Source organism: Magnolia sinica, chromosome 4 (assembly GCF_029962835.1).
Source record: "Magnolia sinica isolate HGM2019 chromosome 4, MsV1, whole genome shotgun sequence".
Classification (NCBI taxonomy): domain Eukaryota; kingdom Viridiplantae; phylum Streptophyta; class Magnoliopsida; order Magnoliales; family Magnoliaceae; genus Magnolia; species Magnolia sinica.
In genome coordinates this window covers 80,996,531-81,140,709 of record NC_080576.1, presented here as the reverse complement: position 1 = coordinate 81,140,709, position 144,179 = coordinate 80,996,531, and the positions used below count along the sequence as shown (strand labels likewise).

At 42.4% G+C, this 144,179-nt stretch overlaps 3 protein-coding genes and 1 long non-coding RNA gene across 4 annotated transcripts; 1 reads left to right on the top strand and 3 right to left on the bottom strand.

The window, feature by feature from the left end:
• Positions 1-22,706: 22,706 nt before the first annotated feature.
• Positions 22,707-38,820, bottom strand: LOC131243279 (probable CoA ligase CCL5). Its single transcript, XM_058242506.1, has 5 exons — positions 37,547-38,820; positions 33,799-33,944; positions 32,785-32,852; positions 32,114-32,216; positions 22,707-23,017 (listed from the first exon to the last, which is right to left on the bottom strand). The coding sequence occupies exons 1-5, from the start codon at positions 38,778-38,780 to the stop codon at positions 22,904-22,906; spliced, it is 1,665 nt and encodes a 554-aa protein (XP_058098489.1). The 5' UTR covers positions 38,781-38,820; the 3' UTR covers positions 22,707-22,903.
• A 1,342-nt stretch (positions 38,821-40,162) lies between these two features.
• On the bottom strand, positions 40,163-41,581 carry LOC131243280 (probable CoA ligase CCL5). The gene has a single exon (XM_058242507.1). It carries the CDS (start codon positions 41,450-41,452, stop codon positions 40,178-40,180), a length of 1,275 nt encoding a protein of 424 aa, XP_058098490.1. The 5' UTR covers positions 41,453-41,581; the 3' UTR covers positions 40,163-40,177.
• Positions 41,582-71,760: 30,179 nt separating this feature from the next.
• On the bottom strand, positions 71,761-96,411 carry LOC131243278 (probable CoA ligase CCL5; the record flags this gene model as incomplete). Its single annotated transcript, XM_058242505.1, has 4 exons — positions 71,761-72,014; positions 93,390-93,492; positions 94,019-94,086; positions 96,184-96,411. Coding segments are annotated over 4 exons (513 nt in total), but the record flags the coding sequence as incomplete, so codon positions are not given.
• A 21,665-nt stretch (positions 96,412-118,076) lies between these two features.
• LOC131244567 (uncharacterized) lies at positions 118,077-119,228 on the top strand. Its single transcript, XR_009170393.1, has 2 exons — positions 118,077-118,636; positions 118,783-119,228. It is a non-coding gene; the product is annotated as an uncharacterized LOC131244567 (long non-coding RNA).
• The last annotated feature ends 24,951 nt before the right edge of the window (positions 119,229-144,179 follow it).

Genomic DNA, 144,179 nt, shown 5'->3' with positions numbered 1-144,179 from the left:
TGCTATATGTACTTCACCAGCACCGTCCATCTGGACGGTACCGTTTAGAGACCACCATGATGTATGGCTTCATCTGGGCCGCCCATTGCTGGTGGGACCCATTTGGACATTGCCCGTTTTGAAATAATAATAATAATAACAATATTATATTATATGTGGTAGGCCCCACGTGGGACCCACCTGATATGGAAATAGATTAGCTGGTGTAACTCACACTAGCTATATAGCTGGTGTATGATGTCAGTAAATTCTGTGGGACCCACCTTATATGTATATGTAATGACGGTGCCCTGTACAACCCCACCATGATGTATTTATTTCATCCACACCGTCCAGAGTGTACTAGACGGTGCTGGACAATGTTTGGATAGTGCTGATTTACATAGACAATGTTTGGATGGTGCTGATTTACATGGGAAATGTTTGGACAGTGCTGATCATCATTAGTGGGCCATGTGCCCCAAGGAATGATAGTGTACAGTGATACACCTACAACTATTGAAATGATTTTTAGTGTGGTCCAAGCCTACTTGAGGCCCATTGGTGCGACCCATCCATGAGGCCCATCATGATATATATTTGAGACCCATGTGATAGGGCCCACCTGCCTTGTATTTGAGGCCCATGTGATAGGGCCCACCTGCCTTATATTTGAGGCCCATGTGATAGGGCCCACCTGCCTTATATTTAAGGCCCATATGATGGGGCCCACCTGCTTGAATCTGAGGCCCATGGGTAAGGCCCATTGTGATGTATTCTTGGCCTATGGCAAGGCCCATCATGATGTATTTTTGGCCGATGTGCGGGGCCCACTTGTTTGTATTTTTAGCCCATGTGATGAGGCCCACTTGTTTTGTATTTAAAGCCCATAGTGGTGTGTGTTAGGCCCATGTGTTCACTCCCCAAGTATAGGGTTGTGATGTAGTAATAAACTCGGTAAGACCGAGGTCGAATCCACAGGGACTGAAACTTGTACGTTTCCTGGAACTAGGTAGAAATAGAACTAGCCTAAGATGCAATCTAAATCAAATATAAATTGATGAATAATGGTGAGAGATTAATGTAAAACTTTAAGGAATTCTGAGGAAGGAAACTAGGGTTTCAGAGGATCCACTTGTAGAGATCAGGGAGATCTTATGCCTGCATCAAGGATTATGGAATTCAAACTGAACTTACTTGATCTGGTTTTCAAGAGATGAAAGGTATATGAATTAGAATGGATTCCATCATCTAACCATGCCCAGGAGACAAAGCAAACAATAGGATTAAACTAATTACCAACCAATCAATAATGTATGAAGATCAGGAAGGGTACTGTCATCCTACCATGCCCATGGAACAATGATGAACAACAGGGCTTCCTGACTTCATAAACATAAAAAAGGAAAAGAAATATTCAAAGCCATTGCAAACCCATTGTAATTTCAGTCACAACAGACCATTAAAGACTAAGAAAAATATTCCTTGAATAATCAACTAGAATCACATTTAGTTTATGAATTTGAAATTACAGAAACAAAATATAATCTCCCATCTCACTACAGGCTTCACCTCTTAGCCCCAGCTAAGAGGTTTAGCCACACATAAAGGGCTTGGACTCAAAACAAATATAAAGGAAAAGAAAACGAAAAAAAAAAAACTACTTAGTCTATTTCAGCCTCCATGTTCCAGCAGAAAAAACCACCTGCTGCTGCATGTTTTCAGATGCCTCCACGGCTGCTCATCTTCCAAAGATTAGATGATCCCCTTTCTCCCTCTTCATGTTCCCTTTTATAGACAAAAGAAAAACTAAGCCAGTGGGATGGAGTGCGTCCCCAGAGGTGTGAGTCGGTGGCCTCTTTTACGCAGAAGAGTCTGCATGCGAAAGGAAACCAACTCACTTGCGTTTGGCCCGATCTTGGGACGATGGAGCAGCTGAGTTTGAGATCTGAGCCGTTCAGACTCCTTGGTGATGGAAGGCGGCCCCATTGGAAGACTTTGAACGGTTCAGATCAACGAACCAACTATGATCTTGATCGTGGAATGGCCTGGAAGTCCTGGTTTTCCCGGACGCGGAAAACAGAGTCTGCGCAAGGATGGGGTCGCTGTTGAAGTCGGTGGGGCCCACTTCGATCTTGTTTTGAGAAATCCATTCCGTCCACCGGATTACTCTCGAAATTTTGGTCAGAAATGACTACTTTTGGATTGCTTTTAATGCGGTCCACTGAATTTTTCATTTTACCGTCCATCTTCCGTTCCACTGAGATCTTCACACAACTGCTTGCAAGGTGGCAAACGGACACCTATATGTTGGTCTTGGCCGTCCAAAGGATCGAATAGACGGTCCAGATCTACAGTTTGAACGATGTATGGGCCCCACTGCACGAAACCGGCGGACCTTGGTCGTCCGCTGTTCGTCCGTGTTGGAGAGGGAGAGCTCGGTCAGCGTCTTGCCATGCACGTCTTAGTGCAAAAAGTGTACTATGTACACTGTATGATGATTATGAGAAATCCACACCATCCATCTTGTTCCCCATTTCATTTGAGCCGTGGGGGCCGAAGTTAGAGAGTATCTGGACAGCGGGTGGGCCCCAAATCAGGGTTTTATGGACTGATCTGTTAGTTCAGCCACTTTCACGAGGATCCAATGGCTGAAATTTGACGTGTACGGTTAGTTTTTGGTCCTCGAGCCATGTATAAAGTTTCGAGCCAAACAGATGATGGAAACCCAGTGATCTTGCATTCTGGCTGACTGTCAAATCTGTCGATCTTGGTCTCCTAGGGTCCGTCGCTTACCTTAGTGACTTCAGACCGTTAAATCCATGCTTTTAGTACCCTTTCCCCGTCCAGGCTCTTGAATATGCCCTACATCAGAAACATGATTAAAATGAGCTATTAAACGGTACCATGTTCATAAATCTAGGCAACAACTGGGTCTGATATGCAATATTTGACCCTCAACACCATGTGATGTGGCCCATAGTGATGTGTGTTAGGCCCATGTGATGCGGCCCGTAGAGATGTGTATTGGGCCCATGTGAGCGGCCCATAGTGATGTGTATTGGGCCCATGTGAGCGGCCCATAGTGTTGTGTATTGGGTCCATGTGAACGGCCCATAGTGATGTGTACTGGGCCCATGTGATGTGGCCCATAGTGATGTATAGTAGGCCCACGTGAGTAGCCCATAGTGATGTGTATTAGGCCCATGTGAGCGACCCATAGTGTTGTGTATTGGGCTCATGTGGCCCCTGTGATGTTTTGGCCTTGATTGGCCATTATGTGTATTGGCCCATTGGGGGCCCATGTGGTGTATTGGCCCTGTGAGGCCCAAGCGATGTGATTGGGATGTGGGGCCCCATAATGTATTGGGTTATGTGATCCCTTTGGAGGAGTGGGTAGGGCCCAATGATGGATTGGGTAATGTCCCATGTGGGTTTTGGGCCCATTGTGAGGCCCATTTGTATGCTCTGGAGGCCCATCGATTAAGGCCCATCCTTAACCCACCTTAATTTTGGGCCCTTTTAAGGCCCATTTATGTATTTTAAATATTGGTCCAAATGAAATTGGCCCCTTCCCCCATTGGATTGTAAGACCGGTCAGCAGGATGTGATTAGGCCCATGCATCCCCATTGTTGTGATTAACCCGTTTGGGCCCTTTGGAATTTGGGCCCTTTATAACCCATTATATGTTTTGGCCCCATTGGCATCCATGGGGGTATTGTCCCTTGATCCCAACTAATTCAGTCCAGTAAGGTGTTTCATAAACATAGAATATTTTAGGGTCTTCGGGGCGTGTTGGTTAAAGTCCCTTAGGGCTGAGGAAAGTCCAATTGTGATTCCCGGGGCCCAGGAAGTTCGTTATGGGAGGCGCTCCCATTTATAGGGAAGTAAATCTCTTTAAACACTTGTTAGCCGATTGCCATCGTTTAATGTACTTAAAAGGGATTTGAAAGAACTGATTTGGGATTATATGGGATCCCATAATTCTCCACGGGGGGTAACCCAATTTGTGTGACCTGTATGATAGATTCCATTTGGAAGACCACCAACGTAACAAGGGTATCATCCAATTTATGTGGGGGATGGGACCCTCCACTGGGGTACTATAGATATCCCTGGGTGAAATTTTCTAAACCCTCTTGATTCCAGAGGTTGCTCTAATGTCTAGAACGAGTGGATGCATGAGCATATGAGGGCCGTATACCATTAGGTCACGTCTCTCACAGTGTCGTGGTCAGTTGGAAGGAGGTGCGGCCTTACCTGCTCTAGAGGAGGGGTCAAAGCTAGACTGAGTTTGACCAGCTCGAGGAATGGGTCCGTTATCGACAAGCCGGGCCCGATATTAGTAGGCGGATAGTGAGGTCTTTTTCACTCACCTTGTTACACGCGATGGGGCGACAATCTGGTTTGGAGTGTACTAAACCCCGGTGATTTTCTGGAGAGGAATCGTACTGGTATGTGGACTTATTGAGTAGGAGTTGCATACTCATTCATTCACTATCCACTCAGGCTGGCGGTACGTAACTAATTGTTGTGTACCTTCGTAATGACAATGATTTCAGTTGGGGTACGCGACTAACCTGAGATCAGGAGTTTACCACATTGAGTCTGACTATCCAAATTTAGGTATGAGACTTGGATAGAAGTCCCTTGTGGTAGACCCTGTAGCCCGCGATACTACATACTATCATCCCAACTTCACACTTCAGTTTAGTCATTTCATTTGCATTGCATATTGTATTGCATCCTCAGTACATAGCATTTGTTTTACTTTGCTTATGTATTGCATAACCTGATGAGGTTGACGGCGTTCGTGGACTTGTCAGGATTTGTATATTACATTGCTTCCTCGGTATATAATATTGGCTTATTGTGTTTTCGCATCGTACAGCCTGGATAAGGCTGATGGTACTTATGGACTTACCAGTGTATTTCCGCTTACTCTGATATCATATAATTTGTGATCTTGTCAATATTTTCGCTTACTATGATATCGTATGATTCATGATCTTGTCAGTATTTCCGCTTACTCTGATATCATATAATTCATGATCTTGTCAGTATTTCCGCTTACTCTGATATCGTATGATTCATGATCTTGTCGGTATTTTCGCTTATTCCGATATTGTATGATTTATGGCATTGTATTGCATACTTAGCACTTACTTTGTACACACACTTTTACCACCCTCTAAGCTTTCTATAAGCTTTTGTATGATAGATGTGTGCAGGTGGCGTTAGGTCACAATAGCATTGAACTTGGAGAGTGTAGCGGACTTTTGGAGCTTTGATTTTTGACATATTTATTTCCCTTTCAGCACTGTATTCCATATTTATATTAGTGGATATGTGATGATGATGTTGCTTTTGTGAATTGGGTAAACTTATGGTTATGCTTCTTACGAAATAAATGTACGTTGGAAAATCCTCCTTGTAGGATCCTAGGATCAGAATCTGGTGTACGCGTGTTGAGAGCCAAGAATGGGGTACTACGAAGGCTCTCGGCACCGGATTCGTGATCGAGAATTTTGTGAGGAGAGTAGCAATGGCTAACTCAACAAAAAGGGGAGTGGCAATGGCCAACTCAAATGGAAATTTTCCATCTACTCCGTTTTAGACAATAATCGATGGATGGTTTGGGTATAAACCATACATCATAGTGGGTCCCATCACTGATTATGACATAAATATAAAACACGTACATCATTGTGAGGCATCCCTCCAAGGGACAAAACATATACATTAGGGAGCCATCTGCATAATAGATTCTAGGCAAGGGCCTTAGTTGCGAATAAGGATGGGGTTAGGCACCCTTTTCCGATCGTGTAGAGCATGGTCTCTACTTTACTAGGTTATATGATTTTTTAAAAGGGGATTCAAGGAACTTCTAACAAACTAAAGAAATCAAAATATTATAGTAGCCTTTAAGCCCTATGTAAATAGAAAATTGAACTCAAGCAAAGTAATTGTATGAATTGATAAGAAAATACGATAAAAAGGGGGCGACACTAAACTTTCAATTATTCCTTTAAAAGATAGAAAGAGAAAGGATGCCTGTAGATGATCCTATGGAGTTTTATTTATCTGGATTTGGCTCTCTGATTTCTCCTTCCTATTCTCTCTTTGGCTCTTTATCTAAAAAATATATGGCTTCTCACCCCCTTTTTTCTTTCTAAGAGTGGAGATGCCTTTAAATAGGCAAAACAGAATGCTTTGGTGGTGACATGTAGTTTAGTTTGGTTTTGCTAAGCCTCTCAACGAGTGTTGTTGATTGGGCATGGAGTGAGGTTCGGAAAAATTGAACCAAAACTGTTAGTTGGCGAGGCTATGATTGGTCCAACATAGTGAAAGACCCATCTGGCCACATGGTGGCCGTCTTTAATCGAAACCGGCCAAGGGGTGGCTGGTTTTGACTAAAATCGACCACCTAGTGTCTGTGAGATCAAAACTGCTACCCAAGGGTAGCTTTTGAGCGATTTGATGTGTGGTCCAATCTAGCCCGTCAGTTGACTCCTTGACGTATTTTTACCTGTGTAGATTATTTGATCATGGCCATGTGAAGTCAGTAGCCAAATTTTAGCTGTTTTTCTGATTGTGGGGTGTCTACAATGGTAACTCCAGCTTGGCTTTGGAATAGAGAATGTAGGCAACGACACCTTAGGCAAAAAGATGCATCTCCCATGGAGAGGAGGAATGATTCGATAAGCCTGCAAGACTTTCTCCATTGTAGGTTTGAATGCTAACACCTGCAAGATTAGAAAAACAAAACTTAGAAATACCCTGAAACAAGGTTTTAGGGCATTTGTCTAGAGGCCCACCCTTTCCAATATCTAAAGCGATTCCCCACATCGGGTGAAAGGAAGGAGAGAAACAAAGGAGGCCAACTTTAGAATCAGATATATTCGTGCAAGCCAGTTTTCAACACCACTCAACCCTTCTCGGATCAGAGACATTATTAAGATGGGGATGCGAGATGGAATAAGAGATGGGAAGGTCCCAGTTTTCTGAAAGCATGCTTAGAGCCATAGAAGCCAAAGATGACCCAAAGAGGATTATGATCCTGGCTCTTAAATTAGAGACTATGTGATTAAAGATGTCTTCCTTAGAAATGTTTTTTTTTTCCATTGAAAATGTGGTTGTTTCTTTCCATCTCGACATTCTATGCAAAGCAGGAAAAGAGAGGCTACAAAGACAATTGGAGATAGGGTATGAAGAGAAATCAACAATATGGTTAACTGCCTACAAAATAGTTGGGTGAGAAGCAAAGGAATATAAAGCTTCTCTCAAATGCTACTAATGAAGTTACAAGAAAGGAATGAGTGATCAATGGATTTTGTTCTATTATTGTAAAAGACACATGTAATATCATTGATAATATTAAATTTATGCAACATATCTTTGGTTTTAAGGCACCTAAGGAATATCATCCAAGTAGTGATGGAATGTTTAAGAATAAACCCTTTAAACCAAATGAGAGGGATCCAATGAGGCTCAACTTTAACTTCTCTACAAGCTTTAATGGTAGAGGCAAAGGAATGAGTTCCCTTAGGACAAAGGGTCTAGAAAATTTCTTCATTAATAGGAATAATTTGGTACACCTTAACTTCTTAAAAATTTGTAACTAGGACATGAGATCTAGGGTAGGGGAATTGCCATTTAGTATCTTGGATAGTAGTGTTAACCTTAAAATTAGCATGCGATCAAAGATCCTGGATAGGTTGCATACCAAAGCGCTCAAAGAGGCTGGTATTCCCTCACCAAAGGTTATTCCAAAATTGGGTAGCATGACATTTCCCACGAGATATCTGATATGCCTTTTGGCAATATTACGGATACTAAGAATATTGAAATGATATTTTCCTTTCAATTTTGGGCCCATGAGGTCTTAGATGCGACTTTTTAGGGTAAGGTGTTGAGTTGGGCCCTACCCGTTGTTTTCGGCCCGCTTGCTATTTAGGTGGACGCACAATATTAGAGTTCAACAAACTATGGTGTAGAATCAATCTCACACTTCCAACCAAGATAGGTGGTCTCAACATGCCACGATTTGTCCTAAGTGATCCACAATCCACACAACTTCACATGGTTCAGAGGGTCCCAAAATACTCCATTTTTACATAGAGAGTTGTTCTATTACCACAATTTCCACAAGAGATGGGCCATAATAGTTATAACCCCAAATGGGAGGATACAAATGAAGGTGGGCACTTAACTACTGCTAACGAATTTGGTCGAGTTAAAGTTTATGTTTTCAATCCATCACACAGTTACAGGCCACATACATACAAAACACAAGGTATAGGGGGCTGACTGCACATTGCGCAATCACAAGATTTTGGGTCACACATATAACATAATTCTCAGGGCTTAGGAGTTTTCCACAAGCCATACTATCACAAGGTTACAGGCCACACATACCACACATTTTATAGAGGTTTAGTGGGGCCCCAGCTAAAACAAAATACACAAGGGTCCACTGTCCAAATGGACAATGCGGATTTCATCATAGTAGGCCTTAAAGATGGATCGCAAAAGGTTTTGGATCAATCTAATATCTATATACTCCCACAATCCAGATTTGTGTGACCTTATGAATAGGTTGAATGCCAAATAAACATCACTGTGGGGTCCATAAGGGGCCCACACCCTGGACAGTGGAGGGGAATAAATATCATAGCGGGTCCTAGAATGTTTTAATGGTGTATGTTCAATCACTATTGTTATTCGTAATGCAGTCCATTTGAGATTCGAATCTTCCTCATTTTTTGGGTAATACCAGAGGGTGGGTCCCACACTATAATGAGTTAGCAAAACAGATGGATGGTCTAGGTGAAATCCTTACACCGCGGTTTCAATAGTGGAATCATTGTCACCATTGTTTCCTTGGAGTCGGGGGTCCACTAGTTGGACCCCTAAGAAGCCACAAGGGTGGGTCCCATTGCTCCCAGCGGTGGGCCCACCAGGGTTTTCCATCAGCCCTGTTTTGGGCAACAATGGATGGACAGTTTGGGTATAACCCATACATCACAGTGGGTCCCACTTAGTGATTATAGCATAGATATAAAACACATACATCATTGCGAGGCGTCCCCCTAAGGGACAAAACATATACATCAAGGAGCCTTCTGCACAGTAGATTTTAGGCAAGGCCTTAGTTACGAATAAGGAAGGGGTAAGCACCCTCTGCACGGTCTCTACTTTACTGGGTTGTATGATTTTTTAAAAGGAGATTCAAGGAACTTCCAACAAACTAAAGAAATCAAAATATTATAGTAGCCTTTAAGGCCTATGTAAATAGAAAAATGAACTCAAGCAAAGTAAAAATATGAATGGACAAGAAAATTAGGTAAAAAGGTGGGTGACACTAAACTTTTAGTTTATGTAAATAGACCACTTTTTTTTTTTAAAAAAAATATATATATATATATTGTAGCCTTTAAACCACTTTTTTTAAAAAAAAAAAAATTACACACACACACACAGAGAAGATTCCCAAAATGAGTAACTATGGAGCATACTCAAAGTGGTATTAGGACATAGCCAACAAGTAATAGTGTTCGTAAATGAAAAATGGAAGTAATATAAGATGTTAGTGCGTGCCAACACTTTAGATTCATCGAGAGTATGCAGATGGGAATAGGAATTAGCCCTTAGTTAATTGTTAGCTATTGACTTCTTAGTTAATTGTTAGCTATTGACTTCTCTGTTAAACAAAGGGAAAAAGACAAAGAGTAGCTTAGAAAGGCTAAAAGATAGATAGAGAAAGGAAGACTGCAGACGATTATGCAGAGTTTTATTTATCTGGGTTTGGATCTCCAATTTCTCCTTCTTATTCTCTCCTTGGCTCTCTGTCTAAAAAATATATGGCTTCTCACTCCTTTTTTTTCTTCCTAAGTGTGGAGATGCTTTCAAATAGGAAAAACGGAGTGCTTTGGTGGTGACACGTAATTTAGTTTGGTTTTGTCAAGCCTCTCAATGAGTGTTGCTGATTGGGCATGGAATGAGGTTCAAAAAAATTGAATCAAAATTGTTAGGCGTCGAGGCTGTGATTGGTCCAACATAGTAAAAGACCACATCTAGCCACGTGGTGGCCAGCTTTGATCGAAACTGGCCAAGGGGTGGCTGGTTTTGACTAAAATTGACCACCCAGTGTCCATGAGATCAAAATTGCTACCTAAGTGTAGGTTTTGAGCGATCTGATATGTGTGGTACAATCTGGTCCATAAGTTGTCTCCCTGACGTAGTTTTACCTGTGTAGATGATTTGATCATGGCCATGTGAAGTCAGTAGCCGAATTTTAGCTGTTTTTCTGATTGTGGGGTGTCTACAATGGTAACTCTAGCTTGGCTTTTGGTATAGGCAATGTAGGCAAAGACACCTCAGGCAAAAAGCTACATCTCCCATGGAGAGGAATGATTCGATAAGGCTGCAAGACTTTCTCCATTATAGGCTTGAATGATAACACTTGCAAGATTAGAAAAAAAAAAACTTAAAAATACCATGAAACAAGGTTTGAAGGCATTTGTCTAGAGGCGCACCCTTTCTAATATCTAAAGCGATACCCCACATTGGGTGAAGGGAAGGGGAGAAACAAAGGAGGCCAACTTTAGAATCAGATATATTCGTGCAAGCCAGAATTTGAAACCACTCAACCCTTCTCGAATGAGAGACATGATTACGATGGGGATGTGAGATGGAATAAGAGGTGGGAAGGTCCCAGTTTGCTGAAAGCGTGCTTAGAGCCATAGAAACCAAAGATGGCCCAAAGTGGAATAAGATCCTGACTCTTAAATTAGAGATTATGTGATTAAAGATGTCTTCCTTAGGAATGTTTTTTTTTCATTGAAAATGTGGTTGTTTCTTTAGCTCCAGAAATTCTTTGCAAAGAAGGAAAAGAGACACTACTAAGACAATTGGAGATAGGTGAAAGTACCTTGGTTTGTCAATCTACGTGATAGTTGAGTTATAGAGTCAAATGAGCCCCACATTAAAGACTATATGGCTGAAATCTCAACAAGAAGGAAAATTTCAAGGTAGCTCCAAAGGTAAATTAATCCTGACAAAACACCTAGGTAAAAGAACCCCCTTATAATCTAAGTTTGCTTAAAATCAATTGAGAAAACTCCTTAGAAAAACTCAGAATGGGTTCCAGTTGTAAAGTTATATGAAAAGGAAAACGGGTTTTTTTTGCAATTGTCAATGACATCAAAAATGTGCCCCAAATATGTCCAGTAACAAAACTACATTTCTGGAGAAATTTTGGATGATATCGAATAAGTATCGATGACATCGAACTTACAAGTTCGATGACATCGAAAAATGGGCACCCAATTGCCCAGCAAGGTCAATAGGCAAATCTCTAAAAAGATGATGAATCGAATGATATTTGATGTCATCGAACTTCAAACTTCGAAGACATCGAACGACCATTCGATGACATCGAAAAAGGGACAAATCTGTCTAGAGAGTTTTCGAAGGAAATCATGAATTACTCGATGTCATCGAATCGCCTTCGATGTCATCGCAATTCATACATCAATGACATCGAAAGACCATTCAATGACATCGAAAAATAGACTAAAACTGTCCAGTAAGCTTCAAGAATTTTTAGTAAAAATCTCGATGACATCGAGCAGAACTGTCCAAGCACTTACAAGAATATTTCTGTGTAAGGGCTTAATACAATCGAAGTCAGTTCGAGTCATCGAAGGCAACTTCGATAACATTGAAGGACCTTCAATGACATCGAATCCTGACAGATTTCTGCCCGTTTTTTTACTGTTAGGACTTTATTGGCTATTTATTGAGGGTTGCTCCCTTGGTTCCTTAGTGACAAAAATAGTGAGATTTAAGAGAGTTATTGCTATAAGAATATTACCTATCATCTTAAATCCTTTTTCTCATAGGAGTTCATCCTTCAACCCTATCTTAAATGCAATCATTAAAGAATCAATAGATTAATTGAAGAATGAACTCCACCATTCAAGGATCTTTCAACAAGTCATTCATTGACAACTCATTGAGCTGGAAACCTGTGAATGCTTAATATTTGGGAATCTCATCCACACTTAAAGACCTACATTCAGCAGATAAGATTCACCAAAATATGTTGACCAAACATCGACAACTTGCATTAGAGCATATATAGTTGTTGAAAATCAAGGGAGCTGAAGATTGTTCACCACAAGGAAGATCATCATCATCATGTGCTAAAAACAGGGATCACTCACTTTTGAGTAAGTATCAAGAGTCCATTGAGTCTGAACTCCTTTCCTTGTGTAAGATTGGGTTTCAGAATTTGATTATACAAACTCGCTAAGACCTTTCGTAGGCCTCCAATGGGATAATACATAGGGTGTCCTTGTGCAGGAGCCATTGCCTTTTGTAGGCATAGGTTGCCTTGTGTAGGCTCCTAGTTGCGTCCTTATGTAGGACCTATTGCCTAGTGTAGGCACATAAGGTTGCCTTGTGAAGGCTCCTTAGTTTAATATTATATAGGTTATAAAGGTTCATGGTTAACCTGATTTAAAACTACTGGATAGTGAAATCCGGTACACTCGTGGGTTGAGTGCGTCCGCTGGGAGTGGAGTAGGCACGTAGCCGAACTACTATATATATTGCTGCATTTGTCATGATTTCTCTTGCTCATATGTATTGACTATTGGAATATTTACATGCACAAGACATGTTTGATATAATGCAGCACTTAGATTTCTCACTATCTTAGAATATGAATATTAATGACTTCTTAATAATCTTGCTCAACTTGTTTTAAATTGGTAGAATTTATAGTTTAGTAAGATTAAAGTTTTTAAAAGTCCTATTCACCCCCCCTCTATGACACTTGGTCATACATCTGTACTTTAATGGCAGTGGTCTTACCATAATTTCAATAGGGTCGGTAGAGAAATCAACAATATGGTTAATCGCCTACAAAATAGTTGGGTAAGAAGCAAAAGGAATATAAAGCTTTAAATGAAGCTTCTCTCAAATGCTACTAATCAAGTTATAAGAAAGGAATGAGTAAACAATGGATTTTATTCCATTGTCGCAAAAGGCACATGCAATATCATTGATAATATTAAATTTATGCAACATATCTTTGGTTTTAAGGCACCCAAGGAATATCATCTAAGCAGTGATAAAATGTTTAAGAATAAACCCTTTGAACCAAACAAGAAGGACCCAAGGAGGCTCAACTTTAACTTCTCTACAAGCTTTAATGGCCTAAGGAAAGGAATGAGTTCCCTTAGGACAAAGGGTCTAGAAAATTTCTTCATTAATAGGAATAATTTGGTTCACCTTAACTTCTTGAAAATTTGTAACTTGGACAGGAGATCTAGGGTATCGAAATTGCCATTTAGTATCTTGGATAAGAGTGTGAGGCCCGTATCCTAGTCTGTACCCTTTCGTAGGCTTTCGCGGTCCTCCCAATCGAATTTCGGCAACCCTTGACCTGTATCCGACGTTTGCACACGATTCTAAGCTGAGTCCTGCATACCGAAGTTGGCTCAATTTAAAACTTGTATCTTAGCGACCGCGCCATCACCACGGTTCCAATGCCACGACTTGCGCATTGATCCGATACCCGGGCTAGGAGATGTGGGCCCGCGTTCAATTCGAGGAAACGCTGCGCGTTTGCAATCTTAAGAGAATCTCTACAACATGTTCCATCAATCAATCCCATCAATCACCACATCATGTCAAGTACAACACCATCCCCAAAGTCAACTCTCTCTTACACACCCTTACATGTCAAGTACACATCACTCACTCCATCACCCATCACTCCATCACCCATCCCTCTCTCTCTCTTTACATCCCATCCTCTCTTTCTCTCTCTCTCTCTCTCTCTCTCTCTCTCTCTCTCTCTTTCTCTCTCTCATTTTCCCATTTTCAAGCAAGCAACCCCATGAGAGGAGCAAAAGTCCAAGCTCCATGAGAAAGCTAGGTGTGGCCCACCTTCCTACCATCCAATCCCACCATCTAAAACCAATCTCGACCGTTGAATCTCATCCATTGGAGCTCTAACATGTATTGGCCGAAGAAGGAAGAGGAGATCTAACGGTGGGTGTTCTATAGGTTTAGATTCCATGTTTTGATGATGGGCCAAGTGGAGCCTATCGATTGATGGTATGGATCTCACTTTAGACCCTAGATGTGGCCGATGGCCTACTGTGATTCTCATGATCATTCCATGATGGGGCCATTCTCCATGGACCCCATCATGATGTTTACTTTTCTAAGTTTAAAAGAGGTCATCTAGACCTTCCATTTTGGTGGAGAAGGAATCTCCACCGTTGATTTTTGATTTGATGGGCCCACATGTATTGGGACCCACTTGATGTATGATTGAATGCATGGAAGGGAGGGCCCATAGTTTCAGGGTCCCTCCATTGCATGTGTCCCTCTCTCTCTCTCTCTCTCTCTCTCTCTTTTTCAATTATTTTTTTGTGATGATGTGGCTGTGTGGCCCACCCGGATGGACCCCACCATGAAGCATGTATTTTACCCAAGCCATCTATAGGTGGGGCCCACCTTATATATGTGTTACCCAAACCATCCAGCGTCTAGGGACGCTGGACATGGCTACACAGTGAAGTGTGAACTGACAGTGTAGTGTACTGACGAGCAAACAAAAATAACAGTTTGATTTAAAACTTTGGGTGGACCGCTCGTGCAGGCCCCACCATGATGTATGAGTTTAATCCATGCCGTCCATCCTATTTCCTAACTCATTTTAGGTGTTGAGCCTAAAAATGAAGCCAATCCGATTTTCTAGCGGGCCATAGCATAGGAACCAGTGATTTCTACCGTTCAAATCTATTAGGGCCCACCTTGATGTTTCTACACGCCAAAACATGCCGAATATTGGGCTTGTTTAGTTCGTCTTGAGTCCTAGGATCCAATGGATAGAGCGGATTCTCCTGATGCAGGCCCCACCTAGGAAATACCTCAGGAAAATAAAAAAAAATAAGCACTAGGCGCTGTTGCTGTTGCTATTCAGAGGACGCTACACCGCTGGAGAGTCAGGGACCATGGGTCCCAGCCATAAGCCCCATTGTGGTGAGTGTGGAACATTAACACCATGCATTTGGTGGGCCCCTTTTAGGGCAGTGGGCCCCCCAAAGATTTACTGTACGTGGCGGAGCTCAGGTGGTCCACGTCATAGGAAACAGTGGTGGAATGAACGTCTACCCTTGAAACTTCTACGGTCCAGAAGTTTTGGATCGTTATGAAATTTGTTTCTCCTCTTTATTCAAGTCCCGTGACCTTATTAACAGATTGGATGGTAGATAAACATTATGGTGGGCCCCACGTGGGACCCACTGATGTATGTATTGTATTCCACACCTTCCATTAGTGTGGACCCCACCATGAGGTATGTGCTTTATCTATGTCGTCCACCCCTATAGGGCCTGCTGATGCATGTGTTGCATCCAAACCGTCCATCCTATCGGCAAGCTCGTCTTAGGCTTAAGACTAAAAATAAGATAGATCTAGGATCAGGTGGACCACATTATAGAAAACAGTGGGTTTGATCGTCCACTATTAAACCCTTGGGCTTAAAGTTTAAATCAATATGATATTTGTTTTTCCTCTAAATCCAGATATTTGTGACCTTATGAATAGGCTGGATGGGAAATAAACCCTATGGTGAGGCCCACCTTAAATATGGTATGGTCCGTTGATCTTTTGATAAGATTCATTTTTATATAATACTTTATATTAGTCTCAAAAAAATAGATGAGTTGGGTTCGGCCCATTTGATTCAGCCCATTAATTCGGCCCATTTGATTAGGCCCATTGTTGAGGCCCACCTTGATATATATGAGGCCCATTGATGCGGCCCACTTGATATATATGAGGCCCATGTGATATATTCAAGACCCATGGGCGAAGCCCAATGTGATGTATTCAAGGCCTATGGACAAGACCCATTGTAATGTATTCGACGAGGCCCATGGGCAAGGCCTGATGTGATGTGTTTGTGGCCCATTTGATAAGGCCCATTGTGATGTATTTGTGGCCCGTATGGCGAAGCCCGATGTGGTGTATATGTGGCCCTTGAGCGAGGCCCAATGCGATGAATGTGTGGACCTATATAACGTGTGATTTCACTATAATGTATGTAATGATGTTCATGTGGACCACTCCTTGGGAACAATGTTGGTTAAATGGTCATATTGATGGTTTAATGTCTACATTGTGACCTTCCCTTAAGCCTTGTTCGACTGATCATCGAGGCCGATTATTGAGGCCGATTTCGATTCCAATTGTTAAGGCTGATTCCGATTGTCGAGGCCGATTATCGAGGCTGATTGTTGAGGCCGATTCCGATTCTGATTGTAGAGGCCGATTCTGATTGTTGAGACCGATTCCGATTCTGATTGTCGAGGCCGATTCTGATTGTCGAGGCCGATCCCGATTCTAATTGTCGAGACCAATTGCTGAGGCCAATTCTGATTGTCAAGGCCAATCCCGATTTCGATTGTCGAAGCCGATTGTTGAGGCCGATCCCGATTCTGATTGTTGAGGCCGATTGTTGAGATCGATTCCGATTGTCGAGGCCAATTCTGATTGTCGAGGTCGATTGTTAAGACCGATTCCGATTGTCGAGGCCGATTATCAATGTCGATTCCGATTGTTGATAACGATTTCGATTGTCAAGGCTGATTCCGATTGTCGAGGCCTAATGTGATATATATGCGGCCCGTATTTGAGGTCCATTGTGATGTGCATTCGGCTCATGTTTGAGGCCTAATGTGATGTATATGCGGCCCATATTTGAGGCCCGTTGTGATGTATATTCAACCAGTGTTTGAGGCCCAATGTGATGTATATGAGGCCTATGTGATGAGGCCCATTGTGATGCATTTGAGGGCCAGGCGATAGAGCACATTGTGATGTATGTTAGGCCCATGTGAAAGGCCCATCGTGATGTATATTAAGTTATTGAGTGAGGCCATGGTGTTATATATTTGACCCTTATGTGAGGTCATGGGTCCACTATATGTTAGCTCTATGGGGTCATTCCTTGGGGGCAATTTTGGTTAAATGTCCACATTGTCGAGGTTGATTGTCGATGCTGGTTATTGATACCGATTATGAGTATGTGACAGCATAGCATCATGATACATGCCCATACGCATCATCTGCATGTTTGTTATGAGATATGATTGACCATTGCATATGCCATAGTGTCGGTTGTTATGAGACTCCCTGATAGGCGGAGGTTATCTCACATGAGAGCGCGATATGCATAGGATTGATCCATGACTGGATTGTATGACTCATGCTTCTTGCATTGTGTGTTATGATTACTGTACGCCCTAGCGACATCAGGGCCGTAGCCTCTACAGGCATATCGTGGATGGCCAAATGGGACACCGAAAATCTTTTCTAGCATCGGGCTGCCATAAATGGCCCTGGATGAAAATTCTTAAACTCTCTTGGTACCAGAGGACATCCCAACTTAGAGACCGAGTGGATACATGGGCGCCCGAGTGCCGAATACTAAGAGGCCACGTCTCTCACTGTGTCGGGGTCAGTTGGGAGGGGGTATGGCCTTATCCTCCCGAGTGAGGGGGTTATCAGCTATGCTGAGTTTGACCAGCTCCTAAATGGGTCCGCTATTGACGAGTTGGATAGGCATTGGTATACTGCTGGCAGGCGGGTAGTGAGGTCTTTTCCACTGCTGGGCTATGCGGCCTGTAGGGGCGGTAGCCAGTTTGGAGTGTACTAGACCCCGGTGATGATCCCAGAGATGTACAGTATTATTATGTTAGCTTATTGAGTAGGAGTTGTATATTCATTCATTCACTATCCACTCGGGCTAGTGGTCCGCAACTATTTGTTAACTATACTTTCGTAATGGACAGGATTTTGGTTGGGGCGTGCGACTAACCTGAGATCAGGAGTTTACCACATTGAGTTTGACTATCCAAATTTAAGTATGAAACTGGTTTGGATAGAAGTCCCATGTGGTGGACCCCATAGCCTGTGATATTACGTACTATCATCCCGACTTCACACTCCAGCATGGTCATTCCATTCATACCGTATATTACATTACATCCGCGGCATATGACATTTTGGATTATAGTATTTCTGCATTTATATGGTCTAGATACGACTGACGGTATTCGTGAACTCATTAAGAATTGTATAATACATTGCATCATCGGCATCTGATATTTGGCTCTTTATGACTCCTTATTTGCATAACTAATATGTATTGCATACTCTGATATTGTTTGACTCATGGACTTACCAGTATATTTCCGTTTACTCTGATATCGTATGATTCATGACCTTGTAAGTATTTCTGCTTATTTCGATATTGTATGATTTATGGCAATGTATTACATACTTGACACTTACCTTGTGCACACACTTATACTATCCTCTAAGCTTTCTATAAGCTTATGCATGATAGATGCGTGCAAGTGATGTTAGGTGCAACGGCGTGGAGCTTGGAGCATGTAGCTGACTTCTGGAGCTTTAATTTTGACATGTATTTTCCATTCAGCACTGTATTTAAAAGTTTATATTAGTGGATATGTGATGATGATGTTGCCTTTGTGATTTGGGTATATTTGTGGTTATGCTTCTTATGAGATAAATGTACATTGGAAAATCCTTCTTGTAGAATCCCAGGATCAGAACCCGATGTATGGGTGTTGGAAGCCGAGAATGGGGTACTACGGAGGCTATCGGCACTGGATTCGGCGATCGATATTCCTGTGAGTTCGATTTCTAAGTTTGGGGCGTGATAAAGAGTGTTAACCTTAAACTTAGCATGCAATTCAAGATCCTAGATAGGCTAAACACTAAAGCGCTCAAAGAGGCTGGTATTCCCTAACCAAAGGTTATTCCAAAATTGGATAGACATGCCATTTCCCACAAGATATCTAAAATGCCTTTAGACAATATTACGGTTACTAAGAATGCTTTTCCAAGCCCAAGATGCGCTGGTGGGAGGTGAATGTGCCGAATGGATTTTGATCCAATGCATTTCTGCTACACCCACTTAACCTAAAGATTATCTTCCTTAGAAATGATTTTCTACAATGGCTTGAGGAGGCAAGCTTTGACAAAGATTTCCCATAGAGTAATATCAAGACTTCCAGCATTCCTTGTTTTAGAAATATGATCCCAACTAATAGAGTGAACCTCAGAGAACCCCCATAAGAAGTTTTTAATATGTTTTTTAATGGCATTATAACAAGTTTTGGGCAAGAGGAAAGCATGGGATAATATATATATATATATATATATATATATATATATATATATATAGAGAGAGAGAGAGAGAGAGAGAGAGAGAGAGAGAGAGAGAGAGAGAGAGAGAGAGAGAGAGAGAGAGCCAATATAATAAATTTTATTAATTTCAGTCTACTAGCAAAGGAGGGGAGGGAGGCTTTCCACCCACTAAGCTTCTTAATGAGACTGTCCAACAAAGGCTGACAGTCTCTAATATGAGGTCTGATGGAGAAAAGGGAGACCTCTTGGTATTTGATAGGCAACTCGCTTTCTCTCATGCTAAGAATGCCTTTAATAATATCTTTGCATTGATAGGAATTTGAAATTAGTAAATCACTCTCATATACAGGTTTACCTGCAAACCCGAGTTAGAAGAAAATTTGTTGAAAAAAATTCCTGAGATTGTTGGTTGAAACCAGGTCGGCACTAGCAAAGATCATAAGATCATCCGCAAAAAGAAGATGGGAGACTGCCAAGGTGCCACTTTGAAAGGGGTTCCAATAATCCCATTAGAACAACATTTGTTAAGAATAGCAGAAAATATTTTCATAACAATGGCGAATAGGAGAGGAGATAGAGGTTCTCTTTGCCTGAGGCCCCTATTGTTGTTATTTTTTTTTTAAAAAAAAAACACCACACACCTCCCCATTAATATTAAGAAGGGGAGGAGATGTAGGCATGACTCCACAATTAAGGTGAATCCCCCTAATGAGGTCATGGCTGAGTAAGATATTATTTGTGATATTATGACCCAGGATGAAAGCAAATTGAGTGTGACTAATAATTAATGGCATGACTGCCTTTATCTGGTTAACCAAAATCTTAGAGATGATTTTATAAATTTTATTGGTTAGAGAGATCAGTCTCAAATTATTTGGGGACTCGCAAATTTCTGTTTTGGGGATCAAAGTGATGAGTGTGTTGTTGAGCTGCTTAGAATTTTGGATGATTGAAAAAAGCTCATCACAACAGCGCAAATGTCTTTCCCAACGATTGGCCAACAAATCTTATAAAAATGAGCATTAAAACCATCCAGGCCTGGGGCTTTATTTGGATGAGCCATTTTAATGGCATTTTCAATTTCAAGAATGGATATAAGCTTGATTAGCTCATCACTTTGGGATTGAGTAACTTTTGAAACATTATATATGAGCCCCAATCAACTTGAGAAGGATCTCGTTGATTCCCAATGAGGATGCTCTTGAAGCGGTTTACGATTATGCTTTTACTCTCCTCCTGATTTTTAGTGAGAGCACCATCCCTGTCCTTGATTTTCGATATTTTGGCCAAGGCTTGCTTTTGCTTAGTAGAGGCATAAAAAATTTTAAAATTAGTATCGTTGAGGTTCAACTTAATTTTCCTGACTGTTTGTCTCAGATAGAGAGCTCCATAGTTGCAGACCAAGGTTCAACTTAGTTTTCCTGACTTTTTGTCTCAGATAGAGAGCTCCATAGTTGCAGACTGTCCAACTCTTCTTTTGTGCCCCTCTCAGCTTCAATATTGGTGGGAGATGGATTGAATTAAATAGCTATCAAAATAGCCTCAGATCAGATTTGGCTCCAAGTAGTTAATCACTCAATTTCACATTGGTAGCAAGCCAATTTTTTAAAGCTAGCTTAAGCAACTTGAGCTTTGTAGCTACATCGAACCTAGGAGAACCATTGAAATGCGTTTCCCATGTTGTTGCTACCACATGATAAAACCCGTCTATCTTACACCAATGATGAGAATAGTAAAATTCTCATAAAATATCAATTGTGACAAAGAAGAGGTGCATTTTCTCGCAAAACGGATGTCAGCGACCACTGTAGTTGGTTGGTTGACCCTAGATGCATCACTGTGTAAAGATCGATAGGTCATGTGTTTCATGACAATTCCCTGATCAAAAGTTTAGGTTCTTTTATGGTCAAAACTTCGAACGGCAATTTCTCCATATCCGGAATGAATTTCTTTAAGATAAATATGCCTAGGACTCAGTTATATAAGATTAAGTCCAGTTCTAATGGAATACTTCTGCTTTTGTTCATGCTTCTTTTGGTCTAGTTGTGCTAAGAATGTATTTGCGGCCCACTTTACATCATCTCATTAAATGGTTTAGTTCATTTTAAAATATTATAAGTTTAAACATGATACTGGCTTTATTTAACCTAATTATTTATTTTCTTACTCTTAAGATGTAGTTAGTCTTTAATGAAAGTGGCCTCAGTCTGAATTTGTAGAATGATTAATGTAACAAATGAAATATACTAGTTTTGCATGTAGGCTGGTTTCAATGACCTCTCAAAAAGGGTTTCCTTAAATTTATTGCCTTTCATCGAAGGTACATGGAATATGCATTTTTAATCCACCCATGTTAATGGTGTAATGGTTACTTGTAATAATCTCATGTAAATATATTGTTGTCTTTTGTTTGTTTCAAAAGGAATTTCTAATAGTGATGATAATGATGATGGTAGTGCTCGCGGCGGCTGTAGTGATGACAATGATATGCACATGGGTTCTCTTCCTTTCTCCTTCATGAAAGGGGCTTTTGAAGCCAGTTCACCCAATGTGGACCCCTGAATGGAGATTTCAACATAAACTAGGTACCAGATTTTTGGCAATTGAATAACGGTTCTGTTGAAAATTTTGTTGAGTAACAGCGAAGGATGATGTTTCCATTGATGGGTTATAGTCATGGCCGACAATGAAAAGAAATGAATTCGAGATTGAAGTCGATATGCTGACAGGTTAGAGCCATAATTGTGGTCAGTGTCTTGATTCATGATAACAAATATTAATTCTATTGACATATCGATACAATCAAGCGCCTAGCAATTCCAAAAACTATGGATGGTGAAGGTATTGGAAGAACAACATCACTAATTTGAGCAAGGTCGTGGATGTAGAACAACGAGTAAATTGCTTGGTTAGATGCTAACTAGATGAGGATTTACAATTTCTTCTTAATTCAGAACTTTCTAGGGGAAGACCCTTGTAGCCTTATTGCTTTTAGGACCCCAATCGATCCATCCAATGGAATCCATTGTAGGATATTCTCTAGATAAAAGTGGGAACATGGTTCTTATGGCGGGTTTAACCCAAAAAAAAAAACTATTCGTACGTAGTTGTTTCTCAATCTCTCTTCATTGAAGAAAGACATAATAGCTGTAACTATGAATCCTTTTTCCTTGAATTGGCTGACTAATCTTCTCCCCTTAGGGTATAAGTCCTACAGAATTATGACAGCTATGATTTGAAACTTCCTTGCTTTCTTGGATGATCTTTGGTTTATAGGAATCATGAAATGGGTTTACATCTCAACTATAGCTTTTTTATTTGCCATATTTCAAATACTATCAAATGCATAATATTCTTACAAAGAAATAAAGCACTAAGTTGCTAAATCAGAAACAGTTTAAGCCTCTCTTATGCTAAATTTATATATTGTTGCAATTATTAAAATTACAAGGAGAACTGATTGTCAAGGAAAACTTATTGATTGTAATCAACTTGTTCATTATAGACAACTATTACAAGGAAGAAATGATAGTAAAACTTGAACTTATATAACTGCATAAAGATAAACACTACCATGCTAACAAAATTGTAAGATAAAGTCAATAATAATATTACAATCCATGTTCGCAAGAACAAGGAAACTAAAGGAACGTAACTTCAGAGCTTGGAGGTTGCCAACTTAATAAGATCCTTCCTGACTATTTTGCCAGATGGATTCTTTGGGATGGAAGACACAAATGCAACCCGCCGGATTCTCTTGTATGGGGCTACCTATTGAATAATAAATCAATACCAATGAGCAATAGAATAAGACAAAACAAAGAGCAATGAGTAAAGATTTGTGTTATACATGTCATTAACACCATCATTTATGATTAAATGGCAATAATGTGGGCCCACATATCATACCTAACAAAAAGAAAGGGGTAGGATTATTAATTAAACTACACACATGTTCACTGAAGACTATAGTATGCCAGTTTTGGGGTATATGAGTCTTCAAAAACAAATGCTACCTATTTTGGATGTCATAAAAGAGGAATGAGATAGAACGGATTGCTTGAGCTATAGAAACCATAAGTAAAAGTCCTGCAAACTCGTATTGATTCGACGAGTTGCGTCAAAGACTACACCGAATCTTTACTGGAATTAATGTGGTATTTAATAATTAAATTAAAAACATTTAAAGTTATAAAAATAATTAAAATGGTTATCTTTAAATAAAATATGAAAGAACTATGATCAAACAAGAGCACAAATCATGGTACACAAGTTGTAGATATTTGCATCCTCCTGAGCAGAAGCAGTGAATTGACCGAGTGACTGAGTTTGAGTCACCATTAGTCCCACCTAACGAACAAAATGGATCTCACATCTGCCACATGATGATGCATGTGCAGCACACGTGGCACATATACAGTAATCAGAACCATTGTTCCATATACATGGCCATAGCCCAAAGATCAAAGCAATAGGATAATTGTATCCACTCAATCAGTGTACCGCCTTAGATTGATGGCTTCCACAAAGGTGTTAAAAAAAAACAAAATAAAAATAAAAATAAACCTAAGGGTCCAAATTCAATTCAATATTCTAAGCTAGTGTCAATAAAAAAGGGTCCAAATTCAATTCAATATTCTAAGCTAGTGTCAATAAAAAAGGGTCCAAATTCAATTCAATATTCTATCATAGTGTGAATAAAAAAAGGGTCCAAATTCAATTCAATATTCTATCCTAGTGTGAACAAAAAAGGGGTCCAAATTCAATTCAATATTCTATTCAAGTGTGAATAAAAAAGAGGTCCAAGGTCTAACTAATCTTGGACCAAAATTTATGATCCACCCAATAAATAACTTCCAACTCATCATCTCTATGCAACATTCAACGCTTCCTATAGGTTTGCCAACTCATCATCTCTATGCAACATTCAACCCTTCCAGTAGGTTTGCCGCACCATAAGGATCACATTATGCAAAATCAGCCCTATCCACTCATCAGGTCTCCAAAGTCATAGAAAATAATGTCTAGCCACTGCTAAATAAAAATATACAAAGGTGGTCCACTCGATGAGTGGATGGCTGATTTTTGCACAAGATGATCCTCATCAACTCAATGAGGAGATGTTGCACACGCATGAAAGGGTGAAGTTATATTCTTGGTGGATGGTAATTTATGGTCCTATTAGTTGGAATTGAGACTTTCTCAATAATTTTAACAAAAAAAAGGGGTCCAAATCTAATAGGTAGAACTAGAAACAACTAAATACGGTAATTCAATCCTCACGAATTTTGAGGTATGGTCCACGAAGTCAATAGTTTCAATTGTTATGAGCGTTACCCAACACATACGGTGGCACCTTCACTCATGGGAACTTCCTCAAGAGTAATGGCACTTTTCCTGGCAATTTATAGCCAAAGGGTCTTGAACAAGTGAAAGTTTAGTGCCATTTCAAAAAGGTGAATCATCCTACTCGTGAGTTGCACTCATGTATGGCCATCCAAACAATTCAAATTGAGGGGAAAGATGGAGCATATTAAACCACAATAATCATGAAATCCTAACCATCCAATTGATAATTACCGAATGGTTGAAAGTAAAAAAGTGTGGGGTCAAATTCAATGGAAAAATCAGACAGTTTACAATCATATTTTCAATGGATTATTGTCCATCCACAAACTTTGATAGTCTGGATCGCCGTGCAGCTATGCCGGATGTATGGCTGAGTCAATAGCGTTTTTAAGGTGTTTTTGAAAATACCCACAGTAGCAATAGTGTATTTCCAAATATCGACTTAAGAAATTTCACTTAGCAAATAATTACGTTATAAATGTGTTTATTGCAAATGCCCATTTTCCGTTAGCTTTTTTGCGAACAGCTGCTAAATTTTTGGGTTTTTTATTTATTTAAAATGATGAAAATGTCCTTATCCTAAAACGTACCTTCCTCACCCCTACACACCCTCCACACACGCCAAAAAAAAAAAAAAAAGACACCCTTGTAGAGATGACTACCCACTAATGAAGGCTCTCCCTCTCTCCAGATGGCTCATAAATCCATTGCAAACGTGTAAGGATCATGCCCAAAAACATTAGGCTGGACAGGAGGATCCTTGGCGAGAAGGCCTCATCATCTCTTATGATCATGGATGCATCATCACCGCATGTACTCATATGTATGGAAAGCTTATATTAGTTTCTTCTTCTTTTTTCATTTCTTACTAAGAAAGGAAAATGAAGATGTAAAGGAGGTTTTGTTATGGGTAAAACTGGATTGGCTAAAGAGAAGAGGTCAGCTCGGATATTTCTACGAGACACGAGGTCGGCCAGCGTTGATCATGACTAATGAGCTCCTCAATGGTCAAGTAAGAGAGGTCGGTCACCTACTACATATGAAGGCAGGTCAGCAGATCAGCAGATCAGCAGGTCAACCATCTACCCAATGAGAAGGGGAGGCTCAAAGCTCATCCGAGTATCCAGGTCAGCCAAGACCATCTCGGACTCTTGAGGCAGGTCGGCAGGTCGGCCATCTACCTGGCGATAAGGGGATGCTCGAAGCTCATTCGAGTATCCAGGTTGGCCAAGACCACCTCGGACTCTTGAGGCAGGTCAGTCATCTACCCAACGATAAGGGGAGGCTCGAAGCTCATCCGAGTATCCAAGTCGGCCAAGACTACCTCGAACTCTTAAGTTCGACCCCCCCACAACACATGTCATCTGAATTCTACTAAGGAAATGAGCTTGGCCTCACTGTCCTAAACACGAAGTATAAGAGCAGGTCGGTAGGTCGTCAGGTCAACAATCTACACGGCACTGAGAGAAGGATCAGGGCTCGCCAGAGAATCCAGGTTGGAAAATTACCCTTAGGTCAAGTCGACATACTAACCCCAAGTAAGGTCGGCGAAGACCACCTCGGCCTCCTACTGCACATTTCTACTGATTCCGAGTAATCAGATCTTATCTAAGAGAGATCCGCCCGAGATATTCTCCAAAGATCTCGGAGGATATGAGGATATCCGTTACACGCTCGGGATCCCGAGATCTTCGCCACAAGGATCTCGGGAGATTCCCCCATGCGTTTGGGATCTGAATCCCTCTACAGTGCATCCCTACTAAATAGGGAGGTGTCCTCTACGTCATCGTCTCTCCTCAACTATAAGTACGAGCATCTCTAACGATGAAAGGAATGCAGAATCTCTCACCCAAAACCCCTCGATACTACCAGTCCCAGATTCCTAGCTGACTTTGACAACAAAGGATCCCCTGCTCTAGCTAGGTCTCCTTCGTCTTCTTCATGTGCAGGTACTCAAAGGTCTAAAAAGGGTGGACCAGATTTTTGCATCAACAAGTTTTAACAGGTAAATTTTTCTGTCCATCAAGATTTGGGGAAAATATTTGTGGGCCCATCCATGTGATCCACACCATCCATCTTTTGCGCCCTAGAGGAACGGTGAATGTAAAAAATCCAAATAACTCTTTTGGTGAAGTTTGATATTATTTTCAATTGCTCATACTGAGTGGGCATTTTCACCATTTTATAGACATTAGGTATTTTTTGCATTATCTAATTGGTGTTTATGAAAATTAAGAAAAACTAAAAGAATATGGGTAGCTATAGATGTGGATTGCCTGTGACCCCAACTGTAGGAAGCTCCTGTAGTTGGAAGTTAAGTAGGCCTGCCCTGATGTCTTGAAAAAACTACCCTGTCCGTCTGTTTTGCCAGCTCATGGTAGGACATGAGTCCAAAATTGAGGCATATCCAAAACTCAAGTGGGCCACATGATAGGAAAGGTGGTGAGAGAAAAACTTACTATTGAAAGCTACCTAAGATTCACCATGATGCGTATATCCCATCCAAACCGTTCATAAAGTCATTCCCACTAGGATGAACTAAAAGCACAAAAATACATCTGCAGGTACGTGGCATGCACGTTTAGGTCAGATGAGCGAGCATGGCATGAATATATTTTATGATCGTTGTTTAATTCCAAGTTTTAAAAGTTTTGATTTAAATATATGCAAGCATTGTATATATGGCAAATAATCTAAGTTATCTTTTAAATCTAGAAAACATGCATATAATAAGGGTGCGTTTGACTATGTGCATTCTGATGTATGGGGGTCATCACCCTATTCTGGTCTTATATTAGTTTCCATATCTTGGAATACAAAAAAAGAAGAGAGGGTAGGCTCATCACATTAAAAGATATGGGAATGCTCATAACATGAGTAACTAAGCGTGAGAGCCAAATGAATCGAAAGATTCATGTTTGGTTCGGGAAGAGATCATGGAAGTGAAGTTGTGAAATAAAGGGTCATCATGATTTGTCACATTCATTGACGATTATTTCCAGAAAGTTTGAATTTATTTTATAAAACATAAATTTGATGTTTTCACCAATTTCAAACAATGGAAGACCATAGTAGAAAAGCAATCAGGGCGGGAGTTAAAGATATTAAAGATAGATAATAGCGGTGAGTTTACTTCAGGTGAATTTAATTAATTTGGTAAGGACGAATGGATCATTAGACACAACACAGTATGCTACACACCCGAGCAAAACGGTCTGGTTGAGTGGATGAATCAGACTCTCTTGGAGAGAGCTCGATGCATGATTAGTAATGTTAGGTTGGGCAAGGACCTATGGACTAAGGCCATTAACACAGCCTGCTATTTAGTGAACCGGTCTCTTTCTACGGCTATTGAATGAAAATTCCAGATTAAGTATAGAATGGTCATAAAGTGGACTACTTAAATTTGCGTATATTTGGTTGTGAGGCTTACTCTCATATACCATCAGTTGAGAGAGATAAGATACACCAAAGAGCCAAAAAATACATCTTTAGTAGCTATGATGTTGGTGTGAAAGGTTACAGATTATATAACAAGGTCACATGTAAAATCATCACCAGCCGTGACATAAAATTCGACGAAGGATCCCTATTCCGCAAGAATTATCAAAAGGAGCAACACGAATTAGAAAGGTTAGTCGTGGACGTTAAGATTAACACAGGTGATACTCGGGTTAAGACAGATGTGCAAACAAAGGTATTAGAAAAGGTAGAGCAGCCACCTAGAAGAAATTCACCGCGAGATCGAAAGTTACCGGCAAGATACTGGGACGACTGTAATATCGCATATGCCCTCATTACAAATGAGGGGGACCCATCTACTATTCAGAAGGCTCCTAATGAGCCTGATGTAGAAAAGAGAAAGGCGACAATAGACGATGGGATGTGGTCTTTATACAAGAACAACACATGAGAGCTGGTGGAGCTTCCAGTGGGCCAAAAAGTGATCAGATGTAAGTGGATCTTCAAGAAGAAACAAGATAGATATAAAGTAAGGTTAGTAGCGAAGGGTTACGCTCAGAGAGAAGGCATCGACTTCACAGATATCTTCGCGGCAATTATAAAGTAAGTATTTGTCATATTCATATTAGCGTTGGTTGCCCAATACAATCTCGAGCTGGAATAGATGGACGTGAATACTGCATTCCTACACGGGGAATTGGAAGAACAGATCTTCATGAAGTAACCAGAGAGCTACGAAATACAAGGAGCAGAGAACAAGGTTTGCATGTTAATGAGGTGGTTGTACAACCTGAAATAGTCGCCTAGGCAGTGGTATAAAAAGTTTCATTTTTTCATGTTGAGTCGAAAATTTACTAGGAGTGAATACGATCACCGTGTCTATTACAAGACACTGAGTGATGACAAATTCATCATCCTAGTATTATATATTGATAACATGTTGATAGTCAGTCGTAACATGTCTGAATTGATGTACTGAAGACTCAGTTATCAGAGACATTCGAGATGAAAGATTCGGGGGCTGCAAAGAGGGTTCTAGGCATAGATATTCATCGATATAGAAAAAAGAGCATGCTTTGGTTATCTCAGGCAGAATACCTTGAGAAGGTGTTGATCAAGTATGAGATGGACAAGGCAAAGTTGGTCAGCGTTCTTCACACAACTCACTTTAAGTTTTCCTCAGAACAATGTCATAAATTAAATGAGAAAAAGTAGGTTATGTCTCATGTGCCTTATTCAAATACAGTGGGCAGTTTAATGTATGTCATAATTTGTACGAGACCGGATATTTCACAAGCAGTAGATGCTGTGAGCAGATATATGTCAAACCCCAACAAGCAACGTTGAGAAGCGGTGAAATAGCCACTTCGATACATTCGAGGTACAAAATATTACACCTTAACTTTTGAGAAGTCAGGGGTAAAGTTGGTAGGGCATGTGGATTCAAACTACGTAGGTGGTGTGGATTCTAGAAAGTCGATTTCAGGTTACTCGTTTATACTAGCGGGCAAAGCAATCAGTTGGATGTCGAAGCTTCAGTCCGTGGTTGCTCTTTCCACGACCAAAGCGGAGTATATGGCAGTGATGGGGGCATTTAAGGAAGGTGTTTGGTTGAGAGGCATGATCAATCAGTCGGGGCTTTAGTGGGACGCCGTGTCGGTTAATTGTGACAGCGAGGGCGTTATTAATTTAGCTAAAAACTTTATTTCTCACTCACGTACTAAACACATTGATGTTCATCACCATTTTATCCGAAAGGTCCTTGAGGAAGGAGACGTAACTCTGGAGAAGATTCATACCAGCGGGAATCCGACAGACATGCTCACCAAAGTGGTTCCTTCAAAGAAATTCAAATTCTATGCGACTTCTCTGAGCTCGGCGATGATATAAAAGCAACATGGAGTGAGCATGAGAAGCATTATTGGAACTATGATATAAGACAGAGATAAGAGAAGATGACAAGAAGCTACACATTTGAAGATTGAAGGCACGGTGGAGATTGTTATTTTGGATGTATTAAATTTATCTAAAAATTGGGTCTGTCGATGTCATCGGCAGACCATTTGATGCCATAAGGGTTGTTCAATGTCATCGAACAATCGCTCGAAGCCATCGAAAATTTCCAGATTTTCTCTGTTGGTTGCTGGACATATTGGTGTCATTTCCGATGACATTGAGGAGTGTTCGATAAAATCGAACTATAAATTCGATGATATCGAAGTATAAGCTTGATGCCATCTAGGTTGATGCAATCGAAGGAATCCGAAATTCCATGTGTTGTCTCTAGACTATTCTGGCATTATCGAAGGTTAAGTGTCGATGACATCGAAGGATGTTCGATGACATCGAACAGTTTCGCGCAAAATTACGTAGATCCGCCAGATTTGTGGAATTTGTTTTCGATTTCGTTTTGGATTCTTCCCAGGGTTAGGGAGAGATATACTAGGGTTTTTAATTCGTCCAAAGGGTTTTAAGGGTATAAGGGTTTGATTTGATGTTGTTTGAATCGGATAAGCTCTCGTCTCTTATAATTTCTATTTTCATAGTCATCATCTGTCACTTTGTGTTGTGATTTTTTTTCCCAAAGGTTTTTCCACGTTAAATCGCTATGTTATTTTCGTACTTGATTTGTGTGATTGCTCTACATCACTTGATTCACTTCTGTGTGCTTCCGCGTTCCCCAACACCCACATGTCAAATACATACGTACGAAGGAACTTGTCTGTGGCAGTGTTTTAAATATTGATGATATCAAACGATATATCCCACGATATATCTTATATCCCACCTATGCGATACAAAATGCACAAGTAGTGTGATATATTCCAATCTAGCGAGCATTTTCAATTTTCAATCATTTTTTTGTAAATCATATTAAATCAGTGTCAAACTGTTATAAATCCATGATTTTTTAAATATATATTTTGTATGAAAAATCATATATTCGGAGCTTTGATTTCGAGATTTGGAGGATATAGGCCAAATTGCAGAAAACTGGAAAAAAAATTCTCAATTTCTCAAAAATCAATTGCAATCTTTGTGTCCAAACATAAATTCAAACACGTATATAACATAATCCAGTGATTCTTCATTTTTGAATGTATTGCTTGTGTTTGCACACATTTTCTTACATTTATAAATTAAATGAATATAATTTGAATATACTTGCATCAATTTAGTTAGACAATGAATAGATTATGACTTCATATAATAATTAAAAAAAACCTATTGTGTGCACTTATTTTTTAAATATTTTGATTTGTGTTAATGCTTTTTTTAACAATTACTAAAGTTTCATTCAAAATTTTGACAAATTTTCCAATATTTCCAACAACATTGGTACATTACACAGTACAAATGATATATCCCTTGCAATAACCGATGCATATCTGTATGCCGAGAATGGAATATGTAGAATACTGGTGTTTGGCACACAAACAAACAGGGAAAGTTTTTTTTTTGGACGAGTTGTATGATACTCAGGCTGCGTATGATGTTGGATTTGCACGTACACCCGGATCCATAGCTCAACTGGTAGATTGAGTGGATATACCTCATTTCAACACCTAAATTGAGTGGATATACCTCGTTTCAACACCTAAGGTCTTGGTATCGATTCCTAGTGGGGGTGGCTAACAGTGCAGTGTGTACTAACAAAAAAAAAAAAAAAAAACTCAAATAAAATCTATTAAATTGTGCAACCGTCTGTTAACAATCCAAAATACCAAGATAATATGGGCTGAACAATCCTGGCCTCTGATTGTGGACACTTGTTCGTGGAAATACGATCATTGGATCTTTTCATTTTTAATCGTCCAACAAATGTCCACCAATCAGATAGTGACACAACTAAATAAGCTTTTAAAGTTACGATCCATCCACATTTCATATTATAACTCGGATAGTTTAGTTTTCTTGTTTATATGCCATTGTGTGCAATTTTTAAATAATTTCAAAGTGCCCAACGTATCATCCATAGCACTGCCAGAGTATCAAACTTTTTCCTCGTTTTGGACCTGAAAATTAACGGGAGCTAATTGGGACACGAGGCATCACCTGTTTTGCAATGTGTTCCATCACGGTGCTTTCGGACAAATTGCTCCCTGCTTTCCTAACCACATATGCCATTGGATATTGCCCAACCTCCTTGTCCGGATACCTGCATCCAAAATACTTCCACATTTAAATAATAAACCATCACTCGTGTGAATTGTAATACGTGTCTATTAGTGGTGGTGGGACGGGAATCGCATGCACATTTTAGATTCCGGTGCTACCAACATTTCCAATCGCATTGTGCCCATGATTCAGTAATCCAAACCGTTGTTCTGATGTGGGTCGATGGATAATGCCCAAAAATCTCTTAGATCTGAAGATCCTAGGCAGCCGATCTTGAATTTTGTTCGCACGCTAGAAATTGAACGATTGTGATGATTTTTTGGTCATGGTCCATTAGACCGGTTTGGATCATTAACCACAAGTATGCAAGCTGGCCCATTCCATTCGTCCAATGTTTCCTGGGGGGGTAGGTCATGCCCTAAAAAATCCCTCCCAAGAAGATCATAACCATCTAACTGATGGTCGGCAAAATGGACGGTTGATTAAAAGAAAGATGTCTACCGCATTGGATCCGATATTTTTGGATGGTCACATTTTTCTGGCCACAACGTGATCAATGAAAAGCATGCGTAGGATGTTTGTCCTCTACGAAACAGAGAAAGACTCACGGTATGACAGCAGCGTCAGCGATCTCCTGATGAGAAAGGAGCAAAGCCTCCAGTTCCGCCGGGGCAACCTATCAAAAAAAAAGCAATTAATCTACACCGTCCGAATTATCAAGAGTGGGTCCCACTTTTTATGGGTCATAGCCCTGAAAGATTTATTAGAAAATCCTAGTCTCTTATTGATGGCCATTTGTTTACACCGTTGAATATTAATCCACCAATGGGCCAATTAGGATCAACGGTCAAGCTTGATCTTTTGGGTTCCCTGAAATGATCACGTAAAACTTGGTACTTTGATTTTGGCTTCAAATATGACGTTTTTGTAATTTTTATGAGGAGGTGTCACTAATGGATATCATCTGAGTAGTGTAAAATATGGTCAGCATAATAAAGATAGTCTGGGCTGAAATTCAGAATGGTCCATTCATCAGGTGATCATCACAGTACGGGCTACCATTTCCACGGTTCAGATGTTCCACTGAAGAGGCACATTGTCTAAAAATAAAAACTTAGCTTGTAGAACACAGCATTGCGAACATTCTCATAAAGTAGCGAACTAGCAGACTATTAAATATTGAATTATTGATACTCTCCTTATAAACGAAATGGTGGTGGGAAAAACTGGAGAGGGTGGAGCCATCTATCCACAGAAAACATGGCAAGGTGATGCATCAATCAGGACCATCCATCTAATAGATCCCATTATAGATGGCCTACTTTTCACATCTTTCAGATTTTGGGCAATCCTAGCCATCATTTTCTTCTCCAACTACATAATTATCGTAAACCAACTTTATTTTCATGCGGACAACTAGTACCATCCAATTCACATGCATTTTTAACCATTTTTCATCCCTGGGAGGGGAAACCAGATGGATGTTCTAGATTAATGGATCACCATCCCACGTCTATAGCAGAGAAGGATGGCTCTAAAATATCAATCCTATTCTCACCTGGAACGAACCAGTAATGAGTACCATAATTCTTCTATTAAAAAAATTGGAGAAGGGAACCTACCTGATATCCTTTGTATTTGATGAGCTCTTTCAACCTGTCAACAACGAAGATATATCCATCTTCATCTATGTAGCAAAGATCCCCTGTTCTCAGCCATCCCTTGGAATCTAGAGTCGATGTAGTTGCTTCTGGGTTGCTAAAATATCCTGTAAATATCCAACCACACCAAACAATCACATATTTAGTTAATAGAGAGCTAAAGGACCCATATGGACATACTCCTCCAAGGGGGGTTTTCGCCCCTACTTTTAGGTCGACTGATAAAAATAAATCAGGTTTTTTATTACATGTTTTACTGGTTGCGAACTAGAATTTGGCTCAAAAGGCCATTTAGGCATAAAATGCCCTAATGCTGCGTCTATGATTGGACTCATTATCTGAAAACATATCCCACCCTTGTTAGGAAGATTGAAGCCCAAGTCCAGCCAATTAATTAGCATGCCTAAATATCAGGTCCAACCTGACCATTGGACCACAAAACCTAATAAGAAATTTAAAAATCATGATATATACGCAAATTATTCATAAAACGTTATTATCGTGATAATAACATCAATACTTTCACTTTCACCACTGTTTTGAATCTATTGTGATTTAATCGTGAAATTATTCCGATTTTGACATTCCTAAAAATTATTCAAGAGTTAAGGTAACTAATTGAGGTTCAAGTCTAGCCAGTCAGACTACAAGTTACATTCCACCCAACAGATAATTTCCAACCAATCATGTGCACCGGACATCAAAGCAATCCAATGGGCTAGCCCCATAATGAGGACCACCTTGTTAAAAAATCTATTATAAGGACTATTTCCGCTCATTGATTGGACCGTGCTTGTATTTTGTTATTTATGAATGGTTGCATCTTGTTTTAATGCTGTAGTTCACTTGATAAGTAGATAGAGATGATCCTCATGGTAGGGCCAACCAGTTGGAAGGGTTGGATCTCACATGCACTTAACAGGTTGGAAGGTATCTGTTAGGTGGACTGTATGTCATGGTTCAACCAGTTGGACTTGAGACTTTCTCTAATTTATTTATATTTAAATACATAAAAAAATAAAATTAAAAAGTTTATTAGCTTATCATAAATTATTTTAAATATTTAATTTCAATGAAATCTTCCTATATGTCCTGAAAGAAATGAAAATAAAAAATAAAAAAATTTGCCAATCTCCTGAGAAATTCCCATACAGAGAATGAGGTTGTCAGAATGCTACGGAAGAAATTAAGCTAGCTGATAGGCAACTATAAGGGATGCCCGATTGCTGGGTGACCCTGCCAGTCACCTACCTCGGTGGTGGCAGGACTTTGTGGGGCCTACTGTGATGTATACGGTTTATCCAGGTTGAGGTTGTTTATCCATTTTGCCAGATCATTTTAGGCCATTAGCCCTAAATTAACGCATAAATAAAGCTCAGGTTGACTACACGTGAAATATGAGAACAATGACATTCGTTGTTTAAATCTTTGTAAAGCCCACGTTGATGTTTGTATGTCATCTAATCTTTTCATAAGGTCACACATACATGCACGAAGGAAAAACAAAAATATAAACTTGATCCAAAATTTCCATGGCACTTACTAAGTTTTCAATGATAGGTTCTCAATCCCCACTGTGTCCTTTGGTATGGTCCATTTGTGTTTTAAATATGATTAAATTTTCTTAAGGCCTACCATGATGTTTATTTTCAATCGTACTCATAAGATCAGGTGGCCCTTAATAGGGAAAACACAAATACAAGGTTGATGCTACGTGGGCTCAGCATGATGTATGTATTTTATCCATGCATCATTTTAGGGCTTGATCCCAAAATCAGGCTGATCTAAATCTCAATTGGATCACATCAATGAAAAACGGTATGATTGAATCTACACCATTAAAAACCGGCTGTGGCTGCGTGTAATGTTTATTTGAAATCCATCTCGTTGAATGAAAAAAAAAAAACATATCATCTTGATCCAAAACTTTTGTATCCCTCAACAAGTTTTTAACAGTGGGCATTAAATACTGTGATGTAGTTCACTTTGAGATTTGGATCTACCTCAATATTCATAAAATAAATTAGTCTGGAAAAATGGGTGGATGGCGTGGACAGGACACACATCATGTTATGGCCCGTAGAGCACTGTGGGCAGCCACCTCGCTATCAGTAGGCAGAATCCGCGTCCACTGACATCAGCTCGAAATCGGATTGCAAACTGAGTACTCAGTACGCTGTTGGGCCCACTGTGAATCGTGCCTGTTTGGCCAGTGGTATTAAGTGGTATTAAGTTGTATTAAATGGAGATTGCATTGCTAATCCCACTTCGAAATTGAAAATGGCATGTTTGGAAGGAGTGTGAGATGGGATTAAAATTAACTTTATAGGCTTTGAAAAATGAGCCTTGTGTTGGAAACTGTGAGATGAGATTACAAATCCCATGGATGATGAATTTTTCCTTTATCCAAGTTCAATCTAAGTGTAATTTGAAAGTAAATCCCGGGATTTACTTTTTAATGCATGTGTTCCAAACATGGTATTAAAAAACATGGGAGACACCCAATCCAGAGACAATACCTTACACATGCATTTATCATTACTTTTACAATTCCATCCACCTTAATCCCGCCTAATGTAGTTGGCCTAATGGGCCCTAAATGTACGTGGTTTATCCACACTGTCCATCTGTTTTTCCAGCTCATTTTAAGCAGTTGAGCTCAAAATTGAAGTATATCCAAACCTCGAATGGACCCGCAAAAAACAGTGACACACCGATCCAAACATTCCTAGGGCCACGGTAATGTTTATTTGTCATCCAACCTGTTCATGAGGTCATAGACATAGATGGATGACGGGAAAACGCTGCTTGATCCAAAACCTTTGGGGCACCGTTAAGATTTGAATGGTATGTGTTCAATTCAGTCTCCTGCAGTGTGCTCCATTGAACTTTGGATATGCTTTGATTTGTGTATTGGATAACCCACTACACAATCCCATTTCGAATTCATCCATCGAAAGTGGGGCCCAACAAATCAATGACCCAGATAAGTGATCTAGAGGCCGCCCTAGTCGTATTTGCTCCCCAAAAACGGAAACGGATTGGCTACTCCCCCTGACACCAGCTCCGTGGCTGGTGGTCGATGCTCTGTAGGCCCCACCATGATGTATGTGTTCCATCCATTCCGTTCATCCATTTTTACAGATCATTTTATTGCTTCGTCCCAAAAAAGAGAGGGATATAAATCTCAGGTGGACCACACCACATGAAAACAATAGTGATTGGATATCAACCGTTAAATTCCTCCTAAGGTCCACTATACTTTTATTTGACATCCAATCTGTTGATTAGGTCATACAGGCCCAGATGAAGAGAAAAAACAAATATCGGCTTGATCCAAAACTTTTATGGCCCCAAAATGTTTTTAATGGTCAACCTCATTCAACACTGTTTCCTGTAATGTGTTCCACTTGAGATTTGGATATACCTCATTTTTTGACTCATACTGTAAAATGATCTGTAAAAACAGATGGATGGCATGGATGAAACACATACATCATGGTGGAGCCCACATAGCACCGACCACCAGCCATTGGCTGGTGTCAGGGGGAGTAGCCAATCCGTTTCCCCCAAAAACGTTCTATAGCACAAACTCAGGTGACGTGGCAGAATTCCAAAGCAAAACTTGAAAGCGGGTAATCCCATTTTGACTTTGCCTCGGGATTCTAAACCACGTCCGTGATCCGTGATGTTATCCTTTTTGCATTACCTTTCATGACGGTGGGCCCTCGCAGCCAAAGCTCGCCCGTCTGATTCACCCCTAACGCCTCGCCGCTCTCCGGATCCACGATCTTCGCCTCCATGTTCGGTGATAGCAACCCCGCCGTACCGTACCTCTTGCTCTCGTCCACCGAATCCGTCGACGCCCCGATCCCCGTCGTCTCTGTCAGTCCGTACCCCTGAAGAATCGCCACCGTCGGATACTTGGCCAGGAACCCATCCGTCACCTCCTTACTCAAGGGAGCCCCACCCGACACCACTGTCTTCAACGATCCTAGATCGTACCTGGCTCGTATCGCGTCGGCGTGGTTCGTCAGCACCACCAGTATCGGCGGCACGAGCGGCAGATACGTCACGTGATACCTATCGATCGCCGAAAGCATGTGATCCATCTCGAATCTCGAGAGCACCACGACTGTCGATCCGGTCGCCAGCAGCCCCGTCGCTAACATAACCAGGCCGTACACGTGGAACATAGGGACGGTACAGATGAACGTCTGCTCGCCTTCTTCCAACTGCAACCTCTCGATAAACGTCTGCACTGTTCCGATTAGGTTGCGATGGGATAACTCGACGCCCTTGCTCATGCCGGTCGTGCCGGACGAGTAGAGCAGAGTCGCCGTGTCATCTTGCCTGACTCGGTCCCTGTCTCGGCCCTGACTCGGCTCCTTCCGCATCATGTCCTCTATGGAAGAGATGACTCTAGCTTTCACACTCGAGTTGCCATCATTTCCTCGCTTGCTGTTTTCTTCCAGAAGCACGACTGGGAGGCCCGAGTCGTCGAGTTTCGAGACGAACGACGGAGTCGTGAAGGCGAGGATCGGTTTGGAATCGGCGATCTGCTTGCCGATTTCTTGCGGCGTGTTGAGGGGATTGGTGGCGGTGATGATGGCGCCGAGCGACATGACGGAGAGGCAGACGATGGGGAAATAGATGGAGTTGGGAGAGAGGAGAAGGATGACGTCGCCCTTGCGGATCCCGAGATCGGAGAGGCATGTCGCCACGGAATCGACTGCACGCCAGAGGTCGGGGAATGTGACGTGGCGGCCTGTGGAGGCATCGATGAAGGCGATCTTGCTAGACTGGGGCCGGGAGGATATGAAGGTGGTGATATCAAGGAATTCGTTAGGCGGGAGGGATAGTGGCTTGCGCTTGCTGTAGAATGTGGAGCTGGACTTGCAGAAGCCGCTTCTGGGGTCGATGGAGGTGCTATCGTGCGCCATGGGTGGATAGGTAGTAGACGCTACGCTCTCGGTGCTGAACTAGCACCAGCAGTATGGTCTTTACAAAGGAAACTGATGTTAAGAAAATTACGAAAACGTCCTCGGATTTTTGTGAAGTTGAGAGAACAGCCCGCACTGTTGCTCGAAAACCTTGCTCGAATTGGGCTAAACTAGACTCGACTCGAACTCGACTCGAAAACTCGGACTCGACTCGACTCGAGCTTGACTTTCTGCTCATACTTGGCTCGTACTCGGATGAGTAGAGCACGAGCATGGCATCCATACTCAATGCCCGAACAGGATCCGAGTACGAGTAGGACTCGGGCGTTAAGAGCCGAGCACGAGCTGGGCAATACTTGGCTCGGCTCGGCTCAACTCGTGTACACTCTCTATATGGCTGGCATGATGTATGTATTTTATCCATGCATCATTTTAGGGCTTGATCTCAAAAATGAGGCGGATCCAAATCTCAATTGGATCACATCACGGAAAACGTAATGATTGAATGTACACCATTAAAAACCTCATGGGGCTGGGTGATTGAATGTACACCATTAAAAACCTCATGGGGCTCCCTGTAATGTTCATTTGAAATCCAACTCCATTTTTTAAAAAAACAAAAACAAAAAAATAAAAAAATGCATTACATAATTGCAAAACTTGTGGCCCTCAGTAAGTTTTTAATGGTGCAAGTTCAATCTAAGTGTAATTTGAAAGTAAATCCCGGGATTTACTTTTTAATGCATGTGTTCCAAACATGGTATTAAAAAACATGGGAGACACCCAATCCAGAGACAATACCTTACACATGCATTTATCATTACTTTTACAATTCCATCCACCTTAATCCCGCCTAATGTAGTTGGCCTAATGGGCCCTAAATGTACGTGGTTTATCCACACTGTCCATCTGTTTTTCCAGCTCATTTTAAGCAGTTGAGCTCAAAATTGAAGTATATCCAAACCTCGAATGGACCCGCAAAAAACAGTGACACACCGATCCAAACATTCCTAGGGCCACGGTAATGTTTATTTGTCATCCAACCTGTTCATGAGGTCATAGACATAGATGGATGACGGGAAAACGCTGCTTGATCCAAAACCTTTGGGGCACCGTTAAGATTTGAATGGTAGGTGTTCAATTCAGTCTCCTGCAGTGTGCTCCATTGAACTTTGGATATGCTTTGATTTGTGTATTGGATAACCCACTACACAATCCCATTTCGAATTCATCCATCGAAAGTGGGGCCCAACAAATCAATGACCCAGATAAGTGATCTAGGAGTAGCCAATCCGTTTCCCCCAAAAACGTTCTATAGCACAAACTCAGGTGACGTGGCAGAATTCCAAAGCAAAACTTGAAAGCGGGTAATCCCATTTTGACTTTGCCTCGGGATTCTAAACCACGTCCGTGATCCGTGATGTTATCCTTTTTGCATTACCTTTCATGATGGTGGGACCCCGCAGCCAAAGCTCCCCCGTCCGATTCACCCCCAACACCTCTCCGCTCTCCGGATCGACGATCTTCGCCTCCATGTTAGCGGTTAGCAACCCCGCCGTACCGTACCTCTTGCTCTCGTCCACCGAATTCGTCGACGCCCCAATCCCCGTCGTCTCCGTCAGCCCATACCCCTGAAGAATCTTCACCGTCGGATACTTTGTCAGGAACCCATCCGTCACCTCCTTACTCAAGGGAGCCCCACCCGACAACACTGTCTTCAACGACCGGAGATCGTACTTGGATCGTATCGCATCGGCATGGTTCGTCAGCGCCACCAGTATCGGCGGCACGAGCGGCAGATACGTCACGTGATACCTGTCGATTGCCGAAAGCATGTCGTCCATCTCGAATTTCGAGAGCACCACGATCGTCGATCCGGCCGCCAGCAGGCCCGTTGCGAACGCCACCAGGCCGTACACGTGGAACATGGGGACGGTGCAGATGAACGACTGCTCCCCGTCTTCCAACCGAAATCTCCCGATAATTGTCTGCACTGTCCCGATTAGGTTTCTGTGAGACGACACGACGCCCTTGCTCATGCCGGTCGTGCCGGATGAGTAGAGCAGAGTCGCTGTATCGTCTTGCCTGACTCGGTCCCTGACTCGGCCCCGACTTGGCTCCTTCCGCATCATTTCCTCTATGGAAGAAACGATTATGGATTTCCGGCTCGAGTTGCCATCTTCTGCCTTGATGTTTTCTTCCAGAAGCACGATGGGGAGGCCCGAGTCGCCGAGTTTCGAGACGAGCGACCGAGTCGTGAAGGCGAGGATCGGTTTGGAATCGGCAATCTGCTTGCCGATTTCTTGCGGCGTGTTGAGGGGATTGGTGGTGGTGATGATGGCGCCGAGCGACATGACGGAGAGGCAGACGATGGGGAAGTAGATGGAGTTGGGGGAGAGGAGAAGGATGACATGGCCCTTGCGGATCCCGAGATCGGAGAGGCTTGTGGCCACGGAATCGACGGCCCGCCAGAGATCGGTAAAGGTGACGTGGCGGCCTGTGGAGGCATCGATAAGGGCGATCTTGCCGGAGTGAGGCCGGGAGGAGATGAAGGTGGTGAGGTCGAGGAATTCGTCAGGCGGTAGGTAGTTTGGCTTGCGCTTGCTGTAGAATGTGGAGCTGAACTTGCAGAAGCCGCTCTTGGGGTCGATCGAGGTGCTATTGTGCGCCATGGGTGGATTGGGAGGGGAGGCTGTGATCTCTGTTCTGAACTGGGAGTCTGGTCTTTACAGAGGAAACTGATGTTAAGAAAATTACGAAAACGTCCTCGGATTTTTGTGAAGTTGAGAGAACAGCCCGCACTAGGGTAACTCGCGCGGGGAAGCGGATTGGCTGGTGTACCTCACACCAGCTATATAGCTGGTATAATGACCTCAGCAAGTTGTGTGGATCTGATCATGAGGTATGTGTTATATCCAAACCGTCCATTCATTCGGCGAGCTTGTATTAAAGCTTGAGACGAAAAATAAGACAGATCTAGCCATCAAGTGGATCACACTGAAAATAGCAGCAGGGGATTAACCTTTTTTGGAGTCAGAGGTTTTGGATCAATAGAGATTTGTTTTTCTTCTTCATCCAATCCTTGTGACCTTGTAACCATATTGGATAGAAAAAAAACGTCAGGGTGGGCCCTATAAATTGTTTAATGGTGAAAATCATTATCTCCACTTCTATTCTTGGTGTGGTCCAGGTGATCTTTGAATATGATTCGTTTGGTAAAAATAAATGAACAGTTTATATATAATAAATACATCACTGTGTGGGGCTTAATCTCATTTTAACTGTTCGTACAACTCGGAGCTCGAGGAGCGCTCGTCTCCGCACGACACGTACCTACAGCAGATCTCTGGTGTGTGGCCAGCCAATCTGCTTCCGTCGCGCAGACGCGGATTGCGTTCTACTCCCACCGGTCTCCAGCTGGGAAAGGGCGGGGCCTCTGAGTGGCCACGGTGATGTATGGGTCTCATCTAAACCGTCCATCCATTTTTCTGTATCATTATAGTTTAAAAAATAAGGCAGATTTAAATCTCAAATGAACCACGCTACGGGAAGCAGCGGTGATAATGATTCTCACTATTGAAAATTTCCTAGGGCTCATGTATGAGGAGAAAACACAAACATTAGGTCTATACAAAACTTATGTGGCGCTCAAGAAGTTTTCAACGGTAAGAGATTAACCCCCATTGTGTAGTCTCCATGAACGTTGGATCTGTCTCATTTTATTTTTATTATATCGTAAAATGATACCAAAAAATGGATGCACGGGGTGGATACAAAACGTACATTACTGTGGCCACTCAAAACTCCTACCCGTTCCCAGCTGGAGACGGGCGGGGGTAGGACGCATTTAGCGTCCAGCTCGCGCTGGGTATCCACCGACGCGGATTTCCTGCCAAAGGCTTTTGCGCCAAGTTCCTGCGCAAACCTAGGTGGGGCCTACCGTGACGTTTTTGAAAAATCCGCACCCTCCAATGTTAACGTAGCCCACGTCGGAGGAAGCAATTGATATGGAAAGTAGCACCCGCCTGTATGTTTATATACCATCTAATCCATTCATATTTTGTGCCCGATCAGGATGAATTGTTTACTAAAAATTAGCATTATTCTAAAAGTCTCGTACCCCATGAATTTAGAGCTTTTAGGTTGAATTTTTTGGAGTGGCCTATCGGAGTGTTGATTCATACTTAATTTTTGGATCAAGGAACAGTATATTGTTTTTTACGTTATGGACGGTGTGGATGTTAAGGTAGTTAATTCGTTTCTCCACGTTAGTGAAATTAACGCCGACAGGTGCGGATTTTTTACAAACATCACTCCTATCGGAGTGTTGAATCATACTTAATTTTTGGATCAAGGAACAATATATTGTTTTTTATGTTATGGACGGTGTGGATTTTAAGTTAGTTAATTCATTTCTCCACGTTAGTGAAATTAACGCCGCCAGGTACCTAGCGCGTTGCACTGAAATGTTTTCCTTGTGCGGGGAAGCCGACTCTTTCGACGGGGATGTTTTGGTCAAAGGGCAGCAGGTTTTTCACATGACCGATTGAAAGGTTTTTGAATCATCTCCGACGTGATGTAGTATAACTGGTAGCACCGGAATCTGATACGGAGAGGATCTCTCATGTTCTCGTGGATAGGGACTAGGATGGTCGGTGCTGGCGGTTGCTCTGCTCTAGCACGATGCACATGTTTTATCCACACCGTCCATCCATTTTGCCAGCTAATTTTTTAAAACGAGTTAAAAATAGGCGGATCTAAGCATTGGTGAATCACACCACAGGAAATAGTTGTGATTGAATGTCCACTGTTAAAATATCTTGGGCCACAAAAGTATTGGATCAAGCTAATATTCTTGTTTTTCCTTCTTTCAGTTCCGTGTGACCTGATGAATAGCTTTGATAGAAAATAAACATTACAGTGGGCAAAGTTTTCAATGGTGAGCATTGAATCACTGCTATTTCTTATGGTGTGGCCCATTTGAAATTTGGATGTACCTTATTTTGGGTTAATATTCTAAAATGAGCTGGTGAGATAGATAGACGGAAGGGATAAAACACATGAGTCATGATAAGCCCATAGAGCACCAACCAGATCTCGGTATTGTAGGGATCACTAGAGCCATTATGGAAGAAAATGATTCAAGATATGCCACCTAAAAGTAGGTTTGAAATCATTAGTTGAAAAGAAAAACAGCATCAACATTAAGTTGTGGAAAATAAAGGTCAGTGATGGACGAGGTCTTCTAAGGAGTACCCGTTACCTCATATTGAAACTCTTATTAGTCAACATGGTCCAATGCCATATAGATTAGTTACCATTAGAGGTGGGCATCGAGCCGAGTCGAGTCGAGGTGGGCCAAGCTTGGCTTGGCTTGTCCATGATATACTCGAGTTCGAGCTCAAGCTCAAGTTTGGCCTCGAGCTCAACATTGAAGCTTGGCTTGTTTGCCAAAGTTGTCGAGTCGAGCTAGTGGTTTGGGTTGAGTCGAGTTTACCTCGAGTCAAGCTCGAGCTTGTTGGGTGAGAGAGAGTAATGGATTCTGTTCTTGATCCTCCTCCATTGATGAAAAATTCAAAAATCTTAAGAGAATCAAAGCAAAACCTGGTGAAAAAATCAAACAAAGCTTCAAATCGGATGAGGAAACCTTTAAGAACTGATCTGTTCTTGATCTTTTTCCACCAGCAGAAATCCAAGTACTAAAAAAGAAACAAAGCAGAACACAGATCAGAAATCTAAGTAAAGAACTCTAGCCAATTAGATTATTGGATTTCCTTGAAGCTCTAACAAATCTGAGAAAAACCCATCTCGAATTTCTTGGGTTTCTCGCCTAAGAAGTAGATCTCAAGAGATTGAATTCATATTATTGTGGAGTTGAAATGAAAACTAGTGGTGGTGGTCCGGGCGGGCGTGCGGCTATCAGTGGGCAGAGAAAGAGAAGAAAGGGAAAGGGAAGGGGGTGCGTGCAGTCGGGTAGAGACTCTAGGGTTCGTTTTTTATTTTTAAGTTTAAACTTAAAACTTATATTAATATAATATATATATATATAATATAATATATATAATATATAATATTTAATATATATATTAATCAAGCCGAGTCAAGTTGAAATGCCCCCTGGTCGAACTTGGCTTGAACTCAACTCGAGCTTCAAATAATTAGCTTGGCTCGGCTCGGCTCAAATCAGCCATTCAAGCTGAGTCAATCTGAGCTGACTCGAGCCGAGTCGAGCGAGCTTTTCAGCTAGCTTGACTCGTGAACAACCCTAGTTATCATAAATAGCTATTCAGATGAATTTATGATAAATCCTATGTCTATTTTACATTTTTTTTTTTTACGCACGCACACACACCCCCACACACTCACGCTAGCTATTTTACATATTTATACTATTCTTAGAGTATATAAGGTAGTCTCATGTGATTTAATATGATATTAGAGTCACCCCAAGGTACTATTTCATTAGTGCCTCTACTTTTGTTATTCCCCCTCACCGTGATGCTACTTTTTTGGAATCACTCCACTCTCCTCACTAATCCATCCATGGTTTGAAAATTGACTCTTCTCATCGCATCCACCTATTCTCCTTGCAAAACCCATTACCCATCTTTATATATCACATGTAATTTAGGTTAATTGGGAGATTAGGGCTAATTCCCTTCTCCTTTATTTATTTATATTAATAATAAATATTGTATTCAAATATAGGAGTCCACATGACCACCCAAAAATACAATGATTTTCACTTCAACATCACCAACCCAGTAGACCATTAGCTTCTTGCCCTAAACCTATTGTTATTGTCATCTTCAACGGAAAAAAAAAGAAGTCAACAACTCCCCGTTCAAGCAACTGTCCGCACCACAACCATCATCCTCATCACACCACTAACATTGTTTCTAGCCGAACAACTTCTGGCCACCACAAACCATCCTTTATTCTTTGCAATGTCGCCAGATCCCATCATCTCTTTCAATGTTAGTCTCTATTGCAGCCACCACTGTCAATCGCATATATAAATGTTTACTATGTACATCACTTTTCATCCCCTCTTATCACGCCCTCTAATTCGGATACAGAGTGTGTACCCTCAGACCTAAGTTACAGCATATAAATTGTACACCATGTGTACTAAAACCATTCCTTCACACCATTTTCCAGATGCTTAGTTAAAAAGTACACTAAGTTTCTAAACTTAAACCCTCAACAAAACATATCACATTCATTTATTTCAATCACATACGCATATATCCGCCATCACGATAATTTATGGGCATTCAATCCACATATTGATAACATTCACAAAAGTTAAACATGGTACCACAACCCTCCCATTTGGGGCTCCATTAAACCATTAACTAATAAAAGCTTTAACTATTCATAACTTTCAATTACTCAACTTAAAATTTGTTCAAAGACATAATTAAAGGAACATGAGTTCAACTAGATATGTTAGTGATTCAACATATTCAATTCGTCTTCATCAAGATAGGGCCATAACCCTTGTGAATCGTTCACTGGTTCACCTTCGTGCCTGGAAACTTGAGCAGTTGTTTCATTGTCCACTAAATCTGTACAGTTTTTCCATCAATAAAACGTCAGCTAGTCAGATCCGATGAGTGAACCCATCATGGTTCATTGACACCATAATTAAAATAGAAATGCATGAATGTCATGAGATGCATAGATGCGTGAATGCATCAAGTGGGTTAATCAGTCCACTTACTTGAGTTGTATCCAATCAACCCGCATATCTCCCCCTTTTTGGGGTAGGCTTCCACCTTCTTGGTAGAGCTTTCACATATTTTGAGCATCCAGGGATGGTCCCCTAGGTCACCCGGTACTCTAAGTACTTATAGGTCATTCTAGGAGTGCCCTTAGGTATTCAGCGCAATCATGCAATGCATGACATGAATGCATGAGAATGATTTATATATTATGTTAACAATTGTTACATATATAGCAATATATGTTATTTTAATTTTAAGCAAACAAGTGACGTAGGGAAGGACGTGAGGTCGAGCACCATCTTCCTCAAGGGAATAACTGTTCCGAAATCACGGAAGTTCTCTGGACTCCTCACAGAGATTTCTTGAATCCACGAGAAAGAAAGCAAGCAAAATAGAAAATAAATTCTATAAAATTTGAAATTGATTGATGAATGAAATAAACGAGTTCAAAACCCTTTAAATAGGGATATTAAGCAATGGAAGAGAAATCAAAAGCAAACTACAACTAAAACTCCTATAATTCGCAACTTACTATTTATAAACGGTCGTAATGTCTACTAGTGCACAAGGTTTTTGGTCAAAAATAGTAAGTATCTTATTTGGCCTCACCAAGTTGTTCTCCTAATTATTCTAAGCTCTTTTCACATTGGGCGCAACTCCTAAAGCCCAACGGATGAAGAATTATAATGAAACTAAAACTTACTATTTATAATAAAAACGGAATCAAAACAGGGAAATGATCTTCGATCTGGGGGTATTTTGCAAATTAGGGTTGCGCAACCTGGTGTGGCAGGGTTGGGTGGCTAAAGTAGCTTGTTCTACCCCAAAATCATATATTTTACGTCTGGTAACTCATTCTGGATTGCGAGATACACCCGATATAAGGTCTGACGGTTCGGATCATTTCTGTCGTCGACCGGGCCTTTTCTGATCCATCTTAGCGATGAAGTTGTCTGCGACCCACTCTATATTAATAAGCAATCAACACAAGGAATCACAATCAGTGAAAACAATCATATAACTAATTTAGTAACAATGGAGAGGAAACATGTTAGGATCACTCACCAATATTTTGGTGATGTAGATTCTGAGACGTTATCCCAAAATCAATTAAGCGACAACCACCTAAATATATAACGCAATCAAATATATTTATATTTTTAGTAGTTTATATAATCTGTCTCAGCTTGTTGATCATCTAATTTAGGACTCACGTGAGGAATCTAACTATTGATTTGAATCCCTTTAACTTTCATTCTTAACATGTAATTATGGATGGTCAATTACGGATGATCATTTTTTTACTGTGGGGCCTACTTGATTAACCCAAGGTGAGCTAACCACACCAACATTTTAAGATGATTGAGAGTTATTACTACTTCACATTATACATTAAAATATCAGAATTTACAAATCAAACAAAATGTTCTAACGGATTGTCGATTGATCGACAGAGACTACAAAAACTAAGTTTATGATGATCTGATTTATAACTTTGATTGTTCTTCTTTATTTTTCCTACTTTTAATATTTATTGGTCATATGGTCAGATTTGAATCATTCATCAGTTCCACATGATCGATTGAGGGGATGACTAATGAATTTTCAAATCTAAACCATTTAAGATCCAGATTTCTTTTAACAACAATCATTCTTACAATTAGTGTGGCCCATCATCATATAATCAAATCCATCTAGAATTCCGGATAAAGTCTTAGATATATTCCAGAATTCACATAAATTACGTAGATCAAATCTGATACATCCGATGATCCATTGATCATATGCGACAGATCTAATCCATCAATTGACATCACAAAATCTTAGATTGAAAATGGGTCAATAGATCGCTTAGATCCTTCGACCTCACCCGCAATCGAGAGTTGTAGTGGCAAGAGTCGATCCCACGACCTCTCTCTCAACCAAGAGTATCGTTATCAACTCAGCTATTAACTTTTTTTATTTCTTAATTAAAAATAAAATATTTAACTATTTATTTTAGTTTTAAGTGCACTAAAATTCAGAGTCATTACACCTTTGGCAGCATTTTCATGCGTTTGCAAACATGTGGCTACAACCCGTATTGTCATCCGTTCTCAAGCAGCCATGCTGCTAATTGAACCCACCAACACCCCTACATCACGGATCTCGCAAGATCTACAATCATCTTCTTTAGCAAGCATAAGCCTCGGTTCTGCAATCACTAACGATCAAACCATCATCAATAGCCCCAAATTCGGCCACCACATATATATGGCATTATCTATTATTCCAAGTCTGTCATCATCTCCAATAAGATTTTGATCTTCATTTCTGTCACCAAATATTCAAAACTAAGATCACAACCGTCTAATCTGCATATCTCATCTAGTTACATTGCCATTTTCATTAAATCTAGTCAAAATCTAATCCTGCAGACACCATCACAAAACCCTATCCTATATTTAGTGACCAGATGTGTTTTTTATTTGTGTGGGGTGTTTCGATTCGACCTTTTTTTGAGCTTTTAGATCGGACCCATTACCATGTCAGCCTTATGGCCGAATCTACTCTTCTTTACTATTGGAAAAGTAAATATCTATTGAAAGAACAACACTTGAAATCTATTTCAATGGAAGTGCAACTAGATCATTTGCTAGTTGTTGAAAGTACTAGTGTTTCATATGCATCCTATGATGTTCATTGGTTTCTCATCTTCTATATTATCATTGAATTTTTTTTCTTTTACTTTTGAATAAATGTTTATTATACATTTCAAACTTAATTACTCATTTCATAATACCTTAAATTAGATAAGGATGCTAGAGTATAAGATATATGGAATACTTACCATAGATAATTGTTATAGGAAATTTTACATGTCACTCCAAGTCGACCCGTGCCATACTCCGAACAGTTTAGGCCAGCGAAGCACTACGTAGCGTGGTGTAACCTCCTCCGATCTCCGAGTAAAGTGAAATTAGACTCGGAACATAGGTGTAGAGTCGAGCTCTCCCTCTGAGTCTGACGGATACCACCATTGCGAGAATCGATCGCAAGGACCGTTTCAAGATTGGACCTCGGTTCAACCTCAGTGCTCAGATTATCCCCGATGTCACGTTCTCAAGATAATTGCTTAACCGCCCACACTTGCATGACCTCCGCATGATCTCCATTCACACGACCTCTGTTGTTCGCGGTTGAGGCCTAATAAGGTGCCGAGAATAATGGACATGTCTACCTTAAATGAAAGGTATAAATAAGAGACATTTCTACGGGAACAGGTACGCAAATCTCTCACCCAAACCCCTACAACACTGCTTAGACCCAGATTCATAGCCTGACTTTGGCATCGGAGGGTCCCCTGCTCTAGCCAGGGTCTCCTTTGTCCTTCCTTTGTGCAGGTATCCAGAGGTTGGAGTCCAAGCTCGAAGCTCGGTGTGGGTGAACTAGATTTCTACATCAACAATCTAGCGCCATTTATGGGAATTTCAAACAAAAAGTCTTTACAACTTAACACCTATAAATGGCTAAGGGAAAGAGGAGAGCACCACCGGTCCAAGCAGCGGAGCCTGAGCCTGCTGGGCAACGACAATCCTCATCAGTACTTCAAGCCGAATCGGCTCTAACCGGACTGTCTTAAAGGACTCGGAGCCAAGGAAGCAAGTATCGAGCAATGCATAATCAGATACAGGTGTTGGTTAACGATGTTAACTAATTAAAGGAGCAGCAAGAAGTGGGACAACAACCGCTCTCCAACCGAGGAGAAGCTATCCCGGTCGCGATAGAACAACTGATTCCAATGGGCTCGCAAGCAGGAGTGTCTTGGATTGCATTAACTCGGGCCCCAGCTCACACTTGGAACACAACAACTAAAGTTTCGACCTATGTATTCGAGACCTCGGCTCTCACCCTAACCGATCTCCGTCATGAGTTGGAGAGGAGGAGAAGAGGTAGGACACCCGAGGCTGAAGTCCCTCCCGAGATTGTTGCGGAGAATAAGGATCCATGGGAAGCCCAGCTCAACAAACTTCGTAATCAAATCAAGAACATGCAGCGAGGGTGTCAGGTGTAAACTCCGACCGCAGTGGAAGCGATGATGGAGGAGACCGAACCTCCATTCACCAATGAAATCATGAGTGTAGCGATGCCTCTGAGGTTCAAGATGCCCCCCATCATCTAATATTCAAGCTTTGGAGATCCGATGGAACACTTGGAGTCTTATCGCTCCTGGATGCAGATCCAGTCGGCATCAGAAGAGATGATGTGTAGAGCGTTCTCAATAACCCTTACGGGGGCTGCGAGGAACTGGTACGACAACTCAAGCCGAGATCGATCGGTACGTTCGCCGAACTCAGCCGACCCTTCCTGACACAGTTCATTGTCGGGAAGAAGAGTCGGAAGCCGTCGACTCATCTGCTTACCCTCAAACAAAGGAGCGGAGAATCATTGAAAGATTATATTTCCCGCTTCAACGAGGAAGCCTTGAAGGTTGACGATTATTCTGACAAGATATCTTTGATCGCTATGATTAGCGGACTGAAGGACGGGAGATTCCTTTTTTCGATTAGAAAGAATCCCTCGACAACTCTGAGCGAACTCATAAGCAGAGCACAGAAGTACACAAACGCCGAAGAGTTCTTCAGTTCGAGGAAGAACGCTCAAAGTTCAGAACAATCATCCAAAGAGAAGAAGCGCAAGGATTTTCCATCTCAACTGAGCACGAGTAAGAAGAGGACGATGACGAGTCGTCCCGTAACCACAGGCCCAGCAGGAAGCCCGAGAGTCGGTTTAGCTCGTACACCCCTCTCAACACTTCCCAAGAGTAAATTTTGCTAGAAATCAGAGATAAAAGACTACTAAATTTGCTAAGCTATATGAAGACCGACGCAAGTTAGCGAGACAAGCGCAACTATTGCCGCTTTCATCGCGACCACGAATATAACACTAGTGACTGTGTCAACTTGAAGGAGGAAATCGAGGCCCTCACCACAAGGGGCACCTACGATAGTATGTAAAGGACGAGAAGAAGCTTCGGAAGGAGGAATTATTGGCTCGTGAAGCAGATGACACCATCGAGATCCGGACGATATTTGGAGGGCCATCCAAAGGTGGGGACTCAAATCAAGCTCGAAAGGCCTATGCTCGCAATACCGACCCTAAGCACTATGTGTACCTCACAGGCCGACTGAGTAAAGAGCCTTGTTTAAGTCCGTGCACTCTAACTTTCACAGAAGACGATGCAAGGGGGATTCAACACCCTCATGATGATGAGCTAGTAGTCATGATGACTATAGCTAATCGCAAGGTGTATCGAATCCTGATCGACACTGGAAGCTCGACTGACATATTATACTCGGAGGCGTTTGACAGGATGGGTATTGATAGGTCACGACTCAGGCCTATTCGGACCCCACTGCATGGCTTCGTGGGTGACAAGGTCATCTCGGAAGGGGCGATTTCCCTCCCGGTCATGGCTGGAGAAGGACAGAATCAAGTCACTCTTTTAGTGGATTTCTTGGTGGTGAATACACCGTCTACACACAGCGTCATCATCTGGCGTCCGTCCCTTAATGCCATAAGAGTAGTGGTGTTTACGTACCACCTTATGATGAATTCCCAGCCGTAGGAGGGGTTGACTATATCCGAGGCGATCAGTAGGAGGCTCGGCGCTGCTATTTCATTGCAGTCAGAAAGGGTTCAGTGAAGTAAGCCTTTACAATAGGCTTGCTCAACCCTAGAGAAGGTACCTTGATGGAGGCTCTCCCGTTGAGGACTTCCTCTCCCTTCTGCTTTGACGATGCCGATCTGACTAAGACGGTTCAGCTCAAGTCAGCCTTAAGTCCCGAACAATGGAGTGGAATGTTGAGTTTCTTATGATAGCATTGAGATGTCTTCGCATGGTCTCACCAGGACATGCCGGGCATAGCCTCCGAGGTCATGGTCCATAGATTGCATCTGGATCCAGAGTACAAACCGGTAAAGCAGAAGAGAAGGGCTTTCAAGCCCGAGAGGTACACAGCGATTGCTGAGGAGGTCGCAAAGCTCCTCGATGCTGGCTTTATAGAAGAGGTCCACTATCCAGACTGGATCGCCAACGTTGTGCTCATTAAGAAGGCTAATGAGAAATAACGCATCTGCATAGACTAGTCCAACCTCAATAAGCCATGCCCCAAGGATAGCTTCCCCCTCCCGAGGATCGACCAATTGGTCGATAGTATAACCGGGCACGAGCTCTTATCCTTCATGGATGCGTACTCTGGCTACAACCAGATAGCTATGCATCCATCAGATAAGCAGAAAATGGCATTTGTCACAGACAAAGGGCTCTACTGTTATCGAGTTACGTTGATCGGGTTCAAGAATGCAGGGGCGACCTATTAGCAATTGGTAAACAAGATGTTCACTCAACAGATCAGTAGGACCATGGAAGTCTATGTCGATAACATGCTCATGAAGAGTATCAAGTTGATGGACATCTCGGACCTAGCCGAGGCCTTCTATATTCTTCAAAAGTATTAGATGAGACTGAACCCCACGAAATGCACATTCGGAATAAGTGCGAGTAAGTTCCTCGGCTTCCAAGTCAGTCAAAGAGGCATTGAAGCCAATCCAGAAAAGATAAAAGCTCTTTTAGATATGAGTTCACCTCGGAACCTGAAAGAGATACAGTGCTTGACAGGAAGAGTAGCTGCTCTCAACCGTTTCGTCTCCAGGGCCACGGACAAGTGCCTACCTTTCTTCCAGTAGTTGAAAGGTAGCAAGAAGGCAGAGTAGACTCTTAAGTGCGAACAAGCATTTCAACAGTTGAAGATGTATCTCGGATCACCCCCTCTACTGTTCAAGCTGGAGAAGGGAGAGTTACTGTTTCTATACCTAGCTGTATCCCCCTCAGCCGTCAGCTTAGCGCTCATCACAGAGTTGGAAGGGAAACAATATCCAGTTTACTATGTCAGCAAGGCACCAATCCCGGCAAAGACAAGGTATCCCGTTATGGAAAAGCTTGCCTTATCCTTGATCACTTTAACTCGGAGGTTATGCTCGTATTTCCAGGCACATCCCATGTGTCCTCACAGATCAACCTCTCCGACAGGTGTTACAGAAGCCAGAGGCATCCAAGCGATTGGTTAAATGGGCAGTCGAGCTCGGTGAGTTCGATATTGAATATCGACCGAGGACAGCTATCAAGGGCTAGGCTGTGGCCAACTTTATAGCAGAGTTCACCACTAAGAATAGTGAAGACGAGCTGTCAGGTTCAGACGTATCTACCGACCAGGGAGAGGACTCGACGATTCAATCCATTCCTCAGTTCGAGGAAGTGGCCAAATCAGAAGATGCTTGGACTTTGTATGCAGATGGTTCATCGGACTCCAAGCACGGAGGCGCTGGGATCGTCCTGGTTGCTCCCGATGTAACAATAGTCCAGTATGCCATCAAGCTCGGATTTTGAGCCTCGAATAATGAAGCAAATATGAGGCACTATTGGCCGGGCTCAGATTGGCAGTCAACATGGGAGTCCGAGTCTTAATCGTAAGTGCGACTCCCAGCTAGTCGTAAATTAGAGAACCACAGAGTATGAAGCGAAAGAAGCCAAGATGATAGCCTACTTAAGCAAAGCTCGGAAGCTGATTGGAAAGTTTTAGGAATGCGATGTCAGCCAAATCCCGAGGACAGAGAATTCATGGGTCGATGCACTCGCCAAGTTGGCCTCAGCGACTGAGGGAAGAGTTCCAAGATTCATTCTAGTGGAATTCTTAGACAAGTCAAGCATCGATGATTGCATTCTAGAGGTCATCCGACCCGTGTAGACTACTCCAAGTTGGATGGATCCGATCATAGAATTCCTCAGAGATGGCAAAGTCCCCGAGGATAGATTGAAGGCTCGTCGATTGAGGATCAGATCGGCTTGATATGTCATCATTGGGGACATATTATATAAGAGGGGGTTCTCCCAACCTTATCTGAGGTGTCTGAGGCCAGGTGAGGCGGACTATGTGATCAGAGAAATCCATGAAGGGATATGCGGTAATCATTCAGGGAGCAGGGCCTTAGCATAGAAAATCATTCGTTAGAGGTACTTTTGGCCAACAATCCAGGCCGACTCTAATGACTTCACTCGGAGGTGCAACAAGTGTCAAAGATTTTCAGCTATCCCTAGACAGCCAGCTGAGAAGCTAACTCCGATGACTGGACCCTGGCTATTTGCTCAATGGGGGATCGATATCATCGGTCCATTGGCACAGGGTAAAGGCAAGACAAAGTATGCAATTGTGGCGGTGGATTACTTCACTAAGTGGGCCGAGGCAGAGCCCGTCGCCAAGATCACCGAGTAGAAGATAACAAACTTCGTCTGGAAGAACATAATTTGTCGGTTCAGAGTCCCACATACCATTGTCTCTGACAACGGAAAGCAGTTCGACATGACAAATTCAAAAGCATGTGCCAGAACCTCGGGATCAGTAATGCCTACTCGTCACCTCGACATCTTCAGTCAAATGGCTAGGTGAAGGCAGTGAATAAGATTATCAAAGGCCAACTCAAGACCAGATTGGAAAAAGTGAAAGGGCTCTTGGCCGATGAGCTCCCGTTCGTGTTATAAGCTTACAGAACCACAGCTCAGACAGCAACGGGAGAGACGCTATTCTCCCTCTCTTATGGGACTGAAGCTATCATCCTAGTTGAGTTCGGACTTCCCACTGCTTGAGTGCAGTCATATCACAATGGGAAGAACTCCGAGCAGCTGGCAACGAGCCTCAACCTTATTGAAGAACTAAGGGACACCGCTAGGATGTGAATCGCTGCTCGACATCAGTAGGTCGCCCGCTTCTACAACTCCAGGGTCAGAGTGAGGCAATCTAACTAGGGGATTTAGTCCTGCATTACGTATTTCAAAACATGTCGGAACCAGGGGTGGGGACCCTAGGACCAAATTGGGAAGGTCCTTACCGAGTTGTAAGCTCGGCTCTTACCGGCTCGAGGACCTGGAAGGACAGCCTCTACCACATCCTTGGAACTCCGAGCATCTAAGGATGTACTACCCATGAAAAGTAATGTAAATCGCTCCATTTCGTCAAGAGTTGACGACCTTAATAAAGAGTGTTCTCTTTTTGTAAGACATCCGTTTCATTATACTCAGCTTATCTACTCGGCCTACATGGGATTTTCATCCCGAGAAGTGATCTGGCCAATCAATAAAGAATGCTACGAAAAGCTATCCCTCATGTGTAGGGATGGGACTCTTCAGTAAGCCGGCTCTTAAAGAAGAGATCGACCTACTATCTGACAAGTACTAAGTATCTACGCATTCAACAAAGCATTAAACATCTACGCATTCAAAAGAATCATAATCATCTTCCATAAAATTAAAATATCCAGAACAACACCGAGACGTTGTAACATCTATCAGAGCCCAAAAAATTGTTTAGAAAGAAAAAAAAAGAAGATAACTAGCTGGTCAGAGGAGGAAGGGCCTCTTGGCCTTGAGCAGTAGGAGGGGCTGTAGAGTCGGGGACTCGGCTGGAAGGGACATCCTCAGTTGGTTGCTTTTCTTCATTAGTGGCAAGGGCGTCGAGGTTAAGGTCCGGGTGCAGTTCCCGGACATCCTCTATGCAGGCATTATAGCCGCAATAGCAAAACTTTTTAGCCTGTGCGGTCCTTTCCTCTGAGGCTTTGTATGCCTTCACAACAGCAGCGGTCATCGAAGTGACAGAGGCCTCGAACTCGGCTTGCTAAGTTGCCACTGCCTTCGCAACTTCAGCCTTTAGCTCCGTCATATCGTCGATCTTAGTCTGCTCCAGCTTCTCCTTCAGCAGGGCATTGTACTCATCTGCGAAACCGAGGGCGGCCTTGGTCTTGGTGAGCGCGGACACTGCCCCGTTGCATCGGCTCCGGAGCTCGAAGATGTCCTCTTGGTAGAGCAGCTCCCTGACCTTCACCTAGGACAGTTGGCCCTGCAACTCCCCCTGCTCTTGTTTGAGCGCCTTGACCTCAGCTTGGAGAGCCTTGAACTCCTAGTCCTTCCGAGTTATCTCCCTTAGCCGCTCACGGGTTGAGAGAAGCATGGGCACCGACTGAGTCAGAAGAAGCCATTATCAGATCAAGGGAACAACTCAAAGTTATTTAGGAGCTAAATGAAAGCGTGCATGAATGTTACCTTGTAGTAGACGGAAGCGATGTCATTGATGAAAGACTTGTGCTGCTTGGTGAGCAGGTCAGCGATCTCCTCCTCTGGGGCATGCCTGGCTGCCCAGTTGACCACGCCGGACATGTGGTAGCTCGGCGGTAGCCTACCCCCCCAGGGAGAGTGGCAAATTCTGCTGCTTCCATGACTCAACTAGCCGTCGATGCCGGAGCCTCGGCCATGGCGGCGTCCCCTTCCTTGCGCGCTTCCTCTTGCTTGAAGGAAGAATTGATCGCAATCGCTCTGGTTCAGAGGGGGCATGGAGACCCCGACTTGAGGTGTCTCCTTCCTCTTCGAAGCTACCACAACGTCAGCCATGGAGACCTCGACCTGTGGTGTCTCATCCCTCTTTCGGGGAGTAATCTTGATCTGAGGTTCGGATCACAACTTTCATTAATGGTCGGAACCTTGCTTTTCCTCGACTCGGACAACTCGGCCATACCTGCGTAAGCATTAAAGATTAGAAAAGTTCAAAGACTAAAGAAATTCAAGTACAGTGGGAGTAGTACTTACTCAGAGCAGAAGCAAAAGATTTGAGTCAGTAAAGCTCGGACTGGTGGAGGTTGTCCTGGGTAATCAAATAGTGCCAGATGCGTTGATCCTCCTGACACAACCTCGCCTTGATAACTTGGGATTTGAGGGGTGAAGAGAGGTGGGGGGCTCCCCTTGGGAAAGCTGCAAGGGAAAATAAGACTCGGTCAGAGTAGAATTAATCAAGAAAGTAAATAGTCGACAACTATCTCTCGGAATCCGACCTGGAAGAGAAAATTTTGTGGGTACGCAGACCCGCAGGTTTCTGACTTCAGTACCCGGCGCTTCCCATTCTCTTGAAGGCCAGAACCACTTATTCTTCCAATCTTTATTGGAAGTAGGGAGTCAGAGGACGAGACCCGAGCCCTGATGGGCTCTACTGGCGAAGTAATACCAACACAGCTCGTTACGGTCGTGTTTGGCCTTGTATAAGGATAAAAACTCGTCAGGCGTCAGTTCCTAGTTCTGAACTTGATGCCATATCATATACGAGGCCATCAAGATCCTCCAAGCATTGGGGATGAGCTGACCCAGAGCTAGTCTCAGTTTTGCAGTTAGAGGTCGGAGGAAAGGGTGCATCAGAAGTTGGAGTCCGCATTGCAAGGCAAAGAGGAAGATCACAACGTCGCCATCAACGGGGTCTCCTGGGACGTCATGGGGGGCTGGGGCTGGGGCTGAGATGATCATGGAGTCTGGGATCTAGAACTCCTCACGAATTTGAGCCATATGGGACTCAACAAGCACGGAGCCCCCCAGGGATGAGCTCTTTCGACCGATCGCCCGATGGCCCAGCTAGGCTCTCCCCATCGAGTCTCGGAGTATTGTTTTTGAACCTTTGGGGTAGGAGGTGGCTTTCTAGCTCCTCCCTGATTGCAGACGCGGGTAGAGTGAGACTACCTCCAAAGGCCCCTCCGAGGCCTCAAGCCTGGAGTCCTAACTCTCTGGCTCAGACTCTTCTTGATAGTAACGACCTTCCCGGGCATCATCCGAGTCTCCTACCATTGTATTCAGACAAGTAAAAGGGAAACAGAACGGAAGAAGATCGGAAATGGAAGAAACTCACTGGAAGTTATCGCTCTGGGAGATCTTCTAAAAGCAAGAAACTCTCAAAGCTTTCAGAGCGTAGAAATGCTGAAGGGGAGGAAAGAATGATTTATATAGCCCCAGCGTGACTGTTCGCCATCATTACAAACTGCTGTCTCCGAAGCCAAACCTACATCAGCCGAGTTGGGGAAGCACGTGGCAACAGGCCATTCGCTGCTGCACTTCGAGCCATGTCCCACCAACCAGTCATTACACTTCGACTCCACTCCTGAGAGTCCATGCAGCAGTCCCGCAAGGGCCTTAGCGATTCCTATCTATAACTGTCGCCACGTGTTCAGTGGTGATACGTGCGTATTTGAAGGGACGTAATAATGCGCCGCCTCAATGATGAAACGGTATAAATGCGACCGTACGACATGACCTGAGCAGGCCGACTCTTCATTATGGGAAATGCGATTGTTCGTTTCACCAAATCTTGTACTCCTTAAGTCCGAGCTCGGACTCAGGGAGTAGGGGGCTTCTATTATGAAAAATTTTACATGTCACTCTGAGTTGACCCGTGCCATACTTCGAATAGTTTGGGCTAGCGAAGCACTACGCAGTGTGGTGTAACCTCCTCCGATCTTTAAGTAAAGTGAAATCAGACTTGGAATATAAGTGTAGAGGCAATCTCTCCCTCCAAGTTTGGCAGATACCACCATTGCGAGAACCGACCGCAAGGACCGTTTTGAGATTGGACCTCAGTTCAACCTTAATGCTCGGATTATCCCTGATGTCACGTTCTCAAGATAACTGCTTAACTGCCCACACCTGCACGATCTTCGCACGATCTCCATTTGCACGACCTCCGTTGTTCGCGGTTGAGGCCTAATAAGGTGTTGAGAATAGCGGACACATCTACCTTAGATAAAAGGTATTAATAGGAGACATTTCTACGGGAACAGGTACACATTCTCCCACCCAAACCCCTACGACACCACTTAGACCCAGATTCCTAGCCTGACTTTGGCATCGAAGGGTCCCCTTACCTAGCCAGGGTCTCCTTTGTCCTTCCTTTGTGCAGGTATCCAGAAGTCGGAATCCGAGCTCGGAGGTCGGTGCAGGTGAACCAAATTTCTACATCAACAATAATTATTAAGATGGTTTCATAATATCTATTATCATATACTTATAGATTTTTTATTTTTTATTTCTTATATCTATTATCATATTCTTATAGATTGATGGATTGGATTGTCTAACTTTTGAAGCATGGGCCATCCATAATTGTTCTCAATAGGTGGATGGCTTGATTGATGCCATGATTCTGTCACGTATAGCAAGATGATCTTTTCTTCTGGCTCCACCGAATATCCAAGCTAACAAATTTCTATTCTTTTATGGGCAGCCAACTACGGTGAGCTTGGCAATTTTCAGACATCCTCCGACACATGCTGAAATGGCACACGTGTGTGATAGAGCTGTGCTTTAGGATGCCCTCGATGAATAGAGTTGTTCATGAGTCGAATCAAGTCGAGCTTGGCATGGCCTGGCTGGGCCAATAGCTAACCCTATCTCGAACTCGGTTAAGCTCGGTCCTCGAGCTTGACTGGCCAGTTCAGCTCAGTTCGTTCAGTAGCTTGGGCCAGGTCAAGCCTGTAAGACATTTTCTTAAATACATAGAGTGCATATGCAATTTCTCATAGAATGCAAAACAATATCAACAATTTACAGGTATTTCATCAAACACTTGGCGGGCATCATCAAAATTAATATATGAGGGTAGTTTTATAATATAAAGTATATATTTTTTTAAAGTGCTTTATTTCATATCTATTCCTTCCTCGCCACCAGTTGATCCCACGGAGAATGTATGCACCCGAAACAATACTTTGTTGAGTCATTTGATCAAACACTAAGCTAGTAGCATCAACACCAAAATAATCAAGTTACTGAACCGATTCAAACCGAGTCGATTGGGGTTGGGGTTTGATCTAAGTTGAGTTAAGCTCAGGGCAAGGTCAAACTCGGCTTGAAATATTTTCGAACTCCAAAATCTAACTCGACTTGGTTTGATTCCAATTTCGAGCCAAGACGAGTCAGAGCTGTTTTTGAGTTGAGTGGAGCGCGCTGACCGAGATAACTTGACTCCCGTCCAGCTCCGCTTGTGAATACCCTTTACTGCTCCTTAGTAGAAGCAAATTGGCTGGTGTACCACACACCACCAACCTCGGTGGTGTGTATACCTGGTGTGCGTAAATGAGTAGGTCAGGTCCTCGGTCCATAATGTAAAGGAGATCAAAGTTACTTATGTATCCACACCATCCATCGATTTAGCGATATCATTTTAGATCATGATCTCAAAACCTAATCATATCTACAAGTGGACCACACCAAAAATAGCAATGGGACAATGATTCCCACCATTAAAACATTCGTAGGCACCACAATAATATTTAATTTCCATCCAATCTGTTCATAAGGTCACACAAACCCGGATGAAGAGAAAAAACAAATATCAGATTGATGCAAAACTTATGTGACCCCAAGAAGGTTTCAATGGTAGATGTTTAATCCCCACTCCATTCTACAATGTGGTCCACTTGATCTTTGGATCTGTCTTATTTTGTAGCTCAAACTTTATAATGATCTCATCAAATGCACAGACGGTTTGGATATAACACATACCTCATGGTGGCCCCCAGAACTTGGTGGCATCATGTTGGTGGTGTGTGATACACAAGCCAATCCGCCTCCCTCGTCAGTGGACCAGATGTGCAGAGAAAAGACAATCAGAAAGAATAAACTAATGATCCTGCACATTTTTCATATTTTATACCTGGGCTGCAAGCCTGTGTTACTTTTGGAAGTTGCTTCGGTGGATCCCTGTGGGGCTGACCGTGATGTATGTGCGTCCACGCCGTCCATCTATTTTCATGGCTTATTTTAGTGCATGATATTATTAAAAATAAAGTATATCCTAATCTAAGGGACGACCACAGGAAACAGTGGTGATTGACCATTTGACCATTAAAAAATTTTTTACGAGCTACGAAAGTTTTGGATCAAGCTGATATTTGTGTGGTCCTCTCATCCAGGTCTTTGTGACCATATCAACAGGTTAGATGGCAAAAAAAGCATTCTGGTGACCGTCGAGAAGTTTTTTAACGGTGCATATTCAATCGCCACTGCTCCTTGTGGTATGGTCCACCTGAAATTTAGATCTGCTTCATTTTTTTTTTTTTTTTTTGTTCGTGACTTAAAATGAGCTGTCAAAATGAATGGACGGCATGGATGTAAGCAAAATAGTGGCGACTCATCAAGGTGGGCCCTACAGTTAGGGATTCACTAAAGCCACATGTTTGCTTCTGCTTCATTTAAAAAAATAGTGGAGACTCATCATCTCCTATGTAGTACTGATGTCAGCTATTCAGACCATTCAACACATAGATCTGCTGGGTGCGGAGGATCTATGTAAAATAACAATGATCAAGATATCCTAACCAGTCAATTAATGATTTTTATTTTTATTTTCCCAAGTTTGGGAAATGCTCTGATGCTCTCCAAGAACTTATAGTGCTCCAAGTTGCATTGGGACACTTAGTCCACTTCATTGATCAAGGCCATTCATTATGACCAATCCATATTTCATAGGATACAATGCAAACAGCACACCTGACTTGAGAAATATTAACCATTTGACAAATGGCCTTTAATATGGACGGTCCAGATCGTCTACACAAAATTAGGTCCATTCAACGATCTCATCCATCTATTTGTCTAAGATCATCATGGATTGCTTATGATTCCAAGGAGGAAAGGATGGCAATAGAAAATAAAGCTTAAGTAGGGATTGATTGGATCATTCCATCAGTGCTTTTTTGCTTGTAACCCATCAAAAGTGTTCTAGATTTGATGGATAGCTCAGATTAATCGACTGGAGCTTCTAGTGAACTGATGCAACTGGGAGCACTGATAGTGCTATGAGAGCACCGGAGCATCTCTTTAAGTTATTCTTTAATATGGCACGTGTAACGAACACACATGTGGAGATAGAACGTGGAGAGATCAGTTGGGAGGGAAAGGGTGCCAGCCCCCACCGTGCAGTTGGGTGGCAATCTCGCCGTGTGCAAAGGCAAGGCACAATGCATTATTATCTTTGTGACTTTTGGTGTAGTTGGGACCAAACAAGAATCTAAGTTCACTGCTTTTTTGCATGTGGCTGTCGTTCATCAATCGTCATTTTGTGGGCCAGACATCCACTTCAATCATCATTTTGTAGTCCAGACATCCACCTCAGGCCTTCTTGGACCTTATCTCTTTCTGCACATTCTCTTATCAGAAGGGTGCCAAACATGTGTCGATTGATCGACTGATTAGCCATCTATTCAGCTAACCACGGGCTAGTTAATTAGGTGACTTCTGGAGGTTATGGCTCTTCGTCGTATGAATTATTTTTGCATTGACAGCCAAGGACTTTCGAAAGGTGCAACAATCATTACAGTCATGCGGATAAAGATCTTGGGTTTTTTCCTCTCGAATCAATCTTCTTTTTATATAGCATTCTTAAGTAAAGGGAGAGAAACCAATCGTCTAATGTGGCATCCTGTCGTGCAACCAAATGGAAACAAGCAGTTACACCTTTTTATTAAATCACGGTGTACTTTCGTCGAACACATTCCATAACTGATATGGTGATAACAATCATCCGTCCTCATATGGAGATATCTGTAAAGCCAAGGCTTCTCAAAGAAGTTGTCTGCTCAACAACTGCCTTAAAGATACCGTATGTGCCACCTGTTATGACCTACAACATTGATCTGATTTGTAATATTTTGGTACAAACACCACCCCTCATGTTTCTTGTTACTGGGCAAAAAATAATGAGAAATCTGATAAGCTTTCTCAAGTAATAAATGATCAACCACTTATCATTCTCTTCATTTGCTGCCTAATCTTTAGATGACGTCTCTAATGTATTATTCTTTTCGCCGTACACCACCATGCGTTAATTGGAGAAGATATCTTTATATCTTTATGGCAGCTTTTGCCTCAGATTTTGTACAAACCATTATGTAATAATTAACGCAACGCATGTGGCTTATCTATATACAGCCAATTGCTCCTGTTTCTCTTTTCTGTTTGTCGATTTCAATATCCTAACCCTAATTCCTTTCCTCTGGCGAATTGCTATGCTACAAAGAAATCTAAATTTTCTAACACACCGCGCCTATATCTTTTCACTTTTGCATCTGGTGGAACCTCTCTGTGAATCGGCTTGCTCGGTGGTAATTTTTGAATCCCAGTCTGAAACTTTTGATTCTTCCTTTTATTTGGTCCCGCATTTCTCCCTTCTTGTACTCCAAACCTAGAAGACAGTTTTCATCATTTTCCATCTGACAAGGAAGAAACCTTCCTACACAGTCATGAATCATTTAACTAGAATTACTAGGAGCCTGATAAAATTTCAAATCATGGCCAACTTATCTCAAAAAGTTGAGAGATTGGTACAAACGAGTCAAGGCTAGGTATAAGGATCAATCGGACAACCTCGTTATTTCTCATTGTATCCACCTCTCTGTGTGCGATATCAAATCTAATCATTCTCTTATCCTTGCTGTCGCATATTTTTGGAGTCGGTCGACCAATTCTTTTTACTTTATATGCGGTTCGATGAGTCTGACCATTATCAATGTTTGTGCCCTTACCAGCCTTCCTCCTACCGGTTTCAAAATTTATCTAGGGTACGTATAATCCGAGGGATCCTCCGGAATCTACCTTTAGCCTTTTCAGTGCCGGTAAATGGTACTGCACCTTCATGGCTCTAGAGCTTAAGACTGAATGTGAGGTCTCTAATTAGGAGCACTATTCCTTTCTATTGATGTGGATTTGTCACTTCCTTTTATGCGTTCCGCATAATGGAGTGACCAAAGAGTATGCTGGATTGGTCGAAACCATAGTTTACGGCCATGAAATAGCGCCGGATCCCTTTCTCTTATCACAACTTTTTCGAAGTATTTGTGAACTTTCATTCGAATGTCCTCATTCAACTAGGGGCCCCTTTTGGCTTCTTCAATTTTGGTTACGTGAATACTTTCAAGAATTCAGTGAAAAGATCACTTTGCCCATGGATAAGTTTGCCTCTTATGGTCTACACCGAACTTTAGTTCATGTTAAGCCTTTTTCTTTTGACAAGTGCATCGAATATTTCTACACTCTTCCCTTTGACCGTCATGACCAAACCTTCTGCCCTTTTAAATGGAGGCACATCGGTCCCATTTGGTTCACCGATAGGTGATTTGATCCCAACAATTCATTTATGGTATCAACTTGTCGTCAGATCTGGGCCAGTTATCTAGTTGCCCGAGACATAACAGTTGGTTGGTGGTGTCGAAATCAATAGGGGAAAGAATGCCAAGAATGGAGTAGAGTTCTATTCTCCCAACCTTTTCGCTCGGCAATTCGGCTTCGGCCAAACCATCCCATTTCCTTTGATACAACATTCTCTCAACCAACCTCCTTTCAAGCGTCGACATATTAAATTAGTCAATGAGATAGTAACTTTCTTTTTGAATTATAGTAAAGTTGTTCAAACATTTTACTTGCCACCCCTAACAAACCTTCATCTTCGTCATCCTTCAAAGCTTGGTGGGCTGCATATTACGGCGATTGGTGGTCTTTGCCAATCCAAGAGATCACAACAAGACTTTTGTTTCCTTCTTCGTCTCCTAAAGCATCATCTCCTAACCTCGACTTTCTCAAAAAAGGATTGGCTCTTCATTGAAAGGGACTACTCCTTCAGTCAGTGATTCCTCATCTCAGCCTCAACAAGATGAAGGGCAAAGAAAGAAACAGAAACGCACAGCTCCTGGTCTGGCCAAGGCAGGTATTTTTAATCAAATTTCGACCATACATAAATATGAGCCATTTTATAATCTAAAGTTCAACCCCATGATACCCTTTGAGGCATATCAGCCGTATATGCAAGAGGCTTTTATTGTGTTGTGAGTAGCTCTTAGGACAATTATGGAAAAAGGACCAAATTGACTTTTCTATATTTAACAAAGGGCCACCACCATTCTTGGAAGTTTCTTTTGCATTGGTCGAACCTCTTAGGTCTGGGGTGGCTATCAATGGTTGTTAGTTGTTAAATCACTCTACAATTTTAGGTGACCTATTGGGTATGTTTTCATATGATCACTCTGTTATAATTTTTTCCTTTTTCTTCCTTCCTTCTTACCATGATCTTTATTAATCATGCAGTAAAGGTGGCTCGTCCCAATTTGACCATCATGAGGGATGTTTTAGTATCGGAACCTCCCCTGATTTCATCTGTGCCTACAGTTAGGGCAGGAAGATTGATAAGAAAATAAGAGAAGAATGCAAGGCCTTCAGAAGCCGCGATGGATATAGATAGTCCCCTAGAACATTCTCCTGTTGGGGAAGAGGTCCTAGCCGATATTCCGTCCAAACATCAACATTTGGCTCATCTTGAAACCACTTAGGTTGAACCATCGTCACATCCCTTCCCAATTTGAAGATCCATTTCACGTCGAGGAAATGAAGAGAAAAATGATCCTACCGACTAAGCCAATAATCTAGGGGATGCTCTTGTCGCTATGGATCCTTTTATTAGTGAACTAATGATCTCTATTGATTCCGCTGAAAGACCAGAGCAACCATTTTCTATTGCTGAACCCACTATCTCGTTGAATGCATTGATAACGAACTTCATCTGTTTTGTGGTGGATTCATTAGTACTAACTCCTATGGCACAACCCCCTGAGAATTCTTCTCCCATTGTATTGAATCGCCACGAGTTGGAGAGTCAGCTAGCCCTTCAGAAAGAGTGGCTGAAGATAATTCTCCTCTGTTTTTGGTCGATTTAAAAGCTTTGCACAGCCAACTCCTTCAAGTTCTTGAGCCACATCATAAGGGAGACAACTCTGCCTATTTGGTGCCATCGCTCACTGATCATCCATCTGAGATATCATTCTTGAAGAAAGAGATAAAAACACTGCTCGCTTTCCATCTGTCTAATATCATAGCAAATGGTTGACTAGAGTCTTTAATCGCACATGTGAATCAGTTAGAAGCTTTAAAAGGGCTAGATGAGTCTCAGACCGATTCTTTAAGGAAAATTTCATTGGACATTCGGTTTTACAAAGTGGCAAAAGTAATATAGGTCGAATTAAAGCGATCCTATAGCCTCATCAACAACTGATCTTAGATATAACTGCTTTTGTCTATTCTTTGGGTGGCCAAATTCAATAGATTGACACTTTGACTTTAGATGTAAAGACAATTACGGCTGAAAGAGAGTCGATTCGGATACAAGAAGAAGAACTAAAAAGGTAACTAGAAATGTTGTCAAACAAACAAGAAATGCCTCAAGAGGTCAAGGTGAAGAAAGGGAAAGAGCTAACTTCCCTTGTAGTAGCTTATCACTCTTCTCATGCCAAGATAGGTGACTCCTCAATGTAGATAGGATCAGAAAAGTAGGAAATTTTAAGTTTAGAGGAAGAGATGTGTGTAGCGAGTGGTCGACTAGAAGTCGTGGCTAAGAGTTACAATAGTTTATTTACTTTTAAATTCTGAACCCTTTAATTTGGTCCATAATATTTCGGCTATGACGGATGTTTCGACACTTGTTACTTTTTTTCGGGTTGTTCATTTGTGACACTGTATAGTTATCCCCGTTCAATCTTTCTTTAAGTGATTATCACACCTTGAACAGGAAATTGCATGTATTCCTATGTAGATTTATCGATTGGTATCATTTTGTCACAAGCGATTTTGCATTAAATGTGGCTCTTCGATTTCTAAAATATATTGTACCAACATAAAACGAGCACTGGCTGCGTGGCGTCAATATTAAATCCATGACGAATTTCATTTATATGATGTTGACTTTTCGACGACCTAGATGAACTTTTCTGAGATGATCGGTCCACATCGATCAACGTGCTTAAATGGTCTTAATGAGACATTACTTACCACTTGCCTACAAATACCTATGGAGGGTGATTAACTTCCTCAATCTTCTCCTCCACCATCCTTGTTATAGCGTCATATATCATACTTTGACCCATTTTTTAAGAGATCTTTTGAGAGACGTCCGTCTACTCACTGACCTTAGCGCCAACTCCAAATACTCAAAGATTAAGCCACTGATGAGGCAAATGTGGATGGGATCTTTGAATTTTCTCAAGAAAGGGTTTCAAATGACCAATGATCAAATTTTCCTCAAAGTTAACTTGGTGGCGATCTTAGATCGAAGTCTTAGGAAGACGCATATTAGATTGAAACTTAAGATCAGTAAGCTAGTTTAGCTTCTGGTCTTGTACTAGTTAATGTGGCTTGAGTCCCTATGTAATGCCCTGGATTTATTTATTTATTTATTCTGTAATAGCTTAAGTTCATCATATCGCTTTTTATGTGTATTTTTCCTTAATTAATATGAATTTTAACTTATTTTGTAAATAACTCTTTAATTGTGATGATTTAGATATGTATCATTTTGTAAGAATTGCTTAGAATTATGCCTAGAAGCCTATAAAAGCATTAGATTTTGTAAAATTCACAGTTAAAAAAATTGTATTAAAATGCCCTTAAGCTAGACCCATGATTTTAGATCTTATGGTCCCCATAATCCGTTTGACCTAAAGAAAAATGAGATGATGCTAATGCATAGTTATGATAAACTAAACGGTGATCAAGTGCTCTACTGAAGACTTAAAAAAGATGTGAGTAAAGGGAAGGAGAAGCCAAACACTTTTAAAGAAAGAGATTATCAGATCTCTTAATCACCACTCTACTCCATTACTTGAGATACAATTGATGTTGTAAGGATGGATGGACAATTCGACTTTAGTTGGATGGATGTTTTGACGATTTGGATGGTTGAGATTGGCTAGATTGGTGGTTTGAAAAAGTTTATATATTTGGTTGATGGTTTGTGTTGGGGTGGACGGATAGGATAGACAAGCTTGAGGGTTTGAATGGTGCAGATGAGAGTCACGACCTAGGGATAGAAGTTTAGACATATGGTTAGATATTAGAGGGTGGTAAGGGATGGATAGGGTGGAATTGATAATGAAGATGATAAAGAGTGTATGGATGGGGATGAATGAAAATGGTGTAGGAATGGATGGATGGGTCATTGGGGAATGGTTATGGTCGAGCTAAAGGCTAAAGGAGTAAGGAAGTCTATTTCCTCTCTCTTCCCTTGTGTGAATGGTGTTGAGGATGGTGGGAAAGTATGGATAAGGGTGTGTGGATGTAAGAATGGCTTAAGGTAAAGGGTTGGATAAGGCGTTACGGATTAAAGGAAGGAAGGGTGGTAGAAAATGGGTGTAGAGATCTCTCCTCTCTCCCTTTGAATGGAAATGTGGTCTTTAAAATATCATAGTTTATCCTAGACTAGGATAACCCGTTTACTCTGATACAATGGATCAACTTTAGCTTAGGAGTAGTGTAATCATGTCTATCTACGCTACTATGCTGTGCTGACATAAATTAGAAGTAGTGCAGTTTTCTTCCTTCTACATCGACCGCTATATTGTAAGGAAGAACTTTTTCTTTTCTTTTCAGTAGTGTAATTACCTTCATTTATTCCCAAGTCACTGGACCAATGAAGACTTAGATTTAAGGCCTCACCATCTACATCATAAACTTTGATCATTATTATATGTTTTTTTTTTTTTTTTTCAATTCAATACAATTGATTTACTTATACTCTCTCATTGTACGAATTAGGTTATCTCTATTGTCGTGGTAAGAAAAAAGTATTTCTAGATGAAATATAAAAAGAACATATTTGAAGGATGAACCCCTCCCCCCTTCACAAATAACTTGATTTCATTTATACGTGGTTGAATAGACAACGAAATTTCTTCAATTCTCAATCATAGATGACCACTCATGGTCTTTCAGTTTATCTTGGCGCTTGGGGTCATTAGTGTTTAGTTAGGATCAAGATGTAAAAGGTGTTGGTACGACTAATTGTTGAGGGTCAAATATTGCATATTAGACCCCAGTTATTACCTGAATTTGCGAACATGATACTGTTTAATGACCTATTTTAATTATGTTTGTGCTGCAAGGTGAATTTAGGAGCCTGGACTAAAAGCATGGATTTAACGCTAAGAAATCACCAAGGCAAGGGATGGACCCCAGGGGACTAAGATTGAAGAATTTACATGCCAGAGATCCGAGAAAATCAAGTGATCAATGATGAAGAGGCTTGAAAATCGTCCTAAATGCAAGATCACAGGGTTCCCACCATCCGTTTGGCTCGAAACTTTATATCTGGCCCGAGGACCCTAAATTAACCATACACGTCGAATTTAAGCCATTAGATCCTTGTGAAAGTAGCCCAACGGACAGATCAGCCCACAAAACACTGATCTGGAGCCCACCTGATATCTGGATATGCGTCAATTTTGGTCTCAACCCCTCAAATTAGATGGAGAAATGAATAAATGAACTAGATCCCTCGAGAAGTCTCCCTAGGTGGACCCCACATCAAATGGAGTGTGCACGCATGAAGGTGCATCTGCACTACACCGAGCTAAGGAAGAATGGTCAAAGACTGTTTGATCGCAAGAAACCAAGGAGTTTCCTTTTTCCCTTCTGCTTGCGAAGTTTGAAACAGGGAGTGCAGATAAAATTCGGTGGGTCATCATCATGATCCAAATGCCTGATCCGGACTGTCCATTCGAATGTATGATGAATCTAACCAGGATCTTGGTAATCTTGGTTAGAAACACGGCAAGGATTGATCTCCACCTTGCTGGATGACGAAACAATTTCCACACAATCCCTCAGGTGGGCCGCGCCAAATGCACGTCGAAGTATTCGATTCCAGACCAAAATTTCATCACACAGCTGATGGAAGGTACGGATTTCTCAACCACAAACCCCTCACAGATACCACCGCAATCTTCCTTATGCAAAGGAATCTGCGTCCGGAAGTCGCCAGCTTTCACGACCGATTGTGTAACCATAGAAGTGATCGGATGGCCAATCATGACCGTCCAAATTCACGAAAACAGGGTCTCAACCATGTTCACGAAGTCAAATCAAAGGGGTGGGATGATTAGTCGTCCCAAGACCGAACCGACGTAGGTTGGTATTCATGTTGCTATCGCACCAAAATAGGGACTGCGTAAGGATTTTTTCGGATTCTCTTAGCGTAAACAAGGTCGGTTCCTTGCAACCGACCCAGCCACCTCCCTGTTCATTATAAAAGAAGGGAGAGACAGAGAGAGAGAGCGTGAAAGGGGGAATGATACGGGCAGCCTTCGAGTCGTGATCGGACGTGAAGGAGAGAAGAGAAGAGAGAGAGAGAGAGAGTTGGCCGGCTAGGGAGTTTTTCTCCCTCTTTCTTCTAGTTTTTTATTTCTTCATTTTCCTTTTATGCTTTTAAGAGATTTTAGTCCATCATGTCTGTGATTGGCTAAACCTCTTAGCTAGGGCCAAGAGGTGAAGCTTGTAGTGTGATGGGTGCTTTTTATGCCTTTGATTCTTGTTAAGTTGAACTAACTTTGATTCTAGTTTGATTAATAGGAATGCTTTTAGTTTTTAATGGTTTATTGTGACTTAAATTACAATGGATTTGTGATAGCTTTGAGAACGTTCTTTTCATTACTGAGATTATGAGAGTAGGAACCCTGTTGTTCACCATCGTCTCATGGGCATGGTTGGATAATGGAACCCTTCCTAACGTTCATAGCTCCCTTAGATTGGATGTGGATTGGTTAAATTCTGATATTGATTGGTTAAATTCTGATGTTTGCTTTGTCTCATGGGCATGGCCTTGTGATGGAATCAATTCCAATTCTCATACCTCTTATCTATTGATAACTAGATCAAATGATGTTCATAATTGTTTTTAATGAATTATCTTCCATCTGGATGAGGATAGGACTCTAATTCCAGTTGTGTTCTTGAATCAAGTATAGATCTCCCTGATCTCTACAAGTGGATCCTTGGCACCCTAGTTTCTCACCTTTGAATATTAGAAGTTTTAGTTTAATATTTCACCATTATTCCCTTAACATTTCCTGATTTAGATTACATATTTGCCTAGCTCTAGTTCAAGTTACTTTCAGATTATGTACAAGGTTCAATTCTTATGGATTCGACTTCGATCTTACCGAGATTATTACTACATCGCAACCCTATACTTGGGGTGTGAACACTAACACTATACACATGTACCAATGACCGAATTTTGAGCCAAACACTTATATAACAGTTTATTACATTTGGTCAATGAGAGTCTTGTCCTCTCATTGTTGATCCCAAGGCTAGATAAAAGGTTGGTTGTGTGAGGTTAGCAGGAATCAGACGTATGCCATAACTTTTAACATGAATCCAATCAATATGACATTCCAAACTCAAGCTAGGGCATTATGAAGTTATGACCCTTAATAGAGTGGAATGGTGGAACATGATTCATGTAGCCGACCACAATTAATTGTTATAAGGTTTAGATGATGATGACGTTGATGATGAATATTAGCGAAAGAAATGGTAGTAAAACTTAAACTTATATAACTGTATAAAGATATACATAGCATGCTATCAACATTGTATGATAAAGTAATAATAATATTATTTGGTAATGATATTACAATCCATGTTAACAAAAATAAGGAAATGAATTCAATTTCACAATTTGGAGGTAGCCAGCTTAGTAAGATCCTTCCTTAGTATTTTTCCAGATGGACTCTTTGGGATAGAAGGCAAAAATGCAACCCGTCGAGTTCTCTTATATGGGGCCACCTATTAAATAATAATTCAACAACACTTAATATATAAAGACAAGATAAAGAGTCATGAGTAAATATTGGCATTATACATGTTATGAAATTCATCATTCATGATTAAATGGTAATAATATAGGGTCTAGCATATCTTGTCACATATCGAAAAAAGGAAGTGGGCCTGCATACCTTACATTCCAAAAATAATTGGGGGGAGGGGGGCTTATAATAACCTTATATTGAATCAAAAGGTATGGTTATCACCCACACATGTAAAAATCTATATGAAAACAATGTACCTAAGGACACCAAAATTTATGCACATTTTGTTTTGGTAAAGCAAATTGTCACACTTGATCTTCATCCTAAAGATGAAGTTCATAGGATTATTGAAACCATATACATGTTCACTAAAGATTTTAATACACCAGTTTTGTGGTATCTTAGTCCTCGAAAATAAATGCTACCTAGTTTTTATATCATAAAAAAAAGGAATGCAATAGCATGGTATGCTTGAGCTATAGAAACCATAGTTAAAAAAACCTGCAAACTCAAAATGATTAATGAACAACCGATCAAATGGCATGGAAGACTAGACTGATTCTTTACTTGACTCAATGTGGTATTTAACAATTAAATAAAAAATATTTAAAGTAATTACAAATAATTTTAGTGAATGTCTATGAATAAAATTTAAAAGAATTAAGACCGAACAAGAGCCTCAATCAATGATGAAGATTGATATTTATATCATTGGTATCAGAGACTCAATCCTAGTTATCCCCAAACAAGCGATACAGGGTCAACGAATATCAATAATGAAGGAGAAGATCAGCAAGTTAGAGGAAGAAATGCTACAACACTCTGAGTTTCTACACAAGAGCAAAGAAACTCTTACTGCTATGAATATACAATATCATTGGTTGTCATCTTCAATGATGTGGGAAGACAAGAGTAGCTTCGACAATCATGAGGAGTGAGCTAAATTTGAGGGATCTAGTAAGTGTCTTAATTGTGATGATTTTGTGCCGATTTAAGGATGATACACTTTTTTATGTTTTTCAAAATTTAGAGGCGAAGATCCGATTAGTGGGTTTATCGGGCGGAACAAATTTTCTACTTCTAAAAGAGTCTGGAGAATCAAAGGGTCCTATTAGCGTCCTTTCATTTAGAAGGCGATGTCATACAATGGTTTCAATGGTATGAGTGGACAAAAGCTTCGATGTAATGGGATGACTTTGTTAAGGCCCTTTGTGTATACTTTGGACCAACAAAATATGAAGATTTTCATGTTGCTCACTCTAAGCTATGACAAACTACAACCGTTCGAGACTATCAAGCTAACTTTTAGAGATTGGAAAAATGGGTGGAAGGATAGACGAAGAAGGCACTTGTTAGATGTTTCATTATGGGATTGAAGGAGAAGATTGTGACTAATGTTTAAATGTTTTGATCTTCTACCTTGGTGGTCGCGATCGAGTTAGTTCCCATGTAAAAAGAGAAGCTCCAACAACTGCATAAAAATGGAATGGTTCCATTGCCAACAACCAACTTCACTTCAACAACAACAAAAGGGTAAACCATACTCATAAAAAAAAAAAAAAACTTGGGGTGAGATGTAGGCACGTCAGGAGAAGGGTCTTTGTTATAACAATGATAAGAAATTTGTTCTAGGCTACCATTGCAAGATATAACAATTATTTCTGTTGAATGGTGAACTAGATGAAGGGACAAATGAGGATGGAAATTCGAATGGAGAGAAAGTAGCACCTAAAATTTCAATCCATGCTCTTTCTAGGTGGTCCCCCACCTCAAACTATAAGGGTCTTTGGTATAATAAAAAAATAAGAGGTGTCAATTCTCATTAACATTGGGAGCACACACAACTTTATTAATAGTAAGTTGGAGTAGAGACTTGGTTATCCCATCATTCGATCTTCAACATTTGAAGTAATAGTTGCAGACAGACAAAAATTGGTATACACAAGCTATTGCAAGGACGTGGAGTTGATAATACAAGGGTATCACTTCCGAGCTTACATGTATTGGATATCGTTGAAGGATTTGATAATGTACTCGGTACTCAATGACTTTGACAATTGGGCTCTATCTTATGATACTTTAATAAGTTAACATTAGACTTTATTGTGGGTAACCAAACATATCACTTGAAATGGTAGTACACTGGAGACACATGACCTCCCGATCTTAATTACATGAAAAGTCTCTCGAAAGATCAACAAGGATATCTACTTTTACAAATTTCTAAGGAGATAACAATAGGTAGCATAGTTTCTTCATCACCCAACTTACTTTGTTTACTTAATGACTTTGCTAGTGTGTTTGATGAACCCAAAGGGTTACCACCAAAATGTTTGCAGAATCACAAAATTGACTTGTAGCCTGGCGTATCACCTCCAAATTTATGACTTTATCGTTAGCTGTATTTAAAAAATTGAGATTGAGTGCATCATTCATGAGATGTGTGCATTAAGAATTATACTACTCAACATTACTCCATACTCCCCACCGGTTTTATTAGTTCGAAAAAAGATGAGACGTGGCCCTTCTGTATTGATTATCGAGCTCTCAACCAATCAACGATCAATGATAAGTTTTCTATACTAGTGATCGATGAGAAGTTCGATGAGTTGCATAGAACTTGTTATTTTTCTAAGCTTGACTTGCAGTTGGGGTACCATCAAATTTGGGTTCGAGAGGAGGACATCCCTAAGATAGGGTTTTGCGCATATGATGTCCACTACGAGTTCCTTATGATGCTATTTGGCCTCACAAATGCACCGTCAATGTTTTAGTCTCATGAAGGATTTATTTCAATACTATTTATGATGCTTCATTTTGGGTTTCTTTAACGACATTTTGGTATACAGCTTCATATCAGTAGATCATCTCTAACATTTATAAATCACCCTAACTCAAGTTCGTGATCAATAATTATATGTTATGAAGTCTAAGTGCACTTTTTGTCAAACGGGGGTGGAATATTTAGGACATATTATCTCCCATTAAGGAGAGGCAGCAAACCTCAACAAAGTAGCTAGTATAACTCATTGTTTTAAACTGATTATGGTTAAAGAACTTTACATGTTCCTAGGGCTCATGGGATATTACCGATAATTTGTTAAAGGTTATGGAAAAATTAGTCAGCCACTTGCGGTGTTACTTAAAAAGGAAAATTTTCAATGTACTAAGGAGGTTGATCATGCCTTTGAATCTCTCAAGGTGGTTGTTTCAAGTACTCCTATCTTAGCTTTAGTAAAAATTTCCTAGATATTTTATACTAGAGTGTGATGCTTCAGATGGTGGCATTGGGGCGGTTCTTATGTGAGACAAACAACTTATTGCATCCTTAGCAAGGCATTGATGAATAAGAACCTTATACTTTTTACATATGAGAAAGAGATGTTCGCAATTGTTTACGTTGTTACCAACCGGTGCCCTTACCTTCTTTAGCCCATAATTTTAAATATATACACCATTGCAGCCTATAATTTTTCTTCAATCAGCATGTGTCTTCTCTTGAACAACAAAAATGGGTGTCCAAACTCTTTGGTTTTGATTATGAGATTGTATACCGCAAAGGAAAGAAAAATATAGTAGTGGAAGGTCTCTCACATCAATTACTTGAAGGTTCCATGACCGGTATATCTATGCCCCAATTCTTCCTCAACAACATTAAGGATGAGTATGTGAAGAACCTGGAGATATAGAAGATTATGCAACGGCTCCAAGTTGACTCTATTGTTGTGCAAGGTTATTCATTGCAAGATTCTAAGCTATTCTATGAAGCAAAATTAGTCCTACCATCATATTCAACTCTAAAGGAAGACATACTATATATGTGAATTTCATGCCTCACCATCTACGAACCATTAGGGTTACCTTTGTACATACAAAAGGCTATCTAAAAATCTATATTAGAAAGGCATGAAAAAAGGACATCAAGAGGTTCATGGCCTAATGTGATAGGTGCTAGTATAGAAAGTATGAGGCAACGTCGCCACCAAGACTCCTTCAACCATTGCCTATTCCTAAACAAGTATGGGAAGACATCTCCATCGATCTCATTGATGGACTACCCAAGTCAAATGATAAGAGTACTATGATGGTAGTCGTCGATCAATTTACTAAATATGCACACTTTTGTGTTCTCTCCCACCACTACACAGCTGGTTCAGTTTCACAAGAGTTGGTGTGAAACATTTCCAAATTGCATGGCATGCCCCGATCGATTGTCTTTAATTGTGATTTCGTCTTCATCAATAATTTTTGTAAGGAATATTATACACTCCAAAGGACATAACTACTGATGAGTACATATTACCACCCATAGACCGATGGACAAATAGAGGCCTTTAATTGATGTTTGAAAACATACCTTTGAAGCTTTATAAGAGATTATCCTAAGTAATGGGTAAAATGACTTACTTGGGTTAAGTAATGGTATAATACCACTTACCACACAACAGTCAAGATGAATCTTTTTGAGGTTGTCTATGACAGGTTACCTCCCACCATCAGTTCATACTTACCACTCACTACTAGTGTTGATTAGGTTGATTGTGAATTATGTGATTGAGACAGGATACTATGCACCTTACCTTTTCATGGCCCAAAACTGTATAAAGGTTCACGATAATCAACATCGATCTAAATGAGAAATTAATGTAGGGGGCATGGTTTTTCTCATGCTATAACCTTATCGACAGTCCACACTCACCGTGCGGTCCAATTAGAAGTCAACTTCCCATCACTATAGGTCATTTCAAGTGCTATAGTGTGTGGGCCCAATGGTATACAAGCTTGCTCTTCTCCTAAGGTCCAAGCTATACCTAGTATTTCATGTCTCATTGCTTAACAAACAAGTGGGAGAGCAGGTGTGGATGCATCCATATCTTCCTCCTATTACAGATGAAGGAGTGATATAGCTGAAACTATATCCTGTAAAAAAGGCAGATGATCAAGAGAGGCAATAAGGCTGCTACATAGGTTCTGATGCAATGGACTAATTTTCCAAAAGAGGATGTAACCTGGGAAGAGTACTCTTATTTTCAGAGTCATTTTTCATATTTTGAACCTTGAGGCTAATGTTTTTTTAAGAAGGTTTGAATGTTAGTATTTGAAGATAAGTCTAAGCAAGTTGAAGACACGTGACATTAATTTAGATATTTTATAGTTAGTTTGTCAGTATATTGTTAGGATGCTATCTTTTGTTATTATTTTTTTCTCTATGTATTTAGTTGCCATGAAATAATGAAAGATTACAAAAATTTACCACTATTTAAATCAAAGGGATCCATCACAAAATATGATATTAGATTAAGGTTTATTGCAAATGATCGTGCCTAAAACATTATTCTAGATAGGAGGATCCTTAAAGGAGAATTGATCATCTCTTATGATCATGGATGCATTTTTACCAAGCACGTACTCTTTTGTGTGGAAAGTTTCTATTATTTTCTTCCCTTCTCTTTTCTTATTAAGAAGAGGTTTTAAAGGCATTTTCTCTCCCTCAAGATTTGGAGAAATTATTTGTGGGCCCATCAATGTGATCCATACCATTTATTTCATGGGCCCAGTAGTCAGTAGTGAATATAAAAAATCCAAATAACTTTTATAGAGAAGTTATTATTGTTTTTAATTGCTCATAATAAGTAGCCATTTTCACTGTTTTAGAAAGATATGGATATCTATGTCATTATTAAATTGTTGTTAATGAAAGTTATGAAAAATGAAAGGGATATGGGTGTACCTAAAAACCCCGACCCCAACTATAAAAAATTCCCATAGTAGGAAGCTAGGTGGGGCTCAATGTGATGTTTGTGAGAAATCCACCTTGTCCATCTGTTTTGCTAGTCCATTGTAGGACATGAGCCAAAAAATGAGGCAGCTTCAAAACTCAAGTTGGCCACACGATTGGAAAAGATGGAGTGGAAAATGCCTATGGTTGAAACTGTCCTAAGGTCCTGCGTGATGTTTATATGCCACACAAACCATTGTTAAGGTCATTTCTATTGGGATGAATAGAAAACACAAAAATATTAGTGTAATCCAAAACTTGCATGGCCCCCCAAATGTTTAAACAGTAGCCACTCAAACCCAACGATTTCGTGTTGTGTCCCAGTTGAGTTTTGGATCTAATTCATTTTTAGATTCATGTCCTAATATGATGTAGAGTGGGTTGTGGGCACTTTCATGGCCAAGATGGACCAAAGAAGGCCTGATCAGGAGTGGAAGTGTTCAGGATTGTCAAAACCTCAAAATAGTTGTATATCGCAAACTGGAATGAGTTTTTGAACATATCATATATGATTTTGAGGTAGGAGAAGCTACTTTAGCCAACCAACCCAACTACACTAGGTAACCTATGCCAGATTTGCGAGATTCCGTTATATAGACGGTCGAAAGTCTTTTTTATTTTCATTTTTTTTACTATAAATAGTAAGTTTTAGTTTGATCATAACTTTTGATCCTTTGAGTTTTAGGAGTCATGCCCAACATGAAAAGGGCTTAGAAAAATTATGAGAATAACATGGTTAGGCCAAATTGGACACTCACTATTTTTGGCTGAAAACCATAAAGTCTAGTAGGAATCATGACCGTCTATAAATAGTAAGTTTACTATTTATTGTAATTCACGTTTTTAAGGAGTTTTAGTTGGAGTGTGAGTCTGAAACTTCTTCCTAGGTTTGAGTTCACTATTTAAAGGGTTGTAATTTTTTTTATCATCAATTAATTTATTTTCAATTATTAGAAATTATTTTCTATTTTCTTCCTTAGTGGATTCGAGTAATCTCTGTGAGGAGTCCAGAGAAACTCCATGGATTCGGAATAGTTATCCTTGAGGAAGACGGTGATCGAACTCATCACGTCCTTCCTTACATCATAATATGGCCCCACCCGCCTTCCAACTGCAGCCTCCCCAAATGGGTCTTGGTCTAGGCAGGGGCTCCATAGGGCTTACCATGATTTATGTTTTTTTTTTTTTTCAACTATCCAATTTGACTGATCATTTTAGGGCATGGGCCCAAAAATGAGCAGATCTAGGGCTCAAGTGGACCACACCACTAGAAACGGGGTGATAATGGCGCCATCATTGAATGCTTCCTGGGGCCCACCATGGTATTTATTTGCCATCTAACTTGTTCATAAGGTCACATGGACCTGGGTCCTTACTCTTGCTCCGGTGGTAGACTCTTAGGAGTTTCAACACCTGGTCAAGGGTTCGAGTACCCATAGGTGGTGAAATTCCACCATGGTGTGAGTGTGTGGGGTTATGTGTGCGTGTGTAAAATAAAATTTGAAAAAGACAAAAAATAAAGGTCACATGGACCTGGAAGAAGAGAAAACAGAAATATCAACTTGATCAAAACTTTTGTGGCTCTCAAAAAGTTTTAAATGGTGGGCATTCTATCCCCAGTGCGTGGTCCACTCGAGCCTCGGATCTAACCTTATTGTAGGGCCCATATTCAAAAATGATTGGGCAAAATGAATGTACCGCAAAGAAACAACACATACATCACAGTGGGCCTCATAGAGCCCCTACCTGGGCATACTATCCAAAAATTTTCAGGTGCCTTTTTTTTTTTTTTTTTGTTAGCTTGTTAGTACACCCCACTCAGTCTACCACTCAGTGTTGAAACAAGGTATCTTTCACTCAGTCTACCACTTGAGCTATGGATCAGGGTGTAAAATTTTTCAGGTGCTTATTTACAAATACTTTCTCATTAACATTGGAATGTATAAAGACCTCTTTTAAGGGTATATTTGTTTTTCAGTAATTATACATAAATACAAGTAAATAAGTAATTATTATTTACTTAAGTAATTCAGGCCAGCAGCCTCCCATGTCATCCATAGCTATGCTTGTTGGAAAGGCAAAAAGGCTCTAGTACTAAAATTGAGGAAGGAAAGCACTATACCTGTAAATTTGTGGGAGACACCATCATATATGTGTCTAATCCATGTTGGGGAATTGAATGCTTACCTTTAAAAACTTCCTAGGGCCACAGAAGTTAGGTATTGATTAAGCTGATATTTGTATTTTCCTTTAATCTATGTCTATGTGACCTTGCGAGCCAGTTGGATGATAGATACACATTCCTGTAGGCCCTAGGAAGGTTTCAAATTTCGCCAGTGGACATCATTATCTCTCTTGTTTCCTGTGTAGTCCAGTTGAGTTGATTAATCTACCTCATTTTTTAGCTTATGCTATAAAATGAGCTTGTAAAATGGATGAAGACCATGGTTCACACACACACACACACAAATTTAGTGGGACTCACAGATTTTACTCACGCAATTCCTGGATAATTTACATGGATGCAATCATCATTTAAAAAAAAATAAAAATAATAATCCGCTCTTAATTTACCACCATTTAGTATGAAAAACAAATGAGACAGAAGTTAAGTCGGTTCGGACGACACATCAGCGATCCGGGCATGCATCGGGCCGATCTTCTTATCAGATCGGCCAGCGCAAGATAAAGCCTCATCCCGAATATCTTGGGATAAGATCCCCGACCCCGAAGCTCACGGGATCGGATGAAGACTGGAGATGGGCACGATCCTGTCTCCGTGATACCAGGAGAGGATCCCGCGCACGATATCAGGAGGAGAATCCTCGTACGATTAAATGCTCCGGCAGCTATAAAAGAGGAACCTCCATCGTCTTGTAAGGTAGGCAAAAATTCTTTCTCAATACCTCTCAATACATTTAGACCCAGAATCCAGGACTGACTTTAGCATCGGAGGGTCCCCTGCTCAAGCCAGGGTCTCCTTTGTCCTCTTTCCGTGCAGGTATACGAGGGTCTAAGAGGACGAACCAGATTTTTGTATCAACAGTTTGGCGCCGTCTGTGGGAACCGTACAAAAAAGTCATCTCATATTTCTATATTGAATTCCATGGTGATGACTAGAAGGACGGTCCCAGAAGAAGATTTGAATGAGATCGCGATTACAGGGCCAGCGGGTCCAGTCGCGGTCCCCGCAGCCCAGAACCCACCTAACAACCGCCAACGAGGAGCGGCCAGAACAACAACCAGCGGGGTCGCAACGATGGGCGGTTGGACCAGAAGGTTCAGAAATCCCGTCCGATATGAATATGATGAAGCAGATGTTGGACGAATGTATCAGAAGCAAATGCAGCCACTCCCGCATCCTCAAGGGGAGACGACGCGCACTGCGGCGGTTGATCCTCAACCTTCCGCGCAGCAGTTCCCGCCGAGCCAACCCCAAGGCGAATCAGAACCATCTCCAGCGCCAACGCTTCCCTGCCCCGACCGATCTTCGACACGAGATAGAGCGAAGAAGGCGCAAACGCCCTTCCATGGAAGGCACGGCAGAGAGCAGTGAACCTTGGAAAGCCGATATTCAAAATTTTAAAAGAGAAGTGCGGGAAGAAATGGCGAAAGAGATGGCGGACATGAAGCACGGCCGGACTATGTATTCGACCAGGTTCGAAGCAAAGGCGTCCCCCTTTGTGGACTCGGTAATGAAGGCTCGGTTGCCCGAGAGGTTTCGATTACCTCAAATCACTCCTTTTACCGGCAAGACCGAACCGACGGAGCATATCGAATGCTTCAGAACCTATATGGAGCTCCACGATGCCTCGGATGCAGTAATGTGTCGGGCCTTTTCTCTTACATTGACCGATGTAGCTCGACTGTGGTTCAAACAGTTGAAACCAAAGTCCATCAGCTCATTCGTTGAGCTGAGCGACGCCTTCCTCACCAACTTCATCGGTGGAAAAAAGAAATTGAAGCCCCCTGCACATCTGAACAATATAGTTCAAAAGCAGGGAGAGCTATTGAAAGATTATATCAAGCGTTTCAATTTCGAATCCCTTCAGGTTCGAAAACATTCAGAAGAAACGGCTCTCAATGCGCTCATGCAAGGAGTTAGAGATAAGCCATTCCTGGCATCTCTAGACAAAACTCCGCCCGATACTCTGGCAGAATTTATGGCACGGTCGGATAAGTATGCAAACGCCGAAGAAACGCGAATTCTGCGTGAAACTAAAACTTTGGTCAAAGAGTCGGCCAAAAAGGAAGCCGACTCGGCCGGAGGAAGGAAACGCAAGAATGATCAAGCGCATGATGAGCGAAGGTCAGGCAAACGACCAGATCGAAGATTTTCCACATATACCCCCCTGAACAAGACTCAGGAACAGGTATTGATGGAAATCAAAAGCGAAGGCTTTGTCAACTGGCCCAGTAAGCTCAGGAGTAATCCTAATTGGCGGGACAAGGATAAATACTGCCATTATCACCGTGATCACGAGCATAACACAAGTGATTGCCGTCACCTAAAGGAAGAGATCGAACGACTCATAAAGGACGGCCGACTCAAGGAACATGTGGTTAAACCTGGGGTAGCTGAAGGACGTCCGACCGAGAGTCAGCCTATGGAAGAAATCCGGACAATTGTCGGCGGTCCGCGAGGTGGGGGCGACTCAAACAATGCTCGAAGGAATCATGCGAGAAAACTTAGTCAGCCTGAGTCAGAGCTTATGATTATAGATCGGTCACCAAAGGAGAAGAAAAGGGAAAGATATTGCATTTCGTTCACAGAGGAAGATGCCCGAGGTATCTATCACCCTCACGATGACGCATTGATTGTCACCCTGACTATCGCTAACCGAAAAGTGTTCCGGATACTCGTCGATACGGGGTCATCTGCAGACGTGTTGTTTACTCGGGCGTTCGACAAAATGGGGATCGAACGATCCATGCTACGCCCGATCGGACCCCGTTAATCGGTTTTTCCGGAGGACAAGTACTGCGAAGGGATTGTCTCGTTACCACTCACGGCTGGTAGTGCCCCACATCAGAAGACGATGATGGTTGAATTCTTGGTTGTCGATCAACCCTCAGAGTATACAACGCAATACTCGACCTTCATTGAGTCTCCTCCAAGCCGTGGTATCCATATACCATCTTTCATTGAAACCGAGTCGGGAGTAGGAGTTGTCAAAGGAGACCAGCAAGATGCGAGGCGTTGTTACATGATAGCTGTAAAGGGAACCGCCGACAAAAGTCCGATCAACATATCAACGATCGAATCATTGGACCCTCGGGGCGAGAGTCATGAACGAGGGCAGCCGGTCGAAGATCTTATCTCAGTCCCCTTGGTCGAAACAGATGGATCCAAGACGATACGAATTGGCTCGTCTTTACAGTCCCCCTTGAAAGAAAAGCTGATAGCCCTGCTCCGTAGGTACGCCGACGTATTTGCCTGGTGTCATGAAGATATGACCGGGATCGACCCCTCTGTGATGACTCACCGACTCAACATCGATCCGTCATATCGACCGATCCGACAGAAGCGACGACCGCTCGGCCCTGAACGATACGCCATCATTGAAGAAGAAGTCAACAAACTCCTCCAGGCTAATTTCATAGAAGAAATACACTATCCAGAATGGGTCGCGAATGTCGTGCTTGTAAAGAAATCCAACGGGAAGTGGCGAGTCTGTATTGACTATACTGACTTAAATAAAGCCTGCCCGAAGGATAGCTTTCCGCTTCCGAGAATAGACCAGCTAGTAGATAGTACCGCCGAACATGAGCTCCTCAGCTTCATGGATACATATTCGAGGTATAATCAAATTGCAATGCATCAAACAGATAAATCAAAAACTACCTTTGTCACCGACAAAGGCCTTTACTGTTACCGAGTGATGCCATTTGGTCTGAAGAATGCCGGCGCAACTTATCAAAGATTAGTTAACAAAATCTTTGCTCGGCTTATAGGCCGAACCATGGAAGTATACATTGACGACATGCTCGTCAAAAGTATACACGCGGCAGATCATGTGAATGATTTGGAAGAAATGTTTCTCATCCTACGGAAGTTTCGGATGAAGCTGAATTCGAGTAAATGTGCTTTTGGGGTGGGCTTTGAAAAGTTCCTCGGTTTCTTGGTCAGTCAGCGAGGAATAGAGGCAAACCCTGAGAAGATAAAGGCTTTGATTGATATGGAATCCCCTAAAACCATTAAGGACATCCAAAGGTTGACTGGACGAGTCGCAACACTTAATCGGTTCCTGTCCAGAGCCACGGATAAATGTCTCCCTTTCTTCAAACAGTTGAAAGGAAGACAAACAATGGGTTGGACGGAAGAATGTGAAGCGGCATTCCAACAATTAAAATCATATCTTGGTTCTCCACCTCTCTTATCAAAACCCGAATCAGGGGAGTCCCTGCTCCTTTACCTAGCAGTATCCGAGGCAGCGGTTAGCTCGGCTTTGATACGAGAATCCGAAGGAAAGCAACTGCCGGTTTATTACGTCAGCAAAGCGTTATTGCCAGCAGAAACGAGATACCCAAGCTTGGAAAAAGTGGCCTTGGCTTTAATAACTTCCTCTCGCTGACTTAGGCCATATTTCCATGCCCATACCATCATCGTGATGACCGATCTTCCGCTTCGCCAGGTATTGCAGAAACCAGAAGCTTCCGGCCGACTCACGAAGTGGGCTATCGAACTGAGTGAGTTTGACATTCAATACAGACCGAAGGTAGCAATCAAAGGGCAAGCCGTAGCTGATTTTATTGCCGAGGGAACACCACCAACCGAACTCCCGGTCAACGATATGCCAAAGGATGTTGCAGTTCCAACAACAACCGCTCCCCCGACCCTACCCTGCCTTATTTTCTGGAAACTGTTTGTCGACGGTTCTTCCAACTCGAAGGCAAGTGGGGCTGGGGTTGTGCTGGAAACCCCCGATCATACCTACATACAGTATGCCTTACGACTTGGATTCCAAGCGTCGAACAATACGGCAGAATATGAAGCGTTGTTACTCAGCCTCCGACTCGCCGCTAACATGGGAGTCACGCACCTAAGTGTTTTCAGCGATTCTCAGTTGGTTGTTAATCAAGTTACCGGTGTATACCAGACACGGAAAGACCAATTAAGAGCCTACATGGAGAAAGCGAAAGAACTTATCAATGGATTTCAACTCGTCGTGTCACTCGGATCCCTCGTACAGAAAACGGCAAAGCCGATTTATTAGCAAAGCTCGCCTCCGCCGATGAAGATGATATACCCAGGTCCGTCCCTGTCGAATACGTCGATAAGCCGAGTATAAATGAACCAATTAGCGAGGCCGTCAATACAATCGACTCGGAACCATCCTGGATCGATCCAATCCGCCAATACCTTGACAAGGGAAAGCTGCCTGAAGATCGTGCCGAGGCTCGACGAGTTAAGATCCGAGCCTCCCGTTACACCATACTCAACGGAACCCTCTATAAGAAAGGTTACTACGCTCCGTTGCTGCGGTGCCTCAAACCCAGTGAGGCGAACTATGTATTACGTGAAATTCATGAAGGAATCTGCGGAAACCACTCCGGAGGGCGATCTCTCGTCCACAAGGTCCTACGACAGGGATATTACTGGCCCACTATCCAACACGACGCTCGCAAGCTCGTCCAAAAATGCGACAAATGTCAGCGGTTCGCGGCAATTCCGAGGCAAGCCCCCGAGGTACTGACGCCGATAACTGGTCCCTGGCCCTTCGCACAGTGGGGTGTCGACATCATAGGTCCACTCCCTATGGGAAAAGGTCAGACCAAGTTTGCTGTGGTAGCAGTGGATTATTTCACGAAGTGGGCCGAGGCAGAGCCATTAGCTAAAATAACCGAGCAGAAGATCACCGAGTTTGTATGGAAAAACATTATCTGCCGATTCGGAGTACCCCGTACCATTATTACAGACAATGGAAGACAATTTGATAATAGGATCTTTCGCGAGATGTGCGACAACCTCGGAATCAGAAACTTCTATTCTTCACCTCATCATCCTCAAACTAACGGACAAGTTGAGGCGGTTAACAAGATTATCAAGAAACATCTTCGGACCAAGCTTGACCGGGCCAAAGGAGCATGGGCCGAAGAGCTCCCGAAAATTCTTTGGGCTTACCGAACTACAGCTCGAACCGCCACAGGAGAAACTCCCTTTTCACTCGCGTATGGCTCGGAAGCCGTCACTCCTGTTGAAATCGGATTACCTTCGGCTCGAATCACTTCGTTCAATGCGGAAGAAAATGAAGAACTCCTTACACTCGGGCTCGACCTTCTGGATGAACAAAGGGAAGTGGCGCGGCTGCGCAGGGAGGCACGGCAACGACAAGTGGCTCGGTTCTACAATACCCAAGTTAAGATCAGGAGGTTTCGAATGGGAGATATGGTTCTCCGAAAAGTATTTTCCAATACCAAGGAATTTGGATCGGGTACGTTGGGACCCAATTGGGAAGGACCCTATATCGTCTCGGGCACCATCCGACCAGGAACGTATCGGCTAGAAGATCTAAACGGACAATCATTGCCTCATCCTTGGAACGCTGAGCACCTCAAGATTTACTATCCTTAGCTCGGTACTCAATGTTTAAAGACTCTGAACTAAGAAAGATTAAAGCCAAGTCAAATGAATAAAACTAAGCGTTTTCTTTCATTCATCAACCACATGCGAGTACAACATGTGAATACATCGATTTTATAAAAAAAAAAATACAAGGGGCCCTGGTTACTGTCCTCCGGTAGGAACGATACCCCAAGCATTCTCGCATGTACCGGCCTCATCCCCAGCAGTGACTTCAGCAGCGGCGTCCGGATTCTCGGATTCCGAGGCTCCTCCACCCTCGATTTCTGAGAGATCAAGGTCAGGAAAAGATTTCTTTATGTCTTTGACACATTCCAGAAATCCGCTTTGGAACAAGCGATCCCTCTCATCCTCGAACTCCGCTGACTCAAGGAAAGCTTGGACGGCTTGGTCCCTAGCCTTCTCAGCCTCCCGAGTCTTCTCGTTGGCCTGCTGAATATGCCCCGCCGCCTCAAGCTTAGCCCGAGCCAAGTCATCTGCACAAGAAGCATGGACTGCGAGAACTCGTCGGTTCTCTTCTTCAGCTCTGGAAAGGAGAGCCAATACCCGAGTAACCTCGGCTTGCGCTTCATCAAGGGCTCTCCTGGAGAAAGCCGCCTCTGCTTTTGCGTCTTCAGCCGCTTTCCGGGCAAGGGCCGCCTTGCCTATCAGAACGCAGACCCGAGTTTCGGCATCCTCGCGTCGACCTTCGGCTTCCGACAGAAGAGTCTGCAGCCGATGAGTCGAAGATAACTCTTTGCTGGCCTTAACCAAGCAGGGAGCGAGTTCAAAAAGCACCCTTGCTGCATGGCCGATGGTTTGCGATGAAGGAGCGTTGTAGAGACTGATGAACTCTTTTTCGCTCCCATGGGCTAAGGCCCAGGGAACCATCCCCGACACCACCTTCTGCAGGACGGACGACCCTTCTTGGTTCGTTTCCTCCCCTCTGGAGGATGCAGTCCTCGTCTCTTCTTCCCCTCTGGAAGACGCAGCCCTAGTCTCTTCCTCCTGTCTCGGAACATCCGTCGCAACGTGTCCCGAGTCGGGTGCGGCCTGAGGTTTCGAGGCTGCGGCCACCGTCACTTCCACCCTTTCTTCCGGGTCAGAAATTACGACGACAGTAGGGGCAGAAGAACTCGCAGGCTCCTTCTCCTTCCGCACCACTCTTTGTCTCTTCGGCGGCCGAGGCTCCGACAGAAGAACTGATCGCGGAGGAGCCTTTAACTTCGAAACCGCCCTAAGAGGAGGACGAGCTCCAGTCATTTCCGAGGGGGCCGATTCGGGAACAATCCTGAGATGGGGTCGAGCTTCGGGCAAATCTAAAAATAATAATAAAAAAAAACGAAGTAAGTCAGGAAAAATTCAGAAGATACATGAAGATACATTTTCAATTACCTGTGACGGCCGAGTCTAGACCTAAGACGCTCCGGCTGTAAGAGCACCTTCCAGGACCTATCTGCCGGATCCAACGTCCTCAACTCTTTGATCCGAGCTGAAGCACTGGAGCCGAGCTTTTGCCGCTTCTTCGGAATATCTGCCAGACACAAGCCCGTCAGACTCAGAATATTACAAAAATAAAGAAGGGCAAGAGAGAAGACCCAAGTCACCTGCTCTCTGGAACGCCCGAGGAACACGAGCCTCGCAGGACCCGGACTCAGCCGTCTCCCAGCGACCACAGGCCCAAAACCAACGTTCTCTCCAATGCTTGTTGGAAGTGGGAGGGTCAGTTATTAGGGAGCCGCCTCCGCCCCGCCAAGCAGCGAAGACATAAAAGCCGGGGTAGTTCGGGTTCACGCGCACTTGGTATAAGTGGAGAAATTCGTCGACTGTTAGCGGTGGCTGTTCCATCTCAGCCCATAACACCGCACACCCGAATAAGTTCCTCCACCCATTCGGAACTATTTGCCCCGGGGCAATCTGAATACGAGATAAAACTCCCCGGACAATGGCCTGAAGGGGCAGACGCAAGCCGCATTGCATCGAGACTTGGTAGATCGCGACCGCCCCAGCAGGAGGATGATCCGGCAAGTCATTCGGACGGGGGAGATAAGTGATAACAGATTCGGGGATGTGATACCCGATTCGGATTCTGTCTAAATCCGCCTCAGTTAAAACTGAAGGAACCGGGCCGCTTAGATTATCCCCCGATCCTTCTCCTTCAGACTCGGCGTGTGCCGACTCATCAATAGGAACCGGCCCAGAAGTTCCCTCGGCAATCAACATTTCCTCTTCCTCCTCCTCTTCTTCCTCCATGCCCCTTGGAAGATTAGGCCTTCCCGGGCGGGTTATTAAAGACGACCCACCACGAGAAGGATCAACGGAAGCAGGGCGCTCCGCCGGCAGTGACCCTCTCAGAAAGAAAAGCGGCGTTCGCATCAACTGTTAGTCAGGAAGGAAGGCGATTCCGCAACATTCCAAAACGTTGCGCTTCGCCTTCATCTCAGGAAACTCCCTCCTGGGACTTCGAGAACCTCTAGCCGCCATTATCACTAAATAAAGAGGAAGGGAGACTCACCGGAGGGAGGAAGGAAAACGGAAATGGCGAAAGGAGCCACAATTAAGAAAGAGGAAAGGAAGAAGACGAAAGACCGAAAAGCTCCAAAGGAAATGCAAAGCGGGAATGGCGTAGAAGTTCGAAATGCGGGACCCCCACCATTTTATAAGATTGCCATGTGGCGGAAGCAATTAATGGGAAAATGATTCGACACCTGCATCGACTCCCCCACTCGACACGTGGCGCACGTCGACTGACGACAATAATGCCCTTGCTACGTGTCCAACCCTCATTGGCGGGGTAAGCGATTTGACGGCTGTCGGCGCATGCGATGTCAGAAACTGACCGTCAAAGGCGACACAGAATGCATTAAATGACTACTTATTGTCTCGGACTAAGTTATGAACCGACTCAAAACTCGCTACTCCTAAGTGTCATATGAAACACACGGAGTAAGGGGGCTTACTGTTGGGGACAAAAGATACAAAGTTCGGAGACTCGGACTTAATGCCTCGGGTCGCCAAAGGATGTGTCAGATCCGAGGCATGGTTCGACGACAAAGGTTGAGTCGGTTCGGACGACACATCGGCAATCCGGGCATGCATCGGGCCGATCTTCTTACCGGATCAGAGCAAGATAAAGCCTCATCCCGAATATCTTGGGATAAGATCCCCGACCCGAAGCTCACGGGATCGGATGAAGATCGGAGATGGGCACGATCCTATCTCCGTGATACCAGGAGAGGATCCCGCGCACGATATCGGGAGGAGAATCCTCGTGCGAAAATGCTCCACAAGCTATAAAAGAGGAACCTCCATCGTCTTGTAAGGTAGGCAAAAATTCCTTCTCAATACCCCTCAATACATTTAGACCCGAAATCTAGGCTGACTTTGGCATCGGAGGGTCCCTGCTCGAGCCAGGTCTCCTTTGTCCTCTTTCCGCGCAGGTATACGAAGGTCTAAGAAGACGAACCAGATTTTTGCATCAACAGATGCAATCATCATTTAAAAAAAAATAAAAATAATAATCCGCTCTTAATTTACCACCATTTAGTATGAAAAACAAATGAGTCCTAATTGTGCTTTATTACCATATATGGGGGGAAGACTCGTTGATGAATAGCTGAGGAAAGAAAGAGAACACCTCCCATTGGACGCAGTTAAAAAGTTTCCAAGTGGAGACATGATATTGGCAGATATGCCCATGTTGATGTGCCAAATACAGGCAACCCATTGGTAGGCACACGTGTGTAAGAGATCAGGACAGTTCAATGGCTATTTCCAAATATTACTTTAGCCCAAAGGCCCCGAGCTCTCAGCTGATCTGCTCAGTTAGTCCGAACCCAATGAGTAGGACAAGACGAAGAGGGAAAACCAAAGGTCCAAAATTCAATGCACATGTAAGATACACCTGATGATTGTGCCGTGCTGAATTTTTGGCAAGGAAACACTCACAATGAGCTATTCCGGATGAACTATCCGGATCATACCCACATGCCGAATACAAACATATGGCAGCACTTGTATTTGCACATGACGATGTGTCAAACAGGTGACGAGCCGCATGATACCTAGGGAACCGAGCTAGCTTGGTTAGCTCGTTCGACTCGGCTCGAAAAAGCTCGATTCGATTCGGTTCGAAGCTGAGTTCGAGCTGAGCTGAGCTGCTTTTCTGAGCTCGAAAATAAGTTCGAGCCGAGTTCAAGCTGGCCCCAGCTTGACTCGACTTGGATCAAACCCAGCTCGAATTGATTGAATCAGTTTGATGACTCGGTTACTTTAATATTAATGTTGCACACCAAGTGTTTGATGAAATGACTGAACGAAGTGTGGCTGGTAGGAAGTTATGTATATGAAACAAACACCCTTTTTTTTTTTTCTTGATTTTTATGTTGCTTAGGTGTTTGATAAAATACCTGTAAAACCACTGCAGTTGTTTTACATATAGTGAGATTTTTAAGGTACAGTCCATGTGTTTATGAAAATGCTGCACAAGTGAACTCGGCTCGAACTCGCCCGAGTTGTTGACCAAACCGAGCTGAACTGGCCAATCAGGCTCGAGGACCGAGCCGAGACGATTCGAGCTGAGGCCAGCTCGACTCGATGTACACCCCTAATGATACCTAGAGCTGGGCATGGGACGACTTGACTCCTCACACTCGTTTAGATCCGACTTGATCCGAATCGAGTGGGTGAGTCCATTTGAATCGAGTTGACTTCATCCAATCTGAACTCAAATTGAGTTGAGTTTGAGTTACCCAGTAACTCGACTCGACTCAAAATCCAAATCGGTACTGACTTGACTTGATCCAAAACTCAACTCGTACATATATATTAAAAAAACTCAGATTTGATGTTTCAGATTTGAGATACCGTGTAGCTGATAGAATGGTTGCAATTCTAGCAAGTGAATCTTGGTTTTGAGTTGTGATTTCAAGATGTGGATACCCACCGCACCTGACCTGACTCGGTACTTGTGACTTGGTCAAACTCGGTCCAAATTAGACCAGGCCAGACCTAAGCTCGGATCGGGTCAGGCATGCTGGACTCGGTACCGAGCCGGGTCGAGTCCGGGTCGGGCCTATTTCAAAACTGGATTGAGTCAGGTTGGCCCTAATTCACTCTGACTCAACCCGGTGCCCATCTCTAATGATACCGAGGCTGCTTTATGACCCTAGATTCGCAGGCACTCAGAAATTGTTCACCTGGCATATATTACCTTTTACAGCAAAACTACTCTGTGGAATGTATATTTTATCAAATAAAACCTCCGAAATGTTTTTTAGGGATGAAATCAAAAGTTGTAAACTCAAGGCTTGTAGGGCCCACATGTATAACATCCAACTCGTTAAAACGTATGCACCATACCATGGTGATGACAAGAACAAAACAATAGGTCAATCAAATCATCAGATGCGCTACACTTGAATTAAGATTTTTGAACGGTGCGCATTATTCTTCATGGATCGGCCCACGTTACGATTAGATCAGCAAATTTTTTGTTCATCTAATAAAAATGTCGCTCTACATCAATTGGACGGGTTAGATGTGAGATACCACGGGCCTAAAAAGGAAAATGAGGACAGTGTTGTAAATTCTCCTTAAAAAAGCACTATTATGGAACATCAGGAGCACTCTTTTGTAAAATTCAATTTTTTATAAAAATTTGTGGCAAAAATTTGTAATAATGGCTGAATAATCCTAACCTCTTATTCATGGACACTTCTTCATGGAAACATGACTATTGGATGTTTTCATTTTTGCTTGTCCAACAAACATATGCTAATTACATAACCAAATAAGCTCTTATAATTTACGATACTATTGTAGCCTAATTCTGGTGGTGCCCATTAAGGAAAGGACACATGTCATTGTAAAGGAAATATATAGCATGTGTCAGATTTTTAAAGATATTCATAGCACTTTTCACGGACTTATAGCTAGCATTGCCAAGCAGTCTTAAGTATGGAAAATCAATTGAGCATGAAGATGCAGCCGCTGTGTGGCTAATAAATGAGTTACGGCAGATAGTAGAAAAGCTTGGTCAAGAGAAGATGAACAATCATAAGGGAAACGCAACAAGAAAATAATCTAAACGAAAGAAAGAACTAGAGAAAGACTTTTCGACTACCGTGACTAATATAGTAATGGCATAAACATTTTGAAGAATACGTTGGGTGGCAGAAATCTATAAATAGCTAGAGAAGTAGTAGAGCAAATCTATAAATAGCCAGAGAAATAACAGAACAATGGGCCTCACTCTAATCAAACAAAATCTATTAATTTATTTTATCTCAGTTATCCTATAAGTAGCAATAATCTATAGTAGTAATTCTTAGTTCTTAATTGTAATCCAGGTCTACATTCATACGTTGGACTTGATCTTTATTTAATATCAAACAGTTCTTTTAAAAGATGCATTCTTATAATCGCTCCTAGTGACTGATTATGAGTTTATCCTTTTGTTTGATTACACTGGTATTTTGAAAATGTACTTTCTTATGAAAGTCAAAGCGCAACCCATTTTCGAGGAAGAACCCCTCCCTCCAACAATCACTTGATCATAGAAAATTCTGCAATTGGTTTAATAAGCGACCGATGTTCTCAAAATCCAGTTATATGTGTTTATATACGATGTATCTACTTATTTCGGTACTTGGGGTCGAAAGTTGTTCAGTTTAGATTGAGCCGCTATATTGATTTTGGCATGGCTGCACACACACGTGACAGAAAACAAATTGGTACACCTAATAAGACTCAAAACTACTTGGCTGCCATAAATTATCATTGTTCGTGGCCGTGAAAAAAATCGAACGATGAATGCCAACAGATATATGTACATTACATATTAGGATTTGGAAAGTTCAATTTAACTGGTTATATGCCAATGTGTGCGATTTCTAAATATTATCAAAGTGCCTGTGTATCATCCATAACACTGCCAGAGTATCAAAGTTTTAATTTTCTCGTTTTGGACATGAAAATTAACGTGAGCTTAACGGGACACGTGGCATCACCTGCTTTGCAATGTGTTCCATGACCGTGCTTTCGGACAAATTGCTCCCTGCTTTCTTAACCACATATGCCATTGGATATTGTCCAACCTCCTTGTCCGGATACCTGCATCCAAAATATTTCCACATTTAATAATAAACCGACACTCGTGCGTGAATTGTAACACGTGTCCATTGGTAGTAATGGGTCGGGAATCGCATGCAAATTTTAGATTTTGGTGCTACCAACATTTCCAATGGCATTGTGCCCATGATTCAGTGATCCAAACCGTTGTTCTGATATGAGCCAATGGATAATGCCCAAAAATCTCTTAGATTTGAAGATCCTAGGCCCAACGATCTTGATTTTTGTTTGCACGCCAGAAATTGAACGATTGTGGAGTTCTAGGTCATGGTCCATTTGAACGGTTTGGATCATTAAATACCCACCTGATGAGTGGCATGGATAACCTAGAGGTGTGTGCAAGCTGGCCTAATCCATTCCATTCATCTACTGGTTAAAAAAAAAAAAAAAAAAATCCTCGCAAGAAGATCATAACCATAACTGGTGGACTGTAAATTAATTGGGCGGTTGATTAAAAGAAGGATGTCCATCAGCACTCTATCTGATGTTGGAGAGAGAAAAGTCTTACGGTATGACAGCAGCGTCGAGGATCTCCTGATGACAAAGCAACAATGCCTCCAGTTCCGCCGGGGCAACCTATTAAACGAAAAGGCACTTAAATCCAGACGGTCCGATTAGTCCAGAGTGGGACCCCGTTTTTATGGGTCATAGCTCTGAAATAAGATTTATTAGAAAATCCTGATCTAATATTAATGAGCATTTGTTTATACTGTTGAATATTAATCCACCAATGGGCCAATCAGGATCAACTATCATGCTTGATCTTTTCAGGTTATGATTCATCTAAAATGGGTCCCCCGTTTAAATGGTTTAATTTGAGGTGAACACTGTTGGACATAGTCTGATGTAGCGCGGGTAGTGGACAGTTTTATGGCCAAGATGTATCAGAAAAGGCCTGGTCAACGATAGAAGTGATCCAGACCGTCAGCGTATTTTACAATCCGGAATGAGTTATTGGACATAAAATATAAAATTTTGGGGTAGAACGAGCTACTTTATCCACCCAACCCGCTATACTGGGTTGAGCAAGCTGGATTTGAGAAATACCATTAGATTGACAATCGTTTCCTTATCTTAATTCCATTTTTTACCATAAATAGTAAGTTTTAGTTTGATTATAACTCTTCATCTATTGGGCTTTAGGAGTTGCACCCAACGTGAAAAGTGCTAAGAATAATTAGGAGAACAACTTGGTGAAGCCAAATAAGACACTTACAATTTTTGGCCAAAAACCTCGCGCACTAGTAGACATCACGACCGTCCGTCTATAAATAAGTTTACTATTTATAGTAAGTTGCGAATTATTGCTTGGTATCCTTATTTAAAGGGCTGTGAACTCCGTTTATTTCATTCATCAATCATTTTCAAATTTTATAGAATTTATTTTTTATTTTCTTGTTCTTTTCCTCATGAATTTGAAGAGTCTCAGTAACGAGTCCGGAGAAGTTCCATAGATTTGGAATAGTGAGCCCCTTAAGGAAGATGGTGCTCGACCTCACGTTCTTTCCTGCATCATATTCCCATGGAGCCCACTTGTGCAAAACTACTAGCAGGGTGGGCATGGGCATACACATTTTTCCTTCTAAATTGAAAGATGAAAGGACAGGAGAGAGATAGAGATAAACCTTCTCACTAAATTCCTCCCTCGTCTATCTCTCTGGATGCTTCTCTTTATAAATTTAGGGAGCTATCCCCTTGTAAAATTCACTCTGATCATTAGTGATTATGACAGGCCTACCGTTGTAATGTTTAAATTAAAAAGAAAAAGAAGAAGAAGAAAAAAAAAAGGCTGACTCGTGATTTTGGTAGGCCTCACCAAGGAAACCACCTAGGCCAGAAACATCTACTCTTGATTTTTAGAGGGCCACGGATACAATTATATGAAATTTGATTCCACGCAAAAATATAGATTTGTGTACCAAAAATCATACCCTGAGTGATTTACATAGGCCAAACTAATGAAAACAATTTTGAGGCAAGCATTGCCCTGTACATGATTTCCGGTCATGTTTTCTACCTGAACCACTGATAGAGCTGAGCTTTAGGCCCTTAGCCTAACATGTGGTGCTGCACTTGATGTTTAGGATTAATTTTAAATATCATGGTGGGGCCACCAATTCCACCGATCCATTTTGCTCAGAGGTAGTGGAATAATAATTGTACCGATTAATAAGGTATTTTTAAAAAATCTTTCAAAATTATATAATATAAATTTATATTAATTAGATAGTTTTTTTTTTAAAAAAAAAACATTTCCTGTATATTAATACTTTATTTAAAATGGGAGATGATACAGTTAGGTGGGTAAAACTGGAACAGGTGGAACCATCTCTACACAGCAAACGTGGCAAGTGATGCATCCATCAGGACCATCCATCTAATAGACCCCACTATGAATGGCCCACTTTTCAAATCTTGCAAAATTTGAGCAATCCTAGCCATTATTTTCTTCTCCTACTAAATAATTATTGTAAACCAACTATTTTCCGGCAGACAACTAGGACCATCCAATTTCTATTTCATCGGCAATCACACGGATGTTCTAGATTATTCGATCACTCAGCCACGTCTACAGCACAGAGAGATGGCTCTATAATATCAATCCAGTTTTAACCTGCAACTAGTTCAAGGTAACATGGTTCTTCTATTAAAAAATGGGAGAAGAGTACCTACCTGATATCCCTTGTATTTGATGAGCTCTTTCAACCTATCAATGACGAAGAGATATCCATCTTCATCAATGTAGCAAAGATCACCTGTTCTTAACCATCCCTTGGAATCCAGGGTCCCTATAGTTGCTTCTGGGTTGTTAAGATATCCTGTAACATCCAACCCCACCAAAAAAATCACATATTTCGGTAATAGAGAGCTTAAGGGCCTATATGGACGTATTTCTGCAAAAGGGATTTTTCAGCCTGCTTTTCGGTGGGCTCCATGAAAATTAATTGAGCATTTTAGTGCATGTTTTACTGACTGGGGTGTGAGACAGTTTACAAATGTGCATTCAAAATCACAATGAGAACTGGGATTGGGCTCTCTTTTATGGTATGCCCAGATGGACATAATGCCGAGTCTAGAATTTTGCCCAATATCAGAAAATGCATTCTACCAATGTTAGGAACGTTTAAGCCTAAGGTGCCATTTGATAAACTGAAAATTAATCTCTCAAAATTAATTTAAGTATTCAAAACTTAAAGTGTTGAATTATAGTTTTGAAAAAAATTTAGAAATATTTTAGTCAAAAGTGAAAAAATAAATAAATTAATGCACCATCACTTCCATCATTCAACCTTCAGCATTAAGTGAAGGGAAGAGTTGAAAAAGAAAAAGAAAAAGAAGGTACATTTTTAGTAAAAATTAATTTAAGCACTTAATAAGATGGATTTTCCAAGCAATTGAACCAGTGAAAATTATTAAAAATATCAAATTTCAATGATGAGTGTTGAAAATAAGTTTTATTAAACGCACCCCAAGTCTATCCCAATTAATTAACATGTCTAACTAGCAAGCCCAACCTAACCCATGGACCACAAACTGTAATGACAAATAACACCGAGAATTTACAAAATCACAATATTACTATGAATCATTCATCAAACATTATTATTGTGATAATAGCACGATACTTTCATAACCTCCACTGTTTTAAATTTATCATGATTTAATCATGAAATTATTGTGATTTTAACATAAAACTATTCGACATAAGATAATTAATTGATAAGGTCCCAAATCCAATTGGTTGTACTATAAGTTATGGTCCAACCAATGAATAACTTCCAACTATTCATGTGCACACGAGATTGAACCAATCCATTGTGTTGGCCCATAGTGATTTGCATATTATTTTCAAGATCTAGCCCACCGAATAAGTAGAGAGAGTGATTTATGCACTAAGAGATCCTCATTTGGGGCCAATCTATTAGAAGGGTTGGATCTCACATGCACTTAATAGGTTAGAACACTACATGAAAATGCGGGAAAATGATTGCACAATTCAATGGAAACTATCGTTGGATGCATTTTTAGCAATTCGACAACAAATGCCATTGATAATTTGAAATTTGGTAAAAACAAATTAGGTGAGAAGCCCTCATGTATGTCTCTCGCCCTCTCGCCCTCTCCCTCTGTTTAAACCCTAACCCTAACCCCAACTTGACCGGCCGTCTCTCTCTCTCTCTCTTTGTGTGTGTGTGTGTGTGCACGTGCGCTTTTTGTATTACGGTAAGCCCTAACCTTAGCAGGTGAGACCCACTATAATGTATGTGGGTTCTACCATGGGCTCCATTGTGATGTTAAATTAACTTGTATATTGTTGTTAGATGTTTATTGTTTAATTATATATGTCATATGTTCACTATTTTAGATTTCATGTAATATGTACACTATTTTAAATTTCATGTAATCAGTACACTAATTTGAATTTCATGTAATCCGTACATTATTTTAGAGTTCATGTAATCCGTACATTAATTTGGATTTCATGTAATCTATCCACTATTGGATTTCATGCAATTTATACACTTTTAAATTTCATGTAATCTGTAAACTATTTTGGATTTCATATAATTTGTACACTAATTTGGATATCATGTAATCTATTCACTGTTAGATATTTTCATATAATTTGTACATTATTTTGAAGTTCATGTAATATGTACACTATTTTGGAGTTCATGTAGTTTGTACAATAATTTGGATTTCATATAATTTTTTCACTATTAGATATTTTCATGTAATATGTACACTAATTTAGATTTCATGTAGTCTATACATTAATTTGGATTTCGTGTAATTTGTACACTATTTTTGGAGTTCATCTAATATGTCCACTATTAGATTTCAAGCAATTTGTACACTATTTTGGAGTTCATGTAATCTGTCCACTTTTAGATGGATTTCAGTTTATCTATACACTATTTTAGAGTTCATGTAATCCATTCACTTTTGGATTTCATGTAATTTGTCCACTTTTGGATTTCATGTAATCTGTACATTATTTTGTATTTCATATAATCCGTATGCTATTTTAGAGTTCATGTAATTTGTCCACTATTAGATTTTATGTAATTAGTACACTATTTTGAATTTCATGTAATTTTTTCAGTTTGGGCATGCATAAATGGAAGATGTAACATTCAATGATACATACAATATTGGAGTTCTAGGGTGTCAAAAAGCAGCCACTTCTGAAACTCAAGTGGGCCATATCATATGAAAACATGGAAAATCATGCATAAAATATTTAAAAGCACTTGGTGGGGCCTAATTGAGTTTTGGAATGGCTTAAAATTTGGTGTGACCCCTCATTCAAGTGGTTCACACACAATGTATGGGTTAGATGTAATCTGTACATTATTTTGTATTTCATGTAATTTGTATGCTATTTTAGAGTTCATGTAATTTGTCCACTATTAGATTTTATGTAATTAGTACACTATTTTGCATTTGAAGTAATTTTTTTAGTTTGGGCATGCATAAATGGAAGATGCAACATTCAATGATACATACAATATTGGGGTTCTAAGGTGTCAAAAAGCAGTCGCATCTGAAACTCAGGTGGGCTATATCATATTAAAATATGGAAAATCATGCATAAAATATTTAAAAGCACTTGGTGGGGGCCTACCTGAGTTTTGGAATGGCTTAAAATTTGGTGTGACCCCTCATTCAAGTGGTTCACACACAATGTATGGGTTATATGTCAAAACCATATCTCAATGTGCCCTATGTACAATTTGGAAGGTTTTAATGGTGGGCAACCACTCTTAATTGTTGCTTATGTTGTGGCCCACCTAAGTCATCGATTGGCTTATTTTTTGGTCCATAACTCATCATTGAAGGTTACATCTATCCATTTTGGGCAGCGTAATTAGACTTAAATTTGTCCACTTATTTTTTATCTCTAAATCAACTATGAAACTAACTTATTAGATCAACTTTAGGGTTTTGATTTGAGTTTAGGGTTTAAGTTTTAGGGTAGAGTTTAAAGTTTATGATTTGCGGTGTATGGTTTAAGGTTGGGTTTAGAGCTTTCGGTTTTATAGTTTAAGGTAAAGGTTTACAAATTAGGTTTATATTTTATCTTCATATTTATATTTGAAATGGTAATGCATGGAGTAATCAACTAATATACACACACACACGTTATTCCAGAGGATTCATTTTATATGGGGACATGATATTCTTGTAGCTTATGATATGGTACCCTAATATTGTATTTATATTACTAGTATGTAGTAGATATCAGTATGTTATTTGGTTTATATTTATGGAAATTTACAAATGACTATGTTCCACTTTTGCAAGCATGGCAACGTACAAATATATTCACTTTTGCCGTGTTGCCCATTTTAAAGGGGTGTCACTTATTTAGTGGTATCCAAATGGATCCTAAGGGAGGCATTTGGATCTTAAGTTATGTAAAGTAAGTTATTTATGCCTTAAGTAGCTTATCTTGAATTCTAGTTATTAAACCGAAGTTATTAAGTAACTTTAAATCAAAAGACTACTTATAATTGATCCTAAACCAAATTTACTTATGTTTTACTTTCATATTTATATTTGAAATAGTGATGTTTGGAGTAATCAACTAATAATTTATATAATATGAAAGTGTTTTCCCGAAGGATTTATTTTTTAGGGGGACATGATATTCTTGTAGCCTATGGTATGGTGACCGGTATTACTTGTATATTACCAGTATGTAATAAATATTAGTAGATTTTTTGTTTTAGTATAGCTCAAAATTGCTTCGATGATGAATTGTACGTGTTCGTGTATGAATTTATTTTAGCACATCCCAATCAGTTGCATTTGAGGATTTATATGTTGATATATATATATATATATATATAATGTACTTTTGGAGGCATAAGAATTTTCAAATTGTCCCGTTGAGACAGTTCAAGGTTGGATAGATTAGAATGTTTTTAGTTCCTTGATTTAAATGCACATTCTTATTTTACACCGTATCTCTTTTTTTTTATCTATATATATTTCTTACATTTATTTCCAAAATCAAATATTCACACTTCGTGTGGATATTTAATATGATAATCAAATGCAAGATCAACGTATCTTGAGAGACATGGAGATATGCGGTTTGAATTTTGGCATGGGCGTTAAATATGAACATGAAAGTATTACAATCTATCCGGTCTTAGATGGATAAATGGTTTATTCAGTTAGGCAGATATACCATTAAAGTATGTGGCAATTGTTTATACTTCTTCAATTTATCAATATCCTTATTTTTTTTAGTATCTCTCAGTTCATAAATGATGTGTTCATCGTCTCCACTTTCAAGTAAAGAGTGGATTTATGAACCTAGGTTGTCGAGAGATTACCTGAATAGTGTATTGTCACTCATTACTTACCTTACTAAAAATTGTAATTGCTTGAGGGTGATGACCATTATTATTGTTTGTGTCAAATGTTGTAATACGGAAGGAGGGAAGAGGAAAATTGTCAATATATCTGAACATTTAATCTTTGATGATTTTGACACATCTTACATGACATGGATCTACCATGGTGAAGAGTGGGATGGAAGTCGAGTAACCTTTGGGACTAGTATGTATGATGCGAATCGTAACAACGAAAAGTTCCCAAGGATGTCTGAAATATTGAATGACACACTTAAACATTTTAAAAATAATGAGCATACTGAACTTGCAAGCATGAATGAATCCCAAGTTCCAGGTGTTTCAGAAGAGGATATTAAATATAAGAATTATAATGGAGATGCAATAAATCCCTTATATCCATCCTGTCGAGAGCAGGATACAAAATTGCCAGTTACAATTAAGTTACTGAGCATGAAGAGTAGACATCAGTGGTCTCACAAGAGTTTTAATAAGTTGTTGCAAATGATGAAAATGATACTGCCAAGTAGAAATACTTTACCAAAGAGCAGGTACATGGCGAAGAAGATTATCAAGTCTCTGTGAATGCAGTGTCAGCTTATTCATACATATAGTAATGACTACATAATGTACTAGAGAGATTATGAACATCACAATAGCTATCTTAAGTGTGGTGAAAGCAGATGAAAATTAGTAAATGAAAGGAAACTGAGGAGTAAACATATACCGTAAAATGTGTTAAGATATTTTTTGCTTACAACGCGGTTAAAATGAATGTATAGTGTATCGTGGATTGAAGAGAAAACGAAATAGCATGCGAGTGCGACTCAATACAGAAGCACAACATTCATGCATCATCTAGTGGATTCTATTTGTAACGAAGAGTGGATCGTAATTTCCTATACTTTGTTGCGAAGGCATGTAGCATTCGATTAAGACTTGCAAGGGATGGATTTAATCCTTTCGGTAACAAGAATAGTACACACATATGTTGGCCTATCACAATTGTTCCATATAATATGCCCGTGTCTTTATGTATGTAGAAAGAGTTTACAATGTTAACATAATTGATTTCTTAGAAGAGTGGTGCAAGACACGACATTGATGTCTACTTATAGTCGTTGATTGTAGAGTTGAATGATTTGTAATCCATTGAAACTGAAACATATGACTATACTAATAAGAGTATATTAATTGTGAAAGTAATCTTTTTTTTGGGCCATTCATGATTTTCTAGCATACGAATATCTGTCCGGTTGTAGGACTAGGGATAGAGTCAATATGGTTAAAACACAGAGGGAAGCTTTTGTACATGGGGTAAAGAAAATACTTAAATGAATCCAAAGCATCATTTCATAACTCAGAAGGCACAATTTAATGGGGAGAAAGAACATGGGAAGCCGAGTCATCGTTTGAGCGGTGTTGAATTATTATCAAAACTAAAAGCTATTAAGACCGATTTTGGAAATGTAATAGGTAAGAAGATGAAGAGATCTGCAAATGATGAGACTTTGTGGTTGAAGAAATCGATCTTCTTTGACTTGTCGTACTGGAAGGTGCGTAAGTCAATAATATACTTATTGTACATGATCTTAATTATTACCTGTTTGTATTTTACAATTCTCTAATAACAATATATCATGTCAATCTTATAGGATCTGCCCATTCTCTATAATCTAAATGTGACGCATGTTGAAAAAAGTGGTAGAAAACCTTATTGCAACAAACATAAACACAAAGGATAAGATTAAGAATGGCTGTAAAGCCCACCTAAATCTGAAAGAAATAAAGATAGAGATAGTTGTAGTCAGATGATAGAAACGACACTCTTTATGAATTATATTGGCCATAAAAGGAATTATTCTGCAAAACCTTATATAATTTGAATATTCTTGTCAGATATAGTTCAAACTGGAAATAGAATGTGAGCTTACAAGAATTCAATTGAAAAACTTAAAGTCACATGAGTACCACATCCCGATGCAACAACTACTACCGGTATTACTAATGCATGCTTTTAACTCACCTAAGCATAAGTCATTGTGTGTTGCTACTCATCAGCTTTTAATATTTTTCAATGTCTCGTGCTCAAAGGTTATTAACCATATGGAGTTGTAAATGATGAAAGACCGCATTACAGAGGTGCTTTGTGTCTTCGAAAAGTACTTCCCTCTTGTATTTTTCATTTTCATGATACACCTCCTTGTGCACTTGGTGGAAGAGACGCTCATATGCAGACCCGTTCGATATCAGTGAATGTATCCTTTTGAGAGGTTTAAAAAAAAATGCATCAATTTTTCATGAATCGTTTAAAACATAATTTAATTATCCTGATTTTTATTAGGATGAAGAAGAGTTATAAACGATATGTAGTGAGTCAAACCTTTTTAGAGGGTTCTATTTTTAAATTCTATCTCATGGAAGAAATAATGATGCATTCCATGCATTACATATCTGATTATTTATGTAGATTAGGAAGTCAGCAGCGAGGCCATGGAACGTTCATAGATGATAATAGTGAAGTTGAATACTCTGTTGATAAAAATAAAAAGCCCTATATTCTTACTCTAGTGTAATACTAGAAAGTACACAAATAGGTACTCAGGCAGTCTCCTTCTAATTTCAAGTAGAAGAAGTATGTTGCCATCTAATTTTTTTCCATTCATAATTAATTTAGACTCATAAATATGTATGTTAAGTCTCTAAACCGCATTCACATTATAATTCACAGGAAGTATCAAGAATTTGTTCAAAGTCTTATGTTTCAAATCCATACATTAAGGGGTTATAATTGGAAAGCCACTTCACAATCGGAGAAGCTAATGGATTATGTTAAATGGGTTAGACAACTATCGAAAAATGAATCCACAACTTCGATCACAAAGTGACTTGCCGATGGTCCCAATGTTAATGACATTTTATACAATGCTTATACGGTTAATGAATATGTTTTTTATATATCAAAATATAAATGAACTCATCGACACAAAACTCTGGGATCTTTATAAAAGTTATAACTAGTTTCGTATCAAGTTTTAGGGATACCAATCTAGGGGATGAAGAAGTCACTTATTATGACATTATTAAAGAAATACTCCAGATAGACTACATTGACTTCAAGAAGACAGTCATATATTGTGATTAGGTGGGTATAGAGGACTCAAATGGATATTTCATTGATCTAGCGACGAATTTGATACATGTTAACCTAGAGAGATTAATAAGAAATAGTGAAGAAGAGGACGAGTCTTTTTATTCTTATATCACATGCAACTTCAAGTCTTCTATTGCAAGGATCACAATAAGCCTATGACTGGTTGGCATGTGGTCTTAAAAGCTCTTAAGAGATTGAACTAGGATGTCAATGTTTACGAAGATTTGTTAGTTTTTGTAGTAACGTTGAATATGGACCCTTTAACATCAGCACTACGAGAATATGTCACATAAGACAATGATAAAATATAATGTTTTGTATCAAATGAGTTATACGATTTAGACAAAAGAGAGATGTGAAAATAGAAATGAACTACGGTGACTTGATATCATGGTAATAAGTATATAGCCATCTTCCTCGTTGGTTATGGAGAGTCTGGTATAATAAAAATAAAATTAAAAAAAAAAAGAACTTAAACCATTACCACTTGAATGATTGGATTAATCAAAGTATTATTGTTGTGAATACATATTTTATATACTTTGTCTTATTGCCTTTACAGAAAAAAAAAATCCTAACGATTTTTTATTATTTCAGACAATCATTTAAAATAGTTGGAGTTGAAAAAAAAAACTCAAAAAAGCCGATCTTCTTATCTTTTGTTCACTTGTGTTGCCACAATGGTCTTTGAGAGTAAGTTCAATTGTACTTGATTATATCTTTTTTGCATAAAATTTTATATATTTACAGTTTATGTTACGATGATCTAACCTACTAACAACATAATATGGTTGTTCATTATCGGGGCTAGGAAGATTGAAAAATAATGTTAATAATTTGCTACTAGTTTCACTCAACCAGTTGCTGAAGGATTGTTGCATGGCATCTTCAATTCTGATGGACCTTGGCAAATGAATATTGATCCATATTGATGGATCGAAGATGGTTAAAAAAGAACACTATGCACATGTATTGCCTATAAGTCCATGGAAGAAAAAAAAGTCTGTCATAATTTTGATATACTTCAATTATATTATATTTTATTTTATTTGAAAAAGAAAAAATTAGTGAATTATGGTGATTTAAAATTATATAAAATGTGTTTATCAGGAATATGATGGATTATGGATTAAAGAATTTGTGATTAGATATGTTTGGATTTTTAATCTCTTTTACTAGATGTGTATTCGAGGTTTAGGCCATCATTTCGAAGGCGGGTATAGTTTATTTTGATGATGAATGTGCAGTTGATGACGTTAATCATCTTCCGCTAATGGCCTGGTTGGTAATAGTGCTTATCATTAATGAAAGATGGTCGACATCACCATAAACTGAATCTGACTTTGAAACGACAATTAAAAAAATTCAAATGCATGTCTGGAAAAGAGAAAGATGAACTACAGTGACATGATCTTATCATATTGATAAGTATGTAGGCAGTTCTCTCGTTGGTTATAGAGATTTAGATCAAAATAAAAATATTAAATTTCAAACCCTCACTATGAACTAGTTACAGTAAAATCGTCAGTCTTTTCAATTGCATTTTGGATGCATTCTTTGGATTGAATTGCATTAATTAATTTATGAAAATAATCATATTGTAATTACTTAAGCATTCTCATTATTGGACCATTTATATTTAGGGCTTGTTTGATTTTAGAATTACAACTGTAAATGGTTGTAAATGGATTATAATTATTTACTTTTATAATTTGGTTGTCATATCACATGCATTTGACTGTAATGATGATTTTGTTACCTTGTATATTTCACTTTTAAAGCACCCTAAAATTGATGGGTTTGTAAGATAAAAATATAATGATTAAGTTTTACTTTACCTCCTCCTTTCACAAGTGTATTTAACTTTTGATTTATGAGCCATAGTTTCTTAGTAAGCTAACACCTAGAAATTATAATAATGGCTCATTTACCTTGCATTGGAAACTCAAGTTGTATTATATTTTTTAATTGAATATATATATATATATATATATATATATATTAGTGATTTTATATTTAGAAAATGTGTTTATCAAGTGTACGAGCATAGCCATAGATTTTATATTTAGAAAATGTGTTTATCAAGTGTACGAGCATAGCCATAGCCCAAAGGCTCCAAATTTTAGTTATTATTATTTTTTTTCATATCGAAATCAAATTAAATAGCAATTGCCATCGAATGCATAAAAATTTGAGCCTAGAACGACAGTTCCAAGTCATCAAATAATTTTCCATAACGACGGCTTAAAACCGTTGAAAAATAATTAGTGGGTTAGTCGACAGTTCATGCATGCTAGATTTATTTTCCGTCGAAACCTATATTCGACTGCTCTACTAAATTGACAAAAAAATATAAGATGGTTTAAAACTGTCGATTATTATTATTATTTTTTTTGTTAGTCTTTTTCAACCCCAATGTCTGTCAATTTTCAATAAAATTGACGGTTTTGGACCGTCGAATTTGGCCATTTTTCACATGGTGGAAGTTATACGCTACATGAACTGTACTTTATGATCAATTGGTTAGACTTGAGAGATTCTCTAAATTATTTATATCTATGTAGCTAAAAAATTAATTTTTATTAGCTTATATTAAATACTTTTTAAAATTTTATTTATAATGAGATCTTTCTAATACATCCTGAAAATAATAAAAAATAAAATAAAATAAATTTTATGGATCTCCTAAGAAATTTCCATGCCAAGATAGTATAAAGAACGAGGGTTGTCAGTATGCCACATCAGAAATTGAACTTGTTGGTACACAACTATATGAGTTTCTATGTATGATAGAACAGCTCACCTACAACCTAAAGTATGATGAATTGTTCTACAACCTCATCTTCCCTCCCTGTATGCAATTTGGATAAGGCAATTTGTACCCTACAACCAGTAAGCCTCACCACGAAGATCACCTGGTTCAAAAATCAAGTGGGCTTGCCCATAGCATAATGATAAATCTCATTCTAAGAATTTCTCAAGAGAATTTTAAATTTTGAGGTATATTATTAAGAAAATCTGGAAAAATCAAAAATATTTATTGAAAATAAATAAATAATTTAAAAAAAAATATATTTTATAATATTATTTTTAATTTTATATTATTTTTCCATTCATATTGCAATAATCTCGTGATAAAAACGTGATATTTTAAAATCTATTGATTATTTGAAAATATCTTAATGATATTATTTAGTGTATTTTTGTAATATTATCGCGATAAAATCTCTGCGATAGGTGTCACACTCTTTAGCGACTTAGATGATGCCATGTTGCCCTCATATCTCTATAAGAGATGAAAATAAGATCTTTCTGGCTACTTTGACAAGAAAAATTGATGAAGATAAAAATTGTTTAGCTCAAAAAGACTAACTCTTACTAATGATGGGCATAGATTGAAATATGATCATGGCTAATGACGGGTCTAGCCAATGCACTATAGCATCACTTAGAAAAAAACCATATGGTCAAGATCATTTAAGGACCTATGAAGTGACGTAGTCGTAACGTCAAGTTGGTCGATTTTCATGGCACACAACACACATTTGAGCCAAATAAAAAATAAATAAAAAATGATAACTATCAACATATGTCATAATGAGAACACGCTTATCCTCATGATGGGTGCAGGCAGGGCTGTAAATGGGTCAGCAGACCTAATGGGGTACTCGATCCCAACCCATTTAAACCTGACCCATTTGTTAAATGGTATGGGTCTAGGTCCAAGAGAAGATCCAGTTGCTAAATGGGTTCGGATATAGTTTTCTTTTTATTAGGCCTGACCCGAACCCATTTAGTAAATGGGTGGTCTGGTTTATATCGCAAGGGACCCATCCAGACCTAACCTATCCACCACCCAGTTTTAAACCCTATAAAAATGCTTGCATACCTTGATAAGTAACATGGGAAATTGAGAAATCCAACCCATGCCCAGTTGAGAATATGGGGCACCATGAAATCTAAATCGATGTGCCAAAGATGGAGGGATTATTGAACTAGGATGTACATAGATTGCATGTTAAAGGCTTTTATAGGAAGTTCATGCATTGGGATGTTCAGTGAGGCCCACCGTGATGTTTGTAAGAAATCTGCCCCATCCATCCATTTTGCCAACTCAATTTAGGACATGAAACTAAAAATAAGGTGGATCAAAAACTCAAGTGGGTTGCGTGATATGTAACCCACATAAAGGAGAGTTCATGGAGACTATACGCGATGTCCAAAGTGGATCAACTAACCAAGTAAAGATAATCATCTCTATCATTCTGACCTTTACTTGTACCATTATTTGTATTTTTTTAATTATGAAAAGTGACTAAATTTAATTTTTAGTATTAATTAGCATTGATTAATTTTGATACAAAATCAAGGTGACCCGGACGCATTAAACCCATTTATAAGTGGGTCTAGTTCAAGGTCTAAATATCCCTTGACCAGACACATTAGACCTGACCCATTTATAAGTGGGTTAGTGTGAGGCTCGTATCCTAGCCCGTATTGTTCCATAAGCTTCTGCGGTCCCCCGGGTCGAATTCCGGCGACCCACAATCTGTTATTGGCGTTTACGCGTGATCCCGAGTCATGTCTCGTATATCAGAGTCGGCTTGACTCGAAACTTGTACCATTGCGACTGCGCCGTCGCCGCGTCTCGCGTGTCGAGGCGATACCCAGGCCAGGAGATGTGGGCCCGAGTTCAGTTCGAGGAAAACACCGCCCGTTGCAAATACCGAGAAAATCTGTAATCAAATCAATCTCATCAATCACCACATCATGTCAAGTACAACACCATTCCCAAAGTCAACTCTCTCTCTTACACACCCTTACATGTCAAGTACACATCACTCACTCCATCACCCATCCCTCTCTCTCTCTCTCTTTACATCCCATCCTCTCTCTCTCTCTCTCATTTCTCCATTTTCAAGCAAGAAACCCAACGTCCATGAGAGCTCCATAAGAGAGCTTTGTGTGGCCCACTTCCTACCTCCCATCTCCACCATCTAAAGAACATCTCGACCGTTAGAATTGTCCCCTTGGAGCTCTAGATCGTGTTGGCGGAAGAAGGAAGAAGAGATCAAAAGTGGGTGATTTTTGTGTGATTTTGTTGATTAGAGGGCCCACATATGGTGGGACCCATATTGATGTATGTATTGTTCAAGAGGGACCCATAGTGGCGGGGTCCCTCCGCTACTCACGTTCCTTCTCCCGATCTCTCTCTCTCTCTCTCTCTCTTGGATGTATTGATGTGGCCCACCTAACCAGCAATCCAGGACGTCCAGTCCTTGGACGTGGGGTGTGGACCCCACCTAAATGTATTTTATATCACAGTTGTCCAGCAGCTGTTGGACGGTGGGTACCTTCCATGATGTGTTTGTGATCCACACCATCCATTTGACGGTGGATATGGGACGCACCTTGATGTTTATATGTCATCCACCCCGTCCATGCATGGGACGTGGGGCCCACCTTGATGATGTGCTGCTCAGCACGTGGGCCATCACACTGCATGTGTTTTATCCCCACCGTCCATCTGTTTGGACAGTGGTGGGCGAACCCACCATGATTTACGTATTTTATCCCCTCTGCCCATCCGTTTTCTGGGTGTGGGACCCACCTCAAGCGTGCTACACGTGTGAGGGTGGGGCCCACCTTGTGATATGTATATGTTGTATTCCAACCGTCCATCATCTGGAGTTGGGCCCCAGCAGCGTGGCTGCTTTGTGGATGGATGCCAGCAAGTTCTGTGCCCACCACGATGTATGTGGGATGCATCCCAGCCATCCATTTGTCCTGGACGTGGCCCACCCCACACGTGTGACACGTGTGGGTGGGACCCACCATGATGTATTTGTTGTATATGCACTCCGTCCTTGTCCAGGACGGTGGATCCCACGGTGATGTATGTGTTTCACACACACCATCCATCTGTTTTCAGATTGTGTGGGGCCCACCCCACACATACCGCACATGTGGGATGGGACCCACCTTGATGTACGTGCCTTACATCCTAGTCGTCCATCTGTTTGGGGACGGTGGGACCCCCCTACAATCGTGTGTGTTGTGTGGGACGCATCATGTGGCATGTTTTGCATCTCGTCGTCCATCTGTTGAAAGACCCTCCATGATGTATCTGCTGTATACGCACACCGTTGATTTGGACAGTGCTGCGTGGGCCCTCTCGCAATGTATGTATTAGATCATAATCGTCCGTCCATTGTGGACCCACCTTATATGTGTTTTACCCAAGCCGTCCACCTGTTTTGCTAGCGAGGACACCACCATGATGTATTTGTTATATGTCCACTCCGTCCTTGTCCAGGATGGTGGATCCCACAGTGATGTATGTGTGTCTCATCCGCACCATCCAAGCAAGGACGGTGGGACACACTAATGATGTATGTGTTTTATCTACACCGTCTATAGGACGGTGGGCCCTACCGAGGTGTATGTATTTTATCGGCACCGTTCAGCTGGGACAGGACCCACCTGAGGTATGTTTTGTATGCACGCCATTCATGGGCTGCGGTCCACCATGATATATATGTTTTATCCTTACCATCCATCAGTTTTCGGGCCCATGGGATGTGGCCCAATGCGACGTATATGAGGCCCATTGGTGCGGCCCATGTGGTGCAACCCACTTGATGTATGAGATCCATGTATTTTCGACCCATTTGGTAAGGCCTAATGAGATGTACTCCCGGCCCATATGCCGTGGCCCATTTTGATATATATATCTGACCCATACGATGAGGCCCATTATAATGTATGTGGGCCAGATGTGAGGGCCCATTCTGATATATTCAAGGCTCATGGGTTATAACTCATTGTGATGTATTAGTCGCCCATTTGGTGAGGCCCATCGTGATGTATATTAAGCCCTTGTAAGAGGTCCACTGTGATATATTTGAGGCTCATGGAATGTTACCCTTTGTGATGTATATGCGGGCCATGAGTGAGGCCCATAGTGATGTGTATTAGGCCTTTGTGTGAGACCATGGTTCCACTATATGCTTGGCTCTATGTGAGCCACTTCTTGGGAGCAATGTTGGTTAAATGTCTACATTGAAGGGCGATGATAGTTAAATGTCCACATTGTGACCTTCCCTTAGGCCCTTTGTTAGACCGATTTCGATTGTCGAGGCCGATTTTGATTCTGATTATCGATACCGATTCCAATTACCGAGGTCGATTTCGATTGTCGAGGCCGATTCTAATTGTTGAGGCTGATTCTGTTTATTGAGGCCGATTATCGAGGCTGATTCCGATTATCGAGGCTGATTCGAATTGTTGAGGCCGATTCCGATTATTGAGGCCGATTATCGAGGTCAATTCCGATTGTTGAGGCCAATTTCGATTATCAAGGCTGATTGCGATTGTTGAGGCCGATTTTGATTTGTCAAGGTCAATTCTGATTGTCGAGATCGATTATCAAGTCTGATTCTGATTATCGAGGCTGATTCCGATTATTGAGGCCGATTCCGATTATCGATTTTGATTATCGAGGCCGATTCCGATTATCGAGGCCGATTCCGATTGTCGAGGTCGATTCTGATTATCGAGGTCGATTTCGATTGCTGAGGCCAATTCTGATTGTCGAGGCCGATTTCGATTCTGATTGTCGAGGCCGATTTCGATTATTGATACCGATTTTGATTATTGAGGCCAATTCCGATTGTCAAGGCTGATTGTATAAGCCGATTCTGATTTGTCAAGGCCATTTCCGATTGTTGAGGTCGAGTATTGAGGCTAATTCCAATTTGTCGAGGCTAATTGTATAGGCCGATTCCGATTTTCGAGGCTGATTGTATAGGCCGATTCTGATTGTCGAGGCTGAGTATCGAGGCTGATTCCGATTTGTCGAGGCCGATTGTATAGGTCGATTGCGATTGTCGAGGCCGAGTATCGAGGCCGATTCTGAGTGTCGATTCTGATTTGTCGAGGCTAATTTCGATTGTCGAGGCCGATTTCAATTGTTGAGGCCGATTCCGATTATCGAGACCTATATAATGTATATGCGACCCATAGTTATGGCCCATTTGATGCATTTAACGGCCAGGCAATGGAGTCCATTGTGATGTATATGAGGCCCATGTGAGAGGCCCATGGTGATGTGTATTAAGCTCTTGAGTGAGGCCCATGGTGTTGTATATTAGGTCCTTGTGTGAGGCCATGGGTCCACTATATGTTAAGTTCTATGTGGGTCATTCCTTGGGGGCAATGTTGGTTAAATGTCCACATTGTCAAGGCCAATTGTTGATGCCGGTTATTGATACTGATTATGAGTATGAGATAGCATAACATCATGATACATGCCCATACGCATCATCTGTATGTTTATTATGAGATGTGATTGACCATTGCATATGCTATAGTACAGATGATTTATAGGACTCCCTGATAGGTGGAGTTATCTCACACGAGCGCACGGTATACGCAGGATTGATGCATGATTGGACTACATGATTCATGCATCTTGCATTATTTGATTGTGATTACTGTACGCCCTACCAACATCAGGGCTGTGACCTCCATAGGCATGTCGTGAATGGTCAGATGGGACACCGAAAATGTTTGGTTCGAGCATCTGGGCACTTTGGATGTCCGTGGGTGAAAGTCTCTAAACCTCCGAGGCCAGGAGACGCCCCAACGTCTACACCAGGTGGATACATGAGCGCCCAAGTGCCGAATACCAGTAGGCTGCATTTCTCACTGTGTCATGGTCGGTCGGGAGGGGGTGTGGCCTTATCTGCTCGAGTGAGGGGCCTATAAGCTTGGTTGAGTTTGACCAGCTCCTAAATGGGTCAGCTATCGACAAGTCGGGTAGGCATTGATATACTATTAGCAGGTGGTTAGTGAGGTCTTTTCTACTCACTGGCCTACGCGGCCGACCGGGGCGGTAGCCAGCTTGGAGTGTACTAAACCCCGATGATGATCCCAGAGATGTATGGTGCTGATATGTGGACTTATTGAGCAGGAGTTGCATACTCATTCATTCATTCACTATTCACTCGGGCTGGTGGTGCGCAACTATCTGTTACGTGTACCTTCGCAACGGTCAGGATTTCGGTTGGGGTGCACGACTAACCTGAGATCAGGAGTTTGCCACATTGAGTCTGACTGTCCAAATTTAGGTATGGTACTGGTTTGGATAGAAGTCCCTTGTGATGGACCCCATAGCCTGCGATACTATGTACTATCATCCCGAATTCACTCCAGCTTGTTCATTTCATTCGCACTGCATATTGCATTGCATCCGTAGCATTTAGCATTTTGGGTTGCCATGTTTCTGCATTGATATGTCCGTTAGCATTCATGCCTTACATCGCATAGCCTTGGTACGGCTGATGGCATTCATGGACTTATGAGTATATTTTTGCTTACTCTGATACCGTATGATTCATGATCTTGTCAGTATTTCTGCCTATTTTGATATTGTATGATTTATGACATTGTATTGCATGCTCAGCACTTATCTTGCGCATACACTTTCACTACCCACTAAACTTTGTATAAGCTTATGCATGATAGATGCATGCAGGTGACGTTAGGTTGTAGCAGCGCCGAGCTTGGAGCGTGCAGCGGTCTTCTGGAGCTTTTACTTCGATATATGTATTTCCCTTTCAGCATTGTATTCAAATGTTTATATTAGTGGATATGTGATGATGATGTTGCCTTTGTGATTTGGGTATACTTGTGGTTATGCTTATTAGGAGTTAATGTACATTGGAAAATCCTCCTTGTAGGATCCCAGGATCGGAATCTGGCGTATGGACGCTGGGTGCCGAGAATGGGGTATTATGGAGGCTGTCGGCACCGGATTCGATGATCGAAAATTTTGTGAGCTCGTTTTCCAAGTTTGGGGCGTGATAGTTAGTGTGGATCTTGATGGGGATTTTCTCCTCGTTGCTTGACCAGTCGAGTGGTGCTCGACTCAAAGTCCAGCGACCAATTGAGTTTATTCTTCCGCGTTGCTTGACCAATCAAGGAGTCTGTTCGACCGGTCGAAGCTCCGCTCAACTAGTCAAGGTTACGCAAATTCTAGTCTGATTCTGTGCAGGATTCAGAATTTTGAGGTGGTTTTCGCATTGATGTAAAAGAGAGTTTCCTAAACTATAAATAGGAGGTACGTAGGGCTTTCTAGGTAATACAAGAGGATTTTCTAAAACTTTATAAGGGTTTGCGAAATAGTTTAGGGCTATCAGAGGTGTGTGTGTGTGTGTGTGTGTGAGAGAGAGAGAGAGAGAGAGAGAGAGAGAGCTTATGGAAGGGAGGCTCTGCTCGTAGAGGTGATCTACTGTGCACTCGACATCTCAGCGCTTCTACCTCCTTGTAATTGGTGAGATCTCTCCGTTTTTCCTTATTCTCTTATTATTTATCCGCTCCTGCGTGAGTGAAGAAGGTTTGATCCAAGCGGTGTGTGCTTGTGATCAGTTGTAACGTTCTACTTCATAGTGGATTGTTGATCTGGACGAAGTCCCGTGATTTTTTACCTCTTTGAGGGTTTTCCACATTACAGTGGGGCCCAAGAAGTTTTTAAAGCCGGTGTTCAATTGCCACTTATTTTGTGTGGTGTGGTCCACCCAAAATTTGGATCTACCTCACTTTTGGGTTCATGCCCTAAAATATTGATCCAAAATGGATGGACAACATGAATAAAACACATACATCATTGTGGGCCCCATAAAGCACCATCCAGTAGCAACTGGCATTGTCAATACGCAATCCGCTTCCCCATTTGACAGGAGTGGATTGGGTATGAGCATCACCAAAGACACTGTGGCCCTTACCATGGTGCACACCTTGATGTATGTATTCTATGTCCATGCCATCCATCTGTTTTGCCAATTCCTTTTTGGGCACGATGCCAAAAACAAAACAAATCCAAATCTCAGCTGGACCATACCATAGGAAACAATGGTGATTAACCATTCAAATCTTCTTGTGAGCCACCAAAAAGTTTTGGATCAAGTTGATATTTGCTATTTTTTCCCCTTCATCTAGGTTTAGGTGATCTTATCAATGGGTTGGATGGCAAATAAACATTACCAAAACATCACGGTGGGCTCCAGAAAGTTTTTAATGGTGGGGCTTTCAATCACCACTGTTTCCTATAATATGGTCCACCAAAAATTTGAATTTTCTTTATTCTTGGGCTTATGCCCTAAGATGATATGGCAAAATGGATGGACCGTGTGGATATAGAACACCTAAGCGGATTACACCATACAGAGGCCAATTGTAGTGAGTTAGTGTAGGGAATAAACTCAATGAGGCCCACAGTGATGTATCTCTTATCCACACTGTTCATCTGTTTTACACCCTCGTTTTAGGGCATTGTCCCAAAAAATGAAGCATGTCCAAGGCTCTAGTGGACGACACCACAAGAAACAGTGTGAATTGAACACCTACTATTGAAAACTTGTTAGGGCCACATAAGTTTTGAATCAAACTGAAATTTGGGTTTTGCCTTGTCCATGTCTGTGTTAACTTGTTCATGTGTTACCTTATAAACAGGTTGGATGTTGGGTTTTGCCTTGTCCATGTCTGTGTTAACTTGTTTATGTGTTACCTTATAAACAGGTTGGATGACAAATAAACATCATTCTGGCACTGGGAAAGTTTCAATGGTGCATGACATCATCCCCAACGTTTCCTGTGGTGTGGTCTACTTGAACTTTGGATATGCTTCAATTTTGGATTGATGCCCTAAAATGAACTGATAAAATGAATGGACAAATAAGACACATAAATCATATTGGGCCACTCAGTTAGCCAACATGCAATCTGCTTCCATAGAATACATGCATCGAGGTTAGCCTCATGGCAAGGGCCGCACATAATCCATTCCCCCAGTTGACACCCCTAGTCACAGTGAATCAAGGTGTCCCAAAATTCAAAAGCCGATAATCCCACCGAGCTCTAACAAGCACTGACGTGGGTACCGGAGGGGTTATTACCTGTCCCCTGTTTTGACTTTGCCGTGGATTCAGATATGCCTCAATTTTGACACATGCCCTAAAATAATCTCCCCAAATAGACAAACGGTTTGAATATAATGCATACATCATGTGGGCCCTGACATTAACTCATCCAAAGCGGATTGCGAGGTGTGCCACTCACCACTGATGTGGTGGTGTGTTCACGTCACCAAGTTCTACGGGACCACCATAGTATATATTTTATATCCACACCATCATTGATCATTTGGTCAAATCATTTTAAGGCATGAGCTAAAAAATAGGCCAATCCAAAGTTGAGTGGACTATACATAAAGCAGTGGAGACGATGATGCCCAATGTTGAAATATTCTCAATGTTATTATGATGTTTATTTGCCATCTAACTTATTCACAAAGTCATACCGACTTGGATGGAGGAAAAAAAATAAATATCAGCTTCACCGAGAACTCCTTAGTTGCCACTGTGGCACCTAAGAAGTTTTAATGATAGGTGCTTAATCTCCGCTGCTTTTTGTGGTGTGGTCCACTTGATCTTTGGTTATGCTTTATTTTTTGGCTTATGCGGTTTGGATATAGCACATACATCATAGAATGGTCTACAGAACTTAGTAACATCAACACATCACAGAGGTGGGTGGTGTGTCACACCATGGAATCCACTTCCTGTCATTAAAGAAACCGGATCCTCTTCTTGGTTCAAACAGGAAACTCTTGTTTGCTGCAATCCAGACCATCACGATGCAAGAAAACATGTTGCGATGTTCTTAGTAATTCTAGTTCCTTCCCAACGGAAGCGGATTGGCTAGTGTACCACACACCACCGAACTGGTTGGTGTGTACTTGTCGTTCGAAGATGACAAGCATTGACACTCATCCAGCTTCGAGTCGTAGGAACGGTTATAAGGGCCTATTTGGGCCAGATCCCACGGTATTCGAAGGGATGAGATCGCCTTAATCCCACCGTTGATTCCACGCGCCTGTTTGGGTTGGCAGATGCGCAACAGAACAGTAGGAGTAGATAGTCAATTTACCTTTACTTCTCCCTTTTACAATTTTACCTGCAAACCGAATAATACTTAAATCCTCGTAATATTTATTACTTAACTATGGAAATATAGCTGTGTCGCACATGGATGCACCATATTTTTGCTCAACAATGTCTCATGTTCTCAGCATAAGAAGATTGATTTTGAATGTAATTAATGTGTTCTTGACATGTGCTGCATGCATAGGTGACATGGCAGACCCCAGGTCTAATGATAGTTCAACACCGACACAATCACCGCTTAGGACACCTGTGATGCCGACGCGAAGTTCACCACGTGGGAAGACAGTCAAATCCCTCGCTGAGCCTCTGTCTCGAGCGGTTAAAATAAAATGGAGTGCAGAAATGGATCAAGTGCTTTTCAACATCCTGCTAGAACAGGTTGCTTTGGGACGTAAGGTAGATAATGGTTTCAAGAGGGAAGCCTACCAAGTAACGACAGAAGAGGTCATGAAGCATACAGACATACCTGTCAACTGACAGAATGTGCAGAACCGTCTGAGGTATTACAAGCGCGAATATATTGCCATCAGGGACATGCTAACGGCTAGTGGGTTCGGATGGGATAATGAGTGCATGGTCGTTACGACCCCTGATGAGGTCTGGGAGGATTACCTTAAGGCATGATTTATATAAATGCATTATCCATAAGACATTCACAAACCCATCTATCGAATGTATTTTTCCTAACTTACAACTATATTTTACGGTCGCAATCTCACTCGCGTGCTAGACATCTACGCGGGAAAAGAATTGAGAGAATGGATGACCTTGCGGTCATCGTCGGATCAGATCAGGCAACTAGACAATATGTGCAGGGAAGGACGACTATGGCCACGTCATCCTCTTAGCTTCAGCGAGATCTCAATGAGTCCTGAAGAGACGCTAAGATGATCTGGAGGATACCATTTACCTCTCTCAAGACCACGTAGTGGACTCGTCAGGCGGAAATTTTTCATCAGATACTCAATCGATAGGAAGATGCGGAACCCGTGGCACTCATAGTCAGACTCCGGAATCTGACCATAACCGAGATGGGGGTGCATCAAAGAAATGTATGCGGCCTCCTCGTCTCTGTGATGTACTCGGCATCTCCCTTAATACCGTTGCAGAGGCTATGCGTGATTTTGGCCTCGGCAAGGAGGTAAATTGTACTACTAAGGTACTTGATGTTCTTAAAGAGGTGCAAGGGTTGACCAACTCAGAATTTATTGAAGTTCGTCAACTGTTGAGCAGGGATGAGAAGCTGGCATCGTTTTTTGTTAGTCTTCGACCCGAGAGGCGCGTTGAGTGGTTGAGGAGAACACTTCGCGAGAATCATCTCAATGCAGGAGTTGGGTCGGTCTAACATGCTCTTACCCGTCGTTGTGTTGATCTTTTGTTTTATGGGACTGTAATAACTTTTTATACGCTGGGGACTGTTTGTTTTTTACTTTTTTTTGGATGTTTGGATGACATAATTAGTATATCATGTCTACTACTTTGATTGGTGTGGTAATACTCTGATTTATTGGTTTCATATATTTTATATAAGTTCCGCCACATGCTTGTTGCTCAGCACATTAAGACAGATAGAGCCACACACATCGTATGGACGAAGGGTACACATTATCAGTTATTTGAAATTCAAATCTTCTGATCGTATTTTTGATTTATTTGTCATGGGACAATTTTCTGTATTTAGTATATGCACATTCAGACTTGTTGCACCTTGAACATGGTAATAATACACATGTTCATTTGACAGATGGCAAAAGAGAAATACTATGTTGTTCTCGTGGGCCGTCGACCAGGCATTTATCTGACGTGGGACGATGCTAGGCTGGAGGTTGAAGGATTCAGTGGAGGGAGACATCGGGTATTCAAGAATTGGAGGGAAGCAGTTTCCTGCTAGGAGAGTTACTTCGGTGGGATTGGTGCACAATTGCGGCCTGCCACAGAAACTCATACGGTTCATGTCGCCGCACAGTTAGACGAGGTCGACATCCATCGTTCGTCGATTTCGTCTATCCATCAGTCGCCCCATGGCAGGGTCTCCAAGTCCATGACAACTGATGATCTTGCCCCATCCTGTGGAGAGAGTTTCTGTGGACTTTTGATTGGCATTCTCGTTATTTTCTTTGCATTGCTTATCATTATTAAATTCTAGCTGTAGAGGTTCTGTAACATAATGAATATTATTTTTTGGTTGTTTTTTTTTTTTTTTTTGTGGGAGTTTGATTGTATGTTTTCGCTAGCTTTCTTTAGCTTTATCTCAGATTGTATGGTTTTTTTTTTTTTAATTATCTATCTTTCATTACAGATCTACCTTATATTGTATGGTTTTTTATAAAAGCAGATTGTACTGTTTTTTTTTTGGAGGAAGTAACCCTTGTGACAGTAGGGTGGGGCCCACATAAGACCATTGCAGTGGGAACGGATTGGCTACTACCCCTGACACTAGCCATTGGCTAGTGGTCGTTGCTCCGTGGGGCCCACCATGATGTATGGGTGTCCTCCATGGCGTCCATATATTTTTATATATCATATTATGATATGATTAAAAAAATGAAGCACATCTCAATCTCAGGTGGACCTCATTACAGGAAACAATGTTGAATGAATTTTGACCATTAAAAAAGTTTTGGGGGCCATAAAAGTTTTGGATTTAGGGATATTTATTTTTACCCTTCATTTATATTTTGTTGACCATATCAACAGATTGGATGTCAAGTAAACAGTATAGTGGGCCTTAAGGAGGATTTTAATTGTGAATATCCCACGGTATTTTTTGTCCTGTGATGTGGCCTGCCTAAGATTTATATCCCTATCATATTTTGAACCAAGCCCTAAAATGATCTGTAAAAATGGTTGAACGGATGGGATGAAACACGTACATCATGGTGGGACCCACAGAGCACTGACCACTAGCCATAGGGCTGGTGTCAGGGGGAGTAACCAATCCGTTCCCCATTGCAATGGACGTCAACCACATGCTGGAAATCCTGGGATGGGATCTGCCCGCCCAAACAGAGTGGGTGTAAATTTGGGAGGGATTGCTGCAATCCCATGCTAACCAAACAGGCCTTATATGTACATTCCGTGGGATATGGCCCACATCCCATGAATGACCCAAACAGACCCACCATTTTTGTCTCGAGATTGGTCCATCCCAAGGGATTCCCAGCAGTCCACTGACACCACCATCACTACCTTAAATTTGATCTCATCCCTCCTAATACCATGGGATCTGCCCGGCTAAACAGGCCCTAAGAGATCAAAGTTACATGGCGACACAGTGATGTATTTATTATATCCATACTTTTCATTCATGTTTGAAGATTATTTTAGAGCGTGATCCGGAAAATGAGTCATATGCAAAGCTCAAGTGGACTACAAAAAGTAGAGGAGACAATGGTTATCACCGCTAAAACATTCGAAGGGCCCACCATAATGTTTATTTTACATCCAATGTATTAATAAGGTTACACAAACCTGGATGAAGAAGAAAAACAAATATAATATTGATCAAAAGTGACCCCAAAAGTGTTTCAATGGTATACATTCAATCCCCCGCTCCTTTTTCAGTGTGGTCCACTCAATCTTCAGATGTCTTATTTTTCAGTTCAAGCTTTATGACTTGCTTGTCAAATGAACAGACGGTTTGGATATAACACGAATCTTACATGGGACCCACAGAACTTGGTGATGTCAACACACTAGCCTTGGAGTGGTGTGTGGTACACCAGCCAATCCGCTTCCCTTCCCAACATACGAGTGACCTTGCCGGTCACACCAAGTTCCGTGAGCCACACCATGAGGTATGTGTTATATCCAAACCGTTCGTCCATTTTGCAAGAAAGATCTAAGGGTTGAGCCCAAAAATAAGACATTAAAAGATCAAGTGGACCATTCTGCAGAAAGAAGTGGGAGATTGAACATCTACCATTAAAACCTTCTTAAGGTCATAAAGGTTTTGGATCAATCATATTTATTATTTCTCTTCATCCATGTTTGCGTGACCTTATGAATCGATTGGATGAATAAAAAATATTATGGTAGGCCATACAAATATTTACACAATAGAAATTATTGTTCTCACTACTGTTTGTGATGTGGTTCACTTAAGCTTTGGATATGATTCATTTTTAGGAACATGCGTTAAAATGATCTCATCAAATGAATGGACGGTGTGGATATAATAAATACATCATAATGGTCCTTTCCATCGCTTGTAGCATTACAAGTTAGAGGACTACCAGATTATTCTGCATGCGCCGCTTACCTACACCAGTAAAGTTGACGATGGCTAGTGATCGGTGCTCCGTGGACCCCAATATGATGCATGTCTCACCATGCCGTCTGTTATGGGAAGATCCAAACCCCTTCAAATCCTAGGAGCCACAACACACTAATCCGATCGTATGCATAACAAGTAGCCCGAATGGATAATGCCACTGAAGGAAAGGAAGAATTCTCGGTTTGGTCCCAGTCGCGCTCCTCATTTGAGGCTAATATTCAGTTCAGAGTGATCCAAGAAATTCAATGTGAAGCTCAAGTCAAAAGCTACAAGCAGTCTCGACCAGAAATGAATAAGTCAACCACTTGCATTAGTTACAGGAAAAGTCAACTCGACCGGACAAATCCGCCGACCCACCTCGGAGCTCGGAGGGAAGACCTCTAGAATGCTCGACAGATGAATAAAGCCAAGTTCACATTCCGTCCAGACCGGTGCTCAACTCAGACTGGTGCTCGGCTCATACTCATGACACAATCCACGTTTAACAAACCAACAGTGAAGGCCCGTGTCCACATTAGTCAGGGCCTCTTCGACCAGAAGTCCCGAGCCGAGGCTAGGGATGAATGCAGACGCTTCATGCGCTAAACTAAAAAACTACCTTAAGCAGACATGACCGATTACCTCACCCACAAATACGCACGTTACGCTACACGATCCCTGGATTGCGGACAATATCTCCACGATCCGAAAATCCTATTAATTGAGTGGATCGTGCCGAGATTAATGGACCCAGTCCACCCGATGATTAGGTATAAATACTATGAAGACCTCATTGCTACAGGTACGCAACATCTTGCACTCTCCCTCTACTCTTCAACTTAGACCCAAATTCCCTTAACCTAACTTAGGCATCGGAGGGTCCCCTGCTTAGACAAGGGTCTCCTTTGCTCATTGCAAGTGTGCAGGTCTAAGGGCTGAAGCGATTCAGAGTTCGCGAGTCAGAGCGAGGAGTCGTCCAGATTTTGTCATCAACATTTTTGGCACTGTCTATAGGAATTTGGTACGAAAAGTCAGGTTCCTATTCTTAAAAATAATGGTAAGAGGAAAGAAGAAAGTAGTAGCTGCGGAACTAGAGCAAAATGAGCAGACTCGTTCCTCTTCACTACACGCCGAGTCAGCCCCAGGGCCTTCCCAGCGTTCTCACAATCGGGCGAGTAAGTATCGAGCCATACAAAGCGAGATACAAGCCCTGCAGGACAAGGTTAACCAGATGAAGCAGCGACAGGAGCCACAACCACGTCCTGCTCAGGAAAACCCTATTCCTGAGCCGATTGGTCTAGTCGTAAAAGCTCACTCCGCGCCGAGGAGTATGAGGCCCGAGGGTCCTCAGTGCCCTCGGGCGCCAGTTTCTGTTCAGAATCCTCCCCCGACCCAAATCCAAGTCTCGGCTCGGAACACAGCTACTCTAGCTCCAACAAATGCCTCGGTCACTTCAGCCCTGACACCTACGGATCTCCGCCATGAGCTGGAACAGAGGAGGGGAAGGAGGACTCCCGAGATAGAAAACACCCAAGAGATAGTTGCTAAGAACAAAGATCCTTAGGAAACACGGTTCGCGGAGCTCAACGACAAGATTCTGACACTGGAAAAGAAGCAGCAGCCATCGTCAGTTCCCGCCGTCGTTTAGGCAATGATGGAAGAGACCGAGCCTCCCTTCACTTCACTAATCATGAATGAGGTGATGCCGCAGAGGTTCCGGATACCTCCCGTCATCCAATGTTCCGGGTCTAGTGATCCATCCGAGCACGTATAAGCTTATCGTTCATGGATGCAAATCCATACAATAATAGACGCGATGATGTACAGGGGGTTCTCAATCACACTCACCGAATCCGCTTGGAGTTGGTACCGTCAAGTCAAGCCCAATTCCATTGGTTCCTTCACGGAACTTAGCCGGTTGTTCCTTACCCAGTTCATAAGCGGTAAGAAGAGCCGAAAGCCGAATACTCACCTGTTCACCATCAAACAAGAGCCTAAGGAGTCGTTGAAGGACTACATTGCTCGCTTCAATGAAAAAGCGTTGCAAGTGGAGGACTACGATGACAAGATGACACTCTCCGCTGTGTTCGGTGGTCTAAAAGTGGAAAAGTTCACCTTCTCTATTGGGAAGAATCCGCCAAAAATGTTAGCCGACCTCATCGCCAGAGCTCAAAAGTATACTAACACCGAGGAATTCTCCAATGCCCGTAAAAATATTCAAGTGACAGATCTGATTGGCAAGGGGTGAGGCCTATGAATGAAGAATGTCAGCCGACCAACAAGGGACTAGATGATCGCGCCCCCTGTGATCGTCGCCCGAGCAGAAAATCGGAGGAAAAATTTCGTTCCTACACCCCCCTTAACACATCCGCCGAGTAGATTTTACTGGACATCCGAGGAGAAAAGCTCTTGATCTGGTCTGTCTATATGAAGGCCGATCTGGAGCATCGAGACAAACGCAAGTATTACTGTTTTCATCGGGGTCAAGGCCATAACACAGCCGACTGCGTGGACCTCAAGGATGAGATCGAGACCCTTATTCATAAAGGACATCTGCGCCGATACGCCAAGGGAGAAAGAACCACTCGGAAAGAAGAGCGAGAGCGAGAACAGCCGAATAACACTACAGAAGAGCCAGCCGAAATCCGCATTATCTTCGGGGGCTCATCCGGTGGAGGAGATTCAAATCGGGCTCGAAAAGCCCACTTCTGGAAGTCCGATCCGGAGCATTACGTCCACTTGACTGAACGGTCGGGCAAGGAACTCCGAGTCAGCCCGCGTAATTTGACCTTCATGGAAGACGATGCATGCGGAATCCAGCACCTGTACGACGAGGCCCTGGTGGTTACTATGACCATAACAAACCACAAAGTGTACTACATCTTGGTCGACATCGGAAGCTCAGCCGACGTAATCTACTCCGAGGCCTTTGAAAGAATGGGGAATCCTAGGTCACATCTCAAACTCGTAAAGACCCCCCTGCACGGCTTTGCCGGATAAAGGGTAATCTCCGAGGGAGCCATCTCCCTCCCCGTGACTGTGGGAGAAGGACAACATCAAGCCACTCTCATGGTGGACTTTTTTGTTGTCAATGTGCCATCAGTGCACAACGTCATTCTGGGCAGGCCTTCCCTCAATGCAATGAGTGCAGTCGTTTCCACCTATCATTTGATGATGAAGTTCCCCGCCAAGGGCGGAACAGGATACCTTCGAGGCGATCAGCGTGAAGCTCGGAGATGCTATGCTATAGCAGTGAAGAAGGGGTCTGTGAAGCAAGCATACACCGACAATGTTCTGGATCCCAGAGGACCTGCGAAAGATTCATTCGTGGAAGACTTGGAGAAGGTACCACGCGACGAGGTAGACCCGAGTAAGATGGTTCAACTTGGAACATCGTTAAACCCGGAACAATAGTCTGAAATGCTGGTCTTCTTGCAACAACATAGAGACATCTTCGCATGGTCACATGAGGACATACCTGGGATCTCCCTGGATGTTATGGTCCACAAGCTGAATGTGGACCCGGATACAAACCCGTCAAACAGAAGAGGAGACCGTTCGATGCCGAGTGATACGAAGCCATAGCCGATGAAGTCTCCATTCTGCTCGATGCCGGTTTCATAGAAGAAGTGCACTATCCCGATTGGATCACGAATGTAGTCCTAGTCAAGAAAGCCAACGGGAAATGGCGGGCCTGCGTAGATTACTCAGATTTGAGCAAGGCGTGTCCAAAGGATAGCTTCCCATTACCGCGGATTAATCAGCTGGTAAATAGTACCGCGGGGCAGGAATTACTCTCTTTCCTGAATATTTACTCCAGGTATAATCAGATCGCGATGCATCTCCCAAACAGGCAGAAGACTACCTTTGTCACGAACAAGGGGCTCTACTATTACCAAGTCATGCCATTTGGCCTGAAAAATGCTGGGGCCACGTATCAAAGTTTAGTAAATCAGATGTTCGCCAAACAGATCGGACACACCATGGAAGTATACGTCGACGACATGCTCGTGAAGAGCATCAAGGCATCCGATCACTTGACAGATCTTGGAGAAACTTTTGCCATCCTCCGAGAGTACCAGATGAAGCTAAATCCTGCAAAATGCGTCTTCAAAGTTGGTTTCGGTCAATTCCTTGGGTTTCAAGTTAGCTAGAGGGGCATAGAAGCAAACCCCGACAAGATCAAAGCACTCCTAGACATGAGTTCGCCTCGAACTATCAAGGAGATATAATGCCTAACTGGACGAGTAGCAGTGCTCAGACGGTTTATATCCAGAGCTACAGACAAATGCCTTCCCTTCTTCCAACAGTTGAAGGGACACAAGAAGGCAGAATGGACGTCAGAATGCGAATAGGCCTTCCAGCGACTGAAATAGTATTTAGGTTCACCACCCCTACTGTCTAAACCCGAAGATGGTGAACCCCTGTTCTTATACATCGCGGTCTCAACCTCAGCTGTCAGCTCGGCCCTGATCAGAGAAGTAGGGGGTAAGCAGCATCCCGTATACTATGTAAGTAAAGCCATGATACCCACCAAGACAAGATACCCGCCTCTGGAAAAGCTAGCACTTAGTCTTGTCATCTCAGCTCGGAGATTACGTCCGTACTTCTAAGCTCATTCCATTATCATCCTGACCGACTCTCCCCTCAAGCAGATCCTCCAGAGGCTCGAAGTGTCGGGTCAGTTAACCAAGTGGGCCATTGAACTCGGGGAGTTCGACATTCAGTTCCGACCGTGGACAGCAATCAAAGGCCAAGCCGTGGCCGACTTCATCGCAAAATTCACCACTCCAAGTGAAGGTGGGATCAGTGTCGAAGTCAAAGTAACTCCCTCGCCTGTTCCCCCAAGTAATCAAAAGGCAGAATCTAAACCAGGATGGATTCTCTACGTAGACGGGTCATCCAATGCCTAATGCGCTGGGGCAGGAATTGTCCTGGTCGCGCCTAACTCCTCACCCATCCAGTATGCAATCCGACTCGGTTTCAAAGCATCTAACAATGAGGCAGAATACGAGGCTTTGCTCGCTGGACTCAGGCTGGCTGTGAGCCTGGGGGTCCAGTCCATTCAGGTCTAATGTGATTCCCAACTGGTAGTGAACCACATCTCCACCAAGTATGAAGCCAAGGAAGCAAGAATGATTGCTTACTTAGACAAGGCAAGAAAATTGATTGAAAGATTTTGGAGCTGCACTATCCATCAAATCCCCAGAGCAGAAAATTTATGGGCCGACGCCCTAGCAAAGTTAACTTCGGCCACGGAAGGAAAGATCCCGCGAATCATTCCCATGGAGTTCATAGAACATCCGAGCATCGACCAGACGGAGAAGAAAACTTTCAATCCGGTAAATGATACTCCGAGCTGGATGGACCTAATTTATAGTTACCTCACATCCGATGAGGTTCCTTCGGATAGGATGGAAGCAAGGCACCTGAGATTCAGAGCAATGCGGTACGTAGTTCTGGAGGGGATATTGTACAAGAAAGGACATTCGCAGCCCTACCTCAGGTGCCTCCGACCTGATGAGGCAGATTATGTGATTCGAGAGATTCACGATGGAATCTGCGGAAACGACTCTGGTGGCCAAGCCCTGGCCCTGAAGATACTCCGACAAGGATATTTCTGGCCGACCATTAAGGAGGATTCAAAGAACTATGTTCAAAGGTGCGATAAGTGTCAATGATATGCGGCTATGCCGAGGCAACCTACAGAGGAATTGACTCCCATGAGCGGTTCGTGGCCGTTCGCCCAGTGGGGAATTGATATCATCAGCCCCCTTCCCACAAGAAAGGGGCAGGTTAAGTTCGCTATCATCGCAGTCGACTACTTCACTAAATGGGCCGAAGCCGAACCCGTTGCAAAGATCACGGAGCAGAAGGTGATCGACTTTGTCTGGAAAAACATCATTTATCGGTTCAGGATTCCACGCACCATTGTATCTGATAACAAAAAGCAGTTCGACAATGATAAGTTTCGAGGCATGTGTCGGGGCTCGGCATCACCAACGCCTATTCCTCGGCTTGGCACCTGCAATCCAACGAATAGGCAGAAGCTGTTAACAAGGTTATCAAACATCATCTCAAGACAAAGTTGGAAAAAGCAAAAGGCAACTGGGCCGAGGAGCTCTCATTTGTCCTCTGGGCCTATAAGACCACAGCTCAGTCGTTTACCGGGGAGACCCCATTTTCGTTATCCTATGGCTTAGAGCTAATGGTGCCAGTTGAAATCAGCCTCCCTACGGCTCGGGTCAGAAATTATCAAGAGAACCAGAACACCGAGCAAATGACAGCCAACTTAGATCTACTTGAAGAGGCTAGAGAAGTCTCCAGACTCCGAGCCGCTGCTCGACGTTAACAGGTGGTGCGATTCTACAACACCTAGGTTAAAATCAGGTGGTTTCGTCCAGGGGACTTGTTCCTTTGCCGGATTTTTCAAAACACCGTCGAGCTAGGGTTGGGGCACTCAGGCCTAACTGGGAAGGGCCTTACCGCGTGGTTCGATAGACCAAACTAGGCTCCTACCATTTAGAAGATCTCGAAGGCTGCTAGCTCCCCTACCCTTGGAATGTCGAGCACCTGAAAGTCTACTATCCCTTATGTAATGGCCTTTAAGGCCCCAAGTGTACGCCTCCGAGCGACCGGCATTTAAGGCTCTCAATAAGTGCCTCCGGGCAACCAGCCTTTAAGGCTTGTAATAAAATTCACCTCTTCTTTTCTACACTAACGGATTATCTACTAAGGAAAAGTTGTCTCTCATAAGCAGGGGCAGACTAAACGAGCTGATCCCTTAAAGAAGGGGTCAAAATGTTATCCCATGAAAACTCTACAAGGCATCCCCTCTTGGTTAGGGGAAAAGCCAAAGAATGACCCGACCCTCTAATAGAGGGGTTGGTTCGTCGCCCAACTAACGGATACATGGAAAGTGGCTCGCCAATCGTGGGACGAGCCGATTCCCTATGGGTCTGGACATAACAATGACAATACTATGGAGATTCAAAGTTCTACAAAGCAGCATTGCAACGAGCTGACCCGTCAAGGGGTCGGCTCGGCAGTGCCCCCAAAGAAAATCGACCTGTCGACAAATTAGTTCAACAATCAACATCTAAGAATTAACTACAGATTAACACACAGAAATCATCATCCATGCGCCCTCCAGAGGGTCAAAAATCATCATCATCCATACACCCTCTCCAGAGGGTCAAAAAATAACATCCACAAATCATTCATCGAAAAGATAAGTTCAGAAAGCCATAAAAAGAGAAATATTCCAAACTATGTAGTCGGAGGAGGAGGTGCTTGGGCGTTAAGAGCTTGATCTGGGTGGACATCTTCAGCGGGCTTCTCTCTTGCGTCTTTAGGTAGCAGAGGCTCGAGGTTGAGGTCCGGGTACAAGTCCTGGACCGCTTCAATGCAAGCATCAAAGCCGTAGTTGTAGAACTTAGTAGCTTTGGCGACCCACTCCTCCAAAGCCTTAAAAGCCTCCACTGTGACGGCCATGGCCGAGGCCAGGGACGGCTCATCTTCAGTCCGCTGGACATCCATGCCTAGGAAATTGCCTTGTGCAATTCTTCTTCGGCTTCGGCCCTGGTCCGCTCTAGTACTTCCCCCAACCAAGCGTTCTCCTTGGCGAGTGAGTCCACATGGGCCTTGGCCCGGGTCAGCTCAGCTGTAGCAGCACCGCATTGAGCCTTAAGATCGCTGATGACCCCCTGTAGCCGGAGCTCTCGGGCCTTCCCATCATCAACTCGCAGGTGGAGTTCCGCATGATCCAAATGGAGGAAGGTAGCCTCGTCTCGCAGGAGCCTGGCCTCGCTCCTGAGGGCCTCCACCTCAGCATCCCTCTTGACGGCTTCCTTCAATCTCTCCCGAGTCAGGAGGAGCCTCGGAACGGACTATGCAAAAACAAAAGAATGAGCATCCGAATGCAGCTAAAATTGAAGGTAAGGAAAAATTGAAAGAGTTACCCGATAGAAGACGGAGGCAAGGTCATTGACAAAAGATTCATCCGCCTTCTTGAAAAGGCCGGTAATCTCCTCCTCCGGGGCATGTTTGTTGGTCCATTGCACTAGGCAAGACATGTGGTAGCCCGGCTCAAATCTTCTGCTGCTCGTCCCCACCTGGGCCGACCCTATTGCTTCCTCAGCCCCAGTCCTGTTACTTGCCGAGGCCTGACCCTCGGCCCTAAGATCATTCCCAGCCTCGGGAGGGGAGAGCATGGCGTCAGCCATCCGAATGGCCTCCTCCCGTTTGGATGAGGAAGGGACAGCAATGCAGGATTCTGGGGTTGCGGGAGGGGCTTCGGTTGTGGGAGGAACGGCGGCAGGAGTGAGGATCGGATCCGGAGCATTAGCAGCATCAATAGGCGCTGCAGCAACAGAAATTGAAACTACAGCCAGAGCTGCATCGACAGAAACTGAAGCCACAGCTGGAGCTGTAGCGACAGAAATTGGGGCCGAAGGGCCCTCACTGCGGGGAGTCGTCTGCTTTCTCTGAACGATCATTTTTGTTTGGGACTCGGCCCTCAACATCTCATCGACAGTTGGGACGGCCTTCCTCCTCCGAGACCCAGTTGCCTCGGCCATGCCTGCAACAATAAATCAACAATCAAGATAAGGGGTTTGATACTTCCAAAAGGGAGGAGACAGAAAGACTTACTGAAAGAAGTAGGGAGCGGTGTGGACTTGCACAGCCCAAACCAGTGAAGGTTGGCGGTCGTGATTAGATCTGACCAGGAGCGCAGGTCTCCTGATCACGCCCGGGCCTTAGCGAACAGATTCTTCTGATCAGGAGATAAAAGAGGCGAGCCCTTTGGAAGTCTACAGAAATAAGAAGAAACTTTAGTTCAACTACAACGGAAGGAAGAAAGATATGAAAAAGAACATGTGTGCAGTTCGACCTGGCAAAGTGAATCGGGTGGGAACCCGAGTCATCAAGCTTCCGAGCTCCGCCACCGGTGCCTCCCATTCACCTGAATCCCAGAACCATTTATTCTTTCAGTCCTTGTTGGAGGACAGAAGGTTCAAGACCAGACCCGACCCTTTGCTGCCTCAGGTCGTGAAGTAGTACCGTGGCTCCTGACTGCCATGCTTGACCAGGTACAAACTTATTAACTCCTCTGGTGTCAGCTCAGGATTTTCGACTTGATGCCAGATGATGAAGGAAGAGATCAAAATCCTCCAAGCGTTAAGAGTGAATTAGCCAAGAGTTAGCCCCATATAGGCTGTCAAGGCGCGAACGAAGGGGTGCAGAGGAAGTTGAAGCCCGCACTGTAAGGCGCAGAGGAAAATGGCGACTTCCCCTTCAGTAGGTGCGCCGACGGTATCAAGGGGTTTAGGCGCCCTTATCTGAACGGAGTTTAGAATCTCAAACTCCGAACGGATCCATCCCATCTGAGACTCTGTCAATACGGAGCCTCCTGGGACGACCTCCGATGCCCACTCACTCGCCGGCATTTTAGCTCCACTTGCCGTCGAGTCTCCGGGGGCTTTCTTCTTGCCAACCCGACGAGTCCGAGCACCCGCCTCCTTGTTTCTTCAGGGCAGAGGGAACAGGCGCATCGCTTCCAAGGGGCCTTTAGATGCCCCCCTCCCATCATCCGAGCTCGCTGGCTCAGAGTCGTTGTAATCTTCTAGGACTATGTCCATATCAGATGACATCTCGTAGAAGCAGATGAAAAAGAAGTGATGCTGAAAGAAGGAAGTGCTCACCGGACAATCGTTGGAAATCTCTTCCATTAAGAAATCCCGGATCGGTCGGAATCGCCCTGCCGGAAACCTCAAGATGGCCAGAGTCGCTTCTACTGGAAATCGCCTCCTCAGGGAATCGACAACCACAGGAATTCAAAATGTGGAGATGAGAAGCGTTTTCGAAACGCTGAATATTATATAGCCAAGGAGGAATCTCGGCATTAATGGCGAGGCATTGATGGCCACAGCCAAATCATCGCGAGCCGACTCCAGAGCATACGTGGCTGCTGATTATTGGCTTGAGCTATGCCAGACTAAATGGTTCTGACATTGAGTGATGGGCTCCATCAAGCAGAAGCGGCGCCCGAGCAGGGGAAGCATCGCTGGGACGCCTCCCAGGGCCTATGTGTCAGTTAGCCATAGGCCAAGCAATTATTCGAAATCTAAACTGTTGCCACGCGTCAGATGGAGATTAACCCACAGATGGAAAAGAACCGAGGACGCGTTTCTTCGACACAAGAGTCATAATGATAAACGCATGCGTGAAAGGTGTGATAGCGGAAACCGTTGATCTTCCGTACATGTTTACTCTACGAGCCTGTATCCGAACTCGAAGAGTAGGGGGTTTCTGTTATGGGAAGATCCGAACCCCTTTAAATCCTAGGAGCCACATCACACTAATCCGATCGGATGCATAACAAGTAGTCCGAATGGATAATGCCGTTGAAGGAAAGGAAGAATTCTCGGTTTGGTCCCAGCCGCACTCCTCATCCGAGGCTAATAGTCAGTTCGGAGTGATCCAAGAAATACAATGTGAAGCTCAAGTCAAAAGCTATAGGCAGGCCCGACCAGAAATGAATAAGTCAACCACTTGCATTAGTTGCGAAAAAAGTCAATTGACTGGACAAATCCGCCGACCCACCTCGGAGCTCAGAGGGAAGACCTCTAGAATGCTCGACAGATGAATAAAGCCAAGTTCACATTCCGTCCAGACCGATGCTTGGCTCAGACTCATAACACAATCCACGTTTAACAAACCAACAGTGAAGGCCCGTGTCCACATTAGTCAGGGCCTCTTCGACCAGAAGTCCCGAGCCGAGGCTAGGGAGGAATGTGGACGCTTCATGCGCTAAACTACAAAACTACTTTAAGCAGACATAACTGATTACCTCGCCCACAGATACGCACGATACGCTACACGATCCCTGGATTGTGGACAATATCTCCACGATCTGAAAATCCCACTGATTGAGCGGATCGTGCCGAGATTAACGGACCCAGTCCACCCGATGATCAGGTATAAATACTATGAAGACCCCATTGCTACAGGTACACAACATCTTGCACTCTCCCTCTACTCTTCAACTTAGACCCAGATTTCCTTGACCTGACTTAGGCATCGGAGGGTCCCCTGCTTAGACCAGGGTCTCCTTTGCTCATTGCAAGTGTGCAGGTCCAAGGGGTTGAAGCGATTCAGAATTCACAAGTCGGAGCAGGGAGTCGTCTAGATTTTGTCATCAATACCGTCCATCCATTTTTTTTCAAATAATTTTATGGTATAAACCCAAAATTGAGGTAGTCAAAATCTCAAGTAGGCCTGATTGAACTATCACCATAAAAAACTTATCGAGACTTCAAAAGTTCTGTATCAAGCGTATATTTGTTTTTTGCCTTCATCCAAGTCTTTATGATCCGATGGATACGTTGGATTTCAAATACACATTACAGTGGGCTATAAGAGGTTTTTAACGGTAGACATTCAATCAATGCTGTTTTCCCATGATGTGGTTCACCTGAGATTTTTTCAGCCTCATTTTTTGGATAAGTTATTAAAATAACGTGTAAGAAAATTCTGGATAAATTATTAAAATAATGTGTAAAAATGAATGGATGTGAATAAAAATATAGATTATGGTGGGCTATATAGCAACGACCCCTGGCCACCCGGCTAGTGGAAGTGTCGCTAGCCAAACCGCGTCCGTCTGGATGCGGATTTCTGGGAACGCCTTTCGCAGAAATGTCCTGCACTAAACCTTAAGTGGGGCCACTGTGATGTTTACGAGAAATCCACCCGTCCATCCGTTTTTAACACTCATTTTGGCAGGTTCAGCCAAAAATGAGCCGGATCCGAGACTTAAGTGTGCCGAAAACGTGAGGATTGAACGGCCACATTTGAAATATTCGTGGGGCCACATAAGTTTTGAATCGGGCTAATATTTGTGTTTTCGGTTCATCCCCTCATGAAAGACGCGATGAACGGCATAGATGGCATGTAAACATCACCGTGGACTCAGGGAGATTTCAACCGTAGGAATTTCCCTACCCACCTTATCCTTTAGTGCGGCCAAAACGGACTGACAGATTTCTCACAAACATCTCGGTGGGCCCCACCTAAGCAGTGGAGACGATGATGCCCAATGTTGAAATATTCTCAATGTTATTATGATGTTTATTTGCCATCTAACTTATTCACAAAGTCATACCGACTTGGATGGAGGAAAAAAAATAAATATCAGCTTCACCGAGAACTCCTTAGTTGCCACTGTGGCACCTAAGAAGTTTTAATGATAGGTGCTTAATCTCCGCTGCTTTTTGTGGTGTGGTCCACTTGATCTTTGGTTATGCTTTATTTTTTGGCTTATGCGGTTTGGATATAGCACATACATCATAGAATGGTCTACAGAACTTAGTAACATCAACACATCACAGAGGTGGGTGGTGTGTCACACCATGGAATCCACTTCCTGTCATTAAAGAAACCGGATCCTCTTCTTGGTTCAAACAGGAAACTCTTGTTTGCTGCAATCCAGACCATCACGATGCAAGAAAACATGTTGCGATGTTCTTAGTAATTCTAGTTCCTTCCCAACGGAAGCGGATTGGCTAGTGTACCACACACCACCGAACTGGTTGGTGTGTACTTGTCGTTCGAAGATGACAAGCATTGACACTCATCCAGCTTCGAGTCGTAGGAACGGTTATAAGGGCCTATTTGGGCCAGATCCCACGGTATTCGAAGGGATGAGATCGCCTTAATCCCACCGTTGATTCCACGCGCCTGTTTGGGTTGGCAGATGCGCAACAGAACAGTAGGAGTAGATAGTCAATTTACTTTTACTTCTCCCTTTTGCAATTTTATCTACTGACAGAATAATACTTAAGTCCTCGTAATATTTATTACTTAACTCTGGAAATTTAGCTATGTCGCACATGGATGCACCATATTTTTGCTCAACAATGTCTCATGTTCTCAGCATAAGAAGATTGATTTTGAATGTAATTAATGTGTTCTTGACATGTGCTGCATGCATAGGTGACATGGCAGACCCAAGGTCTAATGATAGTTCAACACCGACACAATCACCGCTTAGGACACCTGTGATGCCGACATGAAGTTCACCACATGGGAAGATAGTCAAATCCCTTGCTGAGCCTCTGTCTCGAGTGGCTAAAATAAAATGGAGTGCAGAAATGGATCAAGTGCTTTTCGACGTCCTACTAGAACAGGTTGCTTTGGGACGTAAGGCAGATAATGGTTTCAAGAGGGAAGCCTACCAAGCAACGGCAGAAGAGGTCATGAAGCATACGGACATACCCGTCAACTGGTAGAATGTGCAGAACCGTTTGAGGTATTACAAGCGCAAATATATTGCCGTCAGGGACATGTTGGCGGCTAGTGGGTTCGGATGGGATAATGAGCGCTTGGTCGTTACGGCCCCTGATGAGGTCTGGGAGGATTACCTTTAGGTATGATTTATATAAATGCATCATCCATAAGACATTCACAAACCCATCTATCGAATGTATTTTTTCTAACTTATAACTCTATTTTACGGGTGCAGTCTTACCCGCGTGCTACACATCTACGCGGGAAAAGAATTGAGAGAATGGATGGCCTTGCGGTCATCGTCGGATCCAATCAGGCAACTGGACGATATGTGCAAGGAAGTACGACTATGGCCACATCATCCTCTTGGATTCAGTGAGATCTCAATGAGTCCTGGAGAGATGCTGAATATGATCTGGAGGATACCATTGACCTCTCTCAGGACCACGTAGCGGACTTGTCAGGCAAAAATTTTTCCTCAGATACTCCATCGATGGGAAGACGCAGAACCTGTGACACTCCTAGTCGGACTCCAGAGTCTAACTATAACCGAGATGGGGATGCATCAAAGAAATGTATGCATCCCCCTTGTCCCTGTGATGTACTCGGCATCTCCCTTAATACTGTTGTAGAGGCTATGCGTGATTTTGGCCTCGGTAAGGAGGTAAATCGTACTACAAAGGTACTTGATGTTCTTGAAGAGGTGCAAGGGTTGACCAACTCGGAATTTATCGAAGTTGGGCAACTGTTGAGTAGGGAAGAGAAGCTAGCATCGTTTTTTGTCAGTCTGCAACCTGAGAGGGGCATTGAGTGGCTGAGGAGAACACTCCGCGAGAATGATGTCAATGCAGTAGTTGGGCCGGTCTGACATGCTCTTACTTGTCGTTGTGTTGATCTGTTGTTTTATGGGACTGTAATAACTTTTTATACGCTGGGGACTGTTTGTTTTTTACTTTTTTTTGGATGTTTGGATGACATAATTAGTATATCATGTCTACTACTTTGATTGGTGTGGTAATACTCTGATTTATTGGTTTCATATATTTTATATAAGTTCCGCCACATGCTTGTTGCTCAGCACATTAAGACAGATAGAGCCACACACATCGTATGGACGAAGGGTACGTATTATCAGTTATTTGAAATTCAAATCCTCTGATCATATTTTTGATTTATTTGTCATGGGACAATTTTTCGTATTTAGTATATACACATTCAGACTTGCTGCACCTTGAACATGGTATTAATATACATTTTAATGCAAATGATAAAGGAGAAATACTATGTTGTTCTCGTGGGCCATCGACCGGGCATTTATCTGACGTGGGACGATGCTAGGCTGGAGGTTGAAGGATTCAGCAGAGTGAGACACCGGGCATTCAATAATTGGAGGGAAGCAGTTTCCTGCTAGGAGAGTTACTTCGGTGGGATTGGTGCACAATTGCGGCCTGCCACAGAAACTCATACGGTTCATGTCGCCGCACAGTTAGACGAGGTCGACATCCATCGTTCGTCGATTTCGTCTATCCATCAGTCGCCCCATGGCAGGGTCTCCAAGTCCATGACAACTGATGATCTTGCCCCATCCTGTGGAGAGAGTTTCTGTGGACTTTTGATTGGCATTCTCGTTACTTTTGCAAATTGAGAGACAAGTGGTAGAATTTTCATACGATCAACTCCGTCCATCAGGTATGGAATATCGTTTTAACCATTAGGACCAAAAATCATGATCATCCAAGATTAATCTAGGTCACACTAGAGCAAACAGTTGATATGGTAAGTCCACCATCAGTTTATCTTAGGACCCACCTAATTGTTTATATCTTATCTAATCCATTCATGTGACTTCTGACCTGGATGAAATATATACTAAAAAATAATAGTATTCTATAAGTCAAGTGGTCCATACACGTGTGTTTAGGGTTTTTATGTATAACTTTTTAGGGTGGCTAACGGTGAAGTGTGAACTAACGTCTGACACTGGAGTGTACTGACAAGCCAACGGAAAATAATAATAATAATAATAAAAGGGGACGCGGATTGCGTCCAACCCCCACCCGGACGGTACTCCGTCTGGTCAGGACGCAGTGGGGCTTGCCGTTATCCCACGCTGTTGATTATTTTTCTCACATCATTTTAAGATACTAGCAAAAAAAAAAAAAAAAGGACGGGTATAGAGCTTAAGTTGACCATAGAGTGGGGATTTAAGGTTCACCGTTAAAATTTTCTTGGAAGCTAGAGGAGTTTCATATCAAGCTGATATTTGTTTTTCCACTTCATTCACATCTAAATGACCTTATTAATATAGGTTGACTGGTAAAAACACATCACTATGGTTTCAAGGGTGGGTGTCATTATCACTGCAGCTTCCTTTGGTGACCCTGGCTTGAGCAGGGGACCCTCCGATGCCAAAGTCAGGCCTGGACTCGGGGTCTCAAAGTATTGAAAGGTTTTTAGAGGGAATTTGTTTCGTACCTCTCAAGGTGACAGGGGTCCTCCTTTTATAGCTGCTGGGGTCCTCCTGATATTGAGCGCGGGATCTTCTCCTGGTATCACGGAGATAGGATCGTGCCCGTCTTGAGCCGTCATCCGATCCCGTGAGCTTCGGGGTCGGAGATCTTATCCCAAGATATCCGGGATGAGATCTGACCTAGCGACGGTCGGTCTTGTAAGGTGGTCCGCCCGACACATGCCCGGAACGCTGATAAGTCGTCCGAACCGACTCAACCATTGTCTCGGTTTAGCGAACCATGCCTCGGATTTGACACATCCTTCGGTGACCCGAGGTATTAAGTCCGAGTCCCGAGGCATTAAGTCCGAATCTTCGGACTTGTATTTTTGCCCCCAACAGTAAGCCCCCTTACTCCGTGTGCTTCATATGACACTGAGGAGTAGCGAGTTTGGAGTCGGTTCGTAACTTAGTCCGAGATGAGTCGTGGTCATTAAATGCATTCCGTGAGGCCTTTGATGGGGGACGGTTCAGCTTCTGACATCGCATGCGCCGTCAGCCGTCAAATCACACATCCCGCCAACGAAGATTGGACACGTAGCAAAGGTATTATTGTCGCCAGTCGACGTGCGCCACGTGTCGAGTGAGGGAATCGATGCAGGCGTCGAATCATTTCCCCATTAATTGTCTCCGCCGTATGGAGACCTTATATAACGTCAGGGGCCCCGCACTTTAAACTTTTACTGCTCTTGCCATTCCCGCTCCGCATTTTCTTTGGGGTTCGCATAGCCTTTCATCTCCTTCCTTTCCTTTCTCTTAACCGTCGGTGCCTCTTTCCGCCATTTCCGTTTTCCTTTCTCCCTCCGGTGAGTTTCTCCTTCCTCTTTATTAGGTAATAATGGCGGATAGGAGTTCTCAAAGTCCTCAGGGGGGAGCTTCTGGAGACGAAGGCGAAGCGCAACGTTTTTGGAACGTTGCGGAATCGCCTTCCTTACTGACGGAGATAACAGTGGACGCCAACGCTGCTTGTCTACCGGAGAGAGTCACCGAAGCTCCGGCGGAGCGCCCAGCTTCCGTCGTTCCTTCTCGGGGCGGGTCGTCTCTATTAACCCGCCCGGGAAGGCCTAACTTGCCAAGGGACATGGAGGAGGATGAGGAGGAAGAAGATGAAATTTTAATCGCCGAAGGAACCCCTGATCTTGCTCCTGTTGGTGAGTCGGCGCAGGCCGAATCTGAAGAAGAAGAATCGGGGGAAGATTTAAGCGGTCCGGTTCCTTCAGTCTTGACTGAGACGGATTTGGACAGAATCCGAGTCGGGTACCATATTCCCGAGTCGGTCATCACCTATCTCCCCCGTCCGAATGACTTGCCGGATCACCCTCCGGCCGGGGCAGTCGCGATTTACCAAGTGTCGATGCAATGCGGCTTGCGTCTACCCCTTCAGACCATCGTCCAGGGAGTTCTGTCTCGCATAAAGATTGCCCCGGGGCAGATAGTCCCGAATGGGTGGAGGAACTTACTCGGATGTGCGGTGTTGTGGGCTGAGATGGAACAGCCACCGCTTACAGTCGACGAATTTCTCCACCTGTATCAAGTGCGGGTAAATCCGAACTATCCCGGCTTCTACGTCTTCGCTGCTTGGCGAGGCGGAGGCGGTTCCCTGATAACCGACCCTCCCACTTCCAACAAACACTGGAGAGAGCGTTGGTTTTGGGCATGTGGTCGCTGGGAGAAGGATGAGTCCGGGTCCTACGAGGCTCGTGTCCCTCGGGCGTTTCAAAGAGCAGGTGACTTGGGTCTTCTCTCCCTTTTTTTTTTTTGTAATATTCTGAGTCTGACGGGCTTGTGTTTGGCAGATATTCCAAAGAAGCGGCCGAAGCTCGGCACCACTGCCTCGGCTCGGATCAAAGAGTTGAGGTCGTTGGATCCGAGGGACAGGTCTTGGAAGGTGCTTCTACAGCCGGAGCGCCTTCATCTTGCAGGTCTGGACTCGGAAGTTACAGGTAATTGAGAATGAATCTTCTGGATTTTCCGAATTTCCCCCGACTTACTTCGCCATAACTTATTCTCTTTTTTTTTTTTTTACAGATCTGCCCGAAGCTCGTCCCAACCTTAGGATTGTCCCCGAACCGGAGATGACTGGAGCTCGTCCTGCCCTTAGGCCAGTCACGAAGTTGAAGGCTCCTCCGCGGTCAGTTCTTCTTTCGGAACCTCGGCCGCCGAAGAGGCAAAGGGTGCTGCGGAAGGAGAAAGAGCCAGTGAGCTCTTCTGCCCCTTCCGTCGTCGTGATTCCCGACCCGGACGAAAGGGCGAAAGAGACGGCGATTGCTGCTTCGGAGCCTCAGGCGGCACCAGACTCTGCACGCGTTGAGACGGCTGTGCCGAGTCGGGAAGAAGAGGCCGGGGCCGCGTCCTCCAGAGGGGAGGGAGAGACGATGACCGCGTCCTCCCGAGGGGAGGAGACGGACCAGGAGGGGCCGTCAATCCTACAGCAAGTGGTGTCGGGGATGGTTCCTTGGGCCCTGGCCCACGGGTGTGAAAGAGAGTTCGTGAAACTCTACAACGCCCCGTCGTCGCAGACCGTCAGCCACGCTGCCCGGATGCTTTTTGAACTCGCTCCTTGCTTAATCAAGGCCAGCAAGGAGCTATCCTCAACTCATCGGCTGCAGGCTCTTCTGTCTGAGGCCGAAGGTCGACGCGAGGAGGCCGAGATCCGGGTCGGCGTCCTGACAGGCGAGGCGTCCCTTGCCGGAAAGCTGCCGAAGACGCGAGAGGCGGCTTCCTCCAGAAGAGCCCTGGACGAAGCGAAGGCAGAGGTCGCTCAGGCACTGGCTCGACTCTCCAAAGCTGAAGAGGAGAATCAGCGAGTTCTAGCAGTCCATGCTTCGTGTGCGGATGACTTAGCTCGGGCTAAGCTTGAGGCGGCGAAGCACATTCAGCAGGCCGTCGAGAATACTCGGGAGGCCGAGAAGGCTAGGGACCAAGCCGTCCAAGCATTCCTCGAGTCGGCGGAGTTCGAGGATGAAAGGGACCGCTTGTTCCAAAGCGGATATCTGGAATGCGTCAGGGACATAAAGAAATCCTTCCCTGACCTTGACCTTTTGGGGGCGAGGCCGGTGCATGAAGACAGTTACCGGGGCCCTTGGACATATATTTTTTTTTTTTGCTTTGATGTATTCGCTTGCTTTGTACTTACATATGTTTTGATGAATGAAAGAGATATTCGCTTGCTTTGTACTTACATATGTTTCGATGAATGAAAGAGAAATGCCTATCTTTACTTATTCGACTTGGCTTTATCCTTTCTTAGTTCAGAGTCTTTAATCGTTGAAGACAGAACTAGGGATAGTAGACTTTGAGGTGTTCAGCGTTCCAAGGGTGGGGCAACGGTTGTCCGTTTAGGTCTTCTAGCTGATACGTTCCCGGTCTAATGGTGCCAGAGACGATGTAGGGTCCTTCCCAGTTGGGTCCCAGTGTACCCGAACCAAATTCCTTGGTGTTAGAAAACACTTTTCGAAGAACCATATCCCCCATTCGAAATCTTCTAATCCTAACTCGGGTGTTGTAGAACCGAGCCACTTGTCGCTGCCGCGCCTCCGTGCGCAGCCGTGCCACTTCTCTTTGTTCGTCCAGAAGGTCAAGTCCGAGTGCAAGGAGTTCTTCGTTCTCTCTGCATTGAATGTGGTGATCCGAGCCGAAGGTAATCCGATTTCAACGGAGTGACGGCTTCCGAGCCATAGGCTAGTGAAAATGGAGTCTCCCCCGTGGCGTTCGAGCGGTGGTTCGGTAGGCCCAAAGAATTTTTGAGAGCTCTTCGGCCCACGCTCCTTTGGCTCGCCAAGCTTGGTCCGAAGATGTTGCTTGATAATCTTATTAACCGCTTCAACTTGTTCGTTGGTTTGAGGATGATGAGGCGAAGAGTAAACGTTTCTGATTCGGAGGTTGTCGCACATCCCGCGAAAGCTTCATTATCAAATTGCCTTCCATTATCTGTAATAATGGTGCGGGGCAAATCGGCAGATAATGTTTTTCCATACAAATTCGGTGATCTTCCGCTCGGTTATTTTAGCTAATGGTTATACTCCGCCCACTTCGTGAAATAGTCCACCGCTACCACAGAAAACTTGGTCTGACCTTTTCCCATAGGGAGCGGTCTTATGATGTCGACGCCCACTGTGCGAAAGGCGAGGGACCGGTCATCGGCGTTAGTGCTTCGGTGCTTGCCTCGGAATTGCCGCGAACCATTGTCGCATTTTTGAACGAGCTCGCGAGCGTCGTGTTGGATAGTGGGCGAGTAGTATCCCTGTCGTAGGACCTTGTAGGCGAGGGATCGCCCTCAGAGTGGTTTTCGCAGATTCCTTCATGAATTTTCCGTAACACATAGTTTGCCTCGCTAGGTTTGAGGCACCGCAGAGGGCGTAGTAACCTTTCTTGTAGAGGGTTCCGTTGAATATGGTATAACGGGAGGCTCGAATCTTAATTCGTCGAGCCTCGGCACGATCCTCGGGCAACTTTCCTTCGTCAAGGTATTGGCGGATTGGATCAATCCAGAAAGGTTCCGAGTCGATTGTATTGACGGCCTCGCTAATTGGTTCATCTATGCTTGGCTTGTCAACGTATTCGACAAGGACGGACCTGGGCATCTCATCTTCATCGGCTGAGGCGAGCTTTGCTAACCAATCGGCTTTGCTGTTTTCCGTACGAGGGATCCGAGTGACACGACAGAGTTGAAATCCGTTGATAAGTTCCTTTGCTTTCTGCATGTATGCCCTTAACTGGTCTTTTCGTGTCTGGTATACACCGGTAACTTGGTTAACAACCAACTGAGAGTCGCTGAAAACACTTAGGTGCGTGACCTCCATGCTAGCGGCGAGTCGGAGGCCGAGTAACAACGCTTCATATTCCGCCGTATTGTTCGACGCTTGGAATCCAAGTCGTAAGGCATACTGTATATAGGTATGATCGGGGGTTTCCAGCACAACCCCACTGGCCTTCGAGTTGGAAGAACCGTCGACATACAGATTCCACGGAATAGGGCAAGGGGGAGCGGTTGAGGTCGGAACTGCACCGTCCTTCGGTGTATCATTTACTGAAAGTTCGGTTGAAGACGTTCCCTCGGCGATAAAATCAGCTACGGCTTGCCCTTTGATTTTGCCTTTGGTCGGTATTGAATATCAAACTCACTCAGCTCGATAGCCCATTTGGTGAGTCGGCCGGAAGCTTCTGGTTTTTGCAGTACCTGGCGAAGCGGAAGGTCGGTCATTACAATGATGGTGTGGGCATGGAAATACGGCTTAATCGGCGAGAGGAAGTTATTAAAGCCAAGGCCACTTTTTCCAAGCTTGGGTATCTTGTTTCTGCTGGCAATAACGCTTTGCTGACGTAGTAAACCGGCAGTTGCTTTCCTTCAGATTCTCGTATCAAAGCCGAGCTAACCGCTGCATCGGATACAGCTAGGTAGAGGAGCAACGACTCCCCCGGTTCAGGTTTTGATAAGAGAGGTGCAGAACCGAGATATAATTTTATTTGCTGGAATGTTGCTTCACACTCTTCCGTCCAACCCATCGCTTGTCTTCCTTTCAATTGTTTGAAGAAAGGGAGACATTTATCCGTGGCTCGGGACAGGAACCGATTAAGTGCTCTGCGACTCGTCCGGCCAACCTTTGGACGTCCTTAATGGTTTTGGGGGATTCCATATCAATCAGAGCCTTTATCTTCTCAGGGTTTGCCTCTATTCCTCGCGTTGACCAAGAAACCGAGGAATTTTCCGGAGCCTACTCCAAAAGCACATTTACTTGGATTTAGCTTCATCCGGAACTTCCGCAGGATTAGAAACATTTCTTCCAAATCATTCACATGATCTGCCGCGTGTATGCTTTTGACGAGCATGTCGTCGATGTATACTTCCATGGTTCGGCCTATAAGCCGAGCAAAGATTTTGTTAACTAACCTTTGATAAGTTGCGCCGGCATTCTTCAGACCAAATGGCATCACTCGGTAACAATAAAGGCCTTTGTCGGTGACAAAGGTCGTTTTTGATTTATCTGTTTGATGCATTACAATTTGATTATATCCCGAATAAGCATCCATGAAGCTAAGGAGCTCATGTCCGGCCGTACTATCTACTAGCTGGTCTATCCTCGGAAGCGGAAAGCTATCTTTGGGGCAGGCTTTATTTAAGTCGGTATAGTCAATACAGACTCGCCACTTCCCGTTGGACTTTTTTACAAGCACGACATTCGCGACCCACTCTGGATAGTGTATTTCTTCTATGAAATTAGCCTGGAGTAGTTTGTTGACTTCTTTCTCAATGATGGCGTATCGTTCGGGGCCGAGCGGTCGTCGCTTCTGTCGGATCGGTCGATATGACGGATCGACGTTAAGTCGGTGAGTCACCACGGAGGGGTCGATCCCTTGCATATCTTCATGACTCCAAGCAAATACGTCGGCGTGCCTTCGGAGCAGGGCGATCAGCTTTTCTCTCAAAGGGGACTGCAGAGATGAGCCAATTCGTACTGTCTTGGATTCATCTGTTTCGACTAAGGGGATTGAGACAAGATCTTCGACCGGCTGTCCTCGTTCATAATTCTCGCCCCGAGGGTCCAATGATTCGATTGTTAATATGTTGGTCGGATTCTTGTCGGCGGCTCCTTTTACAGCTATCATGTAACATCGCCTCGCGTCTTGCTGGTCTCCTTTGACAATTCCGACTCCTGACTCGGTCGGGAATTTCATTGTAAGATGGTATGTGGATACCACGGCCTGGAGGAGACTCAATGAAGGTCGGCCGAGTATCGCGTTGTATACCGAGGGTTGATCGACGACCAGGAAGTCAACCATCATCGTCGTCTGATGTGGGGCATTACCAGCAGTGAGTGGTAATGAGACAGTCCCCTCGGGCAGTACTTGTCCTCCGGAAAAATCGATCAATGGGGTCCGAACCGGGCGTAACGCGGATCGTTCGATCCCCATTTTGTCGAACGCCCCAGTAAACAATACGTCTGCAGATGATCCTGTATCGACGAGTATTCGGAACACTTTTCGGTTAGCGATCGCCAAGGAGACGATCAACGCATCATCGTGGGGGTGATGGATACCTCGGGCGTCTTCCTCAGTGAACGATATGCAATATTTTTCTCTTTTCTTT

What these genes read in the sequence shown, in the direction of transcription:
- LOC131243279 (XM_058242506.1), bottom strand. Translation starts at nt 38,780, where the DNA reads ATGGCGCACGATAGCACCTCCATCGACCCCAGAAGCGGCTTCTGCAAG. An exon ending in GCTGACGCTGCTGTCATACC is followed by an intron (nt 32,217 to 32,784) that starts GTGAGTCTTTCT and finishes TTTTGGATGCAG; the next exon opens with GTATCCGGACAAGGAGGTTG. An exon ending in TGGAACACATTGCAAAACAG is followed by an intron (nt 23,018 to 32,113) that starts GTGATGCCTCGT and finishes ATTATTCAATAG; the next exon opens with GTAGCCCCATACAAGAGAAT.
- LOC131243280 (XM_058242507.1), bottom strand. Translation starts at nt 41,452, where the DNA reads ATGGCGCACAATAGCACCTCGATCGACCCCAAGAGCGGCTTCTGCAAG.